This window comes from Sylvia atricapilla, chromosome 18, assembly GCF_009819655.1.
Source record: "Sylvia atricapilla isolate bSylAtr1 chromosome 18, bSylAtr1.pri, whole genome shotgun sequence".
NCBI classification, from domain to species: domain Eukaryota; kingdom Metazoa; phylum Chordata; class Aves; order Passeriformes; family Sylviidae; genus Sylvia; species Sylvia atricapilla.
This window is the reverse complement of record NC_089157.1, coordinates 1,396,721-1,518,616: the sequence shown is the minus strand read 5'-3', so window position 1 is coordinate 1,518,616 and position 121,896 is coordinate 1,396,721. Positions and strand designations below refer to the sequence as shown.

Sequence of the window (121,896 nt, the reverse complement as noted above, 5' to 3'; positions counted from 1 at the left end):
CACAGTGGAGCATGTTCATATTTCAGGAGACATAAAATTCTCAGCACTTCTCTTGGAGCAGCTGCTCTCAGAGGTTGTTGCAGGAGAGGAGATTTAAAAAGCCATAAAGGGGTAACTCCCAGCTATTTGTGAGTTTTCTTAGAACTTTTATTGCAGTGCAATTCCACTGAACAAAAGTTTTATAGTAAGACTTGCAAGGCCAACCCACTGTGTCTTCAGAAGATCTCATTCATCCAGTTGGCTAGGGCTTCTGTAGTATTTCCTCCAGAGGGTTGCAATGTGATAGTGTTGATTAGCCTGGCTTAGTCCAACATTTCAGATCTTGTAGGCAATCACCTGAGAACCTTATCTTGGGAACGAGCTTATCTTTCCATGCTAATGAGAACAGCACACCTTTAGCCAGGTTATAGTAAATGCTTAAAGCAAATTCTTAGCAGTGCTCACGGCTTTCTCTGATAGTACTTTGGGTGGGAAACAGTCTGCTAATCTTTTATCTCTATAAAAGATTAGCAGAATTTTTTTTCTTTAGGAATGACATATTTTTGGGATGCAGCAGCCCTGCTCTTCTTTGAGGCACTGGAACAGGTTGCCCAGAGAAGCTGTGGATGCCCCATACCTGGAAGTGTTCAAGACCAAGGGCCCTGAGCAGCCTGATCAAGTGGGTCCTCCATGGCAGGGGGTTGGAACTAAGATGAGCTTTAAGTTCCCTTCCAACTCAAACCATTCTGTGATTCTCTGATTCTGTGCCTTATGATTCTATTCTACTCCTTTTTGTTCTGGTGAACATTTTTGACAACATCCTTCTACCTGAGAGTTCAGCATGTTACAGAAAGGAAAGAAACTCAGACTCTTAAGATATTGAAGTACATTTGTGGCCACAGCGTTACTGTGTGTGAGATGATGTTAATTGAACCCGATGCTGCAGCAAGTGGGTGAACAAACAGCAGGTGTTGGAAGGTCAATAATACTGCAGAAGTACTAATAAAGGGGAAAGCAAACAGTGTTTCTGCATCACGGGGAGGTGAAATCCAGATTGTGTCCAAGGTACTACACTACAAAACCTATTAGTTACATATAATCACAAAAATATATTGACTGAAGGCTTCTGAAAATGGATCTTTGCCACGGGTTTTACCACGTGTCTACAGCAGAAGCAATCGGCATCAAGAAGGATGTAGATGGATGGAGAAGCGATGTGATGTTCACTAAAGTCCCGCTGGGGAAATCACACTCCACATCCCTCTGAAGGGGAGACAAGAACCCTCTCCACGATGTTAACATTAGCCTGAGTGCTCTGGAGGGATGGACACAGTCAGCCCAAAGCCAGCAAGTGGCCCAGCTTTGCACACTCCTCAGCAGACATTTGAATTATAGAATGGTGTGGGCTGGAAAGGACCTTCAAATCACGTCGTTTCAACCCTCTGCTATGGGCAGAGATGCCACTCACTAGACCAAGTTGCTCAGGGCCCTGTCCAACCTGGCCTTGGACACTTCCAGAGATGGAAGTGCTCTGGACACGTGGGTACCACCAAAGCCCCTCCATGAGCAGGGTACGGCTATCCCAGCGGGTCGCACTGAGCTGCAGGCGCCGGGATGTCCCCCACGGTGAGGTGCCAGGGCTGAGGAGCAGAGGAAGGACAGCCCCTCACGGGAGCCGGCCCGGAGCAGCCCCGGGCCCATGTGCCGGGCCCGTCCCGGCCCGAGGCGCTGGGTGCGGGCTCCTCCCGCCGCCCGCGGCCAGGGTGGGACCGGCCGCCCCCGCCCCCGGCCCGCCCAGCGGGGAAGGAACCGGCTCCTACCTCCGCCCGGTGCCCGGCATAGGCCGCCTGCGCCTCTGTGCCCCTGCCGCCGCTATGGAGGTGTTCTGCGGGTCCCGCTTCTGGGTAAGCTTCTCCCTCTTTCCCTCCCTGCCTCGCTGAGGGGCCGGGGCAGCGCCGCGCCCTTCCATTGTGTGCCCGGGCTGGACCGGAGCGGGCGGCTGAGGGGCTGTGAGGGGAAGCTGAGGGGCGGCTGAGGGGCTGTGAGGGGCAGATGAGGGGCAGATGAGGGGCTGTGAGGGGCTGTGAGGGGAAGCTGAGGGGCCGATGAGGGGCTGTGAGGGGCAGATGAGGGGCCGGTGAGGGGCAGATGAGGGGCTGTGAGGGGCGGCTGAGGGGCTGTGAGGGGCAGATGAGGGGGCAGATGAGGGCCCGATGAGGGGCTGGCTGGACCGTCCCAGAGCCGGCCGTGCGGTGCCTCCGCCCGGGCAGGAGCAGCAGAAGGTCCGCTCCGTTCTGTTCCTCCTTCAGCATCTCCACACCGGAGCCAAGACCACCCCGCAGAGAGCATCCCACAGGGGACTCAGCTTCCCTAGAACAGTCCGCCTCTGGACCTCACGCTGATCAACCCGGGGCTCTTCCTTTATGTTTTAGCGCGTGTTCTGCTCTTGGGAGTAATTTCCATGACTGGCAAAGCGCTCCCCTTTCAGTGCTTTGTTACTGCTAGAAGAGGGATGAATGAGTTGGTGGCGGCCGAGGGCGGTCACCAGCCCCGGAGGATAACCGTGACTTCTGTCAGTGCTCGGAGCCCTCAGCCCTTTGGAAAGGCTGATTGCAGCAGGCACTGGGTTTGTGAGCACAAAAGTTTGGAAATTGCTGCCATGGTCTGCTCTGATGGTGAGAGTATGTAAGTGCTGTTACTGGATTTCCCCGAGGTATAGCGTGGCGTTTGCCTCTGCTGTGTAGGCAGACATTCAGATGGCGAGAAGCCATGGGGATTTCAGCACATAAGTAGAATCTGGAAGTGCCCCTCAATGAATCAGTTTTTGTGTGTCCCTTTTTTTTTACACTGCTTTAGCTCAAGGGAGATTTTTTTTCAAATGAGGAGCAAGAATGAAAAGGAATGTCTGAAGTTGCATCACTGCTGGAAAGCTACTACAGGACAGGGCAAGCAGTTGGCTCTGAGCACTTTATGCTGAGTTCCATCCTCAGATAACTAATTACCTTCCAATATCTGTCCCACTATTACTATTTAAAAGAGGAGTTTGGCTCCTAAGCCCCTTGGTTACATTTCTTTGTATTTCATTTCCAAGTCCTCTGCACTCTCTCTGCTACAACAGCTGGCAGATAAGCTTCCTCAAACAAGTATTTTTGTATATTATTTCTACCATCAACACTTCTAGAACAGGAACAAGTACAAACAGATCGCCCTGCTCCTTGATCTCTTGGCTGCCTCCAGAAGCAGGTCTTAGCTTCTCAAGGAAGGCTGGTAGTGCAACATCTCCTGTAGCAGTTTATTGATATGTTAATGTAAATATCCAGACAGATTTCCTGGTTTGAAGTATGAAGTAAGTGTATCGTTCTGTATTTTATGCTGTGGTGTTACACTCCAGCACCAGCATGGTGCCCCTCTGTGCTGCTCTCTGGCTTGTCTGTGCTCTCTGGGGACCCGTTTCCTTTCTTCTTCCACAGTTCCTTGGGATCAGAACAACTTTCCATCTGTTTAATTGTTTTTAAAATTGGAACTCAACAACTCTGAGAAATGTAGCACTGTGACTCCATGACCAGCAGGTTGAACTCAGTGATCAGCCTATTTTTGGCAGTATTTTCTGTTAGTGGGAGTATACACAGTGCACTGATTTTATAGGGTATTTTAAGTGAAGACCAGGTAGGTGACAGACACCCTGAAATGATCTGCTGTGCATAAGAAAATGTTGGTAGGGGCTTCTATCTCAAATCTGCCCACAAAAGTTGAGGCTTCTTTTGCTGTATTTCAAGAAGGGGAGAACAAGGTGAAAGGCAGTTCCGAGCCTGTACATGGAACTAATGGATGGTGTCCAGCTTTGCAGTTCAAAACAACGGCTTGATCAAATGTGAACCACTATTAATGTTCCATTTTCATTAGCTGATGAACTTAGACTCCCCATTTTTTGTCAAAGAAAATTCAGATATTTTTCAAAGCTGAATGTCATATTGGTGTCAGTTTTAAAACTGTTTAGAGTGAAAGGAAACACGCTGTTCCAATTTAAACACTTCTTTGTTTTCGAGTTTAAATCAACTACAACACTGTTCTGTTAAAAGAGGATCAGAATAAAACCAAAATAGTTCAGAATTAGCTCATGAAAATGTTTATCTTGAAATATATCAACTTAAACAGATGACTGATTTATGTTGGGGTTTTTTGGCTTATTGGAAGCTTTAAGGTTTCAATTCCTTACCCTGACTGAGGGTGGGGAATTTTGCTGGAAATTTTGCTGGTTGCATTTTTGTGGGTTTTTTGCAGAGGCAAAATAATTTCCTCTTCAACACATTTCAGAAATAAAAAATAAAAGGGAACACTGTAGATCACATTAGAAATCTATAAAAGCTTTTGGCTTCCAGCTAGCTTACCTGTTGAACATGGAATCAGCAAATCGCTAATACAAATGTAGATTATTTATATATTAGGTTATTTATATATAAAAGAGGAACAACTGGGATATTATGTTTTCATAAAGCATTATGAACACTCTTTTCATCTGAACAGTTGGAATCCTACTGTCTACTTCAGCTCTTAATATCTACCAACAGTGTTCCCATGATAATGCCTTTGGGGAGGAGATGAATGTGGTAGCACATACCCACACAAGGCAGGCCTTAGGTGTGTTCTTCACCAGTGCCCATAATTACCTTCTATTTATTGTGTCACATATTTGCTGTGTGATAATAAGAGTGTTAAATAGGTGTGCCAGTTAACCTGACCCACAATCTCCATTTTGAGAAGCAGATACCAGTGGCTTACCACTTTTTTGTTGCTTGTGTCCTCCACTGGAGTAAAACAAGAGTGGCTTCTTTGAGTGGAGAGCAAAGTTATCTCCTGGGGAGTGTTTGCTACACAAGTGTTTAGGCCTAGTGATTGAAGAGCACAAACATGGAAAATCTTGAGTTCTGTTCCAGTGGAGAGAAACCTTGTCTTTCTGCAGCTCAGCCTCTCTGAGTAAGAAATGGCACAGTGGCTGCTGTGAGATTAAAACATTGGGTGCTCAGCACTGCTGTTGAGTAATGTTGGGATGAGGGGCAAATAAATACCTTGGTCTGCAGACAAGCAAAGTGCTTGGGCTTTAACCAGCAGCTTGTGTTTTGGGTGGTGTGGGTTTTTTAACAGCATAAATGGGAAATGAGAGAACAAGTGATCGAACATCTCCAAGGGGAGACCCGAATTTCTCAGTTCCTTTTGATACTGCTCAGCTGACAGCTCCGTTTCCTTCCTCTCTCTGTGTCTTGGTATCCTGACAGATGTCTTGTTTTTCCCCACCCCACGTGGAGTGCTGGCTCCTTCTTCATCCAGAGGCTCTTGAGTAGTCCAGCAGGAAATTGCAGCAAGTCTCAAGAGTGAACAATACTTCAGTCTTGGCTTTGTGATAGTCCTGTACAAAGCACCCCTTTAACCTTTAGGTTCATGGGTATTCCTTCACCTTGAGTCATTCTGTCAAATTTTGGTAGACTGGGGCTAAAAGTCGTACTGTGCTCTGAACCAGCAGAGCAGGAAAATGCTTTTCCAAAGTGCCAGAAGTTCTGCTTCTGCATTACTTCCTCTTTTGCTACATCATGTTTAATTTTTTGCAGTTGAAGATGACTCAGGGTAGCTGTAGTAAGGCAGAAATATTTCTTTCAAGGAAGACGACAAATAGCGTACTCTTGTAGCATGTATACAAGTCTATTTAAACCCCCTCACAACTTACGTGGTTTGGCCCTAAATTAATACTAAACCATTTAATTTTAACAATTCCATTATATTTTCAGCTAAATCAGTTCTAGCAGAGGATGAGTGAAGCAGAAGGTGATAGGAGATCACTGCCAAGGAAAGATCCTGCAGTCGGGTGGTATGGTCCAGACTGGCTGTTGTTTATATTGCAGCTTCCCCTTCTGCCACCCTGTGCTAAACACAGAATGTTCAATGTTTATAGATATTTAAACATGGAACAGATCTCTATAATAATCGTTGTTAACTGCATCCCACTTCAGCTGAATCCCACTCCTATAAATCTCTTCACAAATAGCTGCCTGAGGTACCTATGTTCTTTCTCATGTCAGGTGGGAGATCAAACTAGGTGATTTTAATAATCTCTTCAGACATCAAATCTGTGAATTCATGCTCTCTCAAAAGGGTAGCTGGGTTGGCAACATGCTGAACTTAAAATCAGTTAAGTACTCAAGCTCAAATTCTCCAAGATTTTCAGATTTTTGACATGAGTTGAATGGAAGCTGTTGCTAATTGATTTGGGCCAGAGATTCTCAATGTCAGGAGCAGTATAAATATAAATATTTAGCATTGGATTTGGAGTATTAGCCAGGACCTGATACTGTTCATCTGTGTGTAAATGGCAAAACTGTATAGTCAGCCTGGATTTGACAGTCTTTGGGAAAGACAAAGTATGGATCTGAGAGCTGTGGGCAAAACTTGATACCACTGAAAGCTGCCAGCATCAAGTGAGTCCTTTGGTGACATTGTCAATTAATGAAACTCTTCAACTTTCAACACAAATGTTCCTCCCTGGGCCATTTTAGCTTATGTGACACAGCTGGTAGCTGTGGTGTCTGGGACTTTGGAATGCTATAATGTTTGCTTCCTGGAAAGAAATTATACTGGAACTAAATCCAAGTCACATGAGGAGCTCCTTGAAATGTAGCTAAAATTTAATTGTTGTATTTAGGAATATAAAGCATTTTGAGATGGGCCTCACCTACCTGATAGGCAAATTGCTGTGTCATGGGAGAGAGAACCCCTTCCTTTCAATATGTGCAAATTTGTAACGTATTAAAATAAGGAGACTATTAGTGTTTAAATTTAATTTTTTTAATTAAAATAATTCTTTTGAAAAACATATTAAATGAGGTATTTGATTTTTCCCAGTAAGTTCATCCTCGATTTGTCTCCTGATCCCCCCTCGACTGTGATGGGCCATTATCCACTTGCAAAGTCCTTGGCTGAGCTTGTGGAGAGCAGTGGCCACGAGCCAGAGATATTCCCAGGAGTGTGCCCAGGCTTTTGAACAACCAACAGCCCTGATTCTATGCTGGGCCTGTCTGAGCTGGCATCTTGTCCCTGTGCTAATCTCGTGGCAGCATGAGAGGTGAAGTCAGTGCAGTAAAATTTAGATAATTTACAGTAATGCCACATGCCAGTGTCATAAAGCCAAGAATTAGAACAGAATGAAGAATGAAGGAGATGAAGAAGAGAAACTGTTTCATGGGAGTTGTTTCACTAGTCAAAAGTAATTTAGTTTCCGGAAAAATAATTTATTTTTTCTCTCTGAAACTGAGAATGCATTTGACATTTGTACAGTTAAAAGAAAGATTCTCTCCTCTTCCCCCTAGTTGAATGGTTTTTATTCTAGAATATCTTCCAACTGCTCTCAGAGCAGCTCTGATGGCAATTTTTCTGTTACAATCCTTTTTATTAGTAGTATACATCAACCTGGCTTAAAATGGCATCACAGTGGCACTGTGTCATTTGCAGCTGTTTGAGCCAGTCCTGTCTTTTTAGTTGAGCTACATTTATGATGATCCTTTAAATTAACCCAATTCCTTTAATTGAAAGGAGATGGGGTGGCTTAAATCAAGGATATTTCCCTTCCACCCCCACAGCCATTATCACTCCTTTAGAGGTGCTGGCACAAGGCTATAGCAAAAGCCTCAGTGGTGCCAGTAACAGAAGTTTTCTCCCCAGCAGTACATAGCTTTGGTCAATTTTAAAAGACAATTGAGAACTTCCTTGCGTAGGAACAATCCTGTTTCATTTTCTTCTCAATCCTGCTTTTGATTTTTGAGTGTTTTTACCTGAGTGGTTGCACCATGCCCTCCCCTCCACAAGTGAAAATGTCCAAGCCAAAGGACTGAGTGTTACTGAAGCTGCTGAAGTAGATGGATTTTACTTTTATTTGAGGTGTACGTTGTCTTAGATCCATATATATAGTGTGTTCTCCTTCATTATCTCCCTGAGGCTACAGGTGCTTTTCTGAAAAAAACCCCTATTACCTGGTCTCCCATGGCTGTGGGGAATATGGACCTGCCCTTTTTTCATCCTGTCTTATTATGCTATGCCTGACAGCAAAGAATCTTATCTTAAAACTCGAAAACTGAAAGGAGAACAAAAAAGGAAAATACTGTCTAGTACTGAAGTCTAGTCCTCAAGTATATGGTGTGGTTATTAGTATTTCTATCATGAAACTTCAGCTTGAGCAAAAACCAACAGGTTTTTGTTGGTGAAGGTGACTCCATGATCATAAACTAACTCCTATAGGTTCTGGCCTCGTGCAGGCCTATTTGATCCCTTAACATAAGCCACTTAAGATCCTTTTACTGCTAGAAAAGAAAGTTCAGCGTCCTGCCCAGTGTCCTTCACTTATGTGGAGAACTGGTGCAGTGTGCTTTGTGATACAGAAAAATACCATTTGGGTTATTAATTGCGTGGTTCATGCAGAACTATAAAAGCTTATGTCCCTCTACCCCACTTCTTTCTGAGCAGTGTTGCTAAACTGAAGAATATTATTACCTCTTGCCTTTACCAGGTGGGGGGGAAAAGTTGTTCTGTAATCATGAGAAAGAACTGAGTTGTGCAGCAGCCACTCGGGATTCATGAAGCATACAGCTCCTTTTGTAAGGTGACATTGTTCCTTTGGAAATGTAAATGGTGATGGTGCTCTGAAAAGCCCATTTGAAAACTCTTCTGGAGGCCCGGAGCTGTACTTGCTGGCATTTCTGCTGTAAAATGACTGTTAGAGTTGGTCCCAAAGAATTTATTAACAGGGACCAAGCAGAGGAGAGGGACAAAGGTAGAAATGAGAAGTGAGACATGGAGAGGCTGAGATGAAGCTTGTACTGTAGCTGAGATTGAGCCCTGGTAGTTTTTAGTGTTGCAGTTCAGATTCACTCTCATTCCTGGCAGAAGGCAGCGTGGTAGAGCCAAGAAAAAGACATTTTTCTTGAATCCTTTCTATTTTTTTCCTTTCCTTTTGATATTTTTCCTTTTATTTATTTTATTGTTCGCAGGCTGTGGAAGTGAAAGTCCCTGGCAGGGTATTGACCATACCTAAGGACAAAAGATCAGGAAGAGTCTGCTTTGCATTTTAGTTCCCACTAACCATTTGTTCTACACAAGAAACCATCCCCGTGTTCATGTAGCACAGGGAAGCATTGTTACCTTCAGTTATTCACTCCCCTGTCGTCCATAATGGATGTGTACCTTCCTGGCCAGCTTTCCAGTTTGATTGTTAATCTTCCCTAACATGCAAAGCAGTGATAACTGACATGGAATCGCTGATAGGGTTTCTGTGAGCCTTGGCTAGGGTGTGAATGACGTCAACCCAAATGCCTTCACCTTCAGCAGATAAAGGTTAAGGTTGTGTTTCCTGGGCTTTTCACCATTCATTTGGAGCTTCTAGAGAGCAGCATGTATTAATGTATCTGTTTCAAGGAGAGAACTACTTGACACTGCAGAGATGCTCTAAGTCTTCCCTAGGGTTTGCATGCTCTCTATTGCTGTTTGAGGAACATTACTGCAGCATCAGTGATGCCTCAAGATTTTAGCTTTTGTATTTTTCTGATCCTGTACTGCATTGGTGTATAACTCTGAACTCCATATAGAGTGTTAGTAAGCTGTCTTCACGTTTTGGTCAGCCAAAACAATCCTTCCAGGCCTGAGAACCAAGGACACTCTACAACCTCAGGTCTGTGTAAACAGAAGTGAACTGTGTGGGACCAAACTGGGGGAATATGACTTCATTACCTGAAGCTGTAATTGGACAATTAAGCTCTGATATCTAAACAGACCAAACTTAAATCTGCCCAAAAAACTCATGACAAATTGCCCATCTTGGGTGTAGCATCGGCGAGGCTTTGCACTGCCCAAGGTGTATCTGCTGAAGGCCTTTAGTAAATACCTACTTTATTCTCTTAACTCTTCTAGCCTGTCAGAGGTAGCCATTCCAAGGCATCATCAGCAATTATATTTACTGTTGGGGTAAAGCCAGTGTGAGGCAGCTTTATTTTAAGCTTCTGTAGTGGAGTACGAGTTGATTTAGACTTAGACCAGCAGGAGTTTTGGTCTTGAGTTTTTCTCAGCAGGCTTCTTTAACATCAGCTGGGGATTTTGGGAAAGGGACAGACAGGAATTTCCCTGTCTCTGTTTTGCAGCCAAGTTTTAGGCTTTTTGTTTGTTCTTTAAATGCTGTAATGGATGATGTGCAGGAAGCCCAAGATACATGACACTGAACTTTTATTTCTTTTAAAGGCATTATCAGTTTCAAGGATGGCTTTTTCAATAGCATTGTTCTTTTCCAGAGGAGAGAACATAATAGAAAGTACGAAGTATTAGAGCAGATTCAGGACTGCTCAGAGCTTCCCCTGTTGAATACCTTCCCTTAATTGATGATCATATGTTTAAAACTAGTCATTTAAATGCAAGTCCTGCTGCCCAGACTGCCCTTAATACAAGAATTATGTTTATCCAAAGACAGACTGGAGTGATGGGTGAGTGAAAGCTGTGGCAAGGGCCCCTGTCAATGATACCCTAAAGTGATCAGGAGAAAGCCCCACTAATTTTTAGGTTTCAGACTCCAACAGACCGCTTTTCTGCTGTGGAGATGTAACAAGCACCTCTGATCTTTTCCCATGGGTGTTTGCATTGTATTTAAGTACTAGAGGGTTAAGTAAATCGTGTGCCCAGGGAGTTCAGTATAGTAGTCTGGTGATTTCTGCAGCACTGTATCTCACTAGCAGAGCCTCCAGCATCCAAGGATGCTGAATCCAAGGGAGTGCTGCTGCATTTGGCAGTCAGGAGAAGCCACAGAGCACAGTGAGTCTGGATTAGTAACAGATCACAGGCTATTGTCCACAACACTTGCTTGTGGGTGAGTGGGATGGCAGCAATGCTGGCTGGGATGAACATGCTGGCTCTTGTGGTTTCTCTGGGATGAGTTTTGTGGAGAAAATTGTGTTTCCCAACATTTGCTGCTGAGCACTTTCCCTTGTGAGAGAGAAGTGCCTGTTGCTGGGTCACCACAACCCTGGGTTGCAGAGCTGCCTGCAGAGTGTTTTCAGCTGAAGGGCAGAGGTGTGATGTGCAGGGAAAGGTGAGCAGCTCTCAGGAGAGCACAGAGCCACGAGCCAAGGAACAGGGATGCTACCCAACATCAGTGTGTTAGATCTCTTTCGGCAGCAAGTCCAAAGAAAACCCTTACACCCAGACAGTCCAAGGGGGGTACTGTCACCCTCAACCAGAACAGGACACAAAACACATTTCAACTTGCTGTGTTTCCCAGGACAGAGTTCAGAAAGGCAAAGCCAGATTAAAGCAGGAGCCTTGAAGACAGGAGGCCAAGAGCTGGTGTGTCCCTCCAGCCCTTGCTTCTTGTGTTTGTTCTGCAGGGTGGAGCTCCATAACTTTACAGCTGCATTGGAAGGTATTTAGCAATATGCAACAAAGTTGGCTTGGTCAGGAGAGATTGTATTGAATCTTTGTGTCATATTCTGACTCAAAATAAGTTGTTTAGGGTTGGAGTGGTTGTTGGAATACATGCTGTCAGTGTGGTGATTTATAAAGCTGTAAAGTATAACTTCCAGCTCTGTGAAGACAGATCCTGCTTGATAAAAAACACAACTTGAAGACGCCCTGATTTAAAAGTAATAATAATAATTCATTGTAGATCCCCTGCTACATGAAACATATCATCATACATGGTTTAACCCCAGCCTGCAGCTGCTCACTAATCCCTTCCACTTCCCTGCTGGGACAGGAGAAGACTTGTAATAAAGGTAAACCCCATGGGTTGAGACAAGAACAGTTTAATAATTGAAATAAAATATAATTATAATAACATAATTGTAATGCAAGGAGAGACAACAAAAAAGAGAGTGACAGAGCAATATATCAACTACTAGGGAGGAAATAAATAAAACTGTATTTTAAAAAAGAAATACTTAAGAACTCTATCCCAGGACACATATCAACATTAGTCCATTCCAGTCTGGTCTCAGGGAGAGCAAGTTACTTGTATAGAATTCAACTACTTAAGTAGTTTTTTGGGCACTGTGTCTTCTAACAGGGACTCCGCTCCTATTCAGTATGAGAAGAGTCTGGTTTTTTTAGAGGATTTTTGTTGTGGGGTTTTGGTTTTTTTATTTTAGGGTAGAATTTTTGTTTTCTGGCCAGCTGCATTTTTACTTTCAGAAGTGCAAACTCTTTGCCTTGTTTAAGTAAGAGTCAATGCAAAACTTCCAATGACTTGGCAGCCCTGCAGTCTGTGTCTTGGATACAATAGGCAGCCTGTGTTCAGTTCAGAAGTTAATGGACATCTGGGGCTGTTTCTAGGTTGCTGTCAGACAGAAAGCTATTTGTGGACATTTTGGTCTTGCAGGAAAGGTTTAAATTAAAAACGGGGGCCGGGTTCCTCTCAATATCTTTTCCCTTAAACAGAATCGTTTTATTCTGTGCTTCAGTTATTGCTGTTCTTCGTCTGCTTTCCTTTTCCAGGATATTTTCCAGTAAGCAAAAGGAACACAATTGCAAACATGCTCAAGACGTTGCTAAACCACATGTAATTTAAAGAGGAAATTTGTATTTTGTTGAATAAATGAGAGTAGATAAGCTCCTATTTGAGAACTAAAGAGCTCCAAACTACTACAGGGCATCTCCTGCCTCAGGCAGGGTAGCTGCTAGAGGAGCTTATTTTGTTAAGAGATGCTGAAACCTTTTGATGATGAGTCAAAAAATGGGTGCTCTTTAAATGTTATCATCCATTCGGTGCCATAGATCTGCTTGCTGGAGGAAAACAGAAATAGTTTGAATGTGGGGCTGGAGATTTGTTTTGTTTTGATCTTGTGTTTGAATTGCTGTGTAATTGCCCCTGTGTTGTTGATTTGTGGCTGAAGGTTGCCCGAGGTCTGAACAAACCTGTTAAGGTAGTTGGAGCTGTTTTATTCTGCTAGCCCATGCTAGGTGCCTGAGTGCCTCCAAGAAAAGCCATTTGTTGGCTGGAAAGGCAGCAGCTGCACAAAGGGCACAGTTCAGATGTGGAGCTGATGGGTTTTTGCCAACCTTCACTACTGCCAAAGCTGAAGCACTGAATGACAAATGTGTCACAGTTCAGCCAAACTGTCCTGCACCCAGCCAAGGCGTTGTAGTCTCCTTACACCTAACAAGTTCCTTCATGTGTTTGTGGATGAGTTCAGAGATGCACATGCCTTCTGACAGATCAACAATGAAATGGAAAGATTCTCTGCAGATTGTGGCTCTCCAGTTCTCCTAAATTCAACCACTGCTTTCAGCATTCAATCTTGTATGTGTTGGTAAACAAAAGACGGACTGGAAATACTTTGAAGAATTGATTTTCAGAGCAGTCTGTTACAAGGGATGAGAAGTGGCTCAGTGGAACTGAAACACTTCTGCAGAGAGCTCACATGCAAAAATAATTAAATTATTGTAGTGCAGAGATAAGGTATATTTGAACCAGAGATATCTTAGTTTTATCTAATTAAATCTTGTTAATGACAGTACAGCGAAGTCATTTTATATTCCTTGCAAGTAGGTATTTATCTACCACATGTAAAATGACACATCAGATGGCAAAATCCAAGTTTTGAATTTCCAGGAGGTTTGATTAAAACCAAGTTCCCCTTCACTGTACTGAAAGTTCTATTTTAGCCTGAACTTGTGTAACTGTGTTCGTAGGCAGCGCATTCCAATCTGTAGGTACTAGTGCATATGTGGCTTATGGTGTCCAGGATCACAGCTGCAAAGCACTACTTGAAACATTTCCGAAAAAACCTGAGTCGTACCTACGTGTTCAGTACATTCCTTTTGCCTTTGTTTAGAATAGGGAAGTAATTAAAGTTGGAAATGTATGAGTTAGAAGGACAAAAGTGTTAGTCATAAATGGAGGGGATTTTCCCAGGTCAGCATAAGGTTGGTCTAAATCTGATCTTTTTGTCCAGTGCTGGACATTCTTGCTGGATGAGTTCTCAGGTGGAGGATTTTTCATCAAGAGCTTTGTTTAGCAGAGGCACTCCAGGCTGGAATGCCTGGGGAACATGGTGTTATCAGCACCTGTAACTAAGCCTCAGCAAAGGCAGAAATGAAAGGGGATTGTCTGCTACAAAATGTATGTCCATCTCTGAAATACGGTGGGGCAGAAATCCTTCCCTTTTAGGTTTTGCCCTATTTATAGCTGTACTTAGCCCTTTCACTAGAGCAGATTAACCACAAGTGCTTGGGTAAGTATTTTGGGAAAGCTCTTACTTGGGCCATGTGCTAACTCCATCAGGATATGAATACAACTTCATTCAAGCAGATATTCCAGTTGGCAGCGCTTCTGCCTCTCTGTTAATAAATGTGTCTCGTCCTTCTTCCAGGATTCAAACCTTACAGTATACACGGATAACCCAGACCTAACACCATGTTTCCAGAACACTATCCTGGCGTGGATCCCCAGCATTTACCTGTGGAGTGCTTTACCCTTTTACCTTCTCTACCTGAAGCGCAACAAACGAGGTTACATCGTGCTGTCCGTGCTGAACAGGTTCAAGATGGTGAGAGCTCTTTGCAGTGTCCCGCATGCCATGTAGACTTCATTTTTATTAGTTCAGCATCCAAGGAAGTGCTGCAGTAGCATTTAAACTAATTTCCCTCTGATTTAGCATGCTGAAGAGCTTGCTCGTAGGAGCAAACTGTGTACATACAGACCTCTGAGGAAGGAAATCCATCCTAGGAGCTCACCTTTCTGGGTGGAGGGAAGAGCTGATTGCTCTGCCTCGAGCAATCCCCCTTTGTGAGCCAAAACTGTGCTGCTTCACCCTTAATAAGTGTTTAAACCACTGAAAGCTGCAAAACAAAGATGTTAAGGTAGGTCTAGTGGGAATTGTATCTCTTTGTGAAAGTAAGCGTGAGGAGAGTTTTTTCAAGCCACTCTCCTTGCACAATAGGATTGCACAAATGATTTCATCTGCGCCTTGTGCTTAAAATGTTCCTGGTGTCAGCAGCCCCTCAGGTCTGTGAGTGGCTGGATCTAAGAAAAGCAAGGAAGTCGCTTTCCATAGGTCATTAAATGACTCCAGTTGTTCCTGGAGAAAAACACCAGGCTTCTGCTTCAGGGCATGTCTACTTTTACTCTGGATGCTGCCTGTGTTTCCAATCAAAACTACATAGGGGAGGAAATCCAGGCAAATACATTAGTCATTCTACTGGTTGTGATTGCAAATCCCTGAGAAAGCAGTTGAGATGAGATCCTTGGTTTGAATGCAGTGGGACAGTCCATCAGACTGCAGCTGATCAGTGCCGTGGTTGTGTTTACACAGCTTCGTTTTGCTGGGAATCTGTGAATCAGAATGGGTTTTTTTAGCTCTCTGACCACCCCTGGAGAGGAGTTTACCAAATGCTGTTTCTGTTTGCCTCCTGTCAGCTGCTTGGTGTCCTGCTGTGGTGTGTGAGCTGGGCAGATCTCTTCTACTCCTTCCACGAGCTCCTGCAAAACAGAACCCCTCCACCAGTCTATTTTGTAACTCCACTGGTCGTTGGCATCACTGTGGTTTGTAGCTGTTTCTGTTCACTATGACCAGTGACTTTCTCTTAGTATATATTTTTTTCTTAGACAGATGAAGGATGAAGAGCCCCTTTGCCTTCATTGCCTTATCTGGACCTCTTCTAACTTAATTATTAGTATTTGTATCACTGAGGCAAATTTTGCTATTAAAAAGGCAGGAGTCACAAATCTCTCTCAAGTAAAATCAGCTTTGTAAATTAAAATATTTATAATGGAGAGATTGTTCTGCCTTCCAACCTGCTTTCACCTATTTGCCCAGGCTTGTGGTCCAGTTCTGGGGAGAATTTGAACAGGACTTGCCTAAATGGAGAGATACAATAAAGCATTTTTCAGTATAGTATTGGACTTTGTAATACTTTGTGAAACTTATCTGGTGGTTGTTCCTCCATTAAACAGAAGAAGTTGGCTTTGGCTAGGATGACAAACAGGCTTATGTCTGTTGTATGAAAAATAAAGCAGTAAAATTTCCTCATTAATTTTTTTAATTCTCTTGGTTAATTTTTTTAAAAGTCTCATTTTCTAGACAAGTCATGATGGTCCATCTGGATTGGAGAGACGGCAGCTCCTACATTTGTGTAAAATGTTTGTAGCTAATATTTAATTGTTCCCAGCACTATGTGCAAAGGTTTTAAAATTGAATTCTGAAGTTGAGGCTCTGAAAACACCAAAACAAATTATTTTGCATTTATTTGCTACTCTCCTTAGATGATGGAGGTTTTGCCTTTGACTTCTGTGAAGTCATGATGGGGCTCATTTCAGAGAGGTCCTGCTGTTCTGTTGTCCTTCCAGCCCATGGTGGCTCTGAGAACTGCCAACTGAGAGTGCAAAGAGGGGGAGCACTGGGATGGGGTTGTGTTCATGTGTTCCTGTACTTACTTTTACAGCTCTTAGCCACACTGCTTATCCAGTATGAAAGGCTGAGAGGAATTCAGTCCTCTGGAGTGCTCATTATCTTCTGGTTTTTGTCTGTGCTTTGTGCCGTGGGGCCCTTCCGCTCAAAGATCATGACTACAACAGCACAGGTAACAAGCCATCCTTGTTAGCACTTGGAGAAGAGGAAATGTTAGCATCCAGATCTATGTGAAAAAAATGAATCACCTGAGTTTGGAGTCAGATCTGAGCCCAGGTTTTGCCAGAGAGAGAGGAGTTGCAGTTCTGCTGTCTTGACTGAGATGTGTGTAACTAGAAGGGAACTGGATCTCTCAGGCAGTGTCAAAAAGCAGATTTTGCTTAGCCCAGGGCTATACTGGTAACCTGATAGACATAAGAGAGATAGACACCAGCACTGTATATATGTGAACAGACTCCTGTCTTTTTTTATCTCTTTCCCTTCTGCAGTCATTTGCTTAAATGGAGATAGATAGTAACCAAGAGAGGACACATTTTAATATGTAAAGTTCCTTTTCTACTTAAGCAGCTTGGCCACATTAGGCAGCTCCATGGGCTTCCTTATGTCAGTGCCTGATGTGCTGAGGACAGCATTTTGACTCCACTGGGGCTAGAAATACAGAGAAAGTTGGAGGGAGAGGAAAGAAGCCTGGGCTGTTATGATTCCTGTTTGAAAACATAGCAGATTCTCCCACAGTAAGAAACTCGTTGAGTTTTTCACCAAAACAAATTTCACTAAGTAGGGCAAGGCAGATTGCTCCAGTGATTAGATCATCAAAGCCTGGGAGAGAAAAAGAGTGCTTGGAAAACATTAGGATTAGTGCTTCTCCTCAATGAAATCAGTGTTGATTCTGTTTGGTGATTTCTTGTTTTTATTCTTGCTTCTTTGTGATATTAGCAGCATTATCCTGTTAGCAAGGATTTTCCTGTAGCAGGCTGTTGTAAGTATTCCAGCAGAGATTGAATTAAACCTTAACTGAGAGCCTGGGCAGAACTTTGTCAGATAATAGCTGCAATCTGGTGAGACCATTTCAAGCACCACTTAGAGGCAGCTTTAATAAGTGAAAATATTGGACTATCAATGTTTGAATCTGTAATCATCTTGAAATTGTGGGTGCAGAGCCTTAGAACAAGTCTGGGTAACATTTCTCCTCCTGTGACTGCCCAAGACCAAATATTCCTTCTCTTGCACTTAAGGTTTAAACGTTTTAAGTGAACAATGAGAACATTCAGAATGAGAACATTCAGAACAGCATTGGGGCATGAAAAAGCTGTATAAAGGACATACCCTCACAGCAGGAAGTTTTAGGTAAACTGCAGACTCATGGTTAGGAAAGGAAATATCTCTAGGTGGAACTCTTATTATGCAATGCAGTGGTTTTTCCGCAGTTTCTTCTGCAAGTATTTAACACTCACTGCTTGTCAGTGACAAGGTATTAAAGTAAAAGGATGTTCTCTGATCTGGGTTGACAACTCCTATGCTTAAGGCATGGTTGTGCAAGAACCCCCAGAGGTAATTTAAAAGGCTGTTATGTAGACCTGATTCCAGAGGATGTCTGCATGCAGTGAGGATGTATAAACTTCTTTGAACCTGACACGATTTAATGAAAAGCTTGAAGATAAGCATGTTCTTAGGCACTTGTCAGAGTAAAAGCATACTTTTGTGAGATAATTCCTGCTAGGAACTGCTTTGCAGTATTCAACTGTAGAGGAAGAAAGGAAAAGAAGTGGTGAAAAAGGAGATAGTATGGGGAGCTTGGAAGTGCAATAAAACAATCATTTACAGTGTTTCTTTTCCCTCTAGGGCCATGTAAATGAAAGGTTCAGGTTTACCACATTTTATATCTACTTTGCTTTGATAATCATTGAGTTGATACTTTCATGTTTTAAAGAGAAGCCTCCATTTTTTTCTCCTGTTAAGACAGATGCTGTAAGTATTTTTCACTTTGCTTTATTTGGATTTTACAGACTATATGGTGTTTTGAGAGTTCCACTGAGAGAACTTGTACATTGAAAACAGCTTTGGAATGCCACAGAGATGGCAGTACTTAGTGACCCTCTTACAAAACACTGGGTATGGAGATTAATTTGGGGGTTTGGAGTCTTTTTCTATTATCTGTGTCATTAGAAATTGCTTGAAGCTGTGTAATGAAAGCAGATCTCTTGCTTGCTGCTTCACAGCAGTGTAAATGATATTTACGAGCCTTGAAGTATAATAATAATTGTTATTATATTATATTAAGAGGATTTTTTTAAGATTTGGTGCTCTACTTGCTTAACATTAATCTCAAATGAGTGAAAGTCTATGAGGTTTGTCTTAATAAATGAGTTCTATATGGGTTGAGAACAGATATGAAAAATCATTAATAACAGATTTTAGTAGTGTCACAGGTTAAATTTCTTCTCCAGTTCAAAAATAGTCTCTATAATTGGATTTATATTTCAACCAAGCTGAGAGAGAAGCTGAGTTCATGTCCTAAAATGAACATCACAGAAACTGCAGAATAACATTTCACTTTATAGGTGTGATTTAAAGGCAGTTTATGAAGCAATTTTTAGATGTAAAATGAGTTCAGTGTGACATGGGAAATTATATAAATCAGTTTTATGTCTCATTAGGACATAGGTACATACATGTAATATGCCATATAATATGCCAAAAATTATCAAAATAGACTGCTGTCATATTAAAGTAATGGTAAATGTCTTCCTTTATTTCTTTTCGGTTTTTCCCCCCATAAATTCATTATAGAATCCATGTCCAGAGTTAAATTCAGGCTTCCTGTCAAGATTGACATTTTGGTGGTTTACAAGGTGAGTTTTCTCTACAAGCTGAAAAACCCAAAACCTGCTTGTGATCTGTGTTGTACAGAATGAGCAGTACAGAGATTTTCCTTCTGTGAATAGTTCACATTGGATGCTCTTTCATCCACAATGGTGTCAGCACTTTGAGCATTGCCTTTTTAGAAACACAGAGCCCAAACTTTTTCTCTGCCAAGTATGGCAGCAGCAGTGTCATGACCAATAGGATGTGCAGCCTGGCTGTGCTCAACACATGCTGGAATATAAACCAAGAGGTAGCTCTGTGCTCCACAAAGTAAATTGTGGCAGCCTTTCACCCAGCTGAGGGTGCATTTTGTTTCTTGTTGAGGTTTATGGGTGAATGCTTTTTTATGAGGACATTTTCTGTGCCAAAGGGAAGGTAATCTGGGTTAATGAGCATTAAGTGATTGCCACCAGCTGAGGCCACAGACAAATGGTATGTGTATCAAAGATGCATATTTGAGATTGGGCTTGCTACTCCATGATTAAGAAGTGGAACAACTGTCAAAGGTTGTGTTAAGACCCAGTTTTCCCACAGTAGTTGGATATTGTCATCCTTCCATCCATGTAATTTTATTATCCTGGTAACAGCCCTGTAAAGTTTTTTTTAGTGAGAGGATGAGAACTTTCTAAACTTCCAGAATGTTCAGCTTCCCCAGTGAGATTCTTGGCAAATAGGATGTTTGTATCCCTAACAAAATTCCCCTTAGAGTTGAGAACTGTAGTTTTCAGAAAAATTTGATGTTCCTTTAACTCCAGTGAGCTCCACTTTTGCATTTTGTTCACCTCTGACAGTTATTCCAGATCAACTTTATTATTTTCACTTCTAAAGCTTCACTGTTACCATTTAACACCACAATTTCATCCAAATGCTTCTGGTAGTTGGTTTTTATTGTCCTTTTTCTGAAGTGCTGTTTTCAATAAAATACACGTAATTAGAAATACATCCTGTCCTTTTCTTAATTGCAAACATCAATAAAAGGAACAAAGGGTGGTAATTATTCTCCCATCTCTCTTCCTGTGGAGTATCTTCTTGCTTTTGTTAGCTTAATAGTCCTAGAGTTACTGGCAATGCTTAAAGTACTGTTTTCCAAACTGAATTGGCCTGTTTTTCTCCATGTGCAGCATGGCAATTCGTGGGTACAAAAGGCCTCTCGAAGACAAAGATTTGTGGTCACTGAACGAAGATGACATTTCAAAAACTATCGTGCAGCAACTGACTAAAGAGTGGGACAGAGAAAAAGCAGAGTGCAAACAGTAAGTGCATGAACGAGTTTGCAAACTTGAGAGATTTATCTGAGTCCTTTCAGCGTTCATAAGGTGCTCATCCATGAAAATAAGCCAACTAAAAATACACCTGCCACTTCAGTCTTTCTGTTCTTCACTCACTAACAGTCAAACTTTATTATTTTAATGTGTCGTGGCAGAGGCAAGCAGGAGCCCTGTGGGGCTTGTGTGCCATCAACACACTTTTTAGGTGCTTAAAATCTCCGTGGGCAGGTGGTGCCACTTCCCATGTGGAAAGAGGCTGGAGATGTGTGAGGTGAGAAGCTGTTGAGTTGGTTGGGTTGTAGAAAATTAACAACTTTTCACCACTGAGCTGGTAGTTCTCTAACTGCATAATTGCACCCCTCCCAGGCACGGTGGAGCACAGCTTCTGGGCACATAAACCAAAAGGAAATTCTCATCATCTCCATCGTGAGTTTTGTGGCCTGGCATTATTTTTAGCCTTAAGGCTCTCAGGAGTGAGCAAGTCTTCACTTCCCAATAGTGAAGATAAGAAACTCAAAACATGTGAAAGGCAGGAGGGGAAGAGACATTCCACTTCATTGCTGAGACCCTGCTGCTGTTGCTTAGAGAACTAGCAGCAAAATTGTCCTAGTTTCTGAGTGGAAATGGGATGAGGGTCAGAACTTACATACAGTTATACCTGTGCTTGAGAGGATTTCCTTCTTATTGCATGTTCTCTGCTAATCTAATCATTAAAAATTATCTATTGTGCAACTCTATTTCCTTCTCATACTATTTGGTGTGTCCAAAATGTTTCCAAGCAAATAGATGTGATAATAGTGTGTTTCAAATGAAAAATGTCAATGAAGAGGAGGCCTGTGCTTCCATTTCCTTTCATTGTGGAGATTTCTTCTCCATGTGGAGGCTTTCCTCTGTTCTCTTTTGTGCATGTCCTTGCCAAATTGGAAAGACCCTATTGTTTGATAATATTAGGAGAGAATTGTAATTTTCTTGGCAAGGCTAAATATGACGTGGAGAGTTCTACTTTGCAGCTAAAATCTGAAATATTTCCAGCACTAACACCAGCAGCTGTCAAATAGTGCTCTGTGTGGATGTGTTACACTTCTGCTTCGGGGTTTATTTTGGGTTTTTTTTTTTTTTTTTCATTGTCTTAATGTCTGTGTGGTGTCAAATAATGTGCTTTGTCTGGGTTCTGGTCTTTTTGCACAGACATAGATCTTACTCCCTCAGGCTGTTTTACAGCAAGAGCATAGCCATCATGCAGGAGTGCATGGGGTCCAGGAAAACTTTTACTAGGAAACCAGAAACGGTGCCTGGAGTTTTGTCAGGGGAGTCATTGTGTTTTGGAAACTATTCATATAAACTGGGGCCAGTTGGCAATGAATTTAGCCATAAATTATGAGTCATATTTAGCTCAGGTAAAATTTTGTGGCAACTGTATTAATGATTCTAAGATGGAGAAAAGAGCAAAAACAAAGCAAGTCACTGTACTCGAAATTGCTGGGTTTCATGGAACTCTAAAAGCTCTGCTTATTCTTCAGTTTTAAGTAGATATTCTTTATTACTTCCTGTGAAATAACATTCGTGGTAGTTGCTTGTGAGACATTGTAAATACTTTTTCCCCCCTTTGAATTCTCATTTAATCTGCTCTGAGCAAGCTTTTATGGCATTAAACATGCTGTGTCAATTTGTACATATGTTGAAAGTGTGATGAAAAATATTTGTAGTGTACATAGTAGTAATTTATTTTTAAAAACTTAATCAATTGCAGGTCTGACATAGCTAAAGCTTTAAACTTGTTTTGTGTAGTGATTATCACATTTCTGTTGTTCCCAAACCTTTTTTGTTTCACACTTGTCTTGTGAGTTACTGTTAAATTATCACTCAAGATTGATTCGTTTCTAGTGAGTTACAGGAGAGATCAGCATGGATTTAAAATGTTACTATAGATAACACACAAAAAGCACACAAAAAGTATTTTTCCTTTCTCTTTCTGTCTTTGCTTATATAGCTGAAGTTTCTACTCACTCCACTTACTTACTGGTAAGTGCAGTTTCTTCTGAGAAAATCAGGGATGGAGGAGAGCTGGAATGCATTTTTCCTCATTTTTAGTTAGCTTCTCATTTTAGAGACTGTTTTTATGAAGATATGTTGAAGATGCAGGGCTTTGTCAGCACCATTGAGAAACAGTGTCTTTTCCCATGAGATAAATCACTACCTATTATCTGCCCTGCTATAAATAATGGCAACCAGACACATGCTCTTTGCTTTGATAAAAAGCTGGGTGTGAGCAGTCCCACACACTGCTGGAAACCTGACCTTACCTAACTGCAGGTAGCAAACATTAAAAGTGCATTTTCTTCCTTTGTGACTCTCAGCTGCAAGAGAAGCATTGTTTTGCTGTTAGCTCAATGTAATAAACATTTTTAACAGCAAAAGTCAGGGGCAAGCAGTCTTGTTTCTTCAAATCCTTCAATGAGTTTAACAGTCTGGTTGCCAGAAAAACAAGGCTTTGCTCATAAACTCTCCAGGTTTGTACTGGAAGACAAAGACAACACTGTTTGTTCTTGTCTGGGGGGAGAAAATATAGTCTGATTTAAGTTCTCCCCTGCCCTCAAGCTTTATTGCAAGGACTTTGGGATTTGCAAATGGCTTTTTCTGAAAGGATGTGGACAAGTTTATACATGTGGACTGTTAGCCACAGTGATCATAGTGAATGTTCTCAGGCTGTTGGAATTATTTGACTCTGCAGCTTGTCAGCTCCAAAAATCCGCACAGTCTTTATGAGAAATCATAAATTCAACCTTGGTAGTACTTACAAGTTATTTTTCAAATGCCTTCTGGTAAATATTCTCTCTTTCTAGGGTGTCTTTGCCATCTGGTTTTTCTTGTGAAGCTTGTTTACCCCAGATTAATTTCCTTCTCCCTGTTTCACCTGGACTTAACTTTCCTGTCTGGAAATCTTTCTCTAGTCCCATAGCCCCCAGGAAACAACAGCAGTTTGATACTTTCTGGTAGAAGAGTTGCCAGGCTGATGTTTGAGAGCAATTAATGGAGGAAATTGCCAGAGCATACCCTTTGTTGACGGGCAACAGAAGTCAGGCACCCAAATCCCAAATCCCAAATGGACTTCTACAAAACATACCTGGAGCCCTGGAGAGCAGTTTGAGCATGTTGGGCCCATTCTTCTTCAGTCAGTCTAAAAGAGTATGTGAAAGAGTCACTTTTGTTAGCTTATTTGGCAGATGAAGAGAGGCAAAAAGTATGACAGGAATCCTAGAATCCTAGAATCATTAAGGTTGGGAAAAAACCCTACGATTACTGAGTCTAATGGTTAATGAAATGGTTGCAAACAGGGTTTAAATGCCTTAATTGTCAACTGAGTAAAATTTAGATACCTAAACCCAAGGTTTCTGTACTGGAAGAATCTGGACAGCTGTGGTCCAGATCTTGGGGATGGCCCAGCTTTGAAGGTCCTGTGGTTTGTACTCAATTTCAAGTTTCCAGGAATGCAAAACTTTGTGTTTTGAGGGTGCTGGGCCTGCTGCCATGCCTGTCTCCCCAGGAGGATTCAGTTCTTCTTCTCTGGAAGCAGCTGTGTGATTTATAAGGGTACAGGTTTAGCACAGCTACTGATTGAACAACAAACACAGGCTCAAAAGTAGATGAGTGTGCCTTTTGTGGGATGTCCATAGCACTTCTTTGAGGATTCCTGTACAAGAAACTGGAGGTCCAAAGTCAAGTCTGTCCTCTGAGGAAGTCCAGCCTTCCTCTCCTTCTACTTTGGGCCACATTCTCATTCCATGGTGATTGATTTTCTGGCCTGTGGATTGCACCCCATAAGTACTGTCGAAAAAAGGAAAAGAAAACAAGACTCAATTGCACAAGAGTGGCTGATCCTGAGCAAACCTTGATGGTGTTGGAAGTCTTGCTGTTGGTCAGTAGCAGAGGAGGGTGCAGACTTTTGTGCTGTTCACACAGGGCAGTGCCATTCTCGTTGTCAGTTGTCTCCTGTCACTTGTTTTGTTTCCCTAGGAAAGAGGATGTATCATACATGAAGAAATCAAACCATGTGCTGAATCATGTTGATGGCGGCCCAGAGGAAGCAGAAGTCTTGATCAGAGACAAAAAGCACAATAGGAAACCTTCCTTTCTCAAGGCTTTGTTGAGGACCTTTGGGCCATATTTCTTAATCGGCTCCTTCTTCAAGCTGATACAAGACCTACTCTCTTTTGTCAACCCTCAGCTATTAAGGTTGGTTTACTCTGTGAGTAGTTTCTACGTGCAATCTCTGTGGAGGCTTGGCTTTGGCACAGGGCACTTGTTTTTGAAATGTAGAGTTAGTTTTCCTCACAGTGCCACATGTGTATGCTCCCTCACCTTCCCCCTGCAATGCCATGGGACATGAGTTCTTTGTTGTGGGCTCAGCTGTAAATTGGAGGAGCTTCACTGAAATGCTCCATTTGTAAATCTCTCATCACCAGTGGGCAGTTTTGAATGGACCTGTTGCTCCGTGATTCAGTCCAAAGCAATTTCTCCCCATTTCTAATGGATTAGCTGTGAAATCAAAGTGAAGCACTGCTGTCTGGATCCAGTGGTCTCTGGACATCTGGTATCCTCATGTGTGGGTGGTGGGCGCAGCTGTGGCATGACTTGGTGTGCAGATGTGTGATGCTCCAATATGTGGTGCTCTGGCCATGCTGCTGTCATCTGGGAAAGGTTTTGGACCATTTAGATGAATTCATGTGCTCTTAGTTGTGTTCAGCAATGAGAATGTGAGAGGCACGGTTGCAATGAATTTCCATGTGAAAGAAAATGATGGTTCTGTTAAATAACAAACAGAGAATGTGATCATGAGACAAGTGGTCTATCCTCAAAGTCTCTTAGTATGAGGAACATCTCTACCTCCCATCTCCATGGGGGTCAGCTGCTCAGCCTGATCCATAAAGGAATTATCACAGTCATCACATTTTTTTCTCAATTAGTATTGTTCTTAAAGTGAGGTATTTGCCAGATAATCATTAACTAGAAAAAAAACAATAGTGGAATAACCAGCATTTCTACCTAACAATTATTAATGGAAAAGAATATAGTCCTGTTAATGCATGAGAGAGGAATGGAGCTTGGATGTGGGTCACAGGTGGATGTAGGGAAAGGGAGAAAAGAAGGCTCTGCTCCTATCTGAGTATCTCTTAAAATAACCTGTGTTTTGAGATCATGTTGTTCTGTGGGTAGTTTGTGAAGGAAACCAGAAATTTGCTGAAGAGGGTCTGGCCGACTATGGTGACATTTAATAGCTGACAGTCTGTCTTCTCCCAGAGCCCCTGCTGAGGAGGAGGCTGCTGGCTGCCTCCTGAGAACACATTAAGTGTAACCTATTCTGGGAATTACTCAAATTTGCATGAATTCCTGAATAAGTTTCAGTGATATCTCAAGGCGTATTATGGTGAATTTCTTCTCAAGTCTAAATTCCTGCAGTCTGGGAAAATGCCCTTGTGATGGTAAGGGAAGATGAAAAAGCCATGACTGTCTGGCAGACTGAATGTAAGACAGTTTTGTGTTTCTAAAAAGATTGGTGAATCCCTGGGATACCAGGAAGAGGTTTTCCTGAAGCTGTTCCCTTTTGTAGCATGAATGAATGAAGCAGTGCAGAAATATGATTTCTCTGGACTGGAAGAAGAAAGACACAGCAACCTCATGCTTCTGGTACAAAGCTTTGGTTGCCTGATTTGTAGTTTCCAGGTGCAGTTTTCTCCTGCTGATTGTTTGAACTATGGAGCCAAATCTCTATTTCTCCTATATTTTGACAGTTCAGCATTCTGGTCAGTAGGCTGAAATCACAAACGTGATTTTTGAGAGCACTGGACATGGCCCTATGTCACTCTGCCTGTTTGCTGTGTGTCAGTGTGCAGCTCTGGCAATGAGAGCAGCTGTGAGGAGTAAAAAGGGCTTATCAATAAAAGATGCTATAGCCAGCTTAATGGTACCATTTTACAAAAAAAAAAGGTATAAGTGGAGGACTCTTTATGCATCCATCCAGGAGAATGCCTTTTAATTTAGCTATTTTTTTGTGGGAAAACACCCAGGCAGAAGCACTCAGGCTGCTTGAAGAGGATTTCTGTAAGAAGCTGGTTTTGCCTGCTCTGCTGCACTCCCTTTCTCTGTCCTATCCTTCACCTCTTGCCCTGGGGGGGCTGCCTAACCAGAGCTCAGACAGTGCACCATGTGTTTAAACCCTGAATCTCAGGGGAAACCAAGAGTTTCCCTTCCTGTTTCATTCCAGGCTCATTTGCAAATGGACTTTCTCACTGGCAGAGCTGCAGGTTTTGCTGTTGGATGTTTGCAATGTTGTTTGACTGAAATCATAACTCAGCCTGTGTCCTGGAGGGCTGTTTGCTTTTTGTGGTTAGGGAGAGGATGTGGCAGGATGCTGTAGCTGAGAGAAGCTGTGTTATGTCCTGTTAAATTTGTTGCATGGTTTTAAATTTTTTTGTTTCTTTTTCCTTTTCCTTCCCTACTCTGCTGACAAACAGTGTGTTAATTGGCTTCATTAAGAACAAAGACGCCCCAGCCTGGTGGGGATTTCTGATTGCAGCTCTGATGTTTATCTGTGCTGTGCTGCAGACACTTGTCCTTCACCAGCACTTCCAGTACTGCTTTGTCACTGGGATGAGGCTGAGGACTGGGATCATTGGGATGATATACCGAAAGGTAAGGCTGGAAGCATTTTGTGGGCTGGAACACCAGCCAGGCAAGTGTGCTCAGTTCTGACATATTATGGGAAGATCAGGCATGCTGGAGAGGAGTAGCCTCCTGGAATATAAAAGATTAAAGGTTTGGTGAGTTTTTAGGTCTACCTCTTTCATACATTACAGAATTTTCCAGTGATCAGTACTGCAGTATGGGTATTCTGGTAGGTTACTAGACATACCAATACTGGTTCAGTTTAAATGCTGAAAGAGGAAAGACTTAGATTAGATGTAAGGAAGAAATTCTTGCATGTGAGGGTGGGGAGGCCTGGCACTGGGTGCCCAGAGAAGCTGTGGTTGCCCCATCCCTGGAAGTGTCCAAGGCCAGGTTGGATGGGGCTTGGGGCAACCTGGGATAGTGGAAGGTCCCTGCCCATGGCAAAGGGGCTGGAACTTTAAAGGCCCTTCCCACCCAAACATTTCACGGTTTGGAAGAGGGATCCAGGAGAAAAGCATGTTTATGCTTTGAGTGGATCAGACCCAATGAGGTTTCCTTCAGAGTGCTACACACTGCTTGAGCTGGAGATGCTCATAAGCAAAACCATTTCATGAACTCCTGTTCTTTGGGAATCAGGAATTGATGTAGGTGAATTTTCTTTTTGAAGACACACATTCTTGGACAGTGTAATTTTGCTAATAATTGAGGGTTTATTCTCCATATGTATCAAGACTGTGAGTGCACTGAAGCTCTCTCCTTGTCAGTCCTTAGCCATCACAAACTCGGCAAAGCGCTCATCTACTGTTGGAGAAATTGTCAACCTGATGTCAGTGGATGCCCAACGTTTCATGGACCTGATGACTTTCCTGAACATGTTGTGGTCTGCACCACTCCAGATATTTCTAGCTTTGTATTTCCTCTGGCAGGTACAGACATTGTCACGATTCATATAAATGATGTGCAGGTTCTTTATTTTTTTTTTAATTTGTCAGTTTGATCCTCCACTGCATTTTTTACAAACTTTAAGTGTTCTGTCCTGTAGTAAAATAGCTTTAACTGCTATACATCCTCACTTAGTGTCTTAATTATTTTGTTCAGCTGATAGGATAGATGGGCATTTGGACCAGAATGTTTCCTTTGTCCTTCCCCTGTCCTTACTCCACTTTGATGAGCTCAGTCTTGGGACTCTTGTTCCCGGTAGTTGATACAAATGAGAGCTTGAGGGAAATGTTTTAGAGACCAAACCAAACAAAAACTTGGACACAGGAAATGTAATGTGTAGAGATTATATCCTGCTACATAAAGAAGTTTTGTGCAAGTCAATGTGAAATAAATCTCACCTGGAATAACCATAATTTTTCTTTTGCTACAGTGACATTGTTTCAGGTTTATTCCAGGTTCAGTTTGAGCACTGGCTTTCAGACTTGTTTCTGTGCAATTAATGTCTTTTACTGCATAAAACAGTAGCACCAACTTAACCATATTGATTTGGACTCAAAAGCCATTAAATTGCAGAAGCTTTGAGTTACTGCTCTGCTGGAAGCTGAGTTCTGGTAGCCAGCAGTTTGTATGCTTATACTCACACTGAGGGTACTGGGTTAATTCCATAATTACAGTCACCTTTGTCAGAGAAAAAAATCGAAAGAAATTCCTATCACCAATACGATAACAACAAGGAGAATAATTGTTATTGTTTTTCAAAGTGGTTTCTGTCCTATTTTTCTGTCTCCTCTTCACAGTTGCTCTGTGGAACCACAACACTTGACTGGGACAAGTTCAACTTGTCAACATTGATTTCTGTTTCTATCACTTACTGTTGTTTTAGTGCTGACTATAGAGAACACTCAGGTACAACAACTTACTCTTTCTTTTTAAAATAAGACTTTAGGGGCTTCTGTGCTGGCTGGAGTTGCTGTGATGGTCTTACTTATTCCCTTTAACTCTGCAATAGCGATAAAAACCAGGGCATTCCAGGTAAGGGACCAGCAGAGGAGGTAATGTTATATGAATTGGCAGCTGTGCTATGAAAAATGATGACATCAGGGGTTATTAATAGGATGCCACTTGCAATAATGAACTTATGAGTAAGAAATGTACTGTTATATTTAATAACGGTATCATCTTGGATACTTTTTCCATAGTGAATTGAATGCAATTTAAGGGAAAAGTATGTCATTGAGCCAGTGGCTTCTTTATACCCCTGGAATTAGCAAGAGGTTTCTTTGTCTCCATATCCCTTCACCTGGTATCTTCCTCTGGGAGTATCTAGAGAAAGACAAATAAATGCTGTTCTTTAACCTGCAAATGAATGTTTTCAGAGGTGGCTGCTAAAACATGATTTTTTTTTTGTGCTAAAAGCCAATGTTGATGTTCACTCCTAATGAGGTGGGCCAAATTTCATTTATTATCTTAAGATAAAATAATGCTTTATTCCTTTCTTTGTAATCTTAGTTGTCTCTAGTCAGGTAAAGCTGAAAAAAATACCAATATAACAGTGCTCTCTGGCTTTGTGCTAGAAAAAAAGTCTAACAATTGGCTTGTGCTATGCAGCTTATCAGACTGTTTGGAAGATTAAAAAGGAAATAAAAGTCAATCTGTTGGAGTAAAAAAACACCAACAAGGGTTGGATATAAATTATGACATTTAAACACAACCTTAGTAACAGAGTGATATTATTATATGCCTTAAAGAGACATACAGGCTTTTTAAATCTCTTGGACGCTGACATGTTAGTAGTAACATTCCTTTTTTCCCTTGCCCATTATGAGATGCTACAAGCTGCATAACTTGCTGTGCATATGTGCTTGAATTTTGTCTATAAATTTAAGCAGGGATGTTTTTATTTTAATAACTGAATTAATACATAGGAAAAACAATCCTAGGAATAGCACACTTTTCAAGGGATAAGAAATAAAACTGTAAACAAGGAAGCAAAAAACCTGAAGAAATCAAAGGAAATGGTAGGGTAGCATTTTTGTGAAGTGGCTGAACCTTTCTTTAAGATGGTTTTTAAAAATATAGCTCTTAAGAGTGAAAATTAGTTTTAAGCTTTTGTACTCTGCTTTCCAGGCATTTCCTTTGATTTCTCCATGTCTTTGGAGGTAGATTTTAACTTGCAGAATAAGCTCATAACAGTCTGGCTTTCTGTAATTACCTTTTGCATCCTCTTCACAAATAGCCTGAGGGCCACTACAGCTGTGAGACATATGTTGAAAGCTCTCCTGCAGTCTTGGCTGTGACTCTGTCTCCTGTGTTTATCAATGACCCAGGTGGAGCAAATGCGATACAAAGACTCCCGCATTAAATTAATGAACGAGATCCTGAGTGGCATCAAGGTGCTGAAGCTCTATGCTTGGGAACCATCCTTTTCTGAAAAGGTCCTGGAGATACGGAAGAATGAGCTGAGAGTTCTGAAAAAATCTGCCTATCTCAACTCTGCGTCCACCTTTGCCTGGATCAGTGCACCCTTCCTGGTAAATTCAATTTGCATGGCTCTCAGCTGTACGAGTGCACCCTTGAAGGATAAGTCTGAGGCTTTCTGCTTGTTAATGCATGTAGGAATAAAATATAAAGTTTTTGGAGAAATTCTTCACATGCTTTGATACAGAGCTCCCTGTTCTCGAGAGCCTTTTTGTTAATCGGTATTAAAGTATTTCGTGATAAAGCCTGCCAGTGGAAGCTGGGAATAGCTGTCACAAGAGAATTTCCAACCACTTCAAAGTACTTCCCATAACAAATTGAAACTAGAATTTGAAACCTCAGAAAGATCTGTGAACAGCAAAAGGAACTGTAATTGAGTCAGCGAGGACAATGTCTGTCTTTAGCTCTCATTTCTACATTTGTGTTACAGTCCTCTGCTTGTTTTAGTGAGAGAAGGAGTTGTTAAATTATTCTACAACTCAAAAAAGAGATTGATATAATGTGAAAACTAAAGCCCAAATGATAATGTTACCAACTCTGAAATGCTTTTTCCTCAATTTTATCTTTTCCTCTATTTTCCACTTGACTGGACAGTGATCCCTTTTGCAGAAAGGGTTTTGGTGAATAAAACCATTCAGATAAGTTCATGGTCAAAACTATTCCCAGACAACTTTTCTCGAGATCTAAGGCCCAGCCCAGCAGGAATGTTCTGAAGAGCCTGGAGGTTCTGCCCTTTTCATAGCTCCTTAAAGTCACTGCACTTCCTTCAGTGCACATTCCTGTTCCTGCTCACTGTGAGTTTGCTGCACAGGATGGTACTTCCACAGTGGATAGCCCCTGTCTACAGCAAGCCAGCAAATAACTTGGATTTCACTTCCTTCACTAATGATTAGTGAATCTCATTTGCTCTGCCTGCAGTTTACAATGGGAAAATTTGCTTGGGTGGAGCTGGAAGAAACCACGATAACGGCTTTTCCTTTTCATTTATCCACGTCCTGTAGTTCACCTCTTGAACCTCTTAGTTCAACTGAATGTAGCCACTAGAAACCTGAAAGTTCTTTTGTTCTATGTGTCCTTTTTCTGTACCAGCTTGTCCATAGGACTTGTCATTCTTAAAGCATGTTGAAAAGTCAGAAATAAGGCATTATTTTTCCAAGATGCCTATCAGGATTGAGTGCTTTTAAAATGTCAGAATATATCAGATATCTCACAGTAGACTCCCTTTCTGGCTTTCAGGTAGCACTGACAACATTTGCTGTGTATGTCTCTGTGTGTGAGGAGAATATCCTGGATGCAGAGAAGGCTTTTGTCTCCCTGTCCTTGTTCAATCTCTTGAAGTTTCCCCTCAGTATGCTTCCACAAGTCATTAGCAACATTGCACAGGTAAGGAGGGCCTGGAGCACAGGTTGTTCTGAAAAACTTGAACAGAAAGAACATATCCTTGATTTCTGGAATGCAGCAATCCCTTGTATCTGCCTGTTAGCTGGTTATCCTTTTAATATCCTTTCTTTCCTGCTATCCTGCATTTGGAAAGCCTGGTATCTTCTGAGTGAGCCTATCTGTGTGAATTTTGCTTCGGTCAGATAAACTCAGCTTGGTGTGAGAAATTTCACAGTTGAAAGCTTGAATCTCAGCATAGGACTCATTGCAGAGAAAGAATGACTCACTGCTCAGGAAGCCCGTGGGGGGAAGCTCAAGGCATTGTGCATGCTTTCTCAGTAGTAAGAGCACTAAGTCCTCATTAAAAGAATGATGAAATAACGCCGCATTCTTTTCTTAGACAAGCATTTCCCTAAAGAGAATTCAGCAGTTCCTGAGTCATGATGAACTTGATCCAAATTGTGTGGAAACAAAAGTGATTGCACCAGGTAAAGATGTTGCTATTTTTCTAAACTGTGCAAATGCAGCAGACGTGTCTATTTTGGACTGCTTGAGCTATGAAAAAAGGCAAAAAGAAGACAACAGTGGTAATCTTGGATTAAAAAAAAAAAAAAAAAGGGAAGAAACTGCTGCTCTGAAAAGTGTTTGGTGTTCAGGCTGTGTGAAAATAAGAAAACTCTCTGGCCATATTTTTGAGCTGGTTGGGCCTCAGTTTGCATCTGCAATGTACCAGATGCTAACAAAACTGAATATGGAGTGCATCCACTGACTATGGACAGCAAGAATTGTTCAAACCTTTCACACTGCACAAATGCTCAAGAACTTTGTGAACAGTTTTGATTACTTCTGTTCAAAACTATATCCCCAAACAATTGAGCAAGCCAGGTGTAGCAAGCAAAAAGCTGCAGAGTGTCAAAGTGAATCTGATACATCAGAGTCAACAGCATACAGTGATCTTCTACTGATTTGAAAGGAGTTTCTGAAGTGAAGTTTAGGTGATGCTGAGCAGCTCATGTTGGGAGCAGCCCCACCAGGACAGAGTGAAGCAGGGCATCTTTTCAGCTCCCTCCATGTGTCAGGTCACAGTCTACAGCTGAAGTTGCAGTCAGTTATTTTCACTCTGAACAAGCCTGTCTTGTGACCCACAAGAGCCTGTGATTCTCATGCCAGCAGAAAAGGGAAGTGCAGTGTGTGTAAATAAAGATCCCTCTGTCAGCCCGTTCTCAGTTGTGCTGTTGTGAGTAACACATTTCCTGCCCCTCTGTTGTGTTTGCCACACAGGCAATGCCATCAGTGTAAGAAATGCGACGTTCAGCTGGGGAAAGGAGCTGAAGCCAACGCTGAAAGAGTAAGATTTCTTTGTGTAGTTGCAATACAACATCTACCTGGTCTCTGGCTCTTGGGAGGCCTTTTTGAAAGGGGTTTGGTAGAAACCATGCATCACATGTTAGCATCTCTTCTGCCTATAAAACATGGAGCTTGTGCCTTGTTGTCTTTAGGCTTTATAGAACAGGGCTGTAAGGCTTTAACTCCACAGCAACCAGCATAAAATAGTTACCTATTGAAAGACAGGCTCCATAAATTCCTTAAATAGGCATTTTTTAACTGCATCATTGGACAAATCAAATTGATCTCATGGATTTTAAAGACAGTTGAGATGTCTATATTTGGACCTAGGTGTGCCAGCAGTGGTCTCTTCCATGAAGAGGCTTGTTGCAGGTTCATCCCTGTCGCAGTGGAAAGACCATGCCCAGACTGTAGGGTGTGAATGTTTTGTGCATTTGCCTATTTGAATGAATAGGAACAAAATTTGCCTGGAAACATATATACCTTCTGTTTTGTATCAGGATCTATGTAAACAGAAGTTTGTCTTGGTTTCATTAGGGAAAAGCACTTTGGCAGCAAAGAGACTGTGTCCATCAGTCATTTTTATATCAGTTCACCTTCAGGACCCTAAAATAGTACATTTAAGAGCATGGTGGGGAAAACAGTAAAGGATTTTAATTGGGGAAGTCCTGTTCTTCTTGTGTCATTGTGAACCCTATTTACCAGCACAGGGAATACAGTTCTAAAGTGGTTTGAACATTTTTAGATGGGATATATTCACTCACTACTTTTGTACAATTGCTTTTGGTTTTAAAATTAAACCCCAAAATACTTCTGGAACATTGTCTGCTTTCAAAATGCTGGTTAACCCAGTTTGACTTGCTGATGGATTGATAGAACACAGCCAAGAGTCTTAGAAGGCTTGTAAACACAATCCTACTGCTTTCGCAACCAGCAAGGTAGATTATGGTGGGGTTTTGTTTGCTGCTCAAGTTCTGGTTACAGTTGATTGAATGCCAGAGAGGGAGGAGAAAACCAGTGACCAAGCTTTGCTTATTATATCCCGTCAGGCTGTGACTGTGTATTTCAGCCCCGGTTTAAAGACCCTTGATGTCATTAGTAAACTAATGTTTAATTAATTTCCAGCCTATTTCCTCCACAGTATAAATATGTTGATCCCCAGTGGTTCTTTGGTTGCCATTGTTGGCCATGTTGGCTGTGGAAAGTCTTCTCTGGTGTCTGCTCTCCTGGGTGAGATGGAAAAGCTGGAAGGAGAAGTGGCTGTGAAGGTTGGTGGGTTTTTTATGAGACCATTTAATGATGGTAGGGAAATGTGCTGCTTTTGCCTGCCCTTGATTAGAATGCACCTCAGGCTCCAGAGGGAATTCTGGTTGCTCCTCTGGCAGCTTATCTGCATGTTTGAGTTTGCCCACTTTTATATGAAATTACTTCCCTGGTTTGATCAACAATACATGAGCAGTTAGGACACGAATAATGTGAATGTATAGAAAGCAGGAAATATATATGTGGTGAGTATCATTCACTCAGAGGATGAATTCCTGCTTGTTATGAGTCAGAGTTTTCTCTCTCCTTTTTCTAGGGTTCTGTTGCATATGTGCCTCAACAAGCCTGGATCCAGAATGCCACACTGAAAGATAACATTTTGTTTGGCCAAGCTCTTAATGAGGAAAAATACCAAAATGCCCTGGAGGCCTGTGCTTTAAAAACTGACCTGGAGGTACTGCCAGGAGGAGATCAAACTGAGATAGGAGAGAAGGTAATGTTTCTAGGTAGATTTTTTTTCCAAGTCAGACCTGCCTGGTGCTTCCTGCTCTAACTAAAGAGAGAATACTGTAAAGTCAGCACTGGATTTGATTTGATCTTCACAATGGCATCCCTGACACAATCAACACCAAAACATGCAGAGCAGTTCTCCAGAAAGCACTTGACTTGAACTTTTTCTTAACTTTAGGCTTGTGTGTACTGTGATGCAGAGTTACACATCCAGCCCTGGAAAATCAGAGTATCCTCTATTTGTCATGAATTGTAAAGGTGCATCTGTCCAGAATCACTGAAGGTTTTCCTTTTCTTGTAGGGATAAAAAAGAAAAGAACATATGGTTGTGCTTCAAGTGAAAAAAAAAATTATTTGATCATCTTTTAACACATTTTAATGAGAAACATTTACATCTGTGTTTACCAACAAAGATACTCTCTTTTTGTAGGCCACTAAGTTTGAGTTAGATTTCATTAAGTGGCATGGAGATGAGGATTTGTGTGTAAAATGAAAGATGTGGAAGATATTCCAGGTGCCACAGCCCTGCTTTGAAATTTGCATTTCACATCCTGGTTGACAGTTTCGCTTTTTGTAGCTTTGTGCTTTAACAGCTCCCGTTAGGAGCCTATTAAAAAGAGACTCCATCTCTAGAGATTGCTGGGTGAGTGGAAAATCAGGTAGTGGACAGGCAGATCTAGAGGCATTCTGTGCCTGTCTCTGGGTGGGTTCTTCTCTTCAGCATCTCGTGGTTCAATTTAGTACTTGAGTGCTGGGCCAGATGAGAACCACGAGGAGTCAGAGCTGCTGTGTGACACAAAGTTTTGTTGTCTCCTGTCTCCCTCCAGGGCATCAACCTGTCTGGGGGGCAGCGGCAGCGTGTGAGCCTGGCCCGTGCCGTGTACAGCAGCTCAGATATTTTCCTGCTGGACGATCCCCTGTCTGCCGTGGACTCACATGTAGCCAAGCACATCTTTGACAAAGTCATTGGCCCAGATGGGGTCCTGAAGGGAAAAGTAAGCTGGGGTTTAGATACTCTTAAAAAACACACACAAACTCGGGACCATGGAAGCTCTTTTACCACCCAGGCCTGAGTGCCAGCTCATTCCTGAATTTTTGAGTGTAGCTGGCCATGTGAGTACCTTTCCTCACAACCCAGGCTGAGGTGAAACACTGCTCCTGCATGCCCAGGAACGCTGTTGTCTGGTCAGAACATGTAGAGGCAGAAACCTGCCCTGCCTTTTAAAATCCTTCCCTTATGAGATCTCAAAAATACAAGGCATGTGCTGGAACATGCACAGGCTTGGTGGTGTTGTTTGTCAGGGGCAGTGCAGCCAGGAAGCTGCACCAAATATGGATGTTACAGTGGACTTTGGCAACAACAACCCAAACTGTGGTGGCTTTGCTGCACCTTCCACCCCTGCTACCATCTTCTCAGATCATCTCAGAGCTCAAAAGGGAAAGGCTGCAAAGAAAATCAGCATAAGGGAAGGAAGGAATGATAATTCAGTGTGTTTACTTTCCTCTCTGTTTTTGTCAGCAGTAGGAGCAAACTGAGTTCATGTACATAATTCCAAGCTGATTTACCTAATGTGGAGAGTGTTATTTCACTGGGCATTTCACCTTGACACAATAATTCATTCCTTGTTGCAAAAGCGTGGTAGTATTTGCCTTGCTGAGTACTGTCAGTCCCCACAGTGCAAATGAGGGATATGTGGTTTTTGTTTTTTTTCCTGTTCAGACCCGAATCCTGGTGACCCACGGCATCAGTTTCCTACCTCAGGTGGACCATATAATTGTCCTGGTAGATGGCAAAATTTCTGAAATGGGATCTTACCAAGAGCTACTGAAACAAAACAAGGCCTTTGCAGAATTCCTCCGGAATTATGCACTGGATGAAGACATTGAAGAGAATGAACCAACAAGTACAGTATTGTTTTTTCTTCAAACATGTCTTTCTCTGTCAAAAGGATTACAGATATTTTCTCTGTAAAGTGTCCCCTGGTTCGTCATGGCAACCTGGCATTTGCCTTTCTATACTACCATGAAAATTACTGTCTGTGGACAGGTCTGTATTACTGAGAAATCTTTTCACATATTTCTTTCAAAATTTCATGTGGTTTGTTGTAAAAGAAAGCAACTGTTGTCTTTGAAATTATTTTGAACTTGGAAAATTATTTTACAATTAGAAAGGTAAAGCTCAACAGTACCCAAGAACAAACAGAGCTTGCTATGAAAGGGGCTACCTGGAGTCTGGTATGTTTTCTCTTTATATGTGGTTGGGGTATTTTTTTCACGTAGCCAAAGTTCAAATGACATTTTAATCTTGGGTTGCTTTTCAGCTTGGTTTGATTCTGACAAAATGATGCAAGATAAAAGCATTCTGGTGAATGTTTCCCCTGTGTGGTAGTGTTCCCACGCTCTGTTAATACAGCACTGCTGCTCTCCAGCCAGGCAGAGGAACAGGCACGGCACCTTCCAGCCACAGCAGAGGCTTGCAGAACTCTGATGTCACTCCCCCAGCCCAGGATCATACTTAGAACGTGCCCCTCTACCTGAATTTAGCTAGAACCAACTCCAACACTATTGCCTGGCATTCTGATGGGTTAAAGGGATGTGATAAAAATGCATTTGGCATCCAACCCGCCTCACAAGATCTTTGCAATTTTGTTAGGAGAAGTGATGCACAGAAGGGATATAAGTAAAGCACTGTGATTTTCCCACGGGGGTTTTGTTTTTCGTGGCTCTTCCTTTGTAGAGCCACCTTTTTCTGTGCTTTTCTGTGGCAGAAGACTGAGGTGGGATCTTGTCTTGCAGTGCTGGAGGAGGAAGAAGTGCTGCTGGCTGAAGACACACTGAGCATCCACACAGACCTGGCTGATAACGAGCCAGTGACAAACGAGGTTCGCAAACAGTTTCTTAGGTAAACATGAGGCCCTTGTGTTTCCAGTCTGTGTCTAGGGTAAAAAACATCTTTCAGGTGTCAATGCTGCTTCTCCATCTGGGCTTCAATCTCTTCAATTTCCTCTCGTAAATAAATTGGTTTAATATCCTTTTAAAAATAAATATGAACACACAAAGATCAAACATCTATTCTTTCAGTCTTCTTTTAAGTCTGGACTGAACCAATTTCTAAAAGCAGCTCTCTGGTTCTCAGGTAATATCACTGTGTGTATTTACCCACACAACAGTGAACTGCTGCCAGATGTGTGATAAACAAACCCCTTGCATTGCACCTTTCCATTGGGAGCCTTGGAAAATCTTTGATGGTTTTTATAATCATACCCATAGGTGCTGTCCAGCTGCTGCTGATATGAAAACAGAGAAGCTCAGGGTTTAGTTTAAAATGTCTGCTTTGCCACAAGGCCTCTAAAGGCCTTTCTCAAAGAGCTCAGGCTCTGCCACAGAGTTTCTCAGATCCTGTATTTCTGACATCCCTGAACATGCAGAGAGGTGATAGAAGCACCCACAGCTGTGAATGAGGCTGGCATGGGAACTTAGTGGAAGAGCTGGGAATAAATCCAATTCACTACACCCCAGCCTTGCCTTAGCACTGCCACAGTATGCCCTTTTTCTCCTAATGACTCCTTTGTTTTAACTAGGCAGCTTAGTGTAGTGTCTTCAGAGGGAGGAGAATGTTCCAACAAAATGTCAACGAAACGAAGAGTCTGTGAGAAGAAGCCAGCAGAGCCTCCTCTTCCAAGAAAAAATGCTAACGAGAAACTTATTCAGGCTGAAACCACTGAAACAGGCACGGTATGGTTTGATTCCCTCCTCCCCTTTTTTACCTTTTTCTTTTGTTTGTAAAAGAAAATCCCCTTTATTTTAACATTCAATCCAGGTCTGTTAAATGTGTTGTATAAATCATGACTGCAGGCTTTAGGCATTAATCTAGTGGCCACTAATCATTCAGATTAGGGATTTTGGCAGAGGTTTTGGCACCTAGCTTGCTCTATATTCTTAGGAGAACAACAACAAAAAAAAAAACACGCCCAGAAAAAGAATCTCTTCCAGCTCCCTGCACAGTCACCCGATACTGCAGAGCCCTGCAGTCCATCAGCCCTGCCTTGGCCTCGTAGAGCTTTCAGCACTGTTGTTTTTAAACTGTTTGGACGGGGCTGAGTCCAGCTGCAGCACTGGGTTACCCGAACCAGCCGCTTCTGGGTGCCAGTGTTGCTGTTCTGCCTAAATACCTGCCAGCCCAAGTGCTGCTGTGTCCCTCGGCCTGGCCCCACGGCAAGCAAGGCACAGCCCAGTGATGGATATCACCTTGCTGATCCTGTGGGTCTTGGTTAGACCTCAGGTGATTGTTGGCCATGGCAGGAGAAAGGAGGAGGTTCAGCCAAGTGGGTTTATTGTTCCCATGGCGGACACAAGCAAAGCCCAGGGTGTCTGGACCAGCAGCACCAGGAGCTCCTGAATGCAGTGACTCTTATTTGGGGGTGGAACTAGGGATGGGTTCAGCCAAGATCCAATCAGGAGAAACAGGGAGCAGCTCTGAACATAATGGACAGTCACAGAGAGGTGCAGGGGGGAGCCTGGATCCTGTCCAGTCACTCAAGCCTCTCCCTGGAACTTTCCAGACGCAGCAGTGGCCCCGAAGTGACAGACGGGACCCGGGAGCTATAATTGTAATTGTAATTGACAGGTAATTGTAGCAGGGAAGAGCCCAAGGGGAGTGAACCAAGGGGGAGCATGTAATAAACCATTACAGAGAACAACATGTGAATTAAACATTAAGTGAAACCAAAAACGTGCCACCACACCCAAGTACAGAGCACTTTGTGCTCAGAGGTACAAAGGGGCTGTATCCCTCCTGAGTAGGGCCAAGGAGAAAAATGAGAACAAGAAAAAAGGTGATGATAACACAAAAATAAAAGAAAGGAACAGAAAGGAGCAGCAGGTGGAAGAGGAGCAGGGAGATTTGATTAAAAATGTCCCTTCCCTCCACTTCAGAAGGCTCAGTGTGTCCTGTTTAGTCTTGATAGTACGTGGTGCATGGCACAGACCAGCTTTTCCTGTGGATTATTTTAGCCTTCAAAGTCCCTAATCAACAACACTTGTTCTCTTAATTATTCCTTCTTACGCTTTTTTTAAGGACTGAGTTTTGTCCTGAGTCTCTGCTTCTCTGCCTTTTTGCGCTACCTTAGAGATACCACCTTTACTTATTGCCATAAGTATCGTCTGTTTATGTTCTTGTTGGGGTGCATTAGCATTTGGTACCTCATTTAAATTGCTGTGGAGACACAGAGTGGAGGCATGTTCAACACTTTTTCCTTAAATAGGCCGTTTAAAGTAGTCTTGAGTATAGTACTCCTCTGAGTTGCTTCTTCTGCCTGAAAATCTTGGCTCCTATTCTTATTACCCATCTTTTGCTGCTACTTGATCTGGCTTCTTTCTTTCCTTTTTTTTTCCTCCCCTCTCTGGCATAGTCTTTAAAACTAAAGTCCCACAGAAGTCATTAAATACAGATCCTCATCATGGAGGAGAAGAGTATTTCAGAGAGGTTTCTGACTTGTTTTGAAAGCCATCACCCTGACAGGGAGCTCAGCCAGATGAACCTTTCTCTGTGGTGTTCAGGAGTTCGGGCAGCTTTGAGTTAGGCTGTGTCAGAGTGTGTTAAAGTTTTTGTCAGCAGTTCCTCTCACAAAGAATTTTTCTATCCTGTAATTCTCTCTAACCTCCTTCTTGAGTGAGTTGTGCAAACCAGCTTTGTTGTGTGATTTTGCAGGTAAAGCTCACGGTGTTCTGGCAGTACATGAAGGCTGTCGGCCCTGTCATTTCTTTGGTGATCTGTTTCCTGTATTGCTGTCAAAATGCTGCTGCCATCGGGGCCAACGTGTGGCTCAGTGACTGGACCAACGAGCCGGTAATAAATGGGACTCAACAGAACACAGCCATGAGAATTGGGGTCTATGCTGCCCTGGGCCTCTTGCAAGGTGAGGGCAAGTAAAATCATCATGCCCAAATGTTTAGGAGTGAGATATTAGGTCAGAAAGCTGTAGCACCAGTTGCTAGTGGTCCAAAAGGATGGTAGGTTTAGATTACACGTTATGAAGAAATTATTCACTATGCTGGAGGTGAGGCCATGGAACGGGGGTGCCCAAAGAAGCTGCCCAATCTCTGGATGTGTCCAAGGCCAGGTTGGATGGAGCTCTGAGCAACCTGGGATAGTGGTGATGGGGTTTGAAATGATGATCTTAAAGGCTCCTTCCAACCCAAGCCGTTCTGTGATTCTATGAAAATTGTCCCCCAACTCCTATCCTGACCAAGGGAACTCATGTCACCTGGAGCTTCACAATCTAAGCTCAGCCCAACACTTTAAACTTTGTTGTGAAGCCCTGGAGGTGGGGGGTTGAACAGGTGATGTGGAAGCTTGAGAGAGGAAAATTGGAAAGAAAACATGAAAATTTCAGTGCAGAAGGGGATGAAGGGTTGGAGTGGAGTTGTACCATTAGAACTTTGTGGAGGCTTGTGGAAAATAGAAAGAAGATACTTGTGTGTGACAGAATGGTGAATCCTGTGGATGTTCCTGTGCGTTAGGCAGCAGTGGATGCAATGCTGCTGATGTGCATAGGAAGACAGGGTGGGCAGGGAATAAAGTGAAGCAAAACAAGCTTGGAGCACAACAGGAGCTGCCAAGGGTCAGGGAGCTGTGAATTGTGGACATCTCGGGATAACACCTGCTCCTCACTGCCAGGCCTCCTAGTTCTGATCTCCTCCTTCACCCTGGCCATGGGAGGCATCAATGCTGCCCGGACTCTCCATGCTGCGCTGCTGGAGAACAAATTCCACACCCCACAGTCCTTCTACGACACCACCCCGATCGGGCGAATCATCAACCGCTTCTCCAAGGACATCTACGTCATCGATGAGGTCATCCCACCCACCATCCTCATGTTCCTGGGGACGTTCTTCACCTCCTTGTCCACCATGATCGTTATCATAGCGAGCACCCCGCTCTTCACCGTGGTTATAATCCCACTGGCAATTCTCTACTTCTTTGTTCAGGTAACTGGAAAAATGTGTGACTACTATTGCAATTATTCCACTCCTTTTCTTTTTAAGACAAACAACATTTGATTTGGGGAGAAATTGAAATACCTGAAGTAGCTGTGTGTTCATAGAAACAAAACTTCTTTCAGAAAAAGAAATTTCCTGCAAGATGTGGCCATGAAATAGATAGACATAAACTTTTTTAGCTTTTAAGTAATAAAAAACAAGCCTACTGCTAGAGGCAGCACTGCAGTGCATGTTAATGTATTAAAGTGTGGATATGTTTGACATACTGGTAAGTTTTCAAGGTAGTGAGGAATTAAAATGTTGAAAATAGAAAGCACCAATTTTATTGATTTCTGAGCAATAATCAAGCTTATTTTACAGACTGTAAATAGAGACCTGATAATGGAGGTGCAAATGCACAATTTTTTTTCTTGGAAAATGAGTCTCCTACAAATAGATTCATTCTGCTAAATTATATTAACTAAATTTAAAGGGACATAGATAAATTAAACTTTCAGTCTACAGAAATTGCAGTTACCAATACTCTTTTGGGGAATGATGTAAAGGTAACTTTCGTGATACTCTTCTTAATTATAGACAGTATTTCAGAGGGTTGAAGTGCATTAGTAGCAATCTCCTTTAAATCCTTAACCTAAGAAATTCTTCACTGTTAATTTAAAAAGTGAAATTATTTCATGAGCCTTTCAATTTCTTGTGAAAAATGGCAGCGATTCTATGTCGCAACCTCCCGCCAGCTGAAGCGCCTGGAGTCTGTGAGCAGATCCCCCATCTACTCCCACTTCTCAGAGACTCTGTCAGGTGCCAGTGTCATCAGAGCCTACAGGAGAGTGAAGGCCTTTGTGGACATCAGTGATCTGAAGGTAGATGAAAATCAGAAGTGTTATTATCCTGGCATAGTGTCAAACAGGTAAAACGTCATTTCTTGTTTCCGCTCAAATAACTCTGTTTGCAAAATTATTTTTAAAAAATCCCAGGCAACTTTTTCCCACTCTGTTTACACCTGCATTCTTCCCAGGTGGCTGGGCATCCGAGTTGAGTTTGTGGGGAACTGCATTGTCCTTTTTGCTGCCCTTTTTGCTGTGCTTGGTAGGAGCAGCCTGAATGCTGGCCTGGTGGGACTGTCAGTGTCCTACGCGTTGCAGGTATGAGTTACAGCTTTATTGGGGGGGTTACATTTTTGTAGATGATGTGGATATATTAGCAATAATCTAAGTGCTTGCTAAAGCTGGAGTTAAAAAGGAAATAATTAAAATGAGTAGTGGGATGTTTGGAAAACAAAGATTCACAGTGAGTGCTGAAATCGTCAGCAAGCTCACATGAAGGAGGATCTCAGGGCACTTAATGAGCATCAAGGCTGTACCCTCAGGAATGGAACATGGGAGATCCAGGAAGTGTCAGAATATCAAGAACCGACCATTTGAACAGCATCAGTCCTGCTGTGCAGCACACTGGTGTGTCTAGGTAATTACAGGCAGATCAGTAAGATTTATAATTAGACAAGGCAAACTGTACTGACCCAGACTGTGGAGAATTGAGCAGATTTAATGGCCTCACTCTTGCCAGAAGCATTTTAGATACCATCAGTGTGCAAAGTTGCTGTTAGCAGTTTTCCAGTGAAACACATGATTTGGGGAATGACTTCCATCCAAGTTTTTTTGAGAGGGCCAAGTGCTTAATCAGCAAGAAGCATCATCATATGCTTCTTCACCTAAGCACTTGATAATCTGTATATTTCTTGTCCCAGTAACTGTATTAACTTTAATGCAAATTAAACTATCTCATTTGTAACATTAATGTGAATCCATGTCCTAATAGCAGTGTCTGCTGTTGTTGGGATTTTTTGGGGTTAGGTTTTTCTGTGGCTTTTTTTGAGGGGATTTGGTGTTCCGTTCTCCTTGGGGGTTTGTTTGTTTTGGGGGGATTGTTGTTTTGGAGGGGGTTGCTTTGGTCTTGTTTGGGGGAGGTTGTTTGTTTTGAAGTTTTGTTTTGGTTGTGTGGTTTTTTATTACATGTGTTGTTCCTCTGTGGGTGATATTTTGTTCCTTGTCTCCCTCAAGGTGACCTTGTCACTGAATTGGATGGTCCGAATGACTTCTGAACTTGAAACCAATATTGTGGCTGTGGAAAGAATAAAAGAGTATTCAGAAACTGAAACAGAGGTAAGCTACCATGAGTCCAGCATGCTCAGAAACAAGCTGAAAATTCTAATGCACACATTTAACATGGTCTTTCTTGAGGCTCTTGAGAGATGGTTCCTGCTCTGAGAGTTATCATTTAACCTGAACAAATGTCATGCTCTGAACTGTAATTTATGCTATCACAGCTCCAAATTGTTATTGCTGTCATGCAGCCTGTGCTTAGCATCTCATTTTCTGCTGCTGTGAGTGGCTATAGCACAGGAGATGAGTTTCACATCAGAATATTGGTCCCTTTGTTTGATGCACAGTCTCACCTGCATGGCTGGTGCCATGGCCCTGCTCATGAGCAGAGCTGCAGTACAATTATCAGGCCTTACACACATTTTCAATAGTACTTCTCTTCAATCAGCCTAATCAGTCCTCAGGTCCCATGAGAACATCTCTAGGAACACTGTACTGGTAATCCAGGAAATCATCCAGTCGCTTACCTTTGCTGCCAAAGACTTTTGAAAGTGGCAGATGGAGCTGTGCCAGGAAAGCTGCTCTCTGGACACACTGGTTTGTTAGTCCTGTGTACATAGTAAGAATTAGGAAATGGGAGGGAGCTGCAGTAAAAGGTTCTGGAGATCAAATATTTTACCTGGAAGGAAAAAGTTAGCTAGACAAGTTGTGTGATATGTGTTACAAACCAGAACTTGAGCTGGCAGAAAACTGGTAGTGTTCTGTTAAAGTTGATGGGAAAATATTCATATCCATTGAGGATTCATCCCTCTGTGCTCAGTTTTTGCCTGTTGACATCACAACAAAGACAAATGTATGGATACTTAGGACCTCATGTTTTTTTCCCATTATTATAAATTTATTTGATCATGGAGATTTTATTTATCAGATAAAATGCTTTTATCTGAGCTTGAATTATTTTTTCTCAAACCTGTGTGAGGCATTTCTGACTTCTGTTTTCCTCAGGCTCCCTGGATCATTGAGGGCAAGAGTCCCCCAGAAAACTGGCCATCCAAGGGAGAGCTGGAGTTTGTGAATTATTCAGTGAGGTACAGGAAGGGCCTGGATCTGGTGCTGAAGGGTCTAAACCTCCAAGTGCATGGTGGGGAAAAGGTGAGTTACCAGCTGAATGTCTGCTAGAGCTTTGCTCTGGGCCTCCAGTGACAACTGTGGAGTAGAGGAGAGGGTCTAGTGGAACTCTATGTCAGTACAGGAGCCAGCAGTGACACCTGTACTGTCCATGTGCCAGCATCCTCCTGGCTGGAAAGCAGAAGAGTGAATAGCATGGCACTTTCTGGGCTTTCCAGTTCATTTGGCAGCAGGCTCCGTACGCCACGGAGGAGGCACCAGCACAAGTGACAAAAATTCAGTGACAAGAAGGCTTTTCTGAAGCAGTGCAGATGGGAGAAGGAATTCCAGTTTTCTCTGCTCTTTGACTTCGCCTGTGAAAGTTTTGGCATGGAAGGAAATTACTTTTTTTTCCTTAATCAGGAAATGGGTTTCATTCTGGGAGATTTCATTTCTTCATGCTTTGATGGGAAGTTCTGAGGTCTGCCTGCTGGAGGCAAAGTAATTGGCATGGGAAAGTCCTTTCCTGAACAGTCTGTTGCTAAAAAATAGAATTGCCCTTATTCTAAGCAGACAGGATGGCAGCATCCCTCCGGCATGGAGATACACATGCTTACCATGAAGTAGGAATTGCCCTTAGAGAGCCTTTATTTCTTGTCCTTGAGTAACTGGACCTACCATGGGTGTACCAGATCATCTAGAGTTATGTAGGATGGCTCTAGGCCTGTGTTATTCATTATATTTATGACATGTGATATTTATGTGGAATATCATTCCAATTACATGATTACAGGAATGGCAATAAGTACATTACAGTGTACTCAAGGTTTCTAGGGAAGGATGAGACCTTCTTTCTTAGATTCAAATCTTCAGTTGAACCTCTTAGAGGAATCTTGGAGGGTTGTTTGGGAGGTTTTTTGTTGGGTGTTGTTTTCTTCTTTACTGCGTGCTTTGTTTTTAAATCTGCAATTTGTTGTAGATTGGAATTGTTGGCAGAACTGGAGCAGGGAAATCCTCCATGACACTCTGCCTCTTCAGGATCCTGGAAGCTGTAAAAGGGGAAATTAAGATTGATGGTGTGAAAATTTCAGAAATTGGTCTCCATGACCTTCGATCAAGGCTAACAATTATTCCTCAGGTACTGTTTCTGTGTGTCACAATGAAGGAACGTTTTCTAGCAGCTTAACAAACCATAAATAATGGTTTATCCAAAGAGGAAAATGTTTTGTTACACTCAGAAAATTGTTTCAGAAAAACAAACTATTTATACTTTAACTGGTCCCATCCTGCCACCTTATAAGTTGGGTGATAAAACAAGATTTAGGATAAACCATCTTCAGAGCTGGAAGTTGAGCTTGAACCTGATAATGTAATGTATTTTCAGAGAGGATAGGATTGGGAGGTGGCCTGCTTCCAATGCAATGGACCTCAAAGCAGCAGCCCATAGTATCTATACTTAAAACAGCTAAAGCACTTGTCTAATGAAAATTTGTTTTATATCCAGGATCCTGTTCTGTTTTCTGGAACGCTGAGGATGAACCTGGATCCGTTTAATAAGTATTCAGACGAAGAAATATGGAAAGCACTTGAACTGTCTCATTTGAAAAGGTTCATCAGCAGTCAGCCATTCATGCTGGACTATGAGTGCTCAGAGGGTGGAGAGAACCTCAGGTAAGGAATGCTTGGGCTAGAACAAACACTGAGCTGCCATTCAGCTGTGACAGGGGGTGACACCTGAGCTCAGGCTGGCACTGGTCTGTCATATCCAAAATGATTCAGCCACCTGTTTCTGTTCCAAGAAAGCCATCAATGTGCAAATATTTGCCTTTTCTTCTGCCTCTGCCACTAATGACCTGATTCTTCTCCCAAGCACAAATCCCATCTTGTCAGAAAGAAGTTTTAGGATGACAGGATATTAGGGACAGGCAGTCCCTTAAACACATTTTGGTAGGAAGGGAAATGCCACAATAACATTAGTGCTGTGCTGAGTAAGAGTTCTCTGCCTGACACTTTAGCAATGTTTATTTTCCATTACTATTTGGAAGGCCCATGAAGACATAACTGGGGATGATAAAATGCCATGTTTTGATATGCTTCATTGGCTTCTGAGGCTTTGGTGTCACCAGATGGTCTGTGATGAATGTTCAGCTCCTTCCTCATCCTGCAGATGATCAGAGACCGAGTCTGGCCTATGTTTGTGGCAGGAGAGGAAGACTGGGTTGCTCAGATATATGTATATATTTTATTTTTTTATGGTAGAAAGGACTTGCAGCCTCATAACATTTTATTTTCCTTTTTTATTTTTTTGTCCTAAGTTTGCATATGCTCAATGTTATCAGAACTGTGAGTGTTCTGATAGCCAATCAGAAAAGCCTGGGCAGAAATGGTTTCATTAGCTGCCCTGGCTTTTGTCACAGTGATAAAAGGCACATTTGGTGGCTCTGCCTGGCAGTAAGTGATCCTATCACCGTTAGTGTTGGCATGCTGCAGCCTGCATGTGTGAGTACAGGGCTGACAGACCAGGCAGCTTGCAAAATCTTTCCGGGGTGTTTGGGCAACCCACCGGCTGAGTGACCTGCTGAGCACGAGTGGCCGTGGGCAGTGGGGGCTGAGGGCAGTGAAAGGCTCTCTGTGCTTACAGTGTTGGCCAGAGGCAGCTCGTGTGCCTGGCCAGAGCTCTGCTGCGCAAAACCAGGATCCTGATCCTGGATGAAGCCACGGCCGCCATTGACCTGGAGACAGATGACCTCATCCAGATGACCATTCGGACACAGTTTGTGGACTGCACGGTGTTGACCATTGCACACAGGCTCAACACAATCATGGATTACACCAGGTAAAATCTCTGAGTAGTGCATGGCAGGTTTGTGGGTTTGCTGGGGATGTAAAGCAGCACTTGAAGGGGTCTGGTTTGTCTCCAGACATGAACGCTGGTTCTCTTGTCCAGCAGTGTGTAAGCAATCATGTGCTACGTAATTCCAGAATTTCCAGCCCTGACTTTGCCTCTGCTGGCATAGAAAACAGGTTCTATATTCAGAAACCAGAGCTGTGCAGTGGTCCAGGGCCACTCCAGGCACTGTCTGGAAGCTTATGGAGCCTTGTTAAACCAGCAGCTGCTGTAACTTCTTCCCTAACAGCATGTCATTTTAATTACTTGAAAATATATTAATAATCTTCATCAGCTTTTATCTCCTTGGCTTTCTGGAACTATAGTTTCAATTCCAGATGCTTTTTTTCCTCTTCTTGCCCCTGGGAGACAGTGACTGCCCTGTAACTTTTGTAGTCAGGCAGCAGCTCAGGGAGAATGTTTATCATCTGTTGTGTTTTAACACGTGAAAATAATTGAGAAAAACAAAAGCAAGGCAAAGATTGACGAAGTTTGCTTTGTGACACAAACCACATTCCTTTTGAGGAATTTTCTGACACATTTTTTCCCCAACATCATCTTTTGTTTTGTACAGGGTTCTTGTTCTAGACAACGGGACCATAGCTGAATTTGACACACCTGCAAACCTTATAGCAGCAAAGGGTATTTTCCACAGTATGGCCAAAGATGCTGGACTTGCATAAAAAGAAGATCCCTTGGGTTTTGGTTTGGTGCCTTTTTAATGTTAGTGACTTGCCACAAAAGTGACTTGTGAATGTACTGTAATTTACAAAACAGTTTTTGTAGTAGACTCAACTTGTGATATGTGAAGGAAGCATTTTACAATTGTAAGGACCAGGAAGTGAATTTTATATTTTAAAATATTTTCTATATGCATAAAGTATTTTATTACATGCTTTTTCCCAAAGAATGACAAATATTCTGCCAAGAAAATGTATGCACCACAGTGTAATTATGTACTGTGTTCAGGTTTGTAATTAGTAAATTATATTAATGGTACAAAATACACCTGATTTGTGTGTTTTCTGCATAAGGATTCATAGGTATTGAAGTGAAAAGACAGGTCCAGTTAAGCTGTGACTCAGCTGTGTAATCTCTGAGTGACTCCAACCTGTTCCCTTCAATATTTCCCTCAGGACAAGGGAGTCCTGGGAACTTTGGGAATCCCTGTCCAGGGCAACTTCAGCATTAAAAAATTCCTCTTCAGCCTAAGAAGCAACATGTATCTAAAGCTAAACCTACAAATGGCTTCATATAAAACTTTAACTACATAGGTTTTTTCCAGTTCAGTAGACCCCACAGAAGCACAAATGGACACGATTGAACCACAAGTATTAGAATTTTGCTCTATGTCTTTGGGTAGGAAGTCACTAAGAATGTCTCCACTTAAGCTGAATGTGCATGCTGAGACAAGTGTGTATTTAGTTTATCTTGTTCAACACTTAGTTACCTGAAATAATGGGTGGTTTGTTTTGCAGAAATAATTATCTGTTTTATTATTGATAACCTCAGATAAATGGAGGCCTGTGTTCAAACAGCATTTGCTGCTAGAATCTCTTTTGCTTCACTTTGTGTTTTACACTAAGCACTCCAGAAAACCACCCAGCAAGAAAAAAGTTTCTATGTTTTACCAGACGGAAAGCGCAGAAAAAATTTGAGAAGACAAAATAATAATTTATTAATTCTTACAAATTATACTTCTTAAATAGAAACCCAAATTTGCAGACAAGCATTTATTAGATGTTAACATTTCATGTAGCAGAACACAAAGTAATGAATTATTTATCACACACAGAATGTGTTGGTTATACTCTGATGGGATTGGGGAGTGTTAATAGTATCTTCCTGGAATAAACTGCACAAGGTATAAAAATATTCCTGGGAATGCATAGATGGGGATCAGCATCTGTGCAACATTGCTGCACCAACAGCTGGGGGTTGTACTGGTTAACCCTGAATCCTCCTGGATTCAGCCAATGCCTGAACCATCCTGTGCTGGGGAGAAGGCAGCAGCCAGGGTGACATAAGGAATGACAATTTGATTATTCCATTACAGAGAACTTAATATTCCACCAGCAATCTGGTATAAAAACAGATATTACCAACGAGTGGGACTGTGTTTGACCTTTGGCACTTTGTAGAAGAGGCTTTTTCAGTGTGAGAAAACCTTTTGTATTCACCTGGGGATCCTGAGCTTCAGCGTGGTGACTGGGCACAGAGAGAATCCGGCGTTAGCAGGGATCTGTGCTGGCAGCTGAGCCCGGCCTGGTTCCTGAGGCAGGTTGGGAGCTCCCTCTGGTGTGCTCAGTCCCTGTGCTCCAAGCACTTCCACCAGCCGAGAGCAGTGAGCCCAGGGCGCTCTGGGGACAGTTCCTGCTGGATTGGAGGTGACACAGGCAGTGACACAGGCAGCTGCTGTCCCTTATAGTCCCCAGGACAGGTGAAGGCTGTGCTTGGTCCCCAGCTCCAGGCACAGGGACTCAGCCCAGGACTGCCCCAGCAGCCACACAGACACTGCACAGCCTGCTCAGGCTCTGAACTGTGAGACAAGACAAAAGATAAATTCCTTTGGCAACTGCAGTTTCCAAAGAAACTGGGAGGAAAGGGGGGAGGTGAAGAAACAGGAAAACTCAGACTAGTTGGTACCTTCTGTTTGCCTGTTACACCTCATACTTCAGTTTATTCATCTAATCCACAGCACCTGCTTTGCACGTGGCCTACCAGAGTAGAACTCTTCCTCAAATTCAAGTGACTAAATAAATACTAAAATCTTTAAAAAATCAGATAAAATCCAGCTCTTAAATACTTTTCAATTTCTTTATTCAAGAATTTCACAGCAAAAGTAGTCAAATTCTGAATTTTAAGTAATTGTGATTTTCTTTTCCGTAAACTACATGGGTAAACACAAGTCACAGTGAGAAAAAGAAAATACATTGCATAGGAACATCAGGATTGGCTATTAGCCCAGAAAACCCTGGGTACTTTGCTAGTTTGTTTTTACACAGGTAACTTTATAGGTTCAAGATACGCCTTTTCTCAGGAATGTAGAGGGCAAAAGAAAATAAAATTATACTTTTTGTGCTTTTAAAAAGGGAAATTGAAGAAATGTCAACACAGTAACAAAAATAATATATTAAATTGCACATGTCATTGCATGTCAATTGCTCATGTATATATTGACAGACAACACTAAAAGGGATTTTGGTTGAGAGCATATTTATTATTTGGATAATTACTGTCACTTTTATTTTCAACCTGAGAAATAGGGAAAAGTGTAAACAGGGATTAAGAAATCATAGGTAGTAAGTCACTTGATAGAGTTTAAACTTGACATAGTTTTGTGCTTCCACAAATGTAAACCCTTCTGGTTTTTTTCCCTCTAAGTAAAATAGGACTTAACAAAAATGATCTTTAAAGAGAACATTGATGGTAATGGACTCAGTACAAGTATTAAATGGGCTTCATGGCAGGTTCTTTAGCTTGATTACCTCTGCTATTTTATAGCACACAAATTACTAGAACAGCTTAAGGTAAGCCTTTCCCTGAGAGCTGCTAACTCTGCAGTATTTCATTATCTTTTTGTAAGGAAGTGTTGCATTTACAGATAGTTCTACCAATACTTCCTGTGTATTGAGTTACTTTTACACCACTCACTGTTCTTAAGATTAACTAGAAGCTGTAAATGTGCATAACCACTTCAGTTTATTTCACCGTTAACAAAATAGACTTTTTCACATCATTAGCCCTTATAGATACTGTTTTTGAAACGTAATTGTAAAACGAAAGATAAAAATCTTTTGTTTTATTCCTTAATTAGTACGTAAGTTCTGATGCCTTCTTGTTATACCCACTCTGTTCAGAAAGTGTGGAGACTCTGAAAAGTAAGTTTTTGTCGCTTACTGTTAGAACAAGCTCCAGTTCTTGGAAATCCTGTAGCCTTGCAACATCCTTGTCCTTTAAACAAATACAATAAGGAGTTAGGTGATAGTGTCTGTTAATTTTGCAGAGGTAAGTTAAAATAATAAGCTCATACTAACACAAGGTATGTATTTATTCATAACTATGACAGTTCTTTACAGTGAACTGGAAAGCAAATACCCTGTTGCACCTTGTATTTACTCTGGGGTCTTATTCAGCTATTCCCTTAAGTCTATTTTTAGAAGGAATGCAACACTGACAGTGAGTGCAAGTTATTAGTAGGATTACACTTGTCAAGATCTACTGCATGCCACCCAAATCCTCTTTTTTTTTCCTCCTGCTAATTCTTGGAAGCTGATGAATTGATGCTTGCATCTACCCAAGGAGGTCATGCATGTGGCTGGCTTCCTTCAGGGCAATCCAGCAAGGTAGCCCCTGCAGCAGTGGTCTGCTGGCAACAGCAGTACACAGAGTCAGGTTTGTGTCACTTCAGGGAACAGTAGGGGTCCTGAAATCCTACCAGAGAGCCTGAAGTGATTAGGGATGAAAACAAAAAGTTCTTTCAACAATAACCAAGTTGGAAAGTGACAGAATTGCTTATGTCTTTTTTTTCTCCACTTCTTGACTAACACAGAGTAAGACATTCTGTAGTCAGTGAAGATGCAGCAGAGTGAAGCCTGTTAATCTATTCCTAATCAGATTTGCCCCATGAGTGACGCCAACAATGCTCTACAAGGATTTGAGAATGAAAGAAAAGTCAGTGGTTAGTTGGTAAAACAGGTCAGCAGGTCCCTTTGCTGTTGGCTGCAGGGTAGATGTCACTGAAGGAAGGACAGTTACATTCAGAGTCCTGCACTCAGAATAACCCTGGAAAACACCTCTGTGCAAGGACTGCAGCCAGGCCTTGCTGAACTCACAGAGCTTGGCTGAACTCTGCAGGCCCTTTAAATGCTGTTGCCAGCTCACAGTGGTGTTGTGTTGTACTGAATTTTGCAATGGAGTCATAAAATCTGGAATTAACTGGGTCCAACACCAAATGATTATGAAAGGAGGTGATCAATAAATTTGAGAACTGTTTTACTTAAGAAATCCTAAACAAGTGCTGAGTGTTGCAAATTGAGCAGATTATTTTTTTCCTTATATGGGCCAATGCAGGTAGCCAACAAATGATTCATTTGTAACAGTAAAAGTAACCTAAAAATCTCTTCTATAAGTTGCTGCACTTCAAAAGGTAGAGCTCTTACCTTTCTTAACATTGTATTTGGTAGTTTTCTGATCTTCTGAACGTGCTCAGGGTTCACACCCAGCTCACGGCAACTCACTCGGAGCAGCTCCTTGTAGGTCAGTTCTTGTCTGTCCAGTTCAATTTCTATGAAGTCATTTTCTCTAAGATTAGGGGTTTGTATTCTCACTTTAAGCACCAGTTCTATTAGAAATAAAAAGTCACATTAATATGCATAAGTATAAAGAACTGGAAACAATGTCTCTATAACAATTTCCAGGTATTTCTATCTTCTATTAACTTTGTTTGTGTCACTGGTAAGAATACATGAACCCTCAGAAAGCAAAACCTGGAACTGTATGACCACAGTTTTAATGAGATTGATTTTCATTAAATTATATGAAAAAATCATAGCAAATCTAGTGCAATATATGTCTGCATGTCTGAACCATTGCATGAATACTCTTTAATTGATTTAAGCTGATTCAACAGCAGCTTGAACTGGTTATCAATTTCCTGAGCAATCCAAGATTGCTTTTTTTGCTATTTCTTTCTCTCAGTTCACTTCTCATTGCTACCTCATGGTATCAGAATGCCTTTTACTTGAAGAACAAAATTCTGAATGGTAACTGGAATTCCAAGTTTTCTCCTCTGAGTAGGCTAACTTTTCCTGCAGAACAGGCAGATCCTAGAACAGCTCAGTGCAGACTGAGCCATGTGAGGTTCTCCACTGGCTGCTTGCTGATGATCTGTATTTGCAGCTTGGACTATGCTATCTAGAAAATTAGATTACTCTGGTGTCTGTATGCTTTTATAGCAATTGAGAGAGCAAATGTTTACATCAATATTTTAATAACAGTTCCAGCAGAAACTGGCTATCAGCATAATTCATTCCCTTCAGATGTTTCCTGAATGCCTAAGCATGGTAATCTGAAAGTCTCTGGAAACACATGATTAATCTGCACTGCCCAAGGTGACAGAAGAGATTTCTGGTGTTACCTTGCATGCTGAGTGGAAAAGCTCCCGTGAAGAAAATGGGCTGAAAGGCCGGCACAGGCCCCATGCAGGAGCTGTCCCCCTGCTGGGGCAGGGACTGGTTGGATCCTGCTGGCGAGAGGCTTCTGCCCCACGACACCGAGCCCTGGTAAGGAGGAGCTCTCTGGAGGACAGGATTTGGGTGTGATGGCCCAGCAGACCCTCGAGGCAGGGGTGGGACATCCCCGTTGGGAGATGCCTCAGGAGCACCATTCCCGGGCTGCAATGGTGCTCCTGCCCGTCTGTAGTTGGCCGAGTCAGGTGCAGATGGAGAGTTGGTGTCTTGTGGTTCCAGGTGTGAGAGATTCCCATTCAGGGTAGGGTCTGGAATGCTGGTACTTGAGGTGTTGTAAACATATGGGAAAGGTGGGTTAGCCAGGTAATTGGGGATGATTGGCAGATCTGAATCTTGCTTTAAGTCTGTGAGTTCATCTTCCACTGTAAAAAAAAACAAAGAATATTCTCCAAGACTGACTGGGGGTTGGTTTTTTTTTCTTTTGTCTTTTTTTTTTTTCCCCCCTATTTTTTTCCCCAGAGGGAATGCAGTGCTAAAAGCATCACGGGTTAGAAGATGCATCAGGAAGCATCGTGTCTTTTTTCGTACAACAAACAGAATGCTTAGGCGTTGCCATACAAACATAAAAGCTGAGTCTGATTCTAATAATTCTGGGGTGCTAATTCCTTCTAAACACTGCAATACTTCTATTTTGGCTTGTTTTAATCTGTAGCAGCACATTGTAACATGGTCTCTGGTGGAAGAACGCTGTCATCTTCATAATGTATCAGGCAACGAAAAACAAAGGGTCGTATGTTGTTTGATATTGAGGCAGAGGATAAAGGGAAGAGAACATGCAGTACTGGGGGAGCTGCAGCATTCAACAGCTGGGAGAGAACAATGAAAACAAAACCAGACACGGAGTACAAAGGAGAGACAAGAAGTTGTTAATCGACCGCATTTCAAATTACTTATCGCCTCCAGCAGCAAAACCTGCTCTGTTCCAGCAGTTACAGAACACAACAGAGATGCTCAACCAATGTCCTTTAATGAGCCTTTAATTTGGGCTGCTCATTTTTGATTTATCCAACACAGAACATAAGGAATATTAGGTGTTGCTCATACAAGAGCTTCCTACAAATTCGAGAGATTTCTTCTCTGCTGTCCTTCTGAAAACTGGAAACTGCATCTACCTGGCACATAGCATTCCTCAAAATCCAGTTTTTCTAAATTTCCAGTGTTTAGAAAAAAGTTTAGCTAGCTGAGTATGGAATTTATTGGTAATTCCCTTTACTTAAAGTTTGTTTTCTTACCATGTAAACACCCTAGAAAGCAAGTCCTAATACTAAAATCCGAACACAGTGTCTTCACATGCAAAACAAAGACTGGGCCACACACGCTTTGAACACCCTCTTACTAGTCTTTAATGATCATATGGCACAATCACTATAGGTTACCTCCCAACATCTTCCTGATCTCTCTCTTGGATGTTAGCTGGGCTGGCCTCTCCCCTTTCTTCGTCAGGATGTTCTTGTCAGCCCCAGCGTGCAGCAGATAAGCCACAACTGCCGTGTGGTTCCGCTTGCAGGCCCAGTGCAAACAGGTCCTGCACATGGAAAACAGGAATGCTGTGTCAGATCCTGAGGTATGGCAGACTCCTTTACACTCATATTGCTGCCTGTGAGAAGAAGTCTCTATGCACAAGCAAAATAGGTTTGAGCTGCAAACTTCCTTGGAAATTCACCCTGGATTGGGAGTCTGCAATGGCACCTGCTAATGTCATTTTCTCTTTGCTCCCATGCTCTTTACTGCAGTAGTAGTTTTAAAGTTCAGGATCTTTTCAGTTTATAATTTCTCAGGCTACAGCCTTTAAGCTACTGGAAAAGTAAGTATGAAAGTCAGGTTTGTGTATGATATTTTAATCTTTTAAAGAATCAGCTGTACTTGGAATACTTGTGCTTGTGTACATGGGATCTATTACTGGGATCTCCATAGGATGCTATATGTACTCTTTGATTAATGTTGCCAGCATAAGCACTTGCACTTACTGGCAAGTAAATGACATTTTAAATACTGTAAGCAGTTTGTAAGAACCATTCTTTGCCCAGTTGCCATTTGCTGCATCAGTAATTATTCAGCTTAAGACCTGCAGACAACTAATTTTCTGAAATTTGTAAGTGATGCATAGAGCTAATCACTTTTTGTATTTTCAAAATATTTGCACTTGCTGTCTAGAGAAACATATTAAAAAAACATCCTAAAAGCTGCTTAGTGTTCAGATCTTATTTAGTGTGTGTATTAAAGACTTACAGACTCATACATGTAACTTGCTGTAGAGTTCCATTCTTTCCTATCCCAGGTTCTAGTGGTGTTTGGCCATTCTCTAGCTTCTATATTTTATTTTAATTCTCCTGCTCCAGCTGAAGGAAATTCTTCAGAAAAATGAACATGCTCAACCCTTCTCTAAGTTTGTTTATTTCTTTTTTAAGAATTACCTAAAATAAAGTAGAGATAAATAAACTTAGAAGATAAAAACTTTCAGTTGGAAGTCCAGCTCCAAAACGTTTTTTCTACTTCAGGTGGTTTGGTTTAGTTTGGTTTGGTGGGATTTTTTTTACAGAAAGAGACTGCAAAGTCAGGCAGACAGGATAGTATTTGCATTGAGCACAAAATTTGCTGGTCTGGTTTTTAGAGAAGATATGTAAGGCTCAACAGCACAGCCTCATTTTGGGATTCATCCTGACCATTCCACGTGGCCTGTGCTGAGAGAAACCATCTACCCAAGGACCTGATGCGTATCAAAATGTAAGTGCTCAGCACCTCTAAGCATCACACATACTGAGCAGCTCACTGCAAAAATTTTAATTGTACAAACATAAACAGCAATGAAGATGCATTTATTGCCATGGTTAAAAATTACCAGATCATTATTTTTTAAAATCACTAATTTTATTACAAGACTTGTTTCATCGATTCCAGTTTTAGATACAAACTCATTCTAATGACAGTTTGCTTTTTATCTCACTAAGATAATTCAATGTCTTGTGAATCAGTTACAATTTTTAGAAGCTTTAATATTTATCACAATTTAAAGCTCAAAAAAAGCATGTTTCATGCTTCTCAAAACTGCTGATTGAACTTTTATAAGTCTTGCTCCTTTCCTAATTTTATTTTTCCTATTTTTAATTATAATGTCATAGAATCCTAGGATGGTTTAAGTTGTAAGGGACCTTAAAGTTCATCTCATTCCACTGCTGCCAGGGGCAGGGACACCTTCCACTATCCCAGGTTGCTCCAAGTGTGTCCAAACTGGCCTTGAACATTTCCAGGGAAGGAGCAGCCACAGCTTCTCTGGGCACCCCGTGCCAGGGCCTCCTCACCCTCACTGGGAAAAATTGTTTCCTTACATCTAATCTAAGTCTCTCTCTTTTAAACTGTTCCCCCTTGTCTTACTTCTTATATGTGTGTAAGAAGTTGTTCCCCCCCCCCTTTTTTTTTTTTATAAGTTTATAATTTTAAGCACCAAACAGCACAGTAAATACACACTGATTGAACCTGCGGAAAACAGTCTCTGAAAATGCCTGAGTATTCCCTGTAAAATCCTCCTTCCAATAAAATTATGCGTGTGTTTATGTCTACAGTGTTACTTGTACAAGTGCCTATTACAGAACAGCCTTCACTTTAGTGTCCTCAGGTGGATCTGAACGAGATGCCAAATCCCAAGTGTTTGTACATATCGTTGGAATAAGTTCCCTGCTTGAAAGAGAAAGTAATTTTCTAACTTCAGGTGATAATAAATATTTCTGCTTAGGCAGGAGCACGTAAAGCCGAGGTTTGTGTTCGACAGACCACGCCGTCTCAGGCTGGGGAAAAAAAAAAATCCAAACCAACACTACAAAGGAAGTGCACAGCGACCTGGAGAAGGGGCACACGGGGCAGGAGGTGCAGTGGGGACGCGTGTTTGTGACCTCGGTTATTCTCTCCGGCATAGGGACAGCTCCATAGCGGAGTACTCGGAGGCCGATGGACCTTCCTCTTCCTCCTCAACTCAGCCGGCCTCGCCTTTCACGTGCGGAGCGAACCGGCGGCAGGCTCCGCACGGGCTGAGCCGGCCGAGAAGCCCAGCGCTCGCCGGGGCGCCCTTACCATCCGTTGACTTCGTTCTGGCAGTTGAGGCCGACCCCCAGCTCCACCAGCCGCCGCACCTCCTCCGCGTCGCCGAGCGCCGCCGCCTCCCGCAGCCGCTCCTGCCGCTCCCGCTCCGCCATGTCCCCGCAGCCTCCGCCCGCCTCCCGCATCGCCTCCCGCATCGCCTCCCGCATCGCCGCCGCGCTCCGGCTGGGGGACACTATTGCCGGTGACAACCCGGCCCCGACAGCTGGTTCCGGGGCGCGGCCGCTGCCCGGGGACGGGCCGCACGGCGCAGTGCCGCCGACACGTTCAGTGGGCACGGGAGTGTATCGTGTGCGCTGTCTCCTGCTCTGCTGATTGTTTTTGCGGGCTCTCGGTTTATCGTGGAGTGAATGATGGAATCATCCAGTGTTCAGTGTTGGGAGGGACCTTAAAGATCATCTCGTTCCACCGCCGTGCCGTGGGCAGGGACAGCTTTCTGTTGTTTAGAGGCCACATCCAGCCTGGCGCTGGACCCCATCCAGGGGTGGGCCGTATTTCTAGCTCACTGACTCTCTGTGGTAATTTAATTAAGATTAATTTTATCCGGTGGTTTTACTCAAGGAAGGGAGAACTTTATGATAACCACCGTTTACGCAAAAACCTGCTGCTAAAGAGGCTAAATAGAGGGATTCAGAAAACCTGGTTTTGCCTGGTAACTGCGTGATGAGGTACTGAAGAGATTTTTAAGCTTATGATGGTTTGGGTTGGGAGGGAACATAACACTCATCTAGTTCCAGCCCCCTGCCATGGGCAGGGGCACCTTGTACTAGACCAGGTTGCTCCAAGCCCCATCCAGCCTGGCCTTGAATACTTCAAGGGATGGGACATCCTCTTATCCTGCATAGGAAACTCTGATCATCTTTGTATGCTCTCAGCCGAATCAACTAATCCCTAAAAAAACATAAATAAAATAAAGATCATTATCTGTCTGCGAAGCAAATGGAAAGATGATAGGTAATTCCTGCCATTTGCATGGTTTGGTTTGAAAAGCTGTTTTTTGTTGTGAATTTGTCCTAAACCAAGTTACAGAGCAGTCAGTAAAAACTTCACCAGTATAAAAAGTCAAAATAGTAATTTCAAACTTCAGTCAGACTTCTGTATTCCAGCTTGCTCTATGCAGCCACAGCAGCATGCCAAGGAATTCTGCAGTAGTCAGGCTCCAGTGTCCAGTGTACCTGTTTGCCTCCTTGATGCAGCAGAGCATTACAAAGAAACTGAAACAGCCCAGTTCTGCCCCAGTTCCAAGTATCAGTACCCCACCTTCCCTGCCGCCCCCAAACCCAGACTGCAGGATACTGACTGAAAATTTATACTCTAACTTGTGTTATGTTAATTTCAATCATACTGTTCCAGCCATTCCATTGGTTTCTTAAATCATTACAATATTGCAAACCTTGAAGGAAGTTTGTGGTGCCTCACAGTGCTGCATTAGGGACAGATTTCCAACAGGAAACTCCTCAGGTAACAACTGGTGCTTGCAAGCCCTCAGTGATGCCCTCAAAGTTGCTGTCAGTCTAAGAGGGTTTTACAGGATCAGCATAAATATTGGCTTCAAGCTTTTCAAAAAATATTATAGAATTGAAAATGTAATAATTGTATGTACTTAGGATGTTCAAAGCAATGTTGAGTAATTGGGAAATAGTTGGCAATTGCTATGTGAAATTCAGTATATACCGAGTACAAAGTCACATCTAGAAAGAAAAACAAAATGGGCTGGTTCCAAAGTCAAAGAGTAAGATTTATTTTACATTTGCAGGACTTCTGTTCTCCCTCAACCTGTCAAGCATGGGGACAGGCTTTCCAGGGAAGTGGTGGAGTCATCATCCCTGGAAGTGTTCAAAAAACATGTGGCTATGGCACTTGAGGACATGGTTTATTGGTGAGTGCGATGACAGTTAGACTGGATGATCTTAAGAGGCCTTTTCCAACCATAATGATCCTACAGTTCCCTGAATTCCTAAAGGAACATGCACGGCTGGACGCACTCAGGACTGGGACTCAGTAGCTGTGCATCAGGAGTGGTTTGGGTGACTTTCTCCTGCCAGGATGCAGAGGGGACCATGACACTGCTTCATCTATGCCCAGGCTCGTGTCCTTACACTCCAGCCATGGCCAGCCAGGCCACCAGCACAGAATCACAGAATGATAAGGATGGAAGAGACCTCCAAGATCATAGAGTCCAAACCATGCCCTCAACAACACCACCACCTCAACTAGACTATGGCACCGAGTGCCACATCCAGTCTTTTTTTAAACACATCCAGGGACAGTGATTCCACCACCTCCCCGTGCAGATCATTCCAGTACTTCATTATTCTTTCCATGAAATTTTTTTTCCCAGTATCCAACCTATATTTCCCTTGGCACAGCCTGAGGCTGTGCCCTCTTGTTCTGTCAGTTGCTGCCTGGAGAAAGAGACCAACTCCGAGCTGTCTACAGCCACCCTTCAGGGAGTTGTAGAGAGTGGTAAGGTCACCTCCGAGTCTCCTTTTCTCCACTGTGTGTCTGGGCTGTGTCCCTGCGCTCTGACACCGCACCAGGCAGGACACTGTCGTGGCAGGTTACCTTCTGCAGTACCAGCACAGGGAACCGGACATTATCTGTCATGACACCTCACTGGGCAGGACACGGTCTGTGTGGCACCCGCGGTCCCTCACTCAGAGCCACACGCGGCCGTGGCCGTTCGACGCTCCGGTATGTGCCGGGCCTCCCCGTCCCTGCCCCGCGGCCGCCCGAACCGGGGCCGTGAGGGAGCGGGGCCGTGAGGGAGCGGGGCCGTCAGGGAGCGGGGCCGTGAGGGAGCGGAGCCGGCAGGGAGAGGAGCCGTGAGGGAGCGGGGCCGTGAGGGAGCGGAGGCGGCAGGGAGAGGAGCCGTCAGGGAGAGGAGCCGTGAGGGAGAGGAGCGGTCAGGGAGAGGAGCCGTGAGGGAGCGGGGCCGTCAGGGAGAGGGGCCGTGAGGGAGCGGGGCCGGGAGGCAGCGGGGCCGGCGGGGAGCGGGGCCGGCAGGGAGAGGAGCCGTGAGGGAGATGAGCCGTGAGGGAGCGGGGCACGGCGGGCTCGGCCCGCGCGGTGCATTGTGGGCAGGGCCAGCCGCCGCCGCCATTTTGTCTCTGTCAGGCGCGGCGCGGGCGGTCGGGGCGAGGCGGCCGAGCTGCTGTCTGGCGAGGGGGATTCGGCCCGCAGCTCACCATGATATCTGCCGCCCAGCTCCTCGATGAGCTCATGGGCCGGGACAGGAACCTGGCCCCGGATGAAAAGCGCAGCAACGTGCGGTGGGACCACGAGAGTGTGAGTGTAGCACGGCCGCCCCTCTCCTCCATCCTTTCTTGCTCTAGCACAGTGCGCGTGGCCGGGGTTTTGTCGGAGCGACGCGGGCGGCTTCTGTCGGCCCGGGTCAATTGCGGGGAGGGGAGAAGAGGGGAGCGGTGAGGTGCCGGCCGGAGCGGGGGCCCCGCGTGGTTTGTGGGGCTGCGGGTCGGGCTCTCCGTGCTGCGCGCTGCATGGCGGCCTGCGCCGGGCCTGGACGTGCGGGAGCAGCGCCGAGCCCCCGCAGCAGGAGGAGGATCCCCCCGCGGCCGGACTGCCGTGGGGCTGCGGGACGGACAGCCCAGGGCCTGGGTGTCTGCGGGGAAAGGCTGTGTGTGTCCCCGGGGTCGCCGTTAATTAACGGGGGCTTACGGGGGACTTGTGGTGGCGGAGGTCTCCCGTAGCGACACGCAAAAATAAGGCGGCGGGTAAAGGAATCCAACAGTTCTGAGTAGAAGCTGCTGAGTTGCACGAAGAGGGGTGAGACAGATGTTCTAGTTTGTAGATAAATGTCTGTGGATCTCTTCCTGAGGGTGGTGGTAGGGGAGGAAAAAGAAGAGCACGCGCCTACCGACTTTAATATTAGTCTGGGGGTTGTACTACCAGGAAAAAAACATAAGACTGTAGAAAGTGAGGATCTGGTTAAGGAAAGCTTGATTCTTTCCATATTTCCTCACTTGGAGGAATCTGTTTGGGGTGGGAGGACGGACACAAACCTAAGCAAGACTGTTGTTTAGGAGTACTTACGTATTTTTGTTAATGTACTGTTCATTCAGTTTCTGCAGTAAGTGGCTCAAATAAGACGACGTTGTTGTTGTTATTATTGTTGTTGTTATTATTATTTATTTGGGTTTCTCCACTGGTTGAGCTTTAATGAATGATGAGATAGTTTTGGCCGTCGTAGTTGAACTGTAAGTTATTTGAAGAAAACTCAGTGGTACCTACAGAGTTCCTATAGCTGCTGCTTTGGGAGAGATGAACGCTGATGGATTTTTAAATTTTACTTTCTCCCGTTCATGATAACTTTTTTTAGTTATGGCACATGTTAAGAGAAGGTGCCACAGTTACAATAATTGATCGCTTAAGTGATAGGAATTTCTGTGGTTTAAGCTGCACGAAGCGTTTAGCTCCTCCCTCCTTAGCATTTGCTTAGGATGTTGTTTATTTGGGAGGAGGGAGAAATGCTTGGGTTTGGCTGCGCTGAAAAGCATCTTAATCAATGACATTTCACGTTTTTATATGGGATTTAGGTCGTTAAAAAGGGTGATAATACGTGTTTGAATTTGTTGAATTGGCATGATCTAAGGACCAATACCTATCTTAACTTAGATTTTTCAAGTGAGAGGAGCCAGTCCTTCCCTTGAAAAGTGCTGCTCTATAGGTAAGCAGTGCATGTCAGGAAGAAGTCGTGAATTCAGGAAGTTTTCATGACCTTATGTGTTTGTAGACTTACTTTATTAAGAAAATAATTCAGTTAAGTGTTCAATTAGATACTTTGTTTTGGTTGTGAATTTTACAAAAGGAGCAGTTAGAGGAAATATACGAAATACAAGGTGAATGGATTGAGCCGTGTTTGTCCAGGTAGAACAGATAAGGGGATTGGTTTGGTTTATTCGTTATGGTGAGAATGACTTCTTTCCTTGGTTGATTTTTGTTTTTCCCCATCATTTCACTTTTTATAAGTTCAGATGACTTTCTTCGTCATCAAATGAGCAAATCACAGAATATTTTCAATTTTTCTTTTCACATACAGCTTTAGGCTGAATAGTTTGATTATAACCAAAGGATTCTGTCTCTAGGCTGTTCACTTTTGTTGTTTTAGGGCCTTGTCAGTCCTTCCCAGTCCTCGGACAGTTCAGAAAGTGAGAGCTGCCCTGTGTCTGTGAGAGCAGTGGGAAAGTTACAGGCTTAGGGGTTGAGCCTTCAGGCCTGCAGGAGCTGCTGCTGTTTGCTCTGCTTCTGCTTTTATTTAGGGTTAAGTACAACTTTTCTTCAAGGAATGTTTTCTTAGGTTCCTATAGTCAACTGATGTGTTCATAAAACCCAGCTAAACACGTGTGTCAGTTTGACTGTCACCTAAAGATAAAATTTGCAGTGCTGACAGGTTTTAAAAGACAGGAAATGCAGATAAGGCTCAAATGGTAACATTAATTCCTCTGCCTGCTGTCCAGCTTTTCAGGTGAAATATATGTGCTAACATAATTTCTTTTGAGATTAGACATAGATCAACATGCAGCCTGCTCAGTGCCAGCATGTATAGATCCAAAGTGTAGGATTTTGTGCCCCATTTCATCCGTTTTGAACGTGGAAGATTATCACAAGAAGCTCATCTGTTTTTTGCTTATCATGTGGAGATTGCATCGATGTGCCTGTCAAACTGGAAGGTGCTGTGAAATACAAGGTGAAAGTGGACAGTGTGGAAGCAGAGGGTGCAGTAGCTCAGTGTGTGATTTATTTGCTGTGCCAATGTCGATTATATATTATAAATGCTTTTGTAGAGCTTAAGTCCTTATTTTAAAACTTTGACATGACTAAAGCCTTTAATCTTTAAAAATTCGAGTCCCACTTGTGGTATATTTCAGTACGATGGCACATCCTTAGGTGATCAGTCTTGGTTTGGCAAAAAGACTTTGTTTTGTGTACAGAAAGAAATCACTAGTGTCACATATTTTACTTTCTGCTTACAATCATATCTGTAGACAGGGTATGTTTCTTTATTGATTCACACTTTCTTGCTTTAATATGCCACCTGCACAGAGCAAGTTCTTACGGGAACAGGGATTGCATAAGAGTCCTGAGGCTGTTCTGTAGCAGAAGACAGCCCAGCACAGGCTGCTCCTGTAAGGTTTGAGATTTTGATGCTTCTTCAAGGCAAACTCAGGGTTTTCAGAAAGTCGAGAGGCATGAAGAGCTGTTAGAGACAAATGGCTGCGAGCTATCATCTCTGATAATGCAGTTTCTCAAAATGTAGGTTTGTATTCACAGTATGATGAAATGGTTTTAGCTATTTATGATGTGTTGTGCTTTTATTTTTATAATGCCAGCAATCTAAACTGCTTTGTGTCTAGGTGGAATTTAAGGACTTAGTACCCCTGGGGATGCAGGGAGAGAACCTAGCCTTCCATTACCAATATTCTTCTAAAAAGAAATAACATTTCTCTTTAAGAGTGGGTTCAGGAGAACAGCTTATGTTTGTTTGGGTTTGGGTGGGCAGGCATTGCACTTAACATTGCTGCATGTGAGCTTTAATGGATTCAAAGAACTCAACTATGGGAAGAAATTTACTAGTTTTTGGTGTGTAAGACACGGTCTGCTGGGTTTTATTCTCAGCCTTTTTACTAGGAATTGTCTCCCTAAAGGAATTTACTTATGTAATTGTTTATTACTGTTAGAGAGAGACTTCTCCATCAGTAAATAAATTTCCTGCCGAAGAGAAACATGTTAATGTAGAAGCATTAACAATATAGAGCTGTCAATAGCTTCTTAATGTGGGAAAGCTTTGAACTGCTTCCCAAACTACGACTGAGCTTGCAATTCTTGCTGTTAACTTAGTGGACTTGGATGTAAAGGATACTACTTTCTGCGTCCAGGAGATTTCAGGGATTAGTGAATTTGTGATGAAGAAGTGGAAAGCTCCAAGCATCTCTAGTTGTTATAGCATCATAGTGTCTTATGAAAATGTGAGCACTCAGGGCTTTGAAACCCAGACTGTGGCTTATACTGCAGCAGCAATTTGACAGTGACACTTCTGTGTTGCACCTTCTTGCTAGCAGAGTTGTCAGGATAATTCTGTAAAAAGGAATAAATGCTCGTTACCTGCAGAGGGAGTTCTGCCTTCAAAACTGCCTGCTATGGAATGTGTTTTCATATTGTGATTAGTGCCTGATACACCATGGAGGAGTGATGTCAGTTGACATTTATCGATCATATCTGTTTCAGTCCTTTAATGGTTCTATGGTTCTTGGAACTTACTGTTCCTTGGCACTTTCTGTTCCCACTCCCCATTGATTACTCAGGATTGATTGGAAGTGCAGTTGATGTTCAGCCTGGGAAGGCAGATGTTGGGCTCAGTGAGGCTGAGCTGGAATGATACCTGCAAGATTCTGCAGGATTCCAGCAAGTTGTGTTTTCCTGTTGAAGAGCATAATGAAATAGGTATGAGAGGGGAAGAAAATCTCTTCAGCTGCAGTGGTCTGGACCACTCTGAAGTGAGTATTTCTCTGCAGGCTGCTTCCTAGGAGAGGTCAGGTAATTCACAGAGTGCCATCCCAGTGCTAGAGTGGCAGCATCTAGAGCTGGTAGGAGAAAATTATGGCAGCTTTTTAGAGAGTGTGTATGTGTTTTGTTGTTATTTTGGGTTTGAGGGATTTTTTTGTTGTTGTTTGATATGGCCTGTGTTTGTTTGGGGTTTTTAATGTATAAATAATTAATGCAGTGTTTATACATGTTTCTGCCTCATATTTTAGTACTGGTTACTGCAACTTCTGGCTATAACCATCGGTTCATAAAAAGAGGATTTTCCTGTTAATACTGTTACATTATAATTATAGTTCTTTTTGGTTTTCATTGAGGGTAGGGTTTTTTGTTCTGTTTTGTTCATTGTACTCCTAATTACTTTTCCTTTGCTTCTTCTATTACTGCTAGTTTCTAAACTGTTACCGGCCAGCTTGCCTAATTTTTTGGTTGATAGATGATATCCTACAACCCTTTTAACAGTATGGTATGGTCAGGCTTCATTGCTGTGCTCTCTCTGTCTTAGGAAATTGTGTAAGCCATCTCTGAAATTTTTTGGGAAGTGTCTTTCCACTTATCCTTATACCTGGATGTGAGTATGAGAAAGTGGAAGAAGAGAATGTATGGAGAAATTACATTTCTATGGACTAGTAAGAAATCATCCCAGAAACTGCTCCTTTGAAGCAACTCTGTAGTAAAACAAAGGATATTGCAGCTTTCAGAAAAGAGCAGATTCTGAAACCAGATTTTCTCCAGTAACTTTTTCCTTCTTTCTGAGGAAAAAAAAATGTAATTTCATGTGTTTTCATAACTATTCTTGGTAAATTGCTTTAGATAGGTACCAGCGTCCAAACCTGGCTCATGGGAGAAGTATTCAAATTACATAATAAGAGATTTGTTTGTTTGTGTTTGTTGTCCATGGTTTGTTACTCGAAAGCCTGATTGTTTTTCTGAGGAATCTGTAAAGCACTCAGTAGAGTTTTAACTTCTGTTGTCTGATTTGCAGTCTGGCAGTTAGGCTGGAAATACAAATCAGGCTGACTAAAATAAATAATTTGATCAACGAGTATCCCAGGCGTTTTAGTGAGGTGGTGGTGTTTGGGGCCTCTCTCCTCACCCCCATTTCTTGAAATACTTCACTCTGTATCTTGGGAGATAAGATACTGCAAGTCTTCGTCTGCAGGACGTGTGAGATGATCAGAACTAGGCTGTAATGCATTCACATTTATTAGATTGGCCAAAAATGAGGGACTGGTGTCATGTGAAGGAGGTGCTGGAAGAACATCCAGGCTGGTTTTGTATTTACACCTTAATTAATGGTAGTCACATCTGTGGGAAGGGTCCAGTGAAAAGTTAAATATTTAAGATGGTTTATGAAGTTAGGGATGAAAGTATTTGTGATTCTACCCTTATGGCTGATGGACAGACAGGAGATAATTCTGTGTTAGGAACTTCAGGAACTGACCGACTTGGCTGGCTACACCCGTGCTTATGGGTGAGGGTGGATAATCTTTTTAACAGAAGCTGCCTTTATCCCATCATATGTTAAATATTTACTGACTAGAGTAACAGGCTTTTGCGTGTTTGAACTTTCTGATGGTGTTTTTCTGCTATCAGGAAAAGAACCTGACTCAATAATGTAAAACCAGACTGTGCTGAAACAAACAAACCCTTCCTAGTTGGTAGGAAACCAGGTTAAAGTGAATGTCTTCTCTGCCTGAGCTATATGATGTCTTGTTGCCTGTCATTCTTAAAAGTAGCAGATGGTAAAGTAGCAATAGCATTGGAGTGGGAAAGCTTCTGAATAATTCTCAGTCCTTCAATTGCCATCAAAGTCCTTGGGACAGTGCCTGATGTCTGAGTGTAGGTGGCTGCAGGTCTCCAGGCCAGGAGCTCTGAGGAAGTGGTGGCTGAGCACAAAGTTGTTCCAGGCAGCAAAGGAACTTGTTCCATGTTTCCATGGCAGTTGTTCTCACCTCTTGTGGCTTTTCACAGCTAAGACTTTCACTGAAACTTACTAAATAGTCCAGTCTGATGTCATTCCTTTCCTTCAGAAATGTTGAATATTTATAAATTGATTACATTTTCCTCTAATCCTAAGTATTTAGTGGTAAAATTAAGGGCTATTACTATTGCAAGGGAAAGTAAGATTTTTGGTGTTTTGTCATCAAGATGCATCTTGTAGCACTTAGTGCTGCCAGGAAATATAAAGGTAGAGGTTGTGTAAAATTTTTAGGAATTTTACTATGTTCAAAAGAAACTTTATCACTGTGTTTTAGAAATAAAAGTGATTATATAGAATTTTCAATTCAAGAGGCAAAAAAATGATGCCTATTTCTTTTCTTCTCTGTCAGGTTTGCAAATACTACCTTTGTGGCTTTTGTCCAGCTGAATTATTTACAAATACCCGTTCTGATTTAGGTAAGTTTATAAGTCATGGCATTTTTATTCACTTTAATGTATTAACAGTTGAGCTTTTGTTGGCAAACTAGGTTTTTAATGTTCATAAGCTGTGTTAATTGCTCAGTCAGAGCACTTTTAAAAGAATTTTTTCATTTCAAGGGTTACCAGTGATGCAGCATGCTGAAAGTAATATTTATTCCGGATCCTACTTGGTCTAAGTGAAAAAACTTCTTAAATTTTTTTTTCTTACTGTGTAAGCTAAATTACTGGGGGTGGGGTGCTTTTCTTGTGCTCAGGTGTCTGGGTCTGGTTTGGGTTATTCTACCTGAGTAGAGTTTTAACCTGTTTTTGTGTGAGTATACATTACTGAGCTGCTTTACATTAGAGACTCACTTACTGTAATAGTTATTTCTGAAGACCAGCTTTAAATTATTGGTAATTTTCAAGTGATGGCTACATGTGGCATGTAGTTTGGAGATGGCAATTTAGCAAAGCCAGACTTTTTGTCCTTGTGTTAATTTCTAAGTCTGAAGAGTTTGAGAGTCTGGGGAAGGTGAGGAATTTTAACATAGCCACCTTCATGAACTCAGGGCACATATCTCCTAATTGACTCCCAAGATCTATGTCTTAAGTAGCCAGTGTGTTGCAGAGAGCCCTGGAAAGTAGAAAATGCCTGATAAAATTACCTGTCATGTAATTTTTCTTTTTTTGTGTGTGTTTTTTGGTTGGTTGGTTGGTGTTTTTGTTTTTTGTTGTTGTTGTTGTTGTTTTTTTTTTGTTTTTTTTTATTTTTTTTTTTTTGTATTTTTTTGTTTATTTTTATTTTTTTTTTTTTTTTTTTTTTTTTTTTTTTGTTTTTTTTGTTTTTTTGGTTTGTTTTTTTTTTTTTTCTGTTTTTTAAAGCCTCAGGTATTTAGGATATTATGTTGTTTGTTTGTATTTACTGATGTAAACCTCGATCTAAAATTCTATTTTTATTAAGACTTTGGATGTAGAGTCTCTTTTGGTTTTAGAGTTACTAAATGATGTTGGCATTTTTTCTTTAATAATCTTTCAAGCTCCAAGCAAAGGAAGCAGAAAGGCAGAAGTATAAAAGTCCTTGTGAAATGTTTATAGCCCTTTTCTGTCACGGTGCACAAACAAGTGCTGGTGGAATATGAATACAACATTTAAGAATGCAAACTTAAGTTTTTTGTGTTGTCTTTTTAGGTCCTTGTGAAAAAATTCACGATGAAAACCTACGCAAACAGTAAGTTTGTTGTTTGATACGTTAAAACAGATAGTTTCTGGTATCTTTGAAATTTGTTAATAGCAATCCAAACATAACCAATTACTTGCTCTTTTTATTTGCTTGGATTTATTTAAATTTTTATTTAAATAAAAATGTACTTATTTAAATATATAATATATAGTATATATGTCTTACAGTGAGCAAGAATTTATGATCCTGTGGGTCTTGTTACTTAGTTTTCATCTATTACAGATTGATGTGAGCTCTCATTTTTAAAACCTTTCCTCAGGTATGAGAAGAGCTCTCGGTTTATGAAGGTGGGCTATGAGAGGGACTTCCTGCGCTATTTGCAGAGCTTGCTCGCAGAGGTGGAGCGCAGGATCCGGAGGGGCCATGCTCGTTTGGCACTGTCACAGAACCAACAGTCTTCTGGGGTGAGTCTGCAAGAGTCACTGAGGTGGCTTTTCCTGTAGATGGCATCTTCAGGGTCTCAGCTATTCAGGTAAAACTTATGTTATCCAGAAGATTCCTGACCAGCAAGATTTTTCATCTGTTAGCCAGCAGATCACATCTGGTGTTAATGGACAAGCCACTGACTCCACAGTCAGCAAGAGCACTGTCTGTTCTTACTGTCCCTTGTTTCCTCAGAATGACTATCTGTTTTCTACCTGTCAAGTGTTGTCTTTACCCTGACAACCTCAGTTTACCTTCTCTCCACTAGCTGCACATTCCTCCCTCCCTGCACTAGCAAGTTGTTTCTTTTCCCCTGATGGATTTGGAGCAGTGACTGTGACCTGTGCTGTGTGAGTTTTGTGACTGCCAGGGCAGCTTTGTTCCTTTCTGCTGCCCCACCTCACTGTTCTGTGCAAAGTCCAGTTGCTTCAGAAGGAGCTGTGGACAGCATCCACTCAAGAGATACCACTTGTGGAGCAGAGCAGAGGTGGGAGGGCAGCAGTTAGTCTGTTCTGGCAGCCTGCAGGGAGGACACTGCTGACAAATAATACATCTTTGAAGTGAGATTTTTTGCATTTTTTGCTCAGAATTTGAAATTCAAAGCCCACAGAACTTGTAAGTCATACTTGGATGTCTGCAAAGATATGTAGTAGCTGCATGGGAGTGTCAGAGTTTAAAGTTAGGATTTTGAATACAGTTTTTTTACCTTTTATGGGCCAGGGCTGTGAACATTTTTGTTGATTTGAGAGCAATTAGTGTGACTAGACCTAACAAGGGTGGAGTAAATTGTGTTGAGGAGTGTTTTATATTAGACTAGACTATTATTAGTAGCTTCTCATGGGAGAGGAGGCCAGGGGGAGGTTATTCCCAAAGCATCTCTGGAATACGTGAAGACGTACATTTGTGTGTTTAAGCTGTTTTAACAACAGAAAAAAAGCCAAAACAACAAGGAAAGAAAAAAAAACCCACCTCACTCTTATACTTTTTGCAGGGAGCAGGACCTACCGGTAAAAATGAGGAGAAGATTCAGGTGTTAACTGACAAAATTGATGTACTGCTTCAACAGGTGAGGGTTTTTTAACCCCCATAAGAGAGATCTTTCTTTTGTTACTTGATCAAAAATTAAACTTTTTATTTTTATATTGCCTTTTAGATCGAAGAACTAGGTTCAGAAGGAAAGGTGGAAGAAGCACAAGGAATGATGAAACTTGTTGAACAATTAAAGGAAGAGAGAGAACTGCTGAGGTCTACGACTTCAGTAAGTAGTATGTTCATAGCTCTGTGCAGCATATCAAAATGTGGTGCACAGTACATTCTGAATAACCTTGTCCTTCCACTGAAGGCATGCAAGGTCTGTGCAGAATTTATTACATAGTAACAGGACATTTGGCTTTGTTAATCCAGTGTGTTGATGAGGCATTCTACCTTGAGAATGGGCTTCCTGCACACAAATTATGAAATTACTCACGCAGCAGTCCTGGAGGAGAGCTTGCACCTTCCTCTAGGTGAGGTCTCAGTTAACCTTTGCCCTGTAGCCTCTGCAATATAATCCTACTGAACTACCAGTGTTACTTACAGAAAGTCCTTGAGTCAGGGCTGTGACTGGAGACAGGTATTTGTTGGACTCTGAGAGCTACAGGAGCCAGAGAGGTTGAGTATCAAGTTCCTGTTAATAAAAAGGAGCTTAAGTTTAAAGATTTTATTTTGGTGTTTAATGAAATGCTCAAATTGAGATTCTTGTTTTATTTTTAAGAATTCATAAATGTTGCAGGCAGAGTGTTTGTGGCCATACTGTATGATTCATGGACATTGCACAGCAATAATCACCTGGGTTTATGTTGAAATTTCAGTGTACTTCTCATGTCTGTTGAAACAGTGGTTTAATTTGACCACTGTGCTTTTAAATAGAAGCCAGTTTTTCTTTTTGTTTTTTCTTCATGGGATATTCTGGCCTTTTGATTCCTTGATGTATATTCCATGGTAGTTCTGCAGCTCCTGATATTTCAGTTGATGCCAAAGAAATCTTAAATCTGAAAAGGAAAGCTTGAAAAGAAAAATGTAAAATTTTTAATTTTTCTGATACTACAAGGAAGTTGCAGATATGACTGTGTACATGTTAATGCAGTGAGTTAATAGCTCTGTGATTTCTCCTGGACTCCTTCCATGTGGGAATGGGCACAGAGTTGCCTCTTTTCTCCCTTTTTACTGTGATAGGATGCAGTGCTCCAAAGATAAAGCTGGCAGATGCATTTCAGCTTTCAGTAAAGCCTCATATTTGACAACAGTAGCATAGAGTTACAAACCTCTTCACTGATTAAAACTTTGCCTTATGAAATATTCTTCTTTTTCAGACAATTGAGAGCTTTGCAGCACAGGAAAAACAAATGGAAGTTTGTGAAGTTTGTGGAGCCTTTTTAATTGTAGGAGATGCACAGTCCAGGGTAGATGACCACTTGATGGGAAAGCAGCACATGGGTTATGCCAAAATAAAAGCTACTGTAGAAGATTTAAAAGTAAGTATTTCCTCCAGTTATTGAAATGAAAAATGATTGGAGGTTTCCTAACGTACCTAAAAAGCTGCCTATTGGATTTTCTCAAGAGGGTGAAACACTCCAAGAGATGGAATCTTGCACTGTGCTTTCACTGATGTAATTCGTTGTGACATTAGATACAAGCAAAGATGTTGATTCAGGTGGGAATTTTATGGCGTTTTTAAAGAAGTGTAGTGTGGCCTCTGTTCTTGTGATAGTGACAAGCAAAAAAAAAGTTCTGCAAGACAAAGGATTTTCATTTCAGGCATTTTAGGAAGCACTGTCATTTGTTTGGAAAATAACGCTGAACTGTTTTAAAAATTTAGACTTTTACGTCCTCAGAATCTGTAATTTTAAGTATCTTGGGTGATCTTCATTTCTTCCCGTGAACTTGTGTTTTAAGGAAAAATTACGAAAAAGAACAGAAGAGCCTGACCGTGATGAAAGGTTGAAAAAAGAGAAGCTGGAACGGGAGGAGAGGGAGAAGGAGAGAGAACGGGAAAGAGAAGAGCGGGAACGGAAGAGACGACGTGAGGAGGAAGAGAAGGAAAAAGAGAGGGCTCGTGACAGAGAGAGACGTAAAAGGAGCCGCTCACGGAGCAGGCATTCAAGCAGGACATCTGACAGGAGGTGCAGCCGCTCACGAGACCACAAAAGGTCAAGAAGCAGAGAAAGAAGGCGAAGCAGGTACCTCTGTGTGTCTCTTTAAATATTTTCATGGAACTTTCCAAAAGGTCAAAATCTTGCGGGGACTTGATCTGTCAGCCTGAATCACATCACTGATATGTTAGCTTCACTTGGGTCTTGCTTCTTAAGCGAAGACACACCTTATTGGTTCTAAGGATAAGCAAGTTTTGATGAATGTCATCTCTCCGTTTTTGAAGATGACACCATAGTGGTGGAAGTGGCTTTATGAGGGAACTTTCAGCAGATAAATAATGCTCCCAAAGAATAGGGTCTTGTTTCTTCCTTCAGTTCCTTTATTTCATGGTGGTAGATACTTCTAAGCTGTGTAGGTAGGTCTGTCAGTAAATGAAGAAGAGGGCAATATGAAACTAGTTCTTATGGACTGGGAAATATGCAGTATGTTAAGATTTGATTTCTGCAGATAATCACTGTATTTAAAAGTGCTACTGTTATACTGTTTTATATTTTGAGTTAGAAAACAGCAGCTGAGATTTATATTTTTGAAATTCTCTCTGAATATTAAGGAGTCGTGACCGGAGGAGGAGCAGAAGCCATGATAGATCAGAAAGGAAACACAGGTCTCGTAGTAGGGACAGGAGACGGTCAAAAAGCCGGGATCGGAAATCCTACAAGCACAGAAGCAAAAGCAGAGAGAGAGAACAAGACAGGAAGTCAAAAGAAAAAGGTATGTTTGTGTAAAGACTGAGTTCTTAGCAAGTTCTGAAACTAATCTTTTCTTAGAGTCTCAAAAGCTGTTAGCCTTTCAGTGAGTGACTGAAAGTTCTTAGTATCAAATCAGAGCTGGCTCTGAAGGCTGTGTGTGTTGCTGTAAGCAATTTGAAGCATTTGTTCTTTCCAGTTACCATTACTGCACATGTGTGCATACCTACACCCCAGTGTCCTTCTCTTACCTGTTGCACTTTGTCTGCAGAAGATTTTTATATATTTTAAGAACTGTTTACCTTTAGAAAAACACAAGCCTGTAATTGTTTCCTAAGAGTGAACGACTTATATTCTTACTCTTAGTGGATATTTACAATTATCCTTTGCAGGAACATGTTTTGTGGGAGATTGGTACCTGGCTTCTCATCTGTACTATGTATTACTTCTCAACACTATCATGTTTCCTTCATTATCCTTTTAACAGTGCTTTTAAGTTTTCTTCCCAATCTATAAATGCAGTCCAAGATAAATATTGCAGAATCTCTGTGATGCTCTAAATGACAACTTATGCCTTCTCCCCTGTATCCTGCTTTTCCCCCTGCCATCTTTCTCCTTTTTTTTTTATTTGTTTATTTGTTTGTTGTTTAAACGAAGTGAGTTTTCCTTTGTCAGTGTTCAGGTGAGTCTCAGCAGAAAGCTGTGTCAGTCCTTGGAACAGTTTTGTAGCTGTACATGCCATGTAGCACAGCATTCATGGTGACTCACTGCTTCACCAGGGGCTGAAGCTCAGAAACTTTAAATAGGATTACAAAGAGCTACAGTGAGAACACTGTAGATTCACATTTTGTGAGAAGATGCTAATTCACTGTTATTGCTAAATTTCCCCCTTTAAAAGTCTTTTGGAACTTCTGTAGGAACGTAATGCATCTGGCTCTGGTGGGGAGCTGACTAATGGCAAGTCTGAAACAGCCACCCCACTTCATGGGCTGATCATCAGTAATGGATGAAACAATTGTGTTTCTAAGGTACTTTTGAGGTTCTCTGGAATGAAAGGTGCTCTGTGCATGTGTCTGGGTTGCATAGGCCTGTCTGCTTGACCCTTCTCTGTATTTATCCAGTGGATTGGTTGCCAAAATGTTGGTAATGCTTCGTGTATTTCTCTTCCCTGACTTCCTTAGACTGTTTCAATTATTCTGGTTTATACTGTGGGGCATCTTTAGTACTGATTCTTCTCTCATTTTCCTTTGCCATGTAAGAGAGTGGGTTTTGTTGCTTGCTCATTGGCAGTGGAAATGATACGCAGGCTTTAAACTCAGATTCGGTGTTGTAGCCTATATCTGTCAATTTGTTACTATTCCTACCTGATACTGTGCTTTTTTTGCCTGCTTTATGAACAGATTTCTGGTACTGGGTCAAGAATGTCCTGTTATCCTGAATGTGTGTATCTGTGCATATAAATAACTGTTTTCTTATTCATTCAAATTTGGTCTGGTTTTGAGCTTTTCAGTTCTTTCCCTAATCTTCCCATAAATAGAGGAGCTAGTGAACTTTCTTCAGCATCTCAAGTATTTTTAGTTTTAACTTGACTGATTTCCTTGCTGGCTGTTTTATTTGCTGCTTGCTACTTTCTTCCACCAGAAATGAGAACAGTGAGGTGATGCTATGAGCTGCGATGAAAATCCCACCTGGGAAAATCAATTACTTTTTCTGACTGTGCCATCTGTAAAAACACAAATAGGCCTTAGGCCAGGACTGTAATGCTGAAGAAGTTTGTGATTTCCCTTTGTTGGGAAAATCCTTTAACAGAAAAATGTATAAAAGAGGAGGGGAGGAAGGAAAAAAACCAAACCCCATAGTAGTTAATAAGGCAACATTGAATTTCTGTGCTGAAGCTGTAAGCACCATTGCATCCTCATATTTGCAATGTGGCACTGTAGGAGGTAGTTAAGAAGAAAGCTTTAGAGATTCATATATCTGAAGTATGTGGCTTTTGCACAATAGTAACTTAAAAGTTAAAACTTAGTACATTGGGAATCGTGGCTTCAGAATCTCCTTGTTTTTACAGCCACCACTGATCTGCATTTGTAAAAGCAAGCAGCAAAGGCTGTAACTACTCACGGTTAGTGCCTTTCATATGGAAATCTCAGACTGCATTATAATCATGAATAGCACTAAGAAACCCTAAGGAACAGTTGCCCAAGACTCGTGTACAGTTGCACATTAAATTAGTGCCACGCTTTGAAAATGCAGAAGTCCTGGCGTCTTGTTCAGTAAGATACTGTAGAAGACTGCAACCAAGGTTATAAGAAAAAAGTATGTGTAAAAAGGGAGGCACTTGATTTGTGACTCAGATTTCAGGGTCAGGGATACCTTTGCTAAAGAAAGGAGCCACCAGCCATAAATACCAGCTAAGCATTAGCATAATATAAACCAGTAAATGCACCTACTGTTCAAGTTAACAAACTTAAGAGCAGATGGAATAAATAGGGGTTTTTAATAAAAGAAAAACTATTTTTGAAGTAGCTTCATTTTGTGAAGGGTTAATGCTGAAATGGGCCTCTAGACCACTTTGGCTTGGCTCTCTATCTTCCCTAATCTGGATTCTGATACTTCTATAAAAATAATTATGATCATGTTTTAATGTTAGTGATTAAACCTCAGTAAATACTGCCAGAACAGCTCAGTAATATTGGGTATTATACTTGATTTTCTGAACAGTAAAGCGATTCACTTGGTCGTAATAAGAATTCTCACAAAACCCATCTCAGTTGCCCACACAAACTCAAATCAGAAAAATGTGCATGTGTTTAATCAGGAAGGAAAGGCAATATTATATGATTATACCTAATAGGTCACAGCTGAAATATTACACTCAGTTTCAACAGCAAACTGATTTTATGTGCCTTCTCTCTTACTGAATAAAATACAGTGGAGGAACTTAACTTCTTGCAGATACTTTAGAGGTTGAAAAGTTACTGGGCTATTTGTTGAATACACTTCTTCAGTTCTGCTTGGCAAACTGCAGGTTTGCTATAGTAAACCTATTTTAATACTAAATTTTTTAGAAGAGTTTGATCTTTCATACCACAGTGTATTAGTTTTTTAACCTTAAACAAAATTATCCTTCCTGACCACATTCAAGACACAAACAAGACAGAACAAAACCCTGCACACTGCACATCCATAGGGCTATTAAGATCTACCATATCTACATAGGACAGAAGATAAGATTATTGGACTGACTACTAGTCCTCTGCGGGGAAACAAGACTACTATTCCTCAGTGGATCCACGTGTGCACCGGAGATACCTTTAAGACACAAAAAGAAGACTTTTTGACAAGGTTAGTTAGAGTGCAATCTACCTGCGGAGTTGCCAAATCAAGGGCAGACAGACCCAAAGTGACTTAGTCCTTCAGTGAGCTGGGTGACGTCGCCTTGTGCTTTCCCCAAGCACCCTGCACTGGATGTGCTGCTGCAGGTGAATCCTCACTACTGGTGGTCATTAGGCAGTCGCCCTCATTTCTCTCTGAGGGCTTTACCCTGTCCTTTGGTAGTGTGTTATAAAACAAAGAACTTGGGATGTCACTGCTCTTTTAAAGCTTAATTTCTTGCTTTGTCTCCTGGAATATAGAAGTGTGTTATGCCAGTCTAGGTGATAATATTATTTTAAATAGCTTTTTTCAGAGTGTTTGATCTGTGTGCTCCTGTGTTGAGGATATATCTGTCTATTTATATTATTTATTTTGATTGCCCGGATAGCAGGGAATATTCAGAAAAAAGAGCATGAATGTTTTTCTGTGTGATGACATCTGAGAGGTTGGTTTTTTTGGAATTTTTTTTCTCTCCAGAGTGTCTTTACTGATCAAGAGTTGAATATTATGGTGTGAAATAATACAGCAGGAATTGGTATTTTTATTAAAATTGCAAATACTGAATTTACAGATGAGGCACGCAGCTCTAATACTGAATGTTTTTCTTCCCATGGAAATATTTTTACTTCTGGCTTCCTTCCTTCTTTGAAGATTGAATTTTTAGTGTAGCAAATGCTTCAGTGACCTTCCCAATTATAATGAAATTTTGGGCTCCTTCCCCATGTCTTGCTGTTTCTTTGCCTTTGAAAAAAAATTGCTTCTTACATACCTTCCAAGCTATCTCCCCAGGCCCTTTTAATGAGTTGTTTATAAATGACTCTTGTTTTTATAAAATTCAGAATTAACACTGACAAATGGGTAGCTTCAAATGTAATTTTGATTGTCAGTGATCTCCACCTTCAAAGCTGTCAGTGCTTAATATTGGTTTCACAAAGTATTTGATAGTTTGGGATTGGTAGTTTTTAATTGGCAAGTGTCAGTTTCTTGGATTATGCAGTCAAGCATTGTCCACCACTCTTCTCTGATTCTCTTTCAAGAATCAATATTAAAGAGAATTATAAACCAAAGCAAGGCCATATATAATTAGAAATCAAAACTTGGGGACCAGAAGAGTCCCATAATAAGTAAGGAAGCCATGCACCATAATTACACATTTGCCTAACTTCTGTACCCTCAGTTTGTTCATTTTGACAGAGAGCTGAGTAGATGCCTCTGTTAGAAGGTCTGACCTTTCTCCTCTTCCCCCACCTTGTACTGTCCCCTTCTACCTTTATTTTGTCCCCTCTCCATTCCAGCATGGTAGTCTGAAACCTGTTTCTGTAACTTTTTGAGTATTACTGTTACTGCTATAGAAAGTAATTGTCCCATGTTGTATGCAATATATATCTCACATGTGCAATGTTTGTTTTTACTTTGAAATCCATGGTCAATGTCTTCTTTCATGGCAGAAAAGAGGGGATCTGATGATAAAAAAAGTAGTATGAAGTCCAGTAGTCGAGAAAAACAGAGTGAAGACACAAAAACAGACTCGAAGGAGAGTGAGACTAAGAATGAGGTCAATGGGACCAATGAAGACATTAAATCTGAAGGTGACACTCAGTCCAATTAAAACTGATCTGATATGACCTCAGATCAGACAGAGGTAAGTGCATTATTTCAAACTTTGATTAGGGCTTTTTGTTACTGTTTAACAGTGCAGCGTAAGTATGCACAGATGAAGATGGAACTAAGTCAAGTAAGAAGACAAACTAAAGCACCTTCTGAAGGAAATGACAGTGTAGTCCTGCAAAACATTTTGAGGTACATTGTTTTGTCTCAGCTATTTTGTAGCAGACTCGTGCCCCCATTAGTGTGCCTCTTTGGGACATATTTGTAATATAGTCACCATAGAAAAATTAAATATCTTTTTTTTATTTTTAGGGATTTTGTTATCGTTTTTTTAAAAAAGTTGAACTGGTTTTGTAATTAAGTCCATATTGTGTTGGTACATTGGCAGAAACTTTTGCTTAAATACTTAATATTTGAGGCACATGTTGGACTACTTTGTTTTCTTATAAACTGCTAGTATTTCTTTGTCAAGGATGTTTCTAGTTTTTTTGCTTTATTGCCTTGCATTCTAATGCAGTTTGTTCTGTAACTCGAGAGCCAGTAGCATTGGATTGATGGAAGTGTAGGGTTTATGAATTATTGCAGCTGACTACCATACCTCACACAGCGTTGGTGTTGTGAGCGGCCCATGAAAAGCCAAATTAAAAATCAAGGATTCAGTCAAACTAAGCAGGTACTCATGCCAGGTACTCCTTTCTCTACCCACATCCATGTTTGAATGCTGTTGCCTGTAATCTTTAAGCTTACTGTTGTGTTTTTGATTTTGAAGCTAGTGAAAAGGACTTTTTGTGTATTGTGTGAATACTGTAAATCTGATGTTAACAGAATGGAATTTTCTTTCAACTGTGTGTAGGGATGCAGTGCTGCCCAGAATTAGATATCTTTAAAGAGTTTAAAATGCAATAAACACTACATAATATTCGCCTTGTTACTTTCAATGCAATTCAAGTCTTTAAGAGGTATGTGCTTAATATTTCCTACTGTGTAGGAGACTTTGCAGTCAGCCATAGCACAGAACTGTGGAGTGGCTGGTAACAGGCTGGTAAGGCAGATGTAAATGCAGAGACAGATGCCACCAAATTATGGCAGTGTTGATGGCAGGAATGTATGCTGGAAACTGTGGGAAATGAAGCAGCTAAGCAATAGGCAATTACAATGCTGTATTGAAAAGACAACTTGAAGTTTTTTCCCCACTTTTGACATAGCTTTCTTACAGAAGGTCTTTAGTTGTATTCCTGAAATAAGGAACTAACAGTGGAGATGACAGCTGATAAATGAGCTTCTTGCAACATAATTTGTTACTGTAGTTGCATTATGTATACTAGGAACTCTTAAACATTTAATGTCGATATTAAACCATTAATGCTTACATCATTGCTTCTAAAGGCAGTCATGTTCAATGGTGATGTTTTTGTAGAGTTAAGATGACAGCTAACAACTGGGTGAGTGTATAGGAATGGTGAACAAAATGCCCTTAATGCTGTCTAATCGTCTGTTCTCCCAAAATTTTGCATTATAGGACTACTACATGAAGAGTCAGCGAAGACAGTGGAAGACAGCTTAAACTGAAGATCTGCTTTAAAATGAGGTGAAAGAAAGCTGTAGTGGCGTAGAAAAATATAAAGTTGAGTTAGAATTTTTTTTTTATAAAATTTAATTCAGGACTGGTGTTTCCTCCCAGAGTTCAGAAAGATGTGTTGATAATAGCACATATGCTACTGAGAATATAAGTCCTGTATCCTTTTTTTTTTTTTTTTCTTTAAGACTTTTTAAGATAAGAAACCAACATAACCTGAACACATGGCTTGCTCAGTGTTTAATTGCAAGTTTTCATTCTTGGACTTTAAAACACAAGAATAAATGTTTAGTATTTGTGTGAATCGAACTAAAATGAATCCCATTTTTACAACTAAGCAGTTCCTAGCTTCTTGATATATGAGAAATGGAAATAAAGTATCTTTGAATTTCTGTTACAAATTTGATTGTCTCTGTTATTGAACATTTAATATTAAATAAGCTTCTTTCCTAATAAATTACTCATGTCTTCAAGCTTAGTTCATTAATTTGGATCCTTAGTTATTCTGTGCTGTTTGTGAGTTTGGGTTTTTTAGGTGCAATCAGGATTTAATTTCAGGCTTACTTTTGCAGCAGTTAGATGCTGTTGGGTTCAGCATCTCCCCAAAAAAGGCCTTTTGCTGCAGTTGGTTAAGAAACTACAGAAATCTTGAAATAAAAATGTAGGTATTAACTCTTTATAAAACTGTTCAACTTTGACAGCATGTTTAAAGTGATGCCAGTGCTGAGACTGGTGTTCAGACTGCTTCATATTTGCATTACATGTTGGTTTGGGATATTGATTATTGGGATATTGATTGTGCAGTTAATCAGAACAGACACATTGGCAGGGAGATGTGCCTCATGCTTCCCTGTGAAGCTGTAGTGCAAGCAGGAGTGGCTCTTGTTGGAAAAGAGCTGCAGTATGTACTAGTCAGTGCTCTGGCCGTAAGACAATGAATTTACATTCTTTAAACAGAGCATTATCTTTCCCTTTAGTATTCAGGCCATGACTGCATACATAACCAAAGTCAGACATGGACAAAACATCACTGTAACTTGTGCTGATTTGTGTGAGCTGTGAGTGGTCTGTGGGTGGAAGGGCCCTCGGGAGGAATCTGCATCTTGGTCCCTGTGGTGGGTGGTGCTAGGTTTTGTTACCACATGCAGACAGCAGTGCTTTTTTGACTTTTGTTGTTGGAAAGCAGACGCAATGTGCAGGGGCACAGGGGATGGAGAGCGGGTGTGGTGGTGTTTTAGGGAAAAATTAAAGTGAAATTGTAGCTAAATTCTAATTGGAGACATTGGATCCACACCTCCTCTTTTTGGAAGTTGAGACGGGACTCGGCCTCTTCCTGGATGTGTTACTTCTTTCAGGGGTGAAAATGTTTGTTTTGCACCTTTTACTGGACTTACTTGTTACAAGATTTGCATTTCCTATTTTGCAAAAGTAAAAATGATAAAATGGGGTACCTTGTAGTAGATTAGTCTGGGATTCAGATTCTGATGTGTATTGTAGGGGAGTCTTTAATGCTTTGAAGATGAAGGAAAATTCTGTTTTGCAGAGCATAGGAAACACTTTTCTGCTTCCAGATTTGACTGTACAAACATCTCCACAGAAATTTTCCTTTGTGAGAAGTATCTCCAGAGCTCAAGCCCAAGATAAATACCATCCCAGATTTTCTAGGATTGCTAGGCAGAAGGCAAGTAGCTGATTTCAGTAAGCACCTCTTACATGCTTTCTCCATACTGGTTTTGACAGCCTGACAGTCTTTTTACTAGCTGTTAAAAATGTACTGGCCTATGATTTTTCAAAGTTGCATTAAAATTTTAAGTGTCCTGTCCACTCCAGAGTAATCTTCACTACCCCCCACCCTGAAAAAGGAAGAGGTCAAGGTACTTGAAATGACTTAACACTTTATTATAAGTGAAGAGTAGCAATGTCAGTTCAGTACAAGTTTGTAGTGCAAACAAAAGTTGTCCTTGGAAGAACAGTAAGTTTTGTAAACTTAATCTCAGTTGTCATTCCAACAGTTTATTGTTCAAAGAAAAAGCCCAACAAAAAACAGTTAACTAATGTGCCTTAGAGTTTATCAAACTGCATAAAACATACAAAAATACTTCTCTGCATAGATTTACTGTTATTACAGTCATATTATGAGAAGAGTTTAAGTCTTAACACATTAACTGTTATTCTTGATGAAAACTAGAGAAATAAATCTTTTTAAACCAGCTGCCCTCTAGCAGAATGCTCAGTAATTAGTGGAGACAGTCCTTACACTGACTTCCTAAGTAAAGGAACTGGAAAGAAATTAGACACTCTTAGTTAATTTTGAGACATTTAACCACTACTGTTTTTCAGACTCTTATTGCACATAATCTGAGTTAGCCTCCAAGCTATGCTGGAAACATAAATACACAATTGGGAAAATAAAACCTTCTTTGCTGTCCTACAAGAAAAACAAAGCAGGGCTCTTAGTTAAGAAGTTATACTTCATACTGTGTCATAGTCTTGAGCTTCCCAGGAGCTGAATCTGGCATTAAAGTAGTTCAGGTCCTGGCTGGAGAAAAAAAACAGGATTGAGAATAGGGTGTTAGCAGGGTTGAGGTGATGTGAATGGAGGAAAGAATTTTAATTATTTTGACTGCAGTAAGCAAGAATTTTAGGCCTAAGTAACTTGGTGAAATCCTGAGCTAAGAATCAAGCATCTGCTCTGCTGGCAGAAGGGGTTTCTGTGTTCTCTTGGTGTGCAGCAGCTTGAGGGAGTCTTCCAGGGTAAAGCAGGACACTGGGAGGGTGGCAGCCATGCTGCTTCTACCAGAACGTGGTGCTGTACTGTAGTTTGACTGTCAGCATTGCAGTCCAGACCAACAACAAACACAGCACCAACTGTGCAGAAACTCTGTTCTAGTGTAACTTCATAAAGCAGAGATGGAAGAAAAATCAATACAGTTTGAGGTGGGGGGAGAAAATGCAGCTCATGCAGAAGCAGCGAGTCTCTCACCCCTCCACCCGCCTCAGGACCCTGTTAAGTTTTTTGGTGCAAAAGTCAGCATCATATTTTTTGGTAAAAAAAAAAAAAAACAGTCTCCCAAAAGTGTAACTTTCCAGGCTGCCATGTTGATCAGGAAAAGCTTCAGGCTATTTATACTCCAGCAATGCTGTGACTTAAATACTTTAACCCATAGGTGAATTTTTTTCATTACTGGCTTGCTTAAATGCAAGTTAAACAGTCTGTAGCTTAACCAGAGTTGGTTTTTTTCACTCCCCACAAAGAAGAGGAAAAAGATAAAGTTGAAAGCACCTGGAGGCCTTCAGCCCTTTCAGTACTCACCTGGCTAAAACAAGGCTATGTAACAGTGACCGTAGACCCTGCATGATGTAAAGTTACAAGTTAGTTACTTGCTCTGCTCGTGTGTGTTTCCCATCTAGTGGCTCATAAAAGCATGCTGTGTTCCTTCCAGCTGTGGTCTCTCATGAGGACACTGCTGTGCTTCTCCTCACACAGCAGAAACACCTTGAAACCAGTGTATGAGAGCGGGCCACAAAGAACTTTCCTGTCTTGGTAATACCGACACCTGGTGGGAATAATGCACAGGGCTCACATTGGTCAGAAAGTAAATAAACACGGACACAGACTGGGGGTCTACTCCCCATCTCCTGAAACAAGGGCTTTCACTTGAAAGGGCAATTCAATTTGATTGAGACTTAATTAAGGAACATTTACGAGAGGCTTTTCTGGTGTTTGGTGGAGGTACAATATTCTCACAGGGGAAATAAACATTTAAATATAGACATGCTTATTCCACTTCTTTTTAGCCCAATAAATGGGTTTCTCTTGCCACTTCTCTAGACAACCCATCTTGTTTGTGATGAGTGTTTGTGAGGGGCAAGAGATTAAGAACTTGCACACTGACATTTTTAGAGAGCTGCTATTCACTGTGTGTCTCTTCCATTTAATTTAATGAGGAAGTTTAAAATACACGTGGAGACACACAATTTCCTGAATCTCTCCATGAGTCTTACTTGGTCAGAGTGGGTGTACTTGACATAATTTTCATATCAGTAATTACATCTATCGTGCCCCCCACTGCCAGATACAACCAATAAACTTCCTTGAAATCCATTGGAAGCATGTGATAGTACTAGACCAATGAGATATCCCTTAGCTGAATACTATATCAAGTAAAAAAATAAAAGCAAACGGGATAATAATTATAAAATATAAAATATTTGTTAAAATAGTAACCCTAATAATAACTTAAGGTTTTATACACACTTAAGTTGCTGCCTTCCAAAGGCAGCACGTGTCACACTGTGTTCACACTGCAGATGCAGCTCCCAGAGTCAGTAGGTGAGTTTGGATGCCCTGCTGTTGTAGCATGGCTGCTCCATCAGTGCAGCTGCAGCATTCCGGAAAGGAGAGCTGTCACTTCTCAGAAGGACCAGCTCCAGCTCTTGGAAGTCCTGAAGTCTGGCAACATCCTTGTCCTTGTAAGGAACAAGACAGAACAATGTATTATTCCTAGACATAACTGGTTGTTATTATTTATAAAATAACTATAGGAAGTAAAAACTAAAATTCTAGGGACATCACACCCAATAATAAGAATAAAGAATGAAAAAAAATCCTACCAGTTTATACTCATTGAAAGTGTAGCAGGTTTGCTTGTTTAGTTTTTCTCAAACTTTTTCTTCCCCTTTAATCTCATTATGATTTGGCTGTATTTGTGCATGTCACTTAACCAAGAGTTGTGACCACTTTAATTTACAGACCTCCAGAATATATATTTTTGGAACAGAAGAACAGATTCATTTGTTAACAGCATATCTTTAAAGTTATTCATATGCCAGAATATTTTTAAACATTTTATGATGAAGTTTTAAAAAAGGTCCGATGTCCCTTTGAATCTGTCAGTTTAAGTCAAGTTTTTATTTAACAAAGGTGACATTTTGCCAATCTTTCTACAAAAATACCTTCTCTCATGTCTGCAAAGTCAATACCTTGTTTCTATTCTTACCTTTCTTACAAGTGTATTGGGTAGTTTTCTGATCTTCTCTACTTGCTCTGGATTAACACCCAGTTCACAGCAGCTCACTCTGAGCAGATCTTGATAGGTCAGTTCTTGTCTGTCCAGTTCAATCTCAATGAAGTCATTCTCTCTCAGGTTCTGGACTCTGACCTTGAGCACAAGTTCTGACAGAGAAACAGGTAATGGGTTAGCAACAAAAAAGACAACCAACTCAAACCTAATGCTACAGTATCATTATCTTCTGAATTCAGCTTTTTTAAAACAATCCCTGTGATCTCACTGAGAAATACTGTGCAGCAAACAGAAGCTTCCAGCAAAACCAGGAGAACCACGTTAACACTGTTGAAACTGATCCATCCAGCCATAAAGTCAAGTTGTTACCAAACTGCCAGAGCTGCATTTGATGCAAAAGTAGTGCATAATTTAATTTTTCATGTTACACGGATTGATCTTTCCATTGTTTCACAAAGTTATTACCATGGTTAAATATGGCACAACAGACCTTTTACTTACCTGAGAAGAAAGTTCAGGGCACTTTTGGCCACAGAATTCAACATCTCTACTCTGCTAGAGTCTGAAGTGAAATGATTACTTAAATTCATTGTTCACCCACTGTCTTGGTTTTGGAAGACAGGTATCTGTCAGGGAAGACTGGAGTTTCTCCTGGAATGGAGAAACCACCTCCCCCCCACTTTCCCCAATTACAAATTTGCAGTTAAAAGCTTTTAGGCAAAAGATTTGGGCATAGAAATAACAGGGTTTTACTAGTATGTATAAAAAAGTAAACAAAAACAACTACAGCATTAATAAAAACAGTACTAAGAACCTCGAGGGCTTTGCTTTACAAAAACCCAAGGGCAGTTTGGTCTCGGTGCCCCTGTAGGATCCTCAGAGCACCAAGCTGGGAACAGTGTAAAAGTCCCGGGCTGGTAGCTGGAGTGGCAGGATGTTCTGTTAGGGCAGGGGATGCAGAGTCACCCTGTAGCAAGAGCAGCAGTGCTGACCAAACCGCGATGGCGGGGCAGGGCTGGCCCAGCTGCCACAGGGTGGCAGAGAAGCTCAGAATTCCAGGGCGAGCAGATGATGGCAGATTTCCCAGGACTGGACCCCTCTAGCGACACTGAACTCTTCTAGCAGCGAGCAGCAGCCGAGCCGTTCTCTCCCCAAACGCCAAAAAACAGAGTCCCAAGCTGCCTCAAGCTCTGTCCTTAGTTTCCTTGTTAATTTACGGGGGGGAAAAGTTCTTTGGGGTAAAAAAGGAACAAACCTAATCCCCAACGCCCAGTAACTGTAACAGAAGATTGAGACACGGTGCCTCTTTACCTTGCATGTTATAGGGAAATGTTCCAGTGAAGAAGAAGGGCTGCAGGGTGGGTGCAGGGCTGCTGGGGGCGGTGTCTGGCTGCAGAGGCACGGCCTGGCCGGACATTCCCGGGGAGCAGAGCCCCAGGCTGGGGGGCAGGACCAGGGGGCAGCCAGGGCTATAGGACACCCCTGGGCTGGCACACGCTGAGGCTGTGGTGATGGTGGGCGTAGGGGGTGGCCTGGCTGCGGCATCCAGTGCTGGGAACGTCTCACTGCTGCAGGACGTGGGCGTGCAGATGCTTTCAGCCTGAGCTGCTGATGTACGAGGGCTAGTTTCACTCTGGGAAGCAGAAGAGATGGAAGCACTTTCATTCTGGGATTCTGCCAAGCTGCCTGGAATGCTTTCTTCACTGTAAACATTAGGTGGGTTGGCTGAGTAGTTTGCAACAATGGGTAAATTTAAATCCTTCATCCTGTGACATTCAGTTTGTTCCTCTACTGATGAAATTCAAAAATGAGGGGTGGGGAATGGAGAAAGAAAAAAACCCATCATGTTACTGGATAGATCTTTCTCATTTTGAATACAGTTAGTTTTCCTATTGCGTCTTGAAACTACATCACATTCCAGTGTCATCAAAGAATTACACTAACGTTCAAGAAGCATGTAACAACTTGGAGGCCAGTAGCTATAAAGTGAAAGAAAAACCTATAAATGTCTTCAGTATATTCTGTTTTGTAAAAACTAAGTGGGAGGGAAAAAATAACCTTTGAAAGACACATCATTTCTAGCAGTGTTATTGCAGCGCTTTCAAATAAACTGGATGACCAATAGTCCTTTACTGAATCTCATTTTAAAATGTTTTTAACAGCACTGCTGTAAATAGTTTATTATGACCTAGGCCAGCAAATTCAACCCAGCATTTCTTCAGGGAAGTGACTACTTGCTGTAATACCCAAACAAACTCAACTCTTGCATGAAAGTACTGCAGTGACATTCCTGCCTGAGGATTACAGAACATAAATAGTGATGTCAAAGCAGTTCAGAAGGATCTGTTCAATGATATCACACTCCCAGGATAAAAACTTAAGAGAGAAGGTAAGTGATATGTTTATTCCCCAGGAAACACAGGAAAGCTTAACAGACAGAAAAATACGACTGTCAACACATGTGAGTTCATCCACATGTTCTTGACAGTTTAGATGTTAAAAACAGGTGAGCCATTTGCCACAAACTAAGATCAAGAGATGAGCACCTTGACCAAAAGAAAGAAAAAGTATCATGTAAGAACATGCCATTCCTTCAGACGTAACTGTTGGAACCTGAGTCATGATGTAGCTGCAACCTTGTGAAGGATAACCCTGCACTGTTTGATGTAAGAGCAGATCATTGTAGAGAGGAATTTAAGTGCAATTGCAGAAGACAGCACATGTCCAAAGGTAAAGCACTTTAGAATTTTAATCTGGAGCACAGTACCTAGATGCAGATGGCACATGTTCAGGAGTGTCACACACATCTAACTGGGTTTGCTGGGCATATGAAAAGTGTAAGATGGCAGAATTACAGGGCAAAAGTTAATCATACCAGCAAGTCACACTATAAAAAGGTACTCAAAAGGCATAGCTTCCTGAGTGATAAAGTTCTTTTGAGGGGATTTGTAATAAAAATAAAGTTCTTTTGAGGGGATTTGTAATACCCTTCATGTAATACATGGTCAGACCACAGCAAATTGTACAACTGTGAAAGCCCCCATTTTTGTCTTGGCACATGTCTTGGCAGCCTGCATGCCAGCCTTAGCTTAATGACATCAAACAGGAGTGCAGAGCACACTTCCCAAAGCATTTAGCTCTTCCAGTTCTTGGTGACACAGCTCAGAACAAGACCTTCCTATCTGAAATCCCCATGTCTAATTGCCCAAATATGAATTCCAGGTATAAATCAGAGCTATCTAATGAGATACAATGGTCCTAGCCAAGGTTTTGCCTATTACTGCCTCAGATACAAGCAATAAAAACATTTCAGTGTTTAGACCAAGAATTCTAGATTACTTTTGAAATCGGAATGGTACCTCCCAAAATCCTGCGGATGTCTGGTTTTGAGGTTAGCTGTGCCGCCAGCTCGCCCTCAGCAGTGAGGAGCTGCCTGTCCGCACCCGCCTCCAGCAGGCAGGACACCACCCGGGCATGGTTCCGCTTGCAGGCCCAGTGCAGGCACGTCCTGCGGGAGGGAAGCACAAGGGTTGGGATTCACGGCCCGCCTCCTCCTCACGAGCCTCGTCCTGCTTCACCCGATTTAAGGCGTGAAGCGGTAACTGGGAATAGTTTCCTTCAGTGCGGCACTTTTTAAAGTTCTGAATCTAAAAGTTGTGCAGCGCAGGGCCTCCCTTTGCCTTGCACAGTGACTCCCACTACTGTCCCACACAGGACTGGACTGGGACCTTGAGCAAACACACAGTGACAGGTGAAAGGAGGGCGACCTGCTTTTATCGTGATCCTCCTTAGCCGTAAATCTCCGTGCCTCCCAAGATTAGCTTTTCTGTATTTGCAAATGGGAAAATCAAGAAACACAAGAGCCGCGGCCCCGGAGTAGCTCCGTCACCCCGCCCCGATGACGGGCTGCGGTGAGCCCCGAGCCCACCCAGCCCGAGCTGAGAGGGGCAGCGGGGAAGAGGCGGCCCCGGAGGCCCCCGGCCCAGCCCTCGTCCCGCCGCGCCACCGCCCTCACCAGCCATTGATCTCGTTGCGGGAGTCGATGTTGGCCCCGGCGCCCAGCAGCCGCCGCACCTCCGTCACGTCCCCGAGGGCCGCCGCCTCCCGCAGCCGCTCCTCCAGCTCCCGCAGCTCCGCCGCGCCGCTCATGGCCCGGCTGCGGCCCCTCCCGGCGCTCCGGGGCCTTCGGGAGGGGCCGGGCGGCCTCAGAGCCCTGCCCGCCCCGGCGCCGCCGCCATCTTGCCCCAGCCGCAGGGCGGCGGCGGGGACACGGGCTGCGCCGGGAGCGGCCTCGGCCCGGGGGCTGTGCCCGGCCTGGCCTCCGCCGCACGGGGAAACGTGAGTGATCCACGGACACTGCGGGAGCTGGGCCTGTCTGGTCTGGAGAAGACTGAGAGGGGATCTCATCAATGCGTTTAAATAGATCCAAGGAGTGTCACTGGATGCTTTCACACTCTTCATTGGTGCCCAGCGACAGGACGAGGGACTGACCATAAACTAAAACACAAAATGTTCCACCTCAACGTTAGGAAGAACTCCTTTATATTACGGGTGATAGAGCTCTGGAACAGCTGCCCAGGGAGGCTGTGGAGCCTTTCGCATTCCAAAGAGAGACATCCCAAACCCATGTGGGCACATTCCTGTGTCTCCTGCTCCAGGTGACTGCCTTAGCAGAGGTCCTGGACTGAGGGATCTCCAGAGGTCCTTTCCAACCCCAGCGATTCTGTGATCTGTGATTCAGTGCCTCTCCCCAGACACTGAGATGGGTGCCCGGACAGGGTGGAAATTCAATATATGGGGTGTTTACTCTGATGGTTCATCCTACCCTCATCTGATAGCCAGAACCCTGTGGGGGCTTGAGGGGAGAGAGCTCCTGGGAAGAGGGGAGAAGCTGCAGGTGAAAACTGCCTGCCAGCAAAAGAATATAATAGAATTATTTAGGTTGAAAATACCTCCAAGGTCTTTGAGACTAACCCATCATCTTATGACAGTGGCCTTGTCCTTTTTGGAGTGTTTTTCAACCAGCAGCCTGGCTCCTGCCCTCGAGCTGTGAGGCTGCCATGGGTTGGGAAAGGACTACAAGGATGGGTTCAAGTCCACAGGTTTCCCCAGACACTTCCAGCCCTGGCATCCCCAGTTCCCAGCCCTTCCCTCTCCAGTGTGTGGCTCACACTCTTAATTAAATCACTGCGGCATGTGTTGGAGAGCTCATTTAACTCCAGGCTTTCTTTGGCATCGTCTGCCACCGAGGAGAAATTTTCACTAAGCTGTTTTTTTTTATTTCATTGCCTCTCTTTCACTGCTTACTTTTCTTATTAGTGACATTATTTTTAATCTACCATTTCATTTAGGGCTTGGGATGCTGTTGATTTGCTTTGCTCTGCTGTTCCTTGTCTGATAGTTGTGGCCATTAGGTGAAGATGCCTGCACCATTACCATCCAAACAGTTCCTGAATATCTCTCCATAGAAATGAAGCTTCAAAGCACAAACACTCATCCTCCTTTTAATCAGTCAGGAGAGGCAGAGGCCCACAGGCCAAATGTTTCTCTAAGAGAGAAGGAGCCCTGCCAACCACCATCATGAAAGCAGGAGGAAGAAGCAAGGAGTGACATTTTTAACTACTATGGCAAAGGTTACACGGTGACTCAGTGGCAAGTTTTTCACACCAGATCACATGCTTTTGGTCCCATGCAACAGACTGAACAAAAATTTTGTCCAGTTGCTACCAAAAGACTCAAAAAACTGTATTAAAAACAACTGGATTTGGAGAACGGTTTGCAAACAAGATTTACCTTGGTGACAACTGCAAATTCAAACCCTAGAGACCTGGAAGACCAGCCCTCAACTGGACTCTGCTGTGACCTGAATATTTGTGTTTTAACTCATTTGCTTTTTCAGTAAAATCATCTTAAATGATCACTCTTTAACCCACTATCCCTTTTGGCTTTTTTCAATGTCTGTGCCATAAAGCTGTAAAACAAAGACAAGGCACACACAAGTGGAGACCTAGTGATATGTTCTAGGAAGCAGGATACCCTCTTGCACTCTGTGGAAGCTTTAAATCCTGATTTTTTTAGATCTGTAAAAATCCGATAGGAATAGTGACAAGAGAGCTTTTCCCACAATAATACAAGACAACTCTCAGATGGATGGGGAAAAGCTGCTCAGGCGGCGAGTGCAGGGACGGGCCTAAAACCAGGACCTCCATTCCTGTGGTGTTCTTCAGTGCCACTGCCACTAGATGTCACAGTGAAACAGCAAGAGGAGCCCGGACTGTGGCTTTGTGAGTCTTGCTGGAATTGTGAAATGGCTTTAAATTTGTCTTGGCACATCCATAGTATCTCCATACAGCTTTGATCCTGCACATTTCAAAGCTCCGTGTGGTGCAAAGGGACATTATGCAACATTTCCACACAAGCTCAGGGAAACCCAGTGCAGGGAGCTGCTTTCTGGGGGGCTTGTGGGCTTTTCTCTTTTTTCTTTCCTTTCCTTTTTGTTTTGTTTGTTGGTTTGTTTGTTTTGTTTTTCCCCTCTACTTGAGCTCCTCTCCCAAAGCCATGCAGGGCTTTTAAGGACTTGAGGCCGGCGGGTGATGCTCTGAGATGCTCTCTCTCACGCTCTCCTGGGATGAGTGTCCTACTCTGTTGTGCCTGTGCCAAGCCCTGTTAAAGGGACCTTGGGTTCACCATTGCTTAGTTACACAATGTGCTTCTCCCTGGAGTCATGAGATCTCCTTCTGCAAGGAAGGCTGTGTGGAAGAGGATTAGCAGTGAGTTCGCTTGACTCAAACCTCCCCACCAGCACCATGAACCTCCTGCCCGTGCCTCGCACATGGAGCCTCAGATCTCCTCGTACACGTGTGTCCCCTCCCCTTTCACTGGCCCTGATGTCACACTCACCAGCTCCCAGCAGAGCCAAGAACTTGTCCTTTCCCTGCACCTTTCCTGTATGACAGCTGAGTTTGTGCCTGTAGCTGTGCAGGGCACACATGCACACACACCTCCCTGCCCAGAGCAGGGCCTGCACAATCTGGAGGCACGGGGCAGGGGCTGGCTGAGCGCTGGCCATTGCCTTTGGAAGCTGCTGGGAATTGCACATGGTGCTCATGGCTGGAGCAGCCCCTTTACCTCCCAGATCTTAAATTACCTTGGCCTTCAGTGGGAACACGCTGAGCTCTGAGCCTGTCTGGAGCCTAGATCAGTGAAGTTTTGTTTTCTTTGTGATTTACTCAGTGCTCCCTGTTCACCAGCCCTGGGCACAGCCCTGAGCCCGCAGCATCACCTGGCACTTCACTATCACAACCTGGCACTAACCACAGGGGAGGCTTGGGCCAGTCTTTGTCCCCACTGCAAGTTTTCCAGATTTTATTGGTTAAGTGTTGAGATCTGTCTTTATACAAGCTTCTGACTGTGTCTGATCCTCTAGATTGGTTCTTTTCTGCTTTTTTTGAGAAACCATGGTCTGTCTGTTTCCTATTTGCTCCTGGTTTTTTTAAGGCTTATGAAGTGTTTTATTCCCTTTACATCTCAGGTTCATTCCCTATGTAACTCTGTTCCTCCCCATTAAACCAACTTCTTAGTCACTGAATGTTATAATTAAACATATTTTAAAGACTTAGTTCCCAGTTACACAGTGATACTGACAGCCATACAATCATATTTGAAACACTTGTTCCCCACCCAACACACCAAAATAATGTTTCCGGCAATTTAAACCAACTTGTCAGAAATATGATTTAGGGATAGTCAGAAACCATTAAATATGATACTTAAAGCACACACAGATTTAAAGCTGTTATGGGATAAAGGCTCAGGGAAATGGAAGGACTGGTAGAGAATAAAGATGGAATTAAAAGTCAAGCCCAATATTTATTTAGATTTAAACTAATGTATGCTGCTCACACTATGCCTTTCAATGAGAGTTTGAAGGCAGAAGAGACAATTTCAAAGGCAGAAGCCAAAGTCACGTGGAAGAAGCAGTTTATGCTATACCAGTTTTTGTAGTGAGCCCATGGAAGCCCCCTGTGAGAGTCTGTAGGGGAATTAGGTTAAATTCAAACCTCCATGTTATCAAATCTGAGCCTGTGTCACCCAACACTCCCTTCATGCCCATGAGGAGAAACATGCAGCACAGAGGCAGATTAATCTCCTCCCAGGGCAAGGGTCTAAAATAGCTCAGCCAAATAATCCTTTGGAGATGCCCCTTGTGTTCTGCCCATTGCTAAGGATCCGAAGAGAATGAGCTTTGAACCAAAAAATTTCCAGCTGCCTTCTCCCAGGCAAGATGAGCACCTGAGGCAGGGTGGATAGGGCTCTAGTCAAGAATAGTTCCTCTGTTTTTGATGACATAAAAAAAATCCTTCCAGTGAATTCCAGAATTGGAGAAAACTCACCCATCATCTTTCTTTTGACCATAAATGACAGCTCACTAAACCATCCAGCAGAAATTGCTACACTGACAACAATCCCAGAGGACTGGGATTCAGGACATATTTTAGCACCCTGGAGCATCTCTGAATCACAGTGCAACCAGGATTTTCAGCCCTGCTGAGCATCCTGCAGGGGCTCAAGAGGAGCTGTGTCTAAAGAGGGACATTTAAGCAGATGTGAGCACACAGTCATGCACACAACTGCACACACCTGCAGCATGCAGTGAAATTTGACAGGAAATTTGACAGGTTTGGAAAATGGCATTTATATTTGGGGGAATGGTGATCTGCAAGGGAAAGGTCTGCTCAGGCAGCCAAATCTCTTTAGAAATCAGGCATGGTGTGTGGCTGATTTTTTTCCCCTGTTGTTAATTTAATATTGTTTCTATTTGTAGAACAAATAAATAATTTCTGAACAAACAAATCAGGGAGCTGGAACCTGAGGGGTGTGATACATCAGTTCAGGGACTCGTGGTTAAGAAGTCCAATGGATTTTGATAAACTAGAAATTGTTCAGTGGATTAGTGCCTAGAGCCAGTTTGGCTTCCAGTAATGACAAACCTGAGCTGCAGTGCCGTGGAGCCAAATTTCTCCCCCTGAGGATGGCTGTTGCTTGTGTTGGGGTTGTGGCAGTGTCTCCAGGTGTCAGCCCAGTCCCTTCTGAGCTCAGAGACATCCTAACCCAGAAAACTGTACAGAAAAGGGACTGCCTTTGCTTTTTCTCCAGACTTTTGGCTGCATTCCTCTCTGCCCCTGTCTGTAGTCCCTCCCTTTGCTCTACTAATCCATGAAACACGTTCATCCTGGGTATAAGGGGCAAATACAACTGGTTGCCTGAATCCTGTATAGGGCCATGTCCTGTCTAGGCATTTGGCTTCAAAAGGCTTCTGTGGCTCTTGTCTCACTTTATCTCCTGCAGGGGCTGACTCCTGTGAAAAGTTCACAAGATGACAGAGATGTTTCACTTGCATGCCTGAGAAAAAAAATTGTTTTGCTAAGACAAGGTATACATTTATTTCTCCAGAGCTCTTTTCTTTAGAAGAAGCTGGCCTCATGCAGAAGATCAGATGAAGGTGTTTGGAGTCTCCTTAGGCTGTGTTTTTGGCCGTCAAGGAGAAAGCCCTCAGTGCAAATCATAACTGGTTACCCCGAGGGGCTGTGCCTTGTGCATCCCTCATGGGCACCAGACACAGGCAGTCAATTTGGAACTCTCCATTGACTTGGCCAGGCTTTCAACCAGGCACTATACAATTCATCAGAGTAATTAGCAAAGCTGTAACTAAAGAGGTCTCCATGGAGATTGACAGCATCACCTCCCAGCTGGTATATTCCCTGCCTCCTATTCTAAATTTGTTCTTGCTGTTTCCCTGGCTCTAATCCATAAGGTTAGTGAAATCTTCCAACATTTGTGACACATTACAGCAGTGGAAAGAAGGACAAAGGTTGCTGGGAGGGGGCTGAGAAAGAAAGAACCTGGTTGGTGCCTCAAGGAAATCAGCAGAAACTGTTCAGACATATATAACCAGAGTTTTGAGAATGGGATTAGGCAAACAGCACCTCTGCCTGCCTGTCACTTGCAAATTCTTGCTAATACTTTGGGAGCTTATTGGAGGTCAGCACCAAACACCCAAACAGACTAATCTGTATTATAGACACATAATCAAAGTCACAAGGTTTTACATAATATATATCGGTGACACAAGAAGTGTTTGTTCAAATAATTTTGTCATCAAGATTAGTGGCCGTGAAAGCCTCTACTGTGCACTAACCTGGTTTTTATGGCCATGGGTACACCAGATTCCTCAGACAAATCAAAAAGTAGCTGAGAAAATACAAATATATGTCCTGAAATAATTACAGTATTAGGTTTCTGGCCATGGCAAAGTTTTTTTTTTTAAAAAAAAAAGTGTGTGTGAGTGTGTATTAGAAGGGGCTGTGCTAAAACTCCAGTTAAAGCGATGTGAACAAATGGCTGGAGTTACAATTTTTTCATTCACCATTTTTTCCCAACAGTTTTGCAATTGCAGCAAATCACACTTCACACTCACACACGGCTCCGTGGGAATGGCAAAAAGTTGGGATTTCAAAGATCAATTGATGTCACTTGACCCACTTGTGAGCTTTATAGTCCTCTTCAGGGAGGTGGAAGCTGTAGTGCCAAGAGCAAGTGATCTGGGCTCACAAAGTCAGTGGCAAAGACAGGAATGGCTCCTGTAGAGATAACAATTCCAAACTGACAAATCTGATTAACTTCAAAAGGAAATTAGTTAATAAAAATATTTTGAAATGTATAGAAAAGTATTATTTTCCACTCTCACAGAGCTTTTAAAGTATGATGCTACGCAAACACAAAAGAAAATGTGTAAAATTATGAAAGAAAAAACACTCCTCCCTGGGGGGGGGAAAAAAAAAAAGAGAGAGAGAGAGAAAAAGAATTCAAGACCATTTTCTCTGTGCTGGAAAGAGACAAAGCCACAGCTCATGCCATATTGTAATTTTGGCATTTTGGTTTTCTACCCTGGCATTTTGACCAGCTTTATTCTCCTGGCTGATGCACAGCAAAGCCAAAGGTCTTTTGAGGGTACCCCACATTCTGCTGCCCCACTGCAGGAGTTCACCCCACCCAACTGAAGTGGCTCCGTGAGAATCCCATTGCTCCAACCTCCCCCACAGTCAGTGAGCAGAGCCAGAGCCATGGCAGCCAGACATCTGCAGAAGTGGAGGCAGAACTTGGGAGGGCTGAATCGGCCTCTAGACTTGCCGCAATTCACATGCTGCTACCATGTGAACCCAGGGCTAAAAGCACTCCAGCAGCTTTTCCAGCACTCCTGAAAGCTCCTTTGTGGAAGCAGAGCCGACTGAACTGCCATTCAGGTCAAGAAAAATCAAGCACTGGGTGGTATTTCCAAAAGTACTTGGCCGTAACCTCGCTCCATTCCCCGTTGAAGTCAGCAGAATATTTACATCGGCTTCACCTGGAGAAAAATCAGGCCATTGCAGAGCATTTGAGCCACTCAGCGCTAATGATGCTCTGCTTCCTTTGTACCCCCCAGCCCAAAGGCCGTGTGCTGTGTCTGTCATTAAACACAGCCCCAGCAACTGCTGAGACAGAGCACTGAGCCCAAGGTGCTGACCCTAAAGGCACAGGGAAGGTGTAATTATTAAACCACGTGTTACAGAGAATTGCTCTGCCAGCCACCGTGTCCAGCAGGACCCATGAGCTCCAAAACTGCCCTGGAAAGGAAGGGCTGCATCTCAGCAGACCTTGCTATGCTATGGGCTGCAGGTGGACTCTGAAAAAAAATAAAGATCAAAATAAGAATGTATGTTGAATTAGCTGGAATCAGAAAAAACAGCAGTGAAAAAAAGCTATTAAATGCAGACAAATATCCCATTGCCAGGGCAGGAAGGATGGGCTAGCTGCTGAAAAGACCAATGGGTCATCTCTGGTTTGCAGACATCACTCGCACCTCCAGCCTGTGCTCAGATGTGCTGCTGAATGAATGCCAGGAGCAGAGCACCTTTACAAACCAGACTGCACTTTGGCTCCTTCGGGTGCTTCCAGTAGCATCAGTAGCCCCGAAGAGCTGCTCTATCTCCTGTTGGCCACTGCCTGGGTCCAACTGGTGCAGACTGTGTGATGCCTCACATCTGGTGGCACACGGGGCAAACTGAAACAAAACAGTTCACCTCTTGGAAAGACTCTTAATGTGCCCAGCTTAGAAGGCAGGGAGTGCTCCTGGCAGAGGTCACCCTCTGGGCACAGGCAGAGGATCTGCTGTATTACAGCCAGGACTGCTAACAGGCAGCAAAGCCAAACCAGGGCAATAACTCTTCAGTTAAAAAGGAATTTTTGTCTTAATTTAGATTTAAATTCCAAGAAGACACAATTGTTGCTAAAGGGATTTCATGGTATCTGCAGAAACGGAAATAGTTCCATTTTCTGAAAATTAGTCTGTTTGTAGTGAAGTTTTGGATACCAAACCCTCAGAGGAGCTCTGGAACTTCCAGGTTGTCTGGAGAAAGCAACAGTCATTGTCTGATGAAAGTCGGTTGCTGGGAGCTGCTCTGCATCTCCTGGAGAGGCTCCCAGCCACTAGGAGGGTTCCAAACTTCCACAGATTCAGGGTTTTTGGTCAAGTCTCACAATGGAGCACAAAATCATGCAAATCTGCAGCAATTCAATCTCACCTCACAAACTCTCCTCCACTGAAAGGTTCATAAATCTTTCTAAAAAAAGATCAGCCCCGAGTGACAAAGAGAGGGTTCCTTCATGCTGAAGTCACAGGGAATTAAGGCTTGGGGTTAAATTAAGTTAGTACAGCATGTTAAAGCCTTACATAAATTGAACCACATCACAAACAAAAGCAGTGTGACTTTTCTATATTGAACCTGCATTTTGAGAAGGAAATGGTGCCCATGGGTTTGGAAGCAGAGTCTTGGGACTCCAACCTTTTGTGGCTGTTGCTGTGTGATACTCAGCAAGTGATTTCCTCCCAGCTTTAAATTCCTAAAAGGAAATAACGGAGGTTAACTTAGGGTCATTGGTAGACTGAAGTGAATCTGTGCAATGGCTTCAGTAATATTCATGAGTTCTACATGGGGAACTGAATTAACTTACATCCCTGGAGAAACACCACCAGCTCTGGTGAAAGATGTGCTGAGCACTCAGCCTGAGCATGTGCCAGGCCTGCACCTCACTTTTATTCTGAGCTTTGATTCTAACCGAGCTGGAACCAAGCAGAACAACTGAAAGTCGTAAAGAACAATGACAAATATATCAGTTAAATCCTGGAGATTTTATGCTATGGCTCACACAGCCACAGCAGTGCTGCAAGCCATGGGAACATCTCCATTTGCACACCACAGGCTTGGTGCCAGTTTCCTAAAGTGCTGTTATTCAAGCTTGTCATAAAACTAATTCCTAAGACCTGCAACAAAGCAAGGTGCTCAAGGCTCCGTGCTGCAGCCGTGTGTCCATGGCATCAGGTGACAGGTCCTGGTCCAGCCTGTGCTGAACTCACCAAGTGCTGGTGCTGCACTGATGCCGTTGTGGCTGTGATTTCTCTTTCTTGGCCTTCCAGGTTGCATTAGAGACCTCAGATTTTCCTAACTCAAAGTTTAATTGAGGGAACAGGTCTCGCTCAGCATTTACAGTGACAGAGAACAGAGCTGGAAGGGACTTTAGGAAGTGATTTAGATCATCCTGCTCTTAATGCAAGATGAACCCATTCCCAACATTTCATCTTTGCAATCTTGACAATTCAAAGATACCAACATGACCTCTCTGAATTATCTGTGGGTTATCTTAGGCTTTGTCTCTGTAACAGAGACAGAAGGAGATGGGTTGGAGAAACACAAGCTTCTGAGCTCAGATTTTCCCCATATCTCTCTGATAGCTGATATATTGCTGATTATCCTCCTTTCTATCCTTGGTGCCTCTTGCTTTGCTGTTTCAGACAAAAGAAACCAAACAATAAATAAATAAACCAATGAACTATAATCAACCTGGCAATTGCTTCCTGCCCAGCTTACGTTAGCAGATAAAGAGAAAGCAAATGATGATTAGTCGTATATGTCTGCACTCAAAGATAAAACCCCTGAGCAGAAGCCATCTGCTGAGGCATAAAATAATAATTCTGGCAGTAGCCCTGTCTGAGTGCAGTGCCATCAGCCCTTCCCAAAACACAGTGCAACACAGGCCTAATGCTGAGTTCCAGCAGGTGGCCCATAACTCTGTAATAAACTCCCAGCCATTACTGATTTCCCCCCCAAACGGAGCCCTTTTGTCTAACCACATTAACTCCTGCTTCCCGAGCAGCCAGACTGAGGCAGCACATCAACAGCAGCTCCTTTTGGTGAGCAATCACCATGCCAAATGTGCCCACTGAGCCTTCCCTGCTGTCTGGGATCTGCTCAGGTATGTTATTTCAGGAGTAAAAGCCAACATTTGTTAGTTCTGGGTGCTTACAGGGAGATTTCTGTCTTATCTTGGGGAAAACTGAAATATGCCTCTGCTGCTAATTATGCATATGAAGAGAGCTGAGATAGGACCCAGACAGGCTGTTCCCATTGCACACCTTCAGCCCAAATCTGCCTGGCCCATGTGCACGTGCTCCCAAAGCATGTGGCCAGCACAGCAGCCTTTGCCTGAGCTTTGATGTTCAGAGGTGCTTCTCATGCTGCCAAAAATCCTCCTGGCTCAGCCAACCATCCAGGCAGAAGGAGGCACGTGTTCTTCTGAGGGCTGTGGAAAGGCATCCAGCCTGGGATCCCTGGCCACCCCCTGAGCAGGTCCTGCTGAGGTTCAGGATATCACTCAGAGGGGAAGGTTTGACTCTTTGCAGTCCAAAGCAAGATAAAGCTGAGGTCCCAAGGCATTATCTGTATTTCTCTGTGGAAGCAATGTTCCTGCTTGAGACAAGAGTTGGCAGCTGTGCACCAAAAGGGATCTGGCAGTCACGTTCCCTTTCGATGTCTGCCTATCAGCTTTAAGTGCAGTAAGCTTTACATACAGCCTGGAATGTCATTACTGTTTAAATGAAACTGTTTTTTTTGAGTACAGGCATCATATTTTTAGCTGTGCTTGGACAAGGAGCCACCTTCAGAGGGTGTGTGGTGATGGTGGGGCTGAAGGAGAGCATGTCCTTGGAGCTGCCTGCATCACCAGGGTCCCTGTGGGCAGGGCAGATTTGGGTGTCTCGTTTGGAAGAAGGGGCTGATTGATGCCGCGGGCAGTGAGAGGAGGAGGAGCACAGCCTAAAGGACCAGGCAGAGTCTGTGCTTGATGCTGCTCTCAGAGGCAGAGCATCCAACCTTGACCCCTGGCCTTAATCTGCAGCGTTTGCTGGGGACACCCACGGCACTGCTGCCCTTGGGGAAGGGTCTCAATGCCTCAGGCAGCAAAGTGTCCCCAGCAGCCATGAGTCAGGCTGTCTGGAGAGGGAGCAGCCCATGTTTGTGTTGGCAAAGCTGGCTGCCAGTGGCCACAGGCCCAGGGAGCAGCAGAGGCTGGGGCTGAAGGGGCCCTGTGCCGAGGAAGAGATCAATGGGGGTTGGAGTTTTAACATCTCGGGGTGATAGTTCCTGCCAAGAGCCTTCCACAATAAAACCAGCAAATCAATCCACCCTCTGCTGAGTGACTCCAGATGAGGACTGCTCAGTAAATCTGATCAACAGTTGGCTGTTCCTTTAGCAGTGGCTTAAGGAAAAATACACAAATAAAATTATTTTCTGCTCACCAGAGAATCCTGTTTCCGTTCTCAGTTTAAAGGTGTCACACCACACAGTGGATCAACACTTGGCACGGAAGAGGAGGGCTGGAAAAAGGACAAAGAAAATGTAATTTACAAAAAATCCCACAACAGTTAAGCCAGTTCTAAATTAACAACCCTAACCAGGACCTTGGGCACCCTAGGAGGGCTTTTCAGGACTGGGGCTGGTCACACACAGATGTCTCCACTGCTGGGAGCAGATTAAAGATGTTTTGTGCCATCAGGGCTCAGGTTTGTCCCTCTCAGACCCAGCGAAGTTTGTCCCAGTTCCCATCCAGCAGACTCATTCCAGCATCTTGATCAGAAAGGGGGATTTTGGGGTAGTAATAGGGCAGCTTCTGGGGCTTGATCTCTTTTGGGAAGGCCTTTCTCACATCAGTGTCTGACATGGCTGAGATAAGGAAAGCCATAAAATCAGCTTTCATAATGAATTTGTTCATAGCAATGGAGAATACTTTATTACTTGTATTAAAGAAAAAATGCACAGTGCTTTATACACAAGGAGGAACAGACAAACTGGGGCTGGGGATTTTGACAGAGACCCCAGTTCACAACTGGCATTAACTGGTGGTGTTCTGGAGTGTCCAGTCAGATCCACTGAGGTCACTTGCAGTTAAATTAACTTAAACTAGGCAAGCAAACAGCCCTCCAATGAAACCCAGGAGACAGTGAGTGCATTAGTCAGAGCTTGAGTGTCCATGCTGGGACAATCAGGGTCCCCACTGTCCCTGAGCCAACCTGGGGTAGCCTGTATAGTGGTTTCCTCCTGGATGTGCTCCTCAGGCTGGGTAACAGCATCTCTGGGATGTCCTGGCAGGAATGGGGAAGCTATTTCAAGGGTTGTTTGAAGCCCTCACTGCTTCCTCTGCCCTCTGGAGCTGTCTGCCCACATTCACAGGGAGATTTATGGCAATGTTTTTGTCTCTCCTGGCTGAGCTCAAGTGGCCAAGGGACTGATCCAGGACATGATCCCTCAGAGATGAAAGCAGAAAGCTGCAATGGGACTTACCTGTTGCTGGAGAATATCCCTGTGGATGGAGAAGGACATAGCAAAGCAGAAAGTCTGTCTGATGCAAACCAACATCTGATTTTTCAGAGCCCCACTCTGCTCCCCCACAGCTGAAATGTGCCTCTGGGCGAGGGATCCCTGGTCAGGGGCAGTTAAAAAATAAGATGTTGCTGTTTTTTTCCTGTTTGGAACAGAGTTCCACCTACGGTGGCCCACATTAGTGTGTCTCTCACTCACCAAAGACAGCAAGGACGTGGCTCTCTGGAACCAGGAGAGGAGATGGAGGCTGTAAGATCCACCTCTGGCCCAGCAGGTAAGGGGGTAAAATGGCCATAAAAGATTGAAGCTGGCAGGGAAAAATCACATCCATGGCTACTCCGTGGCAATGCCATAGACTGAGGGAAAACTCCCTGCATGTGCAGTGGCTACTGAAGTCAAACAAGGCATTTTCCCCAGCACCCTGGATACCTGCACTCCTCAAGACCCACATACAGCTGCTTTCAAAGCTTATCTGTAGCCAGTTTTACAACATAAAGTGTCTTTGTTTAGTCAACAGAACCACTAATACATGTGATTTTGTTGTTAATAGAGCTGTAAGAATTTTAAGTACCTCTTGGGAATGTGTCATTTTTGGTTGGCTTTTTTAGGCATCACAGGGTGCTTCGTGTGTCTTTGTAAACAAGTGCTGAATAAAACATTTAGCACACAGCCGCACTTTGTACAAGTGTCATGCAGGTTTCTAAAGTTTCAGAATGAATAAATCAACTGCAAACTGCTGCCTGGCAGTTGACTTCGCTCCTTATAAATAGCTAATTTGGACAACTTCGCTCTTCGCGTCCCATGAAATGCAAATACTGTGTATATGATTAATGCAGGCACACAAATCAGAGCTGCAACAGCCCCTTTTATAAGCCTGGGTTGCCACAGAAATGCCCCAGCCTGGGGCAGGTCGGCTCCAGGTTGCCCTCCCTTTCTCCCGGAGGTGATCCTGGGGAACACTCGCAGGTCACTGTGCTCTGCTGCCTGGCCCCAGGGGAGGGGCAGGAGCCCCATGGTGACCCACTTCACTGCTGCTTGTACTGGTTGGCAGCCATCATCACTCAGGGGAGAATTAGGTCCAAACTCAGCCATGAAAAACAAGCCTGGATTTATAAACCCAATGGAAAAAAGTAAGGGCTGACTCTGCTTGGCTTTGCAGCTCTCAGCACCGGGCATGGGGTGAATGCACACCCTTCCCTCCAGCCCAGGCACAGCACTGCTGGTCCAGCCCTGCAGAACCTCCATGTGAGATTCAAACTTACCTGATCATCCCAGCAGGCTCTTAGCAACATGCAGGATTCACCCAGGCGAGCCCAAAACTCAGCCCAGAGGCCCTAATCCTGGAAGGTGCTGAGCAACTCCGACTTCTGCCACTCATCTCTGGATTTTGGCACGTGTTCAGCACGAGCAGGATTAGCCCCTAGCTGTAATAATCAGGGAATGAGGAACTCAGCTTGAATGAGTTTTCCTCCCACCCCCCCAATGCAAAAATGCTGTACATTCCTTTATGCGGGTTTCCATAGAGTTGAACTTCTACTATTTTTTTGTTGTTGCTGTTAAAGGGGTCAGCAATGCACTGTACAATGAGATCTGGGTGTCAGGAAATGTGGAGGAATTCAGGGACACTTTTAACATCTTCCTGGTGGGGCTGGAAGGCAGCATTAAACTTATCATCATAGAAATCTCCCAACCAAAGAGAAGAAAAAAGCCCGGAGGAGCCCCAGGAGAAGTTACGAAGCCATTCTGCTTTGTTGATCCTAAGTTTCAATAAGCTATCTTTTCCCTGCTTCCTTTGTTAAAATATGATATTCTGGCTTTAATTGCTTCAATCCTATTATTTGTTCCTTTTAGCAAGCGATTGTGTAGCCCCTTGCCGTGGGGAAATCCCCTGACTGTGGTGCGTGTTACTGAGACAAGTCCCCTTTCAGAAGTAAATGCCATTCTTAGCATTGGGAAGTACTTTAGGTTTAAAGGGGTTAAGAAGGCCTCCCTGCATTCAGAAACATGCAGGGGTCCCACCATGCCAGTTCCAGCCTTTTGAACTCTTTCCAGCTTTTTTTTCTTGCAACAAATCTGTCTGACTGCCACCAGGACATAGGAAGCGTGTGCCTGTCAAAGAAATCAAGTTTACTTTTTCTGACTTGTTAACAGAGGCAGGGTATAAATAGAGCTAACTCTGCTCACACAAGTAGTGTTTCTCTTAAAATAAGGGGGTGACTTCCTAGGGCCTTTAATCCAATGAGGTCCAGACCAAACTGCACTATCGACAGAGCCAGCAGAGGAACTTGCTGAAGCTTTTACCGAAGTCAGGTGCATCTGAGTTCCTCAAAGACTTAAGGCTTACCAAAAAAAAACACCAAAAAAAAAAACCAACAACCCCAAGCAAACAAGAACTACTTCCAGCTTGGACACTGCCACTGCCCTGGAGAAGTTCTGAGATGTTGTTGGTGCTGTTCACTCGGTGGATGTGGATCTTGCTGGGGAAGAGCAGCGTTCTCTTGCTCCTGGAGGTCTCTCTGAAAGGGAGAGCCCTACCTCCAATCCGCTACTCCCATGCTGGGATATGCCCCAATGACATGAACCCCAACCTGTGGGTCGATGCGCAGAGCACTTGCAAGAGGGAGTGCGACGCTGACCTGGTGAGTGATGCTCATTTTTGTGTCTCTGCGTCACGGGCGCTGCCGGGGGGTTTGGTGGGAGCCTTCTGTCCCAGCTGGAAGGGCGCTGGCACTGGGCAGGACCCAGTGCAAACAGCGCATGCATTGCATTGACCCGTGACCTATATAACATAGAAAAGGTTTGATGAGTTATCAGTTCAGAGGGGAGGTGTGTGCCAGCTGTCACTTTTGCTGGTGTGGGTAGAGTGCTCACTTTGATCCTTTTTCCTTGTTTCTATGTCAAAAGAAACGTCTGAATTTGATACTCCAGAAGTTAGCATGCCCTGGGGCCAATCTGTAGTATTTTAACAGTGTCATTGTGCTCTTTGTTGTTGGTGGCCATCATCCATGTTTTATATTCCTGGGAGGAGTCCTGTATGAAATAGTTTAATTTAACATGTAAATCATGCCTTTGCTGCATTTGAAGCACAAAGCTTGCTTGAGGTGCAGAATAGGGCATGGCTAAAATGACCAGGCAGATGTTCTGTGAAATGCTCCCAGCTCAAAATGCATTCAGCTTACTACCCTAAAATTCGTTTTTTAACCTGTCAGCACCACCACCTCAAGCTGGCATCTGAAAATACCTGCTTGTCCTACCTCTTACATCATGTCCCATGACAAAGCTTCTGCAGCCCAAACCTGGCTGACAGGAACATTTACCCTGCTGAAAAAAAGTGTTTGGGTTTGTGCTCTGTAGCCAGGTTGTTTCTGCAATGCTGAAAAGGGGCAAAAAAACAGAAAAAAATTCTGGCCATAAGCAAACAAAGACATTTACTCAGATGGATCCCATGTATTAAGAATGAAGGTGCTCTTTTTACTTTTGACATTCCCAAATAAGCTGCCTTTGTTCCAACTACCAGGTGCAGCAATGAACACTAAAACACTTTCGAAACCCCAGCAGCAGCAGACAATGATGTTTTAATAATTTACTGGTCAAAACTTGAAAGCCAGAAGCCACTGGCTACAAATACTCCTTTTGCCTAGTGTGGCAGCATGGAGTCCTGGGACTTTGGATGGAGTGAGTGTACTGCAGAACCAAGGATTCTGCCAAGCCACACTCCTTAACCCCAGCTGAAAACCTCCCCAGTCCTGGTTTCTAGCTTTGTTTCTGAAACTAGTAACGTGCAGCTGGAAATGGGAAGTTTTTGTATTAGGTCATCTTTTTCCCAATAAGGAAAGGATACTGGACGAAGGAGAAGGTCTTTAGCTTGGTAGCTTAAGAACATTTTGTTCTCACTTACAAAAAAAGCTGATAGATTTTAGGGGGCTTGTAGAGGTTTAACACACAGTGGAAGTGTGCCCTGTTGGGTACATGGTAGCAGTTTTCCTGGTCCCTTGAAGTAATCCATAACCACCCTGCAACCCTGATCACACATATCAAATACCTTTACTGCACAGAAGATGAAAATTCTGCTAAAATTAACCACCATTTAGAGCTGACTGTAGCCGAGGCGGAGTGTAATAAATCACTAGAAGAGTGATGCAGCATTTGAAAATAGGACGAAAATAGGACAGAGAGCTATTTGGGGTTTGTTTTTCTAAGTTGCATAGAATTTTGGAGCAAGTATTACCTTACTTTTGAGGTATTCTATTATTTCCTCTACAATGTGAACAATTACAAAGCCTTGGCAGTTTCACCTCTAAGAGTCGGCTGTTAGTCTCAGGGAATTCAAATAATACTTAACATACTTCTGTGGAAAATAAGAAGGATTACTGCCTACAGCCATATGATAAGACTTTCCATCTGCTCTTGTTTCTCAGGGCTTGTCCTCAGGCATTTCAGAGAGCACGGAAGGGGGGTGGTGGGTTCATAGTCAAGCAGTCCATGTGACTCTGAGGTGAAGACTTATGAGGAGGTTTGTATTTAAGAAAGAGAATTACATTTTTCTTCCCAACAGTCTTCTCCTTCAGCACTTCAGAACCCCCTGGGAAATGCTGAGGCAATGTTTCTATTCACTAACAGTGGGGCCACTGAGTTTCACACCACAGATATCTGTGGCAGAGCTGAGTTTCTGGGCTCTCTGCTTGCTGAGTCTCCAAAATGGCCTTTACTCTGTTCCCAGTAATGATCAGGCTTTTTTCCTCCCCCACAGGAGTGTGAAACCTTTGAGAAGTGCTGCCCCAATGTCTGTGGAACCAAGAGCTGTGTGGCCGCTCGGTACATGGACATCAAGGGGAAAAAGGGGCCTGTGGGGATGCCCAAAGAGGCAACCTGTGACCGCTTCATGTGCATCCAGCAAGGCTCAGAGTGTGACATCTGGGATGGGCAGCCTGTCTGCAAGTGCAAGGACAGGTGTGAGAAGGAGCCAAGCTTCACCTGTGCCTCTGACGGGCTCACCTACTACAACAAGTGCTACATGGATGCAGAGGCCTGCATCAAAGGCATTACATTGAACGTGGTCACCTGTAGGTACCATCTCACCTGGCCAAACACCAGCCCCATACCCCCAGAAACAACAGCTCGTCCTACCACCATTTACTCCGAGACAACAGTCGTTGACATCCTGCCACCTGCCCTGGTGAACAACCCCGTCCATCATTCTGTCTACGTGGGAGAGACCGTCAGCTTCCTCTGCGACGTCACAGGGAGACCCAAGCCAGAAATCACATGGGAGAAGCAGGTCGATGGGAAGGACAAGGTCATCATGAAGCCAAACCACGTCAGAGGGAATGTCGTGGTCACCAACATCGCCCAGCTGGTCATCTACAACACGCAGCTGCAGGATGCGGGCATCTACACCTGCACTGCCCAGAACAGTGGTGGCCTCCTGCGGGCAGATTTCCCTTTGTCAGTCATCAGAGGAGAGCCCACATCCAAGGAAGCTTCCCAGAACAAAACACGTTTTCCAACCGACGAGTGCCTGAAGCAGCCGGACAGCGAAGACTGTGGGGAAGAGCAGACCAGGTGGTACTATGATGCCAAGAAAAACAACTGCTTTACTTTCATCTATGGGAACTGCAACAGCAACCTCAACCACTTTGAGACCTATGAGAGTTGCATGCTAACGTGCATGAACGGCCCCATCAACATCTGCAACCTGCCAGCCCTTCAAGGCCACTGCAAGGCCTACGAGCCCAGGTGGGCTTACAACAGCTTGACAAAGCAGTGCCAGTCCTTCATCTACGGTGGGTGTGGAGGCAACGAGAACAACTTTGAGAGCCGGGAGGCCTGTGAGGAGATGTGCCCCTTCCCAAAGAACACGCACTGCAAGGCCTGCAAACCCCGCCAGAAGCTGGTGACCAGCTTCTGCAAAAGTGACTTTGTCATCCTAGGCCGCATCACGGAGCTGACCGAAGACCAAGACTCAGGACACGCCCTGGTGACAGTGGAGGAGATCCTCAAGGATGAAAAAATGGGATTAAAATTCCTGGGCAAGGAACCACTAGAAATCACGCTTTTGAACATGGACTGGAGCTGCCCATGTCCCAACATGACTACAGTGGATGGCCAGCTCATCATCATGGGGGATGTCCACAATGGCATGGCCGTCCTACAGCCAGACAGCTTTGTGGGCACCTCCAGCGTCCGGCGCGTGCGCAAGCTCCGCGAAGTCATCCACAAAAAAACCTGTGAGCTTTTGAAAGAATTCCTGGGATTGCATTAACCTCCCTCACAGGTGTGGGCTGCCCTGATCCATGTGTTAGTAGGGCTAAAAGTGCTAGGCTAGTGCCAAACTAAACACTCTGTTTGAAGATACTCTGTAGGAATTACGCAGAACCCCTATTTTAATCCATTAATGATGCTTAGCAACGACATAGTTTGGTCTTTGGCAGGCATTTAAACCAGCAGCAAAAGGCCATTAATCTTGCATTGAAATCAATTTGTCCATATAGGAGTGCCATTTAACTAGATGACTCACTTCAGTAATTATACAATTTTTATCTAGCTTCCATCATAAATGACAGAATTCATAGCATTTGTTTGGCTAGTTGGTGCATAGCTAAGAAATATATGATGTCAATTTAATCTGTCTCATTTTCAGTCTGGTTCGTTATTGTAAGTCTCGCGCTTGGCTCCTTATAGCAGCACTAATATTTCAAGAGTAAAGCCTGTAAATTATTGTCTATATTTACAATTGTGCACATTTAACTAACCTATGCATTATGAATTTGCTTCTTTTAATTGCCATTTTCCTTTTTTTCCTTTTAAAAAACCCATTTTAAAATGGTGACTACTACCTATCTTGCAATCCTTACTGGAGGAGAAACTCCCTTGATCCTATGCCCAGGACAACAGGTCTCTGCAAAAGCTCAAGGCACAGTCTCACCCTGAGATGATTTCTGTCACCAGAACAAGGTCAGCAAACACCCTTGTTCCCTGTTTAAGTTTCAATCAATATATTGTCTATCACAAAAAGCCCAAGCCAGAAGGACAGCAGTGTGCTGCCAGCTGTCTTGCTTTTGAAAAGCCTTTACATCTGAGCATGCACAGTATTTTACTGCTTATTCTCAGTAGCAATCCTGCTTTTATAGATGAGAGAGCAAGCTGAGAGGAGTCAGAACAAAATTCAACCTAGGAAAATGCGATACAGAGTCTGCAAACCGCGTTAGGCAGACACAAAGCTCCTGAATCTGAACTGTGCAAACACAAGCAGACAAAGTGAACACTTTAAAGGCTTTTATCAGTGTCACCCTTTTAGAGCCTTTTTAGATTCTTTCAAACCTCAGAATACACTTTCCACCAGGCCACTGTGCATAGGAGCATGAATGAATTGTCTAAGACAGCCAGCACAGGCTGTGGGTGGGAGCAGGTGAGTACACACATAAGATAAATCGTTTCGACATTTGTGTGTCCAAAAAATGTAACATTTGCCTATACAAAATCCTTAAATAAAGAAAAGGCTGATCCTGGAAACATCCTGCCTTTCTGAGGACTGTGATTGCAGAGAAGAGGGCGAAGGTGGCATAGTGAGCCTTGTCCCTGCTCCTTTATCCGTGGGCTAAGCCAAGTGACTGTGGCAGGGCTCAGAGCTTGTTGCCCTGTATAAAGGGCTGGAGTAGTGTCCAGACATGTCTGCATGAGAAGCAGGGAGGCAGGGAGGTGCAGCAGTGCTGCCCCATGGTGCCATCTAATGGGCTCACTGCGGGGTGGCTGAGGCTGGCACTGGGCACGGGTATGCTGCTGCAGGCCTCTGCTGGGAATGGGCATGGCAAGTGCTGGGGAAGAAGATTAAGCAGGCAGATGTTGGACATCTGCACCCCCCAAAGCCTGTGCACGTTGAGTGTTTGGTTGTTGCAGGGAGGAAAATTCACAGCGAGAGAAACAGCGCTGGATGTGAGTCCAGCTCTGCACCAGCAGCCAACCCATGGGTAGAGACCAGTGCAGGATGGAGTCTGATGGAGATGGGGGTGGAGAACTGGGCTCCTCTCTCAGTGGTTTGGGCCTGGGTTATTTCTCAAATGTTCCTGCAACAGGAATGGATCGAAATCTCCAGTTAGTTGGATAATTTCACAAGAAGCTGCATGGGAGGGAGAGAGAGGAGTCTGGACCAGGCATTGCTGACCAAGAAAATACCTGCTGAGTTTTTTGTTGTACATTTCCTAAGTGTATGTGGAAAAAAACTCCAATTAAAGGCCCATAGTGTTTGTGTATGTTCTTGTGGAGACCATTTTCTGCAGATGGGAGATGCTGGCCCTGCTGCCCTCTGAAGCAGCCGGCATGTCCATGAAGCAGCTGGATCATCCCTGGCTGTGGCAGCCACCACTGACCCATGGCTCATCTGCCAATATGTGAGCAGCCTATAGGAAGTGGCATGTTCTTGCCATACTAACACAAAGCTTTTCGAGGATGAAGGTTTAATAAAGACAGGGTTTGTATAGCTTCTTTTATTCTAAAGTTAGGGGATTTTGCAAGTGTGGGAGTGTTGAAGTGACTCAGGAGTATTGGAATGACTCGGGAGACATGGAGCTGGTTGTTCAGAAGAGCTGAGATGCAACAGAGCTGGGAGCAGAAAGCAGAGCATTCACTGCTGCTCCAGCCAGCACAGTGCAGTGCTGGAGCCTTGGCTCTAAAGTGCTTTCTTGGCTTTCCCTCCAGGTGAATCCCCTGGGAAGGCAGTAGGCACTTTAAACACGCAGCATGCAAATGCTCTGAGGCACTAAGAGCCAGGGCTATGCAAGGTGTAAGGTATCCACCAGCCCCCTTGGGACATGCAGGCCTGGTGAGTGAGGGTTTTCTTGCACAGAGGATCCTGGGGGCACTCTGGGTCAGTTTCCAATGTGGTGGAGTGAGATGGACACTGAACACAGCAGCCCAACTCCCTAACACAGCACAGCCACTCTCATGTAGCTGCTGCCCAAATCTGCAGATATGACCAGGTCCTGTGAGCCCCTCAGGGTGCCCTTGGCTGTGCCTCACTGCACAAACCCATCACAGATACCCTGAGGCAGAAGGAGCAGTGCCACAGGCATCCCTCACCTGCTCACCATAAAAACTCCAACATTCCTGGCAGTGCTGAGAGCACCACACCTCCCTGTGGCATGGGACTGACCCCAACCCCAAGCCTCTCCACCTTCTGACCTTGAACAATTCAGCTCTCCATTCAAAGCTAGTATTTGAGCTCAGCCTCTTATTAAACCCTTAAGAGACCTAAAATTCAAGCCTGACCAGTCCAGCAGCCTGGGGATGCTGCTGCATGGGGTCAGTGCTAGAGGATGTTGCTCAGTCTTTCAGGACTAATGGGCACGTACGTGTGGCTTCTCACCAGGAAGAACCATTTGTGTTGCTCATGAGTTCAGGTTCCACCCTGCTCTGGGGGGTCCTTCTCTCAGGCTGTCAGAAAGCTTGAAGGAAATGCCAGTATTTAAAGTTTATATAAAATGTATGAGAGGAGAGAGACAAAGGGAAAAGCCTCCTTGAGTCCTTCCCCTGATGCCACCTCCAAAGCCACATGGCTGTGGCCAGTGACTGATGTCGCTTTCCTCCACGTGCAGACAGGAGGGAAACAGCATTCCCCACAGATACTGGCTCAGGAAGCAACACAGAATCATAGAATCATTAAGGTTGGAAAATGCTCCTGTTATAAATAACGAGTCCAATTTCATAAAAATGCCGATTTATTGATAAATTTTGCGAAATAGAATTTTACGGAGAAAGCCAGAATCAATCGGACAGCACGGAGCCCGGGATCAATGCTGGGTGACCCTCAGATCCCACAGCATGCCCTGTCCTCCCTGTTCACAAATTCTGCCCTTGCACAGTCCAGTTTGATACAGCTTTTCTTGCTCGAGGCAAAAGTTGCCTCACCCCATTGTCCATTCTGTTGGTGTTTCAAATTCCTATTTCTTTTCTTTCCCTCTGCTGGTCTGGGGAATGGTTTTCTGGGCAGATTCGGGACCTTGGCTTTCACATGCCACTGGTCGATGTGGATAAGATCCCAATCAGGTGATGATCACCAGGTCCTTGGCAGTCCCATCTCTGGAGAAGGCCCATCTCCTGGTGGGGACACCCTTCTTTGTTTTGCAGATGAGTGGGTCTCCTATTCCTGGAAGCGGCTTGTAGTTGCACCACACTTTTATTTCAAGGAGGTGGAGGCATTCGATACAGTATATCTTTTTAAACAGGACATTTATCTAAAAAGAACTAATTAATTCCCCAATATTTATAACACTCCTAAGATCACTGAGTCCAACTGAGGAGCTGGGAACAGACCCACATTGGCTGGGTCTGAGACCTGCAGAAGCTGGGTCTGGGACCTGCAGCAGAGAGGGATCTGATGGATACCTAGCAGCCCTGAACCAGTGTGAGGTGCCTTCCTCTCTAACTCCCAACCTGGAGTGAGGATGAGAAGTGCAATCCCCAAATCTGCAAACCCTGCAGCTGGACAGACACCATCCAGCACCTGGATCCCAACAGGAGCCACATCTCACTCTGTTAACAGGACAAACAGCACAGTGATGGTGAGTGGCTGCTGCATACAGATTCTCTGGGGCTGGTGCCACCCAGGGCCAGTGTCACACAGCTGGCAGGGCACCAGGGCACAAGGAGCTGCACGCACAGAGAGCTGGCTGGGTGATTACTCAGAGACAGATCCTGCATCACCCACAGCACCCAAAGCTGCTGAGCTCAAAGGAAAGAGGCAATTGAGCATGTTTTCATTGCAAGGCTTCCAGATGAGGTCAGGCAGAAGAAGATTTAATGGGCAACCAGTTCCAGAACAAGGAGCAAACAGTGGTGATGATGCCACAGAACATGATTCAGACAGCAAAAGTATTTAAGAGCTTAGTTTCCACTTGCTTTAAAAGAAATTAGGGACCCCTGCAAGAATTCCCCCCTGGGCATGGGTCTCAGTTCCTGAGGGAGGTGGTTGTGATGAAGGTCATACAGCATATGGCTTCAGCCAACACCTAATGATTTCCTGCAAAAAGGAGGATTAATTCAGCTGGCACCAAATGAGCACCTTGTACCACAACCCACTTCCTCCACCTGAAGCACCTTGTGCCCCATTTGGCTGTAATCTGTGCATGTGCACGTGCTGGGAAATTCTCCCTGTGGATAATTACCAGGAAAACATCATGGCCAAGCTGGTACCTCCAATGAGGCTGGATGGAGCCAGATTTTAAAAGCACAGCTGTGAAAATGTCAGCCTGAGCAAGAACATCCAGTTTAGAGCCTGTTTTAATACCAAGTATTTAGTGTTTTCCCCTCCACCAGGACTGGTTACTGATTGACTACAAATGACCTCCAGCTGCTGTATTGATTTACAGCAGTTGTCAAAGGGCAAAATATTAGCCCCATGCCTAAGACCTGAGAACCTCGGAATGGAGGTTGCACAACTCAATGAATGTTCTGCCAGAACTTTAAATCTTGGAAAGAAAAAGTCAGCTCGAGGTCTTGATCTCCAACACAAACAGCAGTAGGATTTGAAGAGAAGGTTGCAGCACTAGAGGACATATCTATTAGCCAAAAAAGCAGCACAATCTGTTTAATTCTCAGCTATTTATGGCTGGACAAATGATACAACATTTAGAACTCAGAGTTTAGAAAGCAAATGGAAAGTCTTCCAAGGGCTGATAGGAGGGTCAGGTTTCAATGAGGAAATTTCTAACTCTGGATTTTTCTCTGTGCCCATCCCTACATCCACTTTTCTTCCCACCCAGCTGTCCCTGGTGTTAGCCCAGCCAAAAGGTATTGGGGGTCTCCTCCAAACCTCTGTCTCATTGGTGGACACAGACCTGCCTGTGCCAAGGACCAGCTCTGACAAAGGCAATGAGAGTTGCATGTCCAAGTTTCAGAATTATAGGGACACTTTGGGGTAGGGACAGGCCTCCCCAGATCCCTGGTACTGTTCCCTGGGGCAGGACAGTGGTGATCATAGGATGGAAAGGGACACTGGGTTTGTCCCACCTGGCAAATCCTAACCCCTCTCATGTGCCCAAATATGTGTCCCAGGAGGGAAGGAGAAGGCTGGAGCCAAGAGGGAAAGACTCCTCCAGAGGAGAGAGGGGAGCATTCTTTCACCTTAACCTGGTTTTACAGTGTGACACTTGGTCTGGATTACCTGGCATATAAAGAATTACCATAAAGGCCTTTGTGCCTTCTCTTTCTCCTTTGCTCTGCTTCTCACACCCCTGAGCCAAGGGGGGACTGTAACACATATAATGGACATTGTTTCCTCTACTGCTTGAGATAAACAGGAAAACAACAGTAATAAATCTCCAGGATCAGACAGTTTTCACCCAAGGGTAAAAGTACTTACATAAAACATTGCTTAACTATTAACTGCAGCAGATAACCTTTGCTTCAGTGTGTGGCGGGACCAGAGCACAGAAGGTGGAAAACATGAGGCTAATTTCAGAGGAGGGTTCCCAAGAGCTGGGTGTGAAAACTCAATAAGTCTGGCAGAAACTGTAAGAGAGGCTAAAACTCACATCTGGGTGGTAAATAGGATGTGAGGAGGGAGAGTGTGTGTACTTCAACAGAGGGAAGTGATGCTCTGTGACACTTCCTTCGAAGCAATCACAACGATGGTCCAGCTGAGGGAGCTGACTTGGATCAAGGCTTTAGAGCTCCAGCTCTCTCACCCAAGGCTTTTAAAGCCATTTAACTGTCCTGAGTCTGGGAGAGATGTGACAGCCTCCTGAGCCAACAACTGGTTGGAACATCAGAAAGAAAGGGTGAGACCAAAAGGTCGGTGCTCAACGTGAAGTCATCAGCAGTGTCCCAGGGAACCTGTGGAGAGGGTCTGGGAGAGGGATGAGAGAGGTAGGATATGAAGGTTGTTGTTGAGATCAAGTTATTCAGAGCTGCAAAACCACGAGCTGACTGTGAGGACTTGCAGTAATACCAAGTGACAGGAGGATAAAATAGCAAATGAAATGTGATATTGATTAATCTACACGGGGGAAATCGAGTCCTGGCTCTGAGTTCCCATGACAACTTCAAGCTGCTCCCATTGCAGACCTGGATGATCCACACATGGGTCTGACCAGAGGGCCCAGCCTGGTTCTTGTGTGCAGGTGGCTCCCTGAAAAGATCCTCCACATCACATGTCTCAAAACCACACCAGCAGCTTGACAACCTGTGACATTCCCATTAACGGGCACAAAAGCCCGTGGACATCTCAAAATCCCAGCAGCACTGGCACACGTTCAGGGTGGACAGGTTACTGCCCTGCTAAGAGAATGCTCCTTGCTATTAGGAACGTGCTCCTGAGGTCCCCAGATAAATCCCAGCCACATCCCAGTGTCATAATGTCAGGTCTTGCTAAAAACAGGCATCTCCCCTGCATCTGCCCCCATAGGCCCCGTGCTGCAGGAGGGACAACAGGCACAGAGCCAAACCCAGCTTTGGAGCCCTGGTCTCTTCAGAAGATCCCCACAATTCCTGCATCTCTGGTGCTTGGAGAAGAATCTGGGAATCACATAGCTCCTTCTGGAAATGCCTCCAAGGCTGGTCTTGGCCAAATCCCTCCATTCCTGAATACAGAGCAAGTTGCAACCAGGATTTTCCAAGGAAGCTGTGGGTCAGAGGGGATCTCACCAGCATCAGCAGGACTCACCATATTCTAGAACTGTACAATCATCAAATGGTTTGGGTTGGAAGGGACCTTTAAAGACCTTCTCCTTCCATGCCCTGCCATGTGCAGGGACACCTTTCACCAGCCTGGGTTACTCCAAGCCCTGTCCAACCTGACCTTGAATGTTTCCAGGGGACATCCACCACCTCCCTGGGCAGGCTGTGCCAGGGTCTCTCCACCCTCAGTGCACAGGCACGGCCACGATCTCCATCCTGCACTGCCCAGGTTCTCCATCCTGCACTGCCCAACACAAAATCTAATGATAGAGCCACAGCCAGCACCAGCCCCCAACAGTGTGACACCATCACTGCCACCCACCACGGCCCTGAGTCACCTGAGGTCTTCCTCACACGGTCTCAGCTTCCCACTTCGGCAATATTGGAGAGCAAATTAAAAAAAAACAAACAAACAAACAAAAAAAAAACAAACAAAAAAAAACCAAACCAAAACAAAAAGAAAACCCAAAAACCCCAAACCCCACCAAAGCAGCCCTTGTCTTTCAGCACTGACATGACGTCAGGTGGTTGGAAATGGGGACAGGAGGCTCCAGCCGCTCCCGACGCCCGACACGAGATGGCGCGACATCGGCGGGGACATCGGCGGGGACATCCGCGGTGACATCGGCGGGGACATTGACGGGGACATCGGCGGTGACATCGGCGGTGACATCGGCGGGGACATCGGCGGGGGCCCCGTGCACGCAGGTACCCGCTTCATCTGCGCCTGAAAGAGAAGCATCCTCCCGCTGGATGAGGATGGACTGACCTCGCCCTGGTTGGTTTAATCGTCTCACAGACACCTGGCTGCATAATTTGTACTATTCGTTAATAGAATTATTAATTTCTCTAAGTGGGAAGCAACATCGCCCTGCCAAGCCGGGCAACTGGGTCCTGCCTCACTGATTTCATCTTTGTCTTGTTAAAGAACAGGAGGAGAGATTTTAGGTTTTTCAGGGGAAAAAAAAGATCTGGTAGGGAGCATGATAAGGCAGTTAAGTCCATTTCCAGAGCTGCAGGGAAAAGCCACAGTATATAATTTAGTTGAGACTTTCTCTCTCCCTGTTTGCAAATTACAGTTTCTAAAGACATTGGTCCAGTTATTCAAAATTATTCATGAATCTCTTCAGTGGATAATACTCGACCAGCAGATCATCCAAAAAGTGAGTATTGCAGTAGCATTGCAACTAAATTCTCCATTTCTGCTGTAATTTATCATCACTAGCAGATGTGTATGACTCAGGTAATTAACCTGGGATGAAATTCAAGTTGTGTATTTGGTTATAATATCTGCAATCCTCAATTTTACTGTGCTAGCTCACCTCACGAAGACGTGGGTGGAAAGTATTTGATCTCTGACATAATGGAATTGCTACTTTTATTGAGAAGTTTGGATTTTGGTGATGGAGCAGTCAGTGAGCACAGAGAGTCAGCAGAAAATAAATATGGATTAAAAGGAAAAAGTTAATGGCCTTCTCAGATGTACTAATGTAACAGGTGTTACCAGCAGGACTTACTCCAAAATCTCTTTATCTTTTGGTCTCTGATGGTGCTTTTCCCCTGAAATACCAGGTGTGACAAACCAAAGCATTTAGGAATCATAAGTCACATCTCCCAGTGTCACAAAATTGTCTCTAAATTCCTGTTATTTCTTTTAAATAAATACCTTGTTGGTGGTTTTTTTGGTCATTCTTTTAGTTTGGCTTTAGATGGCAGAACGTTCCAGCAATCACAGGTTTACACTTTTCCTTTGTGACCACCAGCATTAAACAAGCACTTTTTTCCTCAGTTTTCTTTGTGAATGGAAGTTTAAGGTGTCTCTCAGCCACAGAATCCCCAGGCTCCGTGGGGCTGGAGCTCTCACGCAGGACAAGGCTCCCAGGAGGGTCTGGAGGAGCAGTGTTGCCACCTAGAGACTCCTGAGAGCTCTAAAAGAGTTTTCTCCAAGTTGCGATGCTCTGACACATTTCTGTCGTGGCTCTTTGCTCGCTGTAGGAGTCCTGGGAGGGAAGCAGGTTTTGAAGAATTTTTTTTGTTTGTTTTTATTTTTTGACTTGGCTTTTGTTTTCCCACAAAATTATTAGCACTGTGTGCCAGCCAGAAATCCTCCAGCAGCTGCCTCGTTGGGGCTATCACAGCCCCTCCACCCGAGCTCCAGGAGCTCATCCATCCCTGGGATGCACCCCTACATCTTTTACTTATCAATCAATTTTTCATGTTTATTTATAGAAGTTTTTCAGCAGAAAAAAATAAAAAAACCCAACAGAGGAGGATTTGCATCTCCTGCCCTGACAGGAAGATTAACACACGAGCAAATGATTTGTAACAAACACTGTGTAAGATAGATGGAGCTGCTCCTCTTGTTCACGAATTATTCACAGACCATGGGCTTGAAGAGGACGAAATTTTTTACTTGCTTTGTAAAGTACACCCAGATGCATTTCTTTATTATTATTTACAACCACTTTCACAGTAAAAAACACTCCTGAGAGCATCTTTTGCAGAATTATTGCAGCTTACAGGTTATTTAGTGAGCAGTCTGACAAATGACAGGTTTGGTTGGTTGGGTTTTTATTTTTCCTTTTTCTTTTTTTTTAGCAATTGCCTTGACCAGCAAGATTTTTGTCACAGGCTTGAGCCTCTCAGCATTACAAGGTCATACAACTGAAGTTCCTGGCCTCCACTTTTCCCACCAGTCTGCTAAAGGGATAGTATTGCCAAATCAGGCCCTTGCTTTTGCTGGGTGAGCACAGGGCTTTAAATAAGCCTCTGGGGCAAATGCTCTGGCCCAGCCCTCAGAGGTGTAGCTCTGCAAGTGAAAAACTGCTGTTTCCAGAACTGTGTCTGGAAAGATGGGGGATTTCTGGAGGTTCTGGAAGCTGTGAGAGATGGACAGGTAACCAGAAAGAAGAGCTATGGGCACCCTGAAAGGCTCAGAAAGGTATTTCTAGGTACAGCCTTGGGGTTTGCTTCTATTTCATATTTTCCATATAAAGAACTAGGATTTTTCTTTGTTGATAAAGCTTTCTTTTCCCCACCTCCACAGCCAGAATTAAAGTGCATTGCTATGTCCTTGGCAGTGCTGTGAGCAGGGGCAGATCCTTGATCCTGTGTTGTGATCCTTGTCCTGTGCTACATTCACATGGAGCTTGGAGTTTTTCCTCTTGGCCAGCCAGGTGAGGGAGGCAGCCCCCAGCTCTGCTCTGTGGTAGAGCTGCACCCTGCAGGAGTTGTGCAATGAAATGGGCACTGCCACTCTGGGCCTCAGAAATCGAACAGCTCATTAAAAATAAATGAATCAAAATACATATTTTTACCTTGAAATCCAGACAGTGCCAGGTGCTAGCAAGATCACTATTCAATCCCTGCCTTCATGACTCATGTGTTCCAGATGTGAACACATATCTAAGGGCTGTATTAATTGGTGCAAATCATGTAACATATGTAGAACCTGCCGGCCTGTGAGCTGAGCAAACACACAATTGCTCTGTGAATCCATTACTGGTAGGTGCAGACGGGTTTCTGGCGTAAATAAATGCATTTCAGACTCTTCTAGGTCTGCTTTCAAAACCAGCACTTTGTTTATAGAACACAGGCTCCTACTTGTGTTCTATAAACAAAGCGTTAATGCAGCCGGGCTCCTGCCCCTTCTGCTCAGCAAACCCTCCCTGCCCTGCAGTTCAGCCACTTCCATTTCTGCATAGAGACAATCACAACATGAATATGTTTTTGTAAACATAATTAATAATAATAATAATAATTTAAAAATATCTTTCTTTGTAAATAAGAGTAAAGCGTTGCTTACATTCAGGCACTGTTAACTGGAACCATCCACAACACGTCACTCTCAGGCACACAAAAATAGGCACAGAATAAAAATATCTCTAAAGACCTGGACGTGTAAATGCTGAGTACACTCTGGAGCAGAAGTGCCTTCAAACACAATAATTTTGTCCCTCTCTGCTGGAGCTGCACATGGGGACTGGCTGGAGGCAGAAATAAAAACCTCTTTTCCCTCATCCTGCTGACAAAAAACCCCAGTCAATGAAGCGGGGGAAAACCACGTTTCTGTTTGCTTTGTAGGTGCCTGGGTGAGCCCTGCTCATTCCCCTGCGGGAGCCAATTTCTGACACAAGTCCAGAACCCACAGCTGCACACAGACACAGAGAAGGAGGAGGATGTGAAAAACGAGATTCACTTTTTTGGTAGATTTTAAGAAATAGGTTTTAATAAAAGATAAGACAATTAGGAGATAAGGAAAAAAAGCAAAGTACGGCCAGCCAGGTGACTTGGCATTTAGCCAAGTCCACAAATTGCTATTTCACCCTGCTCTGGGTCAGCCAGAGCTCTAAGGACAGAAGGAAACCTTAGAGCTCCTCTCCAAGACACAGAACTGGGGTTACACCACGTTCTGATGGGGAATGGGAGCCCAGACAAACCAGAACTGCTGCTGGAGGGCAGGAGTAGGAGAGCAGGTCATATGCTCCCATTTCCAGCTCTCCAGTGCATGATTTATCAAGTGCTTATGAAAAAGGGTATTTCTTTAAATACCCTTTCTGTTGTATCAATCTGTTGAATATTCATATTTTTCCATAAACTAGTTTCCATATTCCAGGGACTGTTTTGCATGGCCCCTCCTTGGGTTTGCCTTTTTAGAGCTGCGTGTTTCTTGGCTGTGTCTTCATCATCACCTCCAGATTGGGCCTTGGTCCGTGCTTTCTTCAGATGGGAGATGCTGATAGCTGGTGTATCAATAGCAGAGTCTTCTTTACGTGTTCACTGGATGTTATCCCAGCCAAACAGACAGTTTAAGCAAGTACTATATCAACTACTACCACTATGCCTAATTTTCTTTAGTAACAGCAGAAATAAAAACTTAAAATCTACCAAAAAAGTGAATCTCGTTTTTCACAAGGAGGAGGAAGAGAAGGAGGAGGAAAAGGAGGAGGAGGAGGAAGAAGAGGAGGAGGAGGAGGAGATGCTCCCGTGGCCCAGCACTGGCCCGGGCCCGGCCGTCGGCAGCGCTGGCACATGGTGGCCTCAATGGCCACGGGCAGGAGCTGAGTGACACTGCCCGTGTCACCTTGTCCTGTCCCCTTGTGTCCAGGGGACGCGGGCCACCTCCTTCCTAATTTTTGTATTTGCTTTTAGGGCTTAGAAAGAAAACGAAAGGAGAAGAGAGCCCTGAGGGGCGGGAGAAGGTGGAGGCATTTCTCCTTTTATTGGTTTTTCCTGTTCCTTGTGTTCCCCCTTTGCAGTCTCTTCCCCGACCTGCTGAAACGTGGCTACGGCGACACGAGGAGGGAAAAGCCGCAATTTTAACGTGTGAAGCTAATAGAATTTTAAATAAGTGCTTTGCAATAAATCCCAAAACAAGCCAGAAGAAGAGAGCGTGTGCCCCTCTCTGCTCGGCCACCTGCAGCCTTGGCCGGCCCCGCACCTCTCTGCAGTCACCCTTCCACCCCGACAAAAGGCACTGCTGACACTCGGCACTTTTATTTTTAGTGCATCTCAGCCCCAGGCGTGTCTCAGCACATCCTCGTGGGCCGAGTGCCACGGGGGAAGGCACCTCCCAGCGAATGGAACTTCATCTCCGGAAGGGCTGAGGGAAGGACAGTCTCCAGGTGAGTGCTGGCAGGAGCCGGCTGCAGGTCCCCATTTCAGCAGTCCTGCAGGTTCTTCCAGCTCCCGGGGACAAGGTGCACGGCAAAGGCGTTTGCTGTGCAGGAGGCCTCGCAGCGGCTGACCTTTGTGAAGGCAAACAACACTTAATGCAGCTGAGTGCGGCCCAGCCCCTCAGCCCGGCCTCCAGCGCCACGGAGGGTAA

The 121,896-nt window shown here is 43.4% G+C and overlaps 5 protein-coding genes across 13 annotated transcripts; 3 read left to right on the top strand and 2 right to left on the bottom strand.

The window, feature by feature from the left end:
- The first annotated feature begins 1,541 nt into the window (after positions 1-1,541).
- On the top strand, positions 1,542-49,223 carry ABCC3 (ATP binding cassette subfamily C member 3). The gene is made up of 31 exons (XM_066332437.1): positions 1,542-1,883; positions 14,367-14,543; positions 15,413-15,538; positions 16,438-16,575; positions 18,246-18,371; positions 19,194-19,255; positions 20,390-20,521; positions 24,551-24,769; positions 27,049-27,226; positions 27,967-28,128; positions 29,084-29,176; positions 30,472-30,675; positions 31,859-32,005; positions 32,403-32,490; positions 33,284-33,350; positions 34,491-34,617; positions 34,929-35,105; positions 35,950-36,117; positions 36,843-37,026; positions 37,919-38,024; positions 38,704-38,857; positions 40,833-41,040; positions 41,802-42,112; positions 42,832-43,031; positions 43,140-43,266; positions 44,182-44,283; positions 45,229-45,375; positions 46,310-46,468; positions 46,835-47,001; positions 47,972-48,166; positions 48,792-49,223. The coding sequence occupies exons 1-31, from the start codon at positions 1,542-1,544 to the stop codon at positions 48,898-48,900; spliced, it is 4,902 nt and encodes a 1,633-aa protein (XP_066188534.1). The 3' UTR covers positions 48,901-49,223.
- Positions 49,224-51,020: 1,797 nt separating this feature from the next.
- ANKRD40 (ankyrin repeat domain 40) lies at positions 51,021-58,816 on the bottom strand. The gene is made up of 5 exons (XM_066331909.1): positions 58,534-58,816; positions 55,845-55,993; positions 54,357-54,830; positions 53,380-53,561; positions 51,021-52,171 (listed from the first exon to the last, which is right to left on the bottom strand). The coding sequence occupies exons 1-5, from the start codon at positions 58,707-58,709 to the stop codon at positions 52,031-52,033; spliced, it is 1,122 nt and encodes a 373-aa protein (XP_066188006.1). The 5' UTR covers positions 58,710-58,816; the 3' UTR covers positions 51,021-52,030.
- A 2,882-nt stretch (positions 58,817-61,698) lies between these two features.
- On the top strand, positions 61,699-81,024 carry LUC7L3 (LUC7 like 3 pre-mRNA splicing factor). 8 transcript variants are annotated; one of them, XR_010744979.1, is made up of 13 exons: positions 61,700-61,848; positions 68,454-68,520; positions 69,712-69,751; positions 70,023-70,167; positions 71,178-71,252; positions 71,340-71,444; positions 72,538-72,699; positions 73,121-73,404; positions 73,929-74,089; positions 78,888-79,028; positions 79,134-79,239; positions 79,655-79,733; positions 80,567-81,024. XR_010744979.1 is itself a non-coding variant. In XM_066331902.1 (13 exons), the coding sequence occupies exons 1-12, from the start codon at positions 61,750-61,752 to the stop codon at positions 79,677-79,679; spliced, it is 1,410 nt and encodes a 469-aa protein (XP_066187999.1). In that variant the 5' UTR covers positions 61,700-61,749; the 3' UTR covers positions 79,680-79,720; positions 80,567-81,024. The 8 variants fall into 8 exon arrangements, 4 of the variants coding, with proteins under 4 accessions (XP_066187999.1, XP_066188001.1, XP_066188002.1 ...); XM_066331902.1 differs by having other exon boundaries at positions 79,655-79,720; XR_010744977.1 differs by having other exon boundaries at positions 79,134-79,720.
- Positions 81,025-82,501: 1,477 nt separating this feature from the next.
- On the bottom strand, positions 82,502-89,796 carry LOC136369212 (ankyrin repeat domain-containing protein 40-like). Of its 2 annotated transcripts, none has more exons than XM_066331884.1 (5): positions 89,663-89,796; positions 89,007-89,155; positions 86,959-87,438; positions 85,624-85,799; positions 82,502-85,093 (listed from the first exon to the last, which is right to left on the bottom strand). In XM_066331884.1, the coding sequence occupies exons 1-5, from the start codon at positions 89,794-89,796 to the stop codon at positions 84,950-84,952; spliced, it is 1,083 nt and encodes a 360-aa protein (XP_066187981.1). In that variant the 3' UTR covers positions 82,502-84,949. The 2 variants fall into 2 exon arrangements, with proteins under 2 accessions (XP_066187981.1, XP_066187982.1); XM_066331885.1 differs by having other exon boundaries at positions 86,959-87,435.
- Positions 89,797-107,202: 17,406 nt separating this feature from the next.
- On the top strand, positions 107,203-108,660 carry WFIKKN2 (WAP, follistatin/kazal, immunoglobulin, kunitz and netrin domain containing 2). Its single transcript, XM_066332457.1, has one exon. It carries the CDS (start codon positions 107,218-107,220, stop codon positions 108,658-108,660), a length of 1,443 nt encoding a protein of 480 aa, XP_066188554.1. The 5' UTR covers positions 107,203-107,217.
- The last annotated feature ends 13,236 nt before the right edge of the window (positions 108,661-121,896 follow it).

Excerpts from the sequence above, each read along its gene's own strand:
- LOC136369212 (XM_066331884.1), bottom strand. The coding sequence starts at position 89,796 with ATGAGCGGCGCGGCGGAGCTGCGGGAGCTGGAGGAGCGGCTGCGGGAG. Across the intron at positions 89,156-89,662 it reads CGCAACGAGATCAATGGCTG|GACGTGCCTGCACTGGGCCT; the intron begins GTGAGGGCGGTG and ends TCCCTCCCGCAG. Across the intron at positions 87,439-89,006 it reads CATCCGCAGGATTTTGGGAG|TAGAGGAACAAACTGAATGT; the intron begins GTACCATTCCGA and ends GAATTTCATCAG.
- WFIKKN2 (XM_066332457.1), top strand. The coding sequence starts at position 107,218 with ATGGACATCAAGGGGAAAAAGGGGCCTGTGGGGATGCCCAAAGAGGCA.
- ABCC3 (XM_066332437.1), top strand. The coding sequence starts at position 1,542 with ATGAGCAGGGTACGGCTATCCCAGCGGGTCGCACTGAGCTGCAGGCGC. Across the intron at positions 24,770-27,048 it reads GTCAACCCTCAGCTATTAAG|TGTGTTAATTGGCTTCATTA; the intron begins GTTGGTTTACTC and ends GCTGACAAACAG. Across the intron at positions 34,618-34,928 it reads AAGGAGAAGTGGCTGTGAAG|GGTTCTGTTGCATATGTGCC; the intron begins GTTGGTGGGTTT and ends TCCTTTTTCTAG.
- ANKRD40 (XM_066331909.1), bottom strand. The coding sequence starts at position 58,709 with ATGCGGGAGGCGATGCGGGAGGCGATGCGGGAGGCGGGCGGAGGCTGC. Across the intron at positions 55,994-58,533 it reads CAGAACGAAGTCAACGGATG|GACCTGTTTGCACTGGGCCT; the intron begins GTAAGGGCGCCC and ends TTCCATGTGCAG. Across the intron at positions 52,172-53,379 it reads CAAATACAATGTTAAGAAAG|GACAAGGATGTTGCAAGGCT; the intron begins GTAAGAGCTCTA and ends ATTTGTTTAAAG.
- LUC7L3 (XM_066331902.1), top strand. The coding sequence starts at position 61,750 with ATGATATCTGCCGCCCAGCTCCTCGATGAGCTCATGGGCCGGGACAGG. Across the intron at positions 72,700-73,120 it reads CTACTGTAGAAGATTTAAAA|GAAAAATTACGAAAAAGAAC; the intron begins GTAAGTATTTCC and ends TTGTGTTTTAAG. Across the intron at positions 79,240-79,654 it reads GTCCTGCAAAACATTTTGAG|CGTTGGTGTTGTGAGCGGCC; the intron begins GTACATTGTTTT and ends TACCTCACACAG.